At 39.4% G+C, this 124,546-nt stretch overlaps 2 protein-coding genes across 3 annotated transcripts; one reads left to right on the top strand and one right to left on the bottom strand.

Annotated features, from left to right (window-relative positions):
* Positions 1-11,088: 11,088 nt before the first annotated feature.
* Positions 11,089-70,063, bottom strand: lats1 (large tumor suppressor kinase 1). Of its 2 annotated transcripts, none has more exons than XM_018094273.2 (8): positions 69,961-70,063; positions 65,475-65,977; positions 60,892-61,036; positions 54,852-56,326; positions 43,755-44,337; positions 38,302-38,484; positions 38,074-38,180; positions 11,089-12,504 (listed from the first exon to the last, which is right to left on the bottom strand). In XM_018094273.2, exons 2-8 carry the CDS (start codon positions 65,817-65,819, stop codon positions 11,989-11,991), a joined length of 3,354 nt encoding a protein of 1,117 aa, XP_017949762.1. In that variant the 5' UTR covers positions 65,820-65,977; positions 69,961-70,063; the 3' UTR covers positions 11,089-11,988. The 2 variants fall into 2 exon arrangements, with proteins under 2 accessions (XP_017949762.1, XP_017949763.1); XM_018094274.2 differs by having other exon boundaries at positions 65,475-65,927; positions 69,961-70,059.
* Positions 70,064-70,234: 171 nt separating this feature from the next.
* katna1 (katanin p60 (ATPase containing) subunit A 1) lies at positions 70,235-120,094 on the top strand. The gene is made up of 11 exons (NM_001078965.1): positions 70,235-70,275; positions 85,053-85,215; positions 87,148-87,305; positions 94,566-94,749; positions 96,327-96,448; positions 97,961-98,066; positions 100,362-100,520; positions 101,816-101,942; positions 112,829-112,963; positions 113,544-113,670; positions 119,719-120,094. Exons 2-11 carry the CDS (start codon positions 85,054-85,056, stop codon positions 119,915-119,917), a joined length of 1,479 nt encoding a protein of 492 aa, NP_001072433.1. The 5' UTR covers positions 70,235-70,275; position 85,053; the 3' UTR covers positions 119,918-120,094.
* Positions 120,095-124,546: the final 4,452 nt, after the last annotated feature.

Raw genomic sequence — 124,546 nt, 5'->3', positions numbered from 1 at the left:
AAATCTTCCATCCCCTCTACCAGTTTAGTTGTACGTCTCTGCACTCTCTCCAGCTCATTAATATCCTCCTTAAGGACTGGAGACCAAAACTGCATTGCATACTCAAGGTGAGGCCTCACCAGGGACCTATAAAGAGGCAAAATTATGTTTTCATTCCTTCAGTCAATGCCCCTTTTTTATACAAGACAGCACTTTATTTGCTTTAGTAGCCACAGAATGACACTGCCTGGAATTAGACAACTTATCTACAAAAATCCTCAGATTCATCTCCATTAAGCATACCTCCAACACACTACCATTTAGTGTATAATTTTCATTTATATTATTTCTACCAAAGTGCATAACTTTACACTTATCAACATTGAACCTCATTTTCCAATTTGCTGCCCAGTTTTCCAATTTTATCAAATCGCTCTGCAGAGTGGCAGCATCCTGCATGGAACTTATAGTTTAGTACTTATAGTTAAGTATCATCAGCAAAAATAGAAACAATCAACATTAATAAGGTTAAATAGCAAAGGACCAAGGACTGACCCCTGTGGGACTCCACTAACACTGGTCCATTTAGAAAATGTCTAATTTACCACCACTCTTTGTAATCTATCCTTCAGCAGGCAGATAATACAGATGGGGGAGTAGTGCTAGGAAGGGAAGGCAGGGTGTAACTGTAGGGGATTCAGTTATTGGAAAGGTGGATAGGGTAATTTGTTGCAAGGACCCTACATGCCGAACTGTATGCCTGGTGCTAGGGCTCGGCATGTGGAACAAGTGGAAAAAGACCCAGCAGTCTTGGTACAAATAGGTACCAATGACAAAGTTAGAGGATGGGGGAAGGTCCTCAAGAACAGTTTAAAAAAACTAGTTATGGGCGAGGACTTCCAAGGTAATTTTCTCAGAGGTATTACCTAGCTTGCCAAGAGCAATGTTAAGAAGGCAGTGAGAGCTTAGAGTGATTCACGTGTGGCTTAGAGATTGGTGCAGGGAGGAGGGCTTTGGGTTTCTGGAGAACTGGGCTGATTTTTCAATCAGCTACAGGCTCTTTGCCAGGGATGGGCTGCACCTCAATACATAGTAACATAGTAAGTTGGGTTGAAAAAAGACATACGTCCATCAAGTTCAACCATAATGCCTATATATAACCTGCCTAACTACTAGTTGATCCAGAGGAAGGCAAAAAACCCCATCTGAAGCCTCTCTAATTTGCCGCAGGGGGGAAAAAATTCCTTCCTGACTCCAAGATGGCAATCGGACCAGTCCCTGGATCAACTTGTACTAAGAGCTATCTCCCATACCCTGTATTCCCTCACTTGCTAAGAATCCATCCAGCCCCTTCTTAAAGCTATATAATGTATTAGCCAGCACGACTGATTCGGGGAGGGAATTCCACAACTTCACAGCTCTCACTGTAAAAAATCCTTTCCGAATATTTAAATGGAACCTCCCTTCTTCTAAACGGAGTGGGTGCCCTCGTATTCGTTGGAAGGACCTACTGGTAAATAAAGCGTTAGAGAGATTATTATATGATCCCTTTATATATTTATACATAGTTATCATGTCACCTCTTAAGCGCCTCTTCTCCAGTGTAAACAGACCCAACTTGGCCAGTCTTTCTTCATAACTGAGACTTTCTATACCCTTTACCAGCTTATTTGCCCTTCTCTGGACCCTCTCTAACTCAATAATGTCCCGTTTGAGCACTGGAGACCAAAACTGAACAGCATATTCTAGATGGGGCCTTACCAAAGGGGAAGAATAACCCCCTCCTCCCGTGAATCTATACCCCTTTTAATACAAAAACCTTGTTTGCCCTTGCAGCTGCTGCCTGGCATTGCTTGCTACAGCCAAGTTTATTATCTACAAGGACTCCAAGGTCCTTCTCCATTATGGATTTGCCTAGTGCAGTCCCATTAAGGGTATACGGGGCTTGCATATTTTTACATCCCAGGTGCATGACCTTACATTTATCCACATTAAATCTCATCTGCCACTTAGCTGCCCAGATTGCCAGTTGGTCAAGATCCTGCTGCAGGGATGTCACATCCTGCATAGAATTGACTGGTCTGCAGAGTTTTGTGTCATCTGCAAACACTGATACATTACTCATAATACCCTCCCCTAAGTCATTTATGAACAAATTAAACAAAAGTGGCCCCAGTACAGAACCCTGAGGGACCCCACTGAGAACCTTACTCCAAGTAGAGAATGTACCATTAACAACCACCCTCTGTACCCGATCCTGTAGCCAGTTTTCTATCCATGTGCAAACGACTTCACTAAGACCAATAGACCTTAGCTTAGAAAGCAGTCGTTTGTGGGGAACGGTATCAAATGCTTTGGCAAAATCCACTGCATCCCCACTGTCCAGCTTCTTACTTACCTCATCATAAAAAGCACCTGTCCTTCATAAAGCCATGCTGATTACTGCTCATAATGGCATTCTCCAGTACATAATTTTGAATGTGATCCCTTAACAAGCCTTCAAATAACTTGCCCACCACAGATGTCAAACTTACAGGCCTATAATTGCCAGGCTGAGATCTTACTCCCTTTTTAAATATAGGAATGACATTTGCCTTCTTCCAATCCCTAGGTACCATACCTGATGAAAGCGAGTCTGAGAATATCAGAAACAAGGGCCACTGCAATTCTGCCCCTAGCTCTCTCAGTACTCGAGGGTGTATTCCATCTGGCCCAGGTGCCTTGTTTACATTTATTGTGTGTAACCCTTTAAGCACCATATCCTATGCCAACCACTGTGTAGTTGGAGCTGAGGCAACAGTGAAGCTATTGGGTGGGACTTGGCCCACTGGCTCCTCTACTGTATACACAGAAGAAAAGAACTGGTTAAGCACATCTGCCTTTTCTGTATCCGCTGAAACCATATTGTTACTATAACACAATGGGGCCACATCCTCAACCTGCATCTTTTTACTATTAATATACTTAAAAAACTTTTTGGGGTTAGTCTTGGCCTCGGCCGCAATGCGCTCCTCATTTTCTATCTTTGCGTTCCGGATTGCTGTTTTACAACACTTGTTATAGTGTTTATAATCATTAAACGCAGCTACTGTCCCCTCTGACTTATATTTTTAAAAGCTTTCCTTTTTCTCCCTATTAACTTTTTTCTCCCTATTAACCATGCTATACTGGATCTAGTGATCTCTAATGACCCAGAATGTATAGCAAATGGTGGTTGAATCCCTGGGTAACATTGACCATAATGTTATTTCATTTGATGTTTGGTGCAGGAATCAAATATATGCTGGGGCAACAAAGACCCTTAATTTTAGAAAAGTTAATTTTAGCTCCTTAAGGGCAGCGCTTCAGGGCATAGATTGGGGCATCATGTTTTCTGATGAAAACACAGAGCAGAAATAGATGTCATTTAAAACAATATTAAATCATTACTGTTCTCAATTTATTCCATTAATAAGAAAAAGTAGAAGTGTTAAGAATCACCCTATGTGGCTTAATTCTGAGGTAAAGAAGTTAATTGGGAAAAAAAAGAAAAGCTTTTAAGAAAGATACGTCAGAGGGGCCAGAAGCTGCATTTAATGATTATAAACACTATAACGTGTTGTAAAACTGTAATCCAGAAGGCAAAGATAGAAAATGAGGAGCACATTGCAGCAGAGGCCAAAACTAACCCCGAAAAGTTTAAGTATTTTAATAGTAAAAAGATGCAGGTTGAGGGTGTGGCCCCATTGATTTGTAGTAACATTCATGGTGTTGAAAGGGTTAAAATAGCATAGTTGTAGCTAATCTATTATACAGTGCAAATGAGAGTTCCTAGCAGTTTCCAGCTCCACCTCCTATTTGGGTCTGCTACAACATATGACAGTGACGAATGAGCGGTTGTGTTCCCATGGTAACCTGTGTTACAGTGCACGATCTTACACATAGGAAATTGTACCCACCATGCTTTGTGTTCCTCCAAATTTCCACCCCACCATCTAATAAGACAAGGACACATACACAGAAGTGGTAAAATTTTAATAAAGAAATATAAAACTATAATTACAGGTTAAAAGATGTACCACTTTCTTACAGACATGTTGTAGATAGTATAAGCAATGAGACACTGATCCCTGGTAGAGGCACATTATAAGTCTTTTAGGCAACAACAGCATTGTAGAAAAACCCACCCACTATATTTGACAGTATTAAAATAGAATATTGTCCAAATGCTACTTACAGCTTATAAATTTGAAACACCAAAACCAAGCATATACACAAAACAGCAAAACCCTTAATTGAAGTACGATGGTATACTGTACAGTTTATTGGAGAAGCAGGACAATTAGGAATTGATGAAGGGGTGGTGGGAAGGGCCTGCCCTAGTTTAACTTTTCCAAGTATGTACAAGAAAAATAAAGTTTACTATAGGATTTATAAATACATTTTATATAAAGATACTGCGTGAAAGAAAATAGCTTAACTGGGAAAGTATTATAAAAACTACAAATACTCACATATTCTAATTTACAAATCTTATATACAGTAGCAAAGTCCAACTAGTAGTAATAGTAGGAAATACCTGTAATTTAGGATCTCTCTCTACACTCTTGGCTTCTAATTAGTTTGTTTGGATCATACTTTTAGTACAAACTGGCTTTAAGCTGCACAGTTTGCAGTACAGTTAGGGCCAAGTCAACAGTGATATAAACTGATAATGCAATTGTATTTGAGTTATTTTAGAGCCTATTGCTTTTAACCGTTTATAAATATTGCTTACCAAATAATAAATTAAACATCTTTTCATATTAAAATGTTCCCATTAAAATATAACATTTATATCCATGCAGATAGATGTCTTCTATAATGGTAATAAATGTTCTTAATATATTGGCCCTCACTACGTACGTCTTGGCAATCTCTCTCGCAATACATGCTTTGCATCACATACATTATTGGTTAGTGATCCCATGCCTAAACTCTCCATGCAGATTCTAATGAAGACAGTGCTCAGTGGGAATGCTGAAGAGTTACTTTATTAGGTGAAATTTATATAAAAATGTTTTTTTTCTTAAATGATTGTCCCCTTATAAGTTCAAATAAATATATATTTTAATACCCATAAAACATTTCTGCAACAACCTAAAGCTTTTGGTTTAAGATCACTGATCTTTAAGGAAAGGCACAGGGTACGATTTGTTGCATGTGATAAAATCTGCGCAACCGCAAGTGACAAGTTTCATTAAGATTATTAAGAAGTACAACCTATTGCTCTTGGCGATGCAGCTTAATTGCAGGAAATTGCCTTCCCTCACTAGATTGCCGAGTCATAGGTGTAATAGGAATAATAGGTCTTAACTTGTGGAAGATTTGTCCCCCGTGGTATCAAAGATTTAACTGCGGGCAAATCATACCCTCATCGCCCTTAGTCTGCAAACTCCCAACAGTTGCTGGGCTGAATTCCTTAGGGTGGAAGTGTCATGCTTGGAATTTAAGATTAGTATTAATCCCAGAAATCTTGTGCTCTGGCCCACAAACTATATGTACTTCTCCCATTCTTCCCCCACTGGAAAGTGATCATCTGGAGATTTAACTACATGGAAAGGTCAAAATTCAAAATATTTATCCTATTAAACAAAAACATTTAAGGACCAGTAATATCAGAAGTGTTTTTTTAGCATTTAATGTTTGCATCTTTTAATGGAGCACTACCAACTAAGCTATGTCTTGGAAACAAATGTTCTGTTTTCTAGGACACAATAGGACATTAAAAAATACTGCTTCCCTTTTGTGTGGAAACTTGTTTTGTTTTTAAACTATGCCCGGGGTAGCTGCGACCAAGGCCCGGGATTCAGAAGACATTCAGGGGGGCATCAACCCATATGAATAGTATCAAACAAACGTTGAACAAAGGAAGCACTGTATTCATTTAGAAAGTGCAGGTCTTGTGTGCTTGACCTGTGTGTACTCACCCACAAAGCAGAATGCAAAAGTAAGGAGACGAACTGTGGTCAAATGTCAATCAAGGTTCTCCACAGGACATTAAAAGGAGCTTATATTATGTAAAACAGGACAACTGTTTCCAAAAATTTGCTTATTTGAAGCTGCTGGATGAACAGATACAAACTTTAAATAGGAGTGATTTTTTTTCAAGCTAAACACTGCTGGTCCTTTAAAATAAACACATTTCTGTAATAAGTAAACCAGGGACAGCTTACATTTTTGTTAGGAGAAAAGACTGCATTGACATTCGTTAGAATACAGCTTTCCCCTAAGAAGCAACAGGCACAGATCTTAACATATGTCATTGTATGTACTTCACCACTACACTGTACATACAGGCACAAGTACATCCAATCTTACTATAAAACTGGTATTGCGCTATATTTTTATGGGTAATTTATTATACAGGTATGTGATCCCTTTTCTGGAAACCCATTATCCAGAAATTTCCAAATTACGGAATGGCAATCTCACATAAACTCCATTATAAGCAAATAATTCTAATTTCTAAAAATAATTAGGTTTTTCTCTGTAATAATAAAACAGTACCGTATACTTGATCCCAGGTAGGATACGATTTATCCTTATTGGATGCAAAACAATTCTATTGGGTTTATTCAATATTTAAATGATTTTTAGCAGACTTAAGTTATGGAGATCCAAATTAAACCCCAGGTCCCGGGAATTCTGGATAACAGGTAACATATTGTACAGCTACTTTTATTTTCCACTCTGAATCTACTTTAGTAATCTGTAATAATAAAATATTTAAAATCTTATAATGCATACGTAACTTTCTATTTTAAGCATGGTGTTTATTTTAGTTCCAAATCTGTGGTACTAATTTGCATATATGTGGTATTAACATCAAAACTTATTGTGCTACAGGTACATCTTAAGTATGTTTGTGACCAGCATAGAAAAATGTAGACACTTATGTAGAAGTAGGCACAGAAGGCCGGGATTCAGTCCAGAATTAAAGTTAGCCAAATCCTAAAGTGACAACATAATTTAAAATAAGGGAAAATGGAATGGGAGACAGGAACTCTTCTCTTAATAAATACTTATTTCTCCAAGACAAGTGTCTTCTTAGGGATATAGTGTAACAAAATGAAATAGAAAAGACAAAAAATCCCCTTAATTAAGAATCCCTCTTATCTAAAATAAGGTCACTTACTGCAGGTCTGTTATTTTTGCCAGGTTTCGCCATAAAAAAATGCCAATAGACTCCAATAAGTGAAAAAAACATGCTCATTGACTTGAATGTATTTCGCGACTTTTTTTTCAGCGGAATGAAACGGGACAGATTCTCTCATCACTTTATCACCTTTAGTTCACCTGCATATTTGTGGGAAACTAGATATTTTGAATACTATTACCAAGCTTAAATGGGCTCTGGGTATAAAAACTTTTTATGCCACATCTTTACAATTTTGGGAAAGTGTGTAAAGGTTAAATGGGCACAAGTTAATTTTTTAACAAGGTATATGGAATGCATATTAACACAATTATTTTCATTTTCAGTTCAGTGAAACATCATTTCTAGAAAAAACTTGCAGTACATCAATGAGCACTAATTATCATCCAATTTACTCAAGTTTACTGAAGAGAATAATCACAGTTCTACCCATTTTCAAGTTTTAGTGGTAAGGGAGACAGTATCTACCTGATTAAAAAAGGTGCTAGTAACCAAACTCTCTCTTTTATTATGTTTAATAGCTTCCATAAAAAATGAACAGCTAATAAATATACAATTAGGACAGCTCCTTAGGTTTAAGTTACAGACTCAAAAATTGAGGTATTAAGAGAAGGAATATCTCTCTAATATTATAGAAAAATCTTACAACAAGAACACAACGGCATACCCCAACACAGGTTACTGGGAGACAACAAGTGGAGGACATGGAAAGGTTGGGGATAGGAACTTAAGCAAACTGAGAGAAACCCTTTCTTGTTAAGACCATCCTAAATTTAGGCCATTTAAATGGTACACAAACACTCTCAGTATCTGATGGGTGATACCGATGTGTTATTTTTAAAAGAACCAAAACCCTCAAAGAGATTGTAGCACCCTCTAGGCTTAAGAGATTTTACACATAATGATGAGAGGTTCACAAACAATAAATAAGGGACGTATAAATGTGGGAAATATACTAACTGCTTTTTGTGCAGACATAGTGTATTATCACAGCTGTTAGTGTAGTGTGGTGTGGTAATATACAATCTGATTTGTTCTGGTGGTGAAAAAAAAATAATTTAATTTACTAGTAGAAAAATAGTCTGCAACAAAAAACAGAAAGCAATTTTAAAATGTTCTTTTTCTGGTGTACTATCTGTAAACAATTTAACTAAAAACATGCTTGGAAGGTGGACAACACCCCTGTTACAAGTCAGTTTGTCTCACTCCTGAGATATTGGGAACTCACAGAAATAAAGCATGATGTTGGCTGTGCTAGGGTTAACTGCATAGCGAATTTATAGATTCTTAAGATCTTCCCTATTTAAATATATGGATGAATTAGTAGTGAATTTGAGTGAATGGCTTATCACAGTGTAATGAGTGTTACTATGCTATAAGCAGTAATCAAACATATCACTGAATATGAATCTAAACTTCTCAGGCAAAAAATGACCTTGGACTATGTCAGATATTGATCCACAAAAAAGTAAAAGTAAGCGCTTATCACAACACACAAAATATTACAATGTTAATAACAATCAAAAAATGATTCCCCATATACTGAAAAAAAAAATATAGGAATGTAACTGACATTTTCAATAAATATACAAAGCTTCAACAGTTATAACAATGGACATAATCTCCAGCATAACAGCATACTGCTTATCTGTGTACTGGTAACCTAATTATGTTCCATGTAAGAACCAAACAGAGTAGCTCTGATTTTTCATGATTAAAATAATAGGCAAAAAGTATGATTACCATAGATTACCAAGTCCTATATTCATGTAGAATAATGGGGTCAACTATCTCATTTAATAAATTTACCAGTATACTTGGGGGGCTCAGGAAGCAGACATTTCAAATTCACAAAGGCAGGCACTCCAAAGAATATCCACAGAGAACAGGCTAAATCAAAAAGTGGAGTTGATGCTTCAGTAATTATGTTTATATGCATATACTCAAGAAAGGTCAGGTAAAATAGGGGCAAATACACCAAATATATATTTAACAAAGGTCTGTCCAATTGTAGCCAAGTATCAAACCAAATTATTATTCTGCTTCCTTTTGCACAGTATAACAAATAGCAGGCCTAAAATGTGGAAAAATATGTACTCCCCCAAATTAAGGGAAATAAATACAGAGCACAAGACTGGATGGCATAGCTTTTTGTACCTTTAAAAGAGAAGGAAAGGCACAATCACGGGGGTGCCAAAATGTTAGGTAATCCCCAAGTGATTGTAATCACTATCCTGTCACCCTAGGCCAGTGCTCCTGTTAGCAAAAAACTGCACCAGCCAGGGGTACCTGCAAGCAATCCTCTCCCTTTTTCACGCCGCTTACACATATGCAGTAGAGTGAAAAGCCATAATGTGTCGGCCCCAGGATCGCAAAGAAAGAAGACAAAAGGAAGAGGATAACCCATTCTGGTTTTTTTCTAACCGAAGCACCTGCCTGGGGTATTAGGTAAGTGATTAAAATTACTGAGGGGGGTGCCTAGCATTTGCCACCCCCAATGATTGTACCTTTCCTTTACCTTTAAGATACCATATATGTATTTTGCATGTACAACCATTTTAGCAGACCCATCTCATAAGTAAAATGAAAATGTATCAAAAAGTTATACCTTCATCCTTTTGACCTGGACCCGTTGGAGCACCTTCATTAATAGTAGAGGTATGGAAAGTTCTTACTTTGTCTATTATTTGATAAAAACATCTGGATGTAAATAGTTTATAGCTTGAGATTTTTTTAAAAAAGTGATGTTTTTTCCTTAAAGGGGAACTGTCACTCACACATAAAAATCTGTATAAAGAGAGTCCTTTGCTAATTAAACATGAAACCCAAATTCTTTTTTTTATTGAAAAATCCATACCAGTAATAAATGTATTTTAAAATCTGAGCTATCAATTATATATTGTCTGCAGGCAATTACTTTCACTTTGCATTCAGTACGTCCTAGATGTCATTGTATTTATGTAACCTGTACATGGGCACGATCATCAGGTGCCAGATTGTGGAGCATTAACAAGATTCTGGGATAATGCAAAGCTTGGTTTAATAAGAATTTACAAAATGCCAGCTGTCTGTGATTGCTTGAAAGACTGAGGGAAAGAAGATTTATATAATTTATGTAGTATAAGTAAGTTTTGCTGAACTAAAATTATAAAAAAAGGATTTGGAATTATTTCTTAAGGTGACAGGTCCCTTTTTACATAAACAAAAAAAAAAAAAAAAAAACTAAATCCAAACAGAGCCAACAAAAGGCAAACTACAGTTTTGTTTTTTTTAAATCACATGTTGGTCCACCAATAAGCAGCTAAGTATGCTTTAAAGGGCTCCAGGAATATTTGACATAATATGTGTCCTCATTATACCCTTATACCAAAGACTTTTTCCAGACATTTACCTCTTTTTCTCTCTCTATTATGTCAGATAGTAAAACACTAAACACTGAAATACTGCTGAAATTATAAAAAGTAAAAAGCCTTTTGAAATGAATACACTTTCCTGGTTTCTTAAAGAGAATAGCTGTGCCATGAGGACCTGTCACCAGACATAACATCTGTATAATACAAGTAATTTTCAAATCAAACAGAAACTATTTTTTTTTTCATATTAAAACATCTATTCCTATTTTAAATGTATTTAAAATCTCAGCTGTCAATCATATTGGATGCCCTGCCTCTATACCTGAGGCACAGCAATTACTTTTACTTTCATTTCTACACTTTCTGTAAGTCACTGCACTCCTCACATTCCCCTTTCACTGTCTACCTAATGTGTAGCCTGTGAATGAGCATGTGCATCAGCATTTCCTTTTAGGCTCATGCATTAGATTTTAGGATGATGCAAAGCTTGCCTTGATAACAGTTACCACAATGGTGTCTGCCTCAATGTGGTAACTGTGGATTTCACCAGAATGAAGGAAACAAGATTATATAGTGTAAGTAAAGTTTATTTTGCTTGACTAGCTTAATAAAATAGGATCTGCAATTACTAGTTAGGGTGACAGGTCCCCCTTTAACAGTTTCTCTCTCTGGTGCCTATGACACAACATGAATCTAGCACTCACAGTTGCTTTAAAGGCATCTCATGATCTTATATGTGGTGAAACACTCTTTTTCTGTTACCAGAGCCGCAGATAACATTTTATTGCCTGTGTGGGACTAGCCTTAGCAAATATCAAAAGCACTCATGGGTCTCTATTTTTATTATTATTAAACGTTTTTTCTTTCCACAGTCAAAAATGGTCAGTTGTTAAACCACTACAATAAAGCAATAAACTTTTACAGCAAATCGACAACAGCTAATTTTTCTTATATTTCATGTATACTTCTGTTTTAAAATATTAGCTGTTTAACAATTAAAGTAGACAAAATGAAACCAGCTTAGAGTGCAAACAAAGATTGCATCAAAGAACTTAGAAACTGAAATACAATATTTTTGGCAGATATTCATGAACTGAGTATAAATTAAAAATGAATTTCAGGTTTTTTACATATACCCTCATTAACATCTTCTGGAGACCACATTATTATTGTCAAACAATAGCGCAACTTACCAGTTTAACTGAAAAGTAATTTTTAGTGGATACTTATAAATAGGACTATAAAATAAAATGACATTAAAACAGTTATAAAAAGGTGCTGCTATAGGGAGAGGCTTCCCCTGAGTGTGTAAGACTGAAGGAACCATAACATTGGTATCTATTAAGGAGTAACACCATTCAAATGGTGGTTGTGAACTCCTAGCCTAATTATAATAGCAATTATAGTGTGTAATTAACAACTAGGTACTGCAAGAAAGTGCATACAGTAGTACCTTACTTAAATAATACATATGTACAACTAAACATATACTAGATCCCTGTTTGGGGGTCTGTTGCCATCTTGCTCACTTTCTTCTGCGTCAGAGTCTTCTCCACCCATGTCTTGGGTGTCATCATAGTCATACCTGAATGGTTTGGGATAATTGTATGGATGCCCATTATCATCAAAGAACCTTCTAAAGGTGAATTCATAAAAGGCATGTTCAGGGTGTTTTCCATTCTTGTACCATCCATTAAGAGTATCATTTTTGTTTCCATCCTTGTCCTCGTCATTCCACAATTTTTCTGGATCCACTGGATCAAAATTAGAAGTATCTGTTGGATGAGTTATTGTAGGGGTATATGGAGCAGGTTGTTGTCGCAGGTCACTAGAGAAGTCTATGTTTTTAAAGAAAGGATGTACTTTAATTTCATCTACTCCATTCTTACCCAACCGGTCTTCTGGACCTCGGCACAGCTTGACAATAAGGTCAGAGGCTTCTGGGGAAAGTTTTGCTTGAGCAGGAATGTGAAGCGTTGTTTGCCATTTGATTACCTAATACAGAGAAGTGTGATACATCAACATGAATAGCTTGTGGCAAACTGGCAATACATAAATGTTCTCCTAAAAAGGTGTCATTAATGGGGTTGTTATTCACCTTTAAATTAGCTTTCAGTAGAGAGTAATATACTGAGAATTTGCAATTGGTCGTCATTTCTTATTATTTGTAGTTTTTAAGTTATTTCACTTATTTCTCAGCAGCTCTGCAGTTTGAGTTTGGAGTTTCAGCAGCTATCTAGTTGCTAGGGTCCAAATTACCTTAGCGACCAGGGAGCAGTTTGAATGAGAGGATGGTAAATGAATAGGAGAGGACCTGAATAAAAAAACAAGTTATAAAAAGTAACAATAAAAATAAAACCACATCCTCACTGAGTAATAGTATTTTTAGTTGCTGGGGTCAAATACCCCCATTTAAAAGCTGCAAAGAGTTAGAAGAAAAGGGCAAATAGATCAAAAACTATAAGAAATAATTAAGACCAATCGAAAAGTTGCTTATAATAGGAAGTTCAATAACATGCTAAAAGTTAACTTAAAGGTGAACCACCCCTTTAATGTAATCCAGACAGCTGAAAACTTCCTTTTTTAAACAGTTTATAAATGTTGTTGTTAAAGTTTTACTTCACTGGCTTCTAACAAACTCACCTTTCTTTGCCTCCACCTGGATCAACTAGTAGTTTCACTTTGGGGAAAAAACTGCATCCATTATGTTTCTACTTTACTGTGATTTCCATAAATATTGTTAAAGGGGCTAAGTTAAAATAAAAAAAAAACAGGGCTTCTGATATATATAGCTTCTGTTCAGAGTATGTTTAAATGGATTGCTCACAAAAGTTCAAGTTATTGCATTAATCATTAAATATGTTTAATCTCTATGCCCCATTGTTTTGTAATATATTTATCAAAAAGTTAAAGGGCAATTATCTTTAAATTTTCCCCAGAAAAATAATTCAAATTCCCCACAACTTACTAGGTGGAGAAGCATTTGTCAGGGACTTATGGATGGCTGTTTTTAACCACAGTATGTTTGTGTACTCACAGCTGTTTCTAAGTTACTCAAAGGCTGCAAATTCTAAATATAAAATGTTACCTAATAAAAGAAAATATAATTCCAAGAAACTTTCCAATATACACTGTTTAAATAGCCAGAACCAAGAGTACAGAGAACAGTAAAGGGCAGATATTGCAATTACATTTACAAATAACAATCATTCATTTGCCTAGAATTACAAAACTGAGGAATCCAATTAGTAGGCAAAAAGCGTAATGTGCTATATATAGGTATGGGACCCTTTATGCAGAATTTGGATCACCATACTCATGTAAATATTAAATAAACCCAATAGGATTATTTTTGCCCCCCATAAGGATTAATCATATCCCAGTTGGGATCAAGAACAAGGTATAGAGAAAAAGGAAATCATTTGCTTAAAATTAAGTCTATGGGAGATGGCCTTTCTGTAATTCAGTGTGGTTGCTATAGTGCAGTAATTCTTAAGCCAACTTTCTGCATTTGGTATTTAAAACTAAGCAAGCCACTTATACCCTTAAAAATAATTGCCGGAGAAGGACCTGAAGGTACTTGTGAATAATAAACTTAGCTGTAGAAAACAATGCTAGTCAGCAACAGGAATGCAATATATTGTCCTCTATTAAATGGGGTAGGATAATTCTTTCACTTGACAAAGCACTGGTAGGACCCTGTCTAGAACAGCGTTTTTCAACCGTTGGTGTGCCGTAGGCAGGGCCGCAATTTTTACTTTCAAAGGGGGCCCGGCGATGCTACAGTTTCTTAGTTGCTCGGGCCCCCTTTAATAAAATCCGGGCCCTGTCATTGGTTGCGCCCCGTGTGTACGGGTGACGTCAGTACGCAACGTTAAAAAGTCACTGAGACAGAGAAAGTCCACAGAAGAGCAAATATATGGTGATTATGGGTATAGTAACATATTAACATAGTAAGTTGGGTTGAAAAAAGACATACGTCCATCACGTTCAACCATAATGCTTGAACCTAACTTCTAGTTGATCCAGGGGAAGGCAAAAAACCCCATCTGATGCCTCTCTAATTTGCAGCAGAGGGGAAAAAATTCCTTCCTGACTCCAAGATGGCAATCGGACCAGTCCCTGGATCAACCTGTACTAAGAGCTATCTCCCATAACGCTGTATCCCTCACTTAGAATAAGAAACCATCCAGCCCCTTCTTAAAGTTATATAATGTATCAGCCAGCACGGTTGATTCAGGGAGGGAATTCCACAACTTCACAGCTCTCACAGTAAAAAATCCTTTCTGAATATTTAAACGGAAGCTCCCTTCTTCTAAACAGAGTAGGTGCCCTCATGTCCGTTGGAAGGACCTACTGGTAAATAAAGCATTAGAAAGGTTATTATATGATCCCCTTATGTCTCAGCTATGAGTTAAGGATGGGCAAGTTGAGACAGAAAAAATAGTCAGTTAAAATAACTAATATATATATATATATATATATATATATATATATATATATATATATATATATATATATATAATATATATCATATATATATCATATATATCTATATCTATATATCTATATCTTATATATCTATATATCTATATCTATATATATCTATATCTATATATCTATATCTATATATATCTATATCTATCTATATCTATCTATATCTATATATATATATATATATATATATATATATATACACAGTGGAGGAAATAATTATTTGACCCCTCACTGATTTTGTAAGTTTGTCCAATGACAAAGAAATGAAAAGTCTCAGAACAGTATCATTTCAACGGTAGGTTTATTTTAACAGTGGCAGATAGCACATCAAAAGGAAAATCGAAAAAATAACTTTAAATAAAAGATAGCAACTGATTTGCATTTCATTGAGTGAAATAAGTTTTTGAACCCCTACCAACCATTAAGAGTTCTGGCTCCCACAGAGTGGTTAGACACTTCTACTCAATTAGTCAACCTCATTAAGGACACCTGTCTTAACTAGTCACCTGTATAAAAGACACCTGTCCACAGAATCAATCAATCAAGCAGACTCCAAACTCTCCAACATGGGAAAGACCAAAGAGCTGTCCAAGGATGTCAGAGACAAAATTGTAGACCTGCACAAGGCTGGAATGGGCTACAAAACCATTAGCAAGAAGCTGGGAGAGAAGGTGACAACTGTTGGTGCGATTGTTCGAAAATGGAAGGAGCACAAAATGACCATCAATCGACCTCGCTCTGGGGCTCCACGCAAGATCTCACCTCGTGGGGTGTCAATGATTCTGAGAAAGGTGAAAAAGCATCCTAGAACTACACGGGAGGAGTTAGTTAATGACCTCAAATTAGCAGGGACCACAGTCACCAAGAAAACCATTGGAAACACATTACACCGCAATGGATTAAAATCCTGCAGGGCTCGCAAGGTCCCCCTGCTCAAGAAGGCACATGTGCAGGCCCGTCTGAAGTTTGCCAATGAACACCTGAATGATTCTGTGAGTGACTGGGAGAAGGTGCTGTGGTCTGATGAGACCAAAATAGAGCTCTTTGGCATTAACTCAACTCGCTGTGTTTGGAGGAAGAAAAATGCTGCCTATGACCCCCAAAACACCGTCCCCACCGTCAAGCATGGGGGTGGAAACATTTTGCTAAGGGCACAGGACAACTTATTTGCATTAACGGGAAAATGGACGGAGCCATGTATCCTGAAATCCTGAACGACAACCTCCTTCCCTCTGCCAGGAAACTGAAAATGGGTCGTGGATGGGTGTTCCAGCACGACAATGACCCAAAACATACAGCAAAGGCAACAAAGGAGTGGCTCAAGAAGAAGCACATTAAGGTCATGGAGTGGCCTAGTCAGTCTCCGGACCTTATTCCAATAGAAAACCTATGGAGGGAGCTCAAGCTCAGAGTTGCACAGAGACAGCCTCGAAACCTTAGGGATTTAGAGATGATCTGCAAAGAGGAGTGGACCAACATTCCTCCTAAAATGTGCGCAAACTTGGTCATCAATTACAAGAAACGTTTGACCTCTGTGCTTGCAAACAAGGGTTTTTCCACTAAGTATTAAGTCTTTTTTTTGTTAGAGGGTTCAAAAACTTATTTCACTCAATGAAATGCAAATCAGTTGCTATCTTTTATTTAAAGTTATTTTTTCGATGTTCCTTTTGATGTGCTATCTGCCACTGTTAAAATAAACCTACCATTGAAATGATACTGTTCTGAGACTTTTCATTTCTTTGTCATTGGACAAACTTACAAAATCAGTGAGGGGTCAAATAATTATTTCCTCCACTGTATATTATATATATATATCTATATATCTATCTATATCTATATATATCTATATATATCTATATATATCTATCTATCATATATCTATCATATATCTATATATATCTATCATATATCTGCAAACATGGGGGAGAACAGGAGGCTCACTGAGCAACCACTGGCAGGGGCCGGTGTAGTGGGGGGGGGGAGAAGGGACAGTGGAGGTTAATGAGGGAGACAAATTTGTAACAGTTAAGAGGGGCAGTAGGGGACACAAGGGTATGGGGGCTGGTTCAAAGCTTGTACAAACCAACAGATTTGCTGCGTTAGGTGAAGATGCTGGGGAAGGCAGCTCTGAGCTGGCGTGTATGGAGCAGGCTGACTCTCAGAGCACCCTGGGAGCCGGCACCTCTAATACAGGTGGGGGGAGTAGTGCTAGGAAGGGAAGGCAGGTTATAGTTGTAGGGGATTCAATTATTAGAAAGGTGGATAGGGTAATTTGTCGCAAAGACCCTACATGCTGAACTGTGTGTTGCTTGCCTGGTGCTAGGGTTCGGCATGTGGTGGAACGAGTGGACAGATTGTTGGGAGGGGCTGGGGAAGACCCGGCGGTCTTGGTACACATAGGTACCAATGACAAAGTTAGAGGAGGGGGGGAAGTCCTCAAGAACGATTTTAAAAAGCTAGGTGCAAAGTTGAGGGCGAGGACTTCCAAGGTAATTTTCTCAGAGATATTACCTGTGCAACATTAAGAAGGCAGCGGGAGCTCAGGGAGATTAATGCGTGGCTGAGAGATTGGTGCAGGGAGGAGGGCTTTGGGTTTCTCCAGAACTGGGCTGATTTCTCAATCGGCTACAGGCTCTTTGCCAGGGATGGGCTGCACCTCAATGATGATGGGGCAGCTGCTTTGGGGGAAAAGATGGCTAGAGGGTTGGAGGAGATTTTAAACTAGGAGTGGGGGGGGGAGGGTGCAGCGGGAAATTCTGTGGTAGACAGGATAGATGAGGTAGTGGGCATAGTAAGGGAAATTGGGGGAGGAGACTTGCTTCGGGATACTGATAATGGCAGGGAGGCCCATAAGTTGTTTACACGTCATTCTTACGCCGGAACCAGTATTAAATGTATGTTTACCAATGCAAGGAGTCTGACTGGTAAAATGGGAGAGCTGGAGGTACTGGTGTTGGAGCGGAAATATGATGTGATTGGTGTTGCTGAAACTTGGTTGAATGAGTCTCATGACTGGGCTGTTAATATTGGGGGGTATACATTGTTTCGGAGGGACAGGGGCAATAGGAAAGGAGGAGGAGTGTGTCTGTTCATTAAGCACGACTTAAAAGCAAATATTAAGGAGGAAGTTATGGGGGTAACAGAGGGAGCTGAATCCTTATGGGTTGAGCTTCTCACAGATAGTAAAGAATCTACCAAACTAATTGTAGGGGTATGCTATAGACCCCCTAATGTAAGCGAAGAGGAGGAGGCCCAGCTCCTGTTGCAAATAGAAAAGGCTGCTAATTTGGGGCAAGTGATAATAATGGGGGATTTTAATTACCCTGATATTGACTGGGGCAATAGTACTGCCAGGACAGTAAATGGGAACAAGTTTATAAACTTGCTGCACGACAACTTTATGTCACAGGTTGTTGAGGAGCCAACCAGGAACAATGCTATACTAGATCTAGTGATCTCTAATGACCCAGAACGTATAGCAAATGTGCAAGTGGTTGAACCCCTGGGTAATAGTGACCATAATGTTATTTCATTTGATGTTTGGTGCAGGAAACAAATTTACACGGGGGCAACAAAGACACTGAATTTTAGGAAGGCAAATTTTAGCTCCTTAAGGGCAGCGCTTCAGGGCATAGATTGGGGCATTATGTTTTCTGATAAAAATACAGAGCAGAAATGGTAATTAAATCATTACTGTTCTCAATTCATTCCATTAATAAGAAAAAGCAGAAGTGTTAAGAATCACCCTATGTGGCTTAACTCTGAGGTAAAGAAGTTAATAGGGAAAAAAAGGAAAGCTTTTAAGAAATATAAGTCAGAGGGGACAGTAGCTGCGTTTAATGAATATAAACACTATAACAAGTGTTGTAAAACAGCAATCCGGAAGGCAAAGATAGAAAATGAGGAGCGCATCGCGGCCGAGGCCAAGACTAACCCCAAAAAGTTTTTTAAGTATATTAATAGTAAAAAGATACAGGTTGAGGGTGTGGCCCCATTGAGTTATAATAACAATATGGTTACAGCGGATACAGAAAAGGCAGATGTGCTTAACCAGTTCTTTTCTTCTGTGTATACAGTAGAGGAGCCAGTGGGACAAGTCTTACCCAATAGCTTCACTGTTGCCTCAGCTCCAACTACACAGTGGTTGGCACAGGATATGGTGCTTAAAGGGTTACACACGATAAATGTAAACAAGGCACCTGGGCCAGATGGAATACACCCTCGGTTACTGAGAGAGCTAGGGGCAGAATTGCAGTGGCCCTTGTTTCTGATATTCTCAGACTCGCTCTCATCAGGTATGGTACCTAGGGATTGGAAGAAGGCGAATGTCACTCCCATATTTAAAAAGGGAGTAAGATCTCAGCCTGGCAATTATAGGCCTGTAAGTTTGACATCCGTGGTGGGCAAGTTATTTGAAGGCTTGTTAAGGGATCACATTCAAAATTATGTAGTGGAGAATGGCATTATGAGCAGTAATCAGCATGGCTTTATGAAGGACAGGTCATGTCAGACCAATTTAATTGCTTTTTATGATGAGGTAAGTAAGAAGCTGGACAGTGGGGATGCAGTAGATATAATCTATTTGGATTTTGCCAAAGCATTTGATACCGTTCCCCACAAACGACTGCTTTCTAAGCTAAGGTCTATTGGTCTTAGTGAAGTCGTTTGCACATGGATAGAAAACTGGCTACAGGATCGGGTACAGAGGGTGGTTGTTAATGGCACATTCTCTACTTGGAGTAAGGTTCTCAGTGGGGTCCCTCAGGGTTCTGTACTGGGTCCACTTTTGTTTAATTTGTTCATAAATGACTTAGGGGAGGGTATTATGAGTAATGTATCAGTGTTTGCAGATGACACAAAACTCTGCAGACCAGTCAATTCTATCCAGGATGTGACATCCCTGCAGCAGGATCTTGACCAACTGGCAATCTGTGCAGCTAAGTGGCAGATGAGATTTAATGTGGATAAATGTAAGGTCATGCACCTGGGATGTAAAAATATGCAAGCCCCGTATACCCTTAATGGGACTGCACTAGGCAAATCCCTAATGGAGAAGGACCTTGGAGTCCTTGTAGATAATAAACTTGGCTGTAGCAAGCAATGCCAGGCAGCAGCTGCAAGGGCAAACAAGGTTTTGAGCTGTATTAAAAGGGGTATAGATTCACGGGAGGAGGGGGTTATTCTTCCCCTTTACAGAGCACTGGTAAGGCCCCATCTAGAATATGCTGTTCAGTTTTGGTCTCCAGTGCTCAAACGGGACATTATTGAGTTAGAGAGGGTCCAGAGAAGGGCAACTAAGCTGGTAAAGGGTATGGAAAGCCTCAGTTATGAAGAAAGACTGGCCAAGTTGGGTCTGTTTACACTGGAGAAGAGGCGCTTAAGAGGTGACATGATAACTATGTATAAATATATAAGGGGATCATATAATAACCTCTCTAATGTTTTATTTACCAGTAGGTCCTTCCAACGGACACGAGGGCACCCACTCCGTTTAGAAGAAGGGAGGTTCCATTTAAATATTCGGAAAGGATTTTTTACAGTGAGAGCTGTGAAGTTGTGGAATTCCCTCCCCGAATCAGTCGTACTGGCTGATACATTATATAGCTTTAAGAAGGGGCTGGATGGATTCTTAGCAAGTGAGGGAATACACGGTTATGGGAGATAGCTCTTAGTACAAGTTGATCCAGGGACTGGTCCGATTGCCATCTTGGAGTCAGGAAGGAATTTTTTCCCCTCTGAGGCAAATTAGAGAGGTTTCAGATGGGGTTTTTTGCCTTCCTCTGGATCAACTTGTAGTTAGGCAGGTTAGGTATAGGCATTATGGTTGAACTTGATGGACGTATGTCTTTTTTCAACCCAACTTACTATGTTACTATATATATATATATATATATATATATAACAGAGCAATGTAGGCCAGCACTCACGGGTCTTTTCTGGAATCACACTTTAGTAGAAATAAAATTTAAGCAAAAAAGAATCTTTGTTACTACATGGTTTTTTATTAATCCGACGTTTCAGTTCCTAACAGGAACTTTCATCAGGGAAAAATAGCACTGTGAAAGTATACACACATTTTTAAAAGCACCAGGTGGCGCCAAAAACGCGTTGCTAGGCAACCACCAACAAGAGTAAATCATATGAAACTGCAAACAAAACTCAAAAATAAACAAAGGGTGAACTAAAATCCAATAAGGAATATAGCACAACTGGTTTAGGAGTGAATACTATTGAGGACCAGATTGTTGCCTGCCACCCACCTGTTCCCCTGCTCGTGCCCGCACTCACCTAGGTCCCAGTGGGGAATCGCCAAAGAGCACCATGCCTCAAGCCCCCTTCTGCCTGCAGTCCCCTGTGCCTGTGTAATGCTATCAGCCGCACCAGTCAGAAGCGCTAGGCCAGCGCGCCAGTAAAGACGCGTTGCCATGGCAACCGATTTTACGATCGGCTCTCCTGCTGTCCCTCCTTGTGCGCTGTTATGAGGAACAGTGCATATGACACCAGTGCCTCCAGGAGGCACCCCGGGACCTGCCGAATAGCTGTCCCTGGTGCTCCCAGGGGTGTCCAGATCTAGAGGGTGGTTGGGGGAGGAGCCATTGTTCTGGCAATAGGCACAACATAAAGGGGACCCCCCCACGCGGGGGGATGCAGTCTGTTGGGGACCCCCCACGCGGGGGGATACTTTGGAGCCCTCAGAAATAGAGACAGTGCTGACAAAGCCTGGGTACATTTGCTGCCCACAATATTGTGACAGGTGTAACGGGGGGTGGTTAGTGGACAGGATTTCTCAGTCCAGTATTAATCCATTAACCAGTACATGTGCATACAAGAAACAAGGGCGACAGGCCATAAGTGATGATGCCAAAACAAAAAAAAAAATGAAAAATAATAGTACACATAAAACGACATAAGGTGTTAGTTACACCATTTAGTAAGGAGATAACCAGAGGCCACTAGGTGCACCAAGGGTCTGATACTTCATTAAAAGAAACAACCCAAGGGTAACATTTCATTCAGGCCCCTAGGGGCCACACAGTCCAATGTGTGGATCCATCTGGATTCTCTGCGAAGAAGAGCCAAGTCTCTATTGCCCCCCCTGGACAGGGGGAGCTGCTGATCTATCGCCATGCATTTGAAAGTTGGAAGTGGATGTCGTTGCTGGGCAAAGTGCCTAGCAACTGGCTGTATTGAAGTCCCCTCCTTCAGAGCTTTGCTAATCGCTGAACGGTGATTTCCGATTCTCTCTTTTAGCATATTCACTGTTTTGCCTACGTAGTATAGTCCGCATGGGCATGTGATGATATACACCACATAGCTAGAAGTGCAGGATAAGCGATGTTTGATTTTGATCCTTCTGCCCGTGTGGGGATGAGGGAAGTCGGGGCCAGAAAGGAGACAGCGGCGCCACCTGGTGCTTTTAAAAATGTGTGTATACTTTCACAGTGCTATTTTTCCCTGATGAAAGTTCCTGTTAGGAACTGAAACGTCGGATTAATAAAAAACCATGTAGTAACAAAGATTCTTTTTTGCTTAAATTTTATTTCTACTAAAGTGTGATTCCAGAAAAGACCCGTGAGTGCTGGCCTACATTGCTCTGTTATTTGTATTTTCTGCATAAGCACCCGGGCAATTAACACTTTGTATGTGGTGTGCTTCCAGTACTGGAACTCTATTTTGGAAGGTACAACAGCTTGTTGCACCTTCTTTTTGGAATGCACCCACCTCCCTGAAGTTTTTTGGACTTGCCTTTTGATATTTTGTTGCAGTGAATAAGTTTTGTTGTCCCAAATCCTTGTTAAACAAGATGGTTTTTTGATTGCTACAGCAGCACTACATGTGGCTGGCGGCCATTTAATATTTGTACACACGAATCTATCTACTCACTTACAAAGAGTTCCAGGGGCTACCTCAGCACCAGGGGAATGGAAGCTGGCAGTTCGCAAGCAGCACTGGAAGTGGATACTAACAAGGACTTCACATTTTCCATAGAAGACGTGGATAGGATCCTTTTCACAGAGACCCCATTGGACTGTGCTGTAAGTAAACCTAAGACTGATATTTACCATGATATTCTTCATCTAAAGAAAAGAGAAGTGGACCTGCAGCTACACGGGGTATTTCTCTCAAATTACCATCGACAGAGACTCATCCCTAGGGGGTTCCGTATTTCTAATATTCCAACCATTGGCCGTAATAATCCGGAGTTCTGCAGCAAATGGTGTGGTATACTAAATCATTGTTCATTTGACCTTATACTATTAGTGACTGAACAGGTGGGTAAGGAATTAGCCACTATAAAACATGAGATTAAAGGTTTAGAGGAACAATACCTAGACTCACTTTCAACTGATGACAGTACTGACTGGATTAACAAGCTACAAACCAATGTCGACAAATACAGACAAGACTTAACTAGATTCAAACAAACCAAACTGCGGAAAGTGACCGACGACTATAAAAACAAAAGGGTGTATGGTTGGCTCCTGGGGCTAAGATCTGACAGTAGACCTAGACCTCCGCTCAGAAAGAAAAGACTGCCTAAATCCCTCCTGACAGTGGACAGTTCCGATCAATCCACAGACTCAGACACTGGAACTAATGCCACTAATGACAGGCCTTTTTTAGGGGTAACCACACGCTCACAAAGAGAAAGAGAAAAAGACACCACACCAGACGGGGTGGGCATAAATCTAAAGGGGAAGCCACCGAGGGGAAAGAAAACATAGTATTCAACTTGAGTCAGCATACCCTTACACCTGCGGAATTTTCCTTACTCTCTAAAGGTCTATCCTTTGTCCCTAGCAGTAAGCCCAATATATTTGACATTTTGGTGGATATACATAAGTTTCAAAGAAAGCTTAAACTTAAAGAACACTTCAGGAATACTGCCCAGGGCCCTCGCCCCCCTTTTAAAACACCGAGCACCTTTGAGCCCCCTAACACACCAGCAGCCATCAAAACCTTTGGCAAAGTACTTAGCCTTGAAACAAAGACAGCTCCAGAAATGCCAAAAACATATCCCAACCTATCACCTGCGGAACGTAATGCTATCAAGACACTTAAAGAGGACAACAACTTGGTTATTCGGCCAGCAGACAAGGGGGGTGCTATTGTATTACTCGACTATGCCTACTATAGACAAGAGATCTTAGAACAATTAGCAGACACCAATACATACAGATCCTTACCTTGTGACCCTACCAGCAAATTCAAAAGGGAGTTGGACGCTTTACTTACGGTGGCCCTTAATGCATGTTGGATTGATAAAGACACATTTCAGTATATGTGCAATGACTACCCTCGCGTGCCCATAATTTACACACTCCCTAAAATACACAAGTCACTGTCAGCCCCTCCTGGGAGACCCATTATCTCGGCCGTGGGATCCTTATATCAACCTGTATCTACTTTCATTGACTATTATCTACAACCATTGGTTAAATCCATGCCTTCATATACACAGGATTCCACACATGTAATCCTGCGACTAAGAGCACTGGGAGATATTCCACCTGACAGTATCCTCGTGACCATGGACGTAAAAAGTTTATACACTGTCATCCCACACGACTTGGGCATTAGGGCTACTAGACAGGCACTCCTTACAAATACCTCTTTACGAATTCCAATTGAATTTCTACTTCAATTACTGGAACTGACCCTTACAAGGAACTTTTTCCGGTTCGAGAACTCCTTTTTTCTTCAGATAGCAGGTACGGCTATGGGTAGTGCCCTCGCCCCGTCCTATGCCAACTTATTTATGCTTGAATACGAGACTGAACACATTGTACCACAAATAGGGGACTCCATACTTGTATATTTTCGATACATCGATGATTTGTTTATGGTCTGGACTAAAGGTATTGACAGTCTACTTTCCTTCCATCAACACTTGAATGACTTAGACAATCCTGTCAAACTAACTCTGAATTACCACACTGACAACATTGAATTCCTAGACCTGAATATCTGCAGAGACCAGAATCGACTGGGAACTCGTCTTTTTCGCAAGACGACTGATCGTAATTCCATACTTCACGCTTCAAGTAATCACCCTCCTGCCACTATTAGGGGTATCCCCTATTCCCAATTTCTACGGACTATTAGGAATAACAGCACACCAGAGGTGGCTGTGGTACAACTAAGGGAAATGTTTATCAGGTTCCAGGAACGTGGCTACCCTGACTGCATACTGGAACAACAACTACAGAGGGCGCTTCAACACACTCAGGATGACCTACTGGTGCGACATAAGAAAACCGCCAAAGATCCCCCATTGATCTTTACCACCACGTTTACAGCAGCCTCTACACAACTCTCTAGGAATATACAGAAACATTGGCCAATGATTAACCAGGATGAGTCCCTCTCACTCCATTTATCTAAAAAACCTCTTATGGGCTATAAGAGAAATAGTAGCCTCAGAGACATGCTCGTACGTACTGACTTTAAGAAACACAATAAAGACCCTTCAGACTGGCTCTCGGCACACAAAAAATTGGGCTGTTACAGATGCCCGGACTGTGTCACTTGCCGCTGTCTCCTTTCTGGCCCCGACTTCCCTCATCCCCACACGGGCAGAAGGATCAAAATCAAACATCGCTTATCCTGCACTTCTAGCTATGTGGTGTATATCATCACATGCCCATGCGGACTATACTACGTAGGCAAAACAGTGAATATGCTAAAAGAGAGAATCGGAAATCACCGTTCAGCGATTAGCAAAGCTCTGAAGGAGGGGACTTCAATACAGCCAGTTGCTAGGCACTTTGCCCAGCAACGACATCCACTTCCAACTTTCAAATGCATGGCGATAGATCAGCAGCTCCCCCTGTCCAGGGGGGGCAATAGAGACTTGGCTCTTCTTCGCAGAGAATCCAGATGGATCCACACATTGGACTGTGTGGCCCCTAGGGGCCTGAATGAAATGTTACCCTTGGGTTGTTTCTTTTAATGAAGTATCAGACCCTTGGTGCACCTAGTGGCCTCTGGTTATCTCCTTACTAAATGGTGTAACTAACACCTTATGTCGTTTTATGTGTACTATTATTTTTCATTTTTTTTTGTTTTGGCATCATCACTTATGGCCTGTCGCCCTTGTTTCTTGTATGCACATGTACTGGTTAATGGATTAATACTGGACTGAGAAATCCTGTCCACTAACCACCCCCCGTTACACCTGTCACAATATTGTGGGCAGCAAATGTACCCAGGCTTTGTCAGCACTGTCTCTATTTCTGAGGGCTCCAAAGTATCCCCCCGCGTGGGGGGTCCCCAACAGACTGCATCCCCCCGCGTGGGGGGGTCCCCTTTATGTTGTGCCTATTGCCAGAACAATGGCTCCTCCCCCAACCACCCTCTAGATCTGGACACCCCTGGGAGCACCAGGGACAGCTATTCGGCAGGTCCCGGGGTGCCTCCTGGAGGCACTGGTGTCATATGCACTGTTCCTCATAACAGCGCACAAGGAGGGACAGCAGGAGAGCCGATCGTAAAATCGGTTGCCATGGCAACGAGTCTTTACTGGCGCGCTGGCCTAGCGCTTCTGACTGGTGCGGCTGATAGCATTACACAGGCACAGGGGACTGCAGGCAGAAGGGGGCTTGAGGCATGGTGCTCTTTGGCGATTCCCCACTGGGACCTAGGTGAGTGCGGGCACGAGCAGGGGAACAGGTGGGTGGCAGGCAACAATCTGGTCCTCAATAGTATTCACTCCTAAACCAGTTGTGCTATATTCCTTATTGGATTTTAGTTCACCCTTTGTTTATTTTTGAGTTTTGTTTGCAGTTTCATATGATTTACTCTTGTTGGTGGTTGCCTAGCAACGCGTTTTTGGCGCCACCTGGTGCTTTTAAAAATGTGTGTATACTTTCACAGTGCTATTTTTCCCTGATGAAAGTTCCTGTTAGGAACTGAAACGTCGGATTAATAAAAAACCATGTAGTAACAAAGATTCTTTTTTGCTTAAATTTTATTTCTACTAAAGTGTGATTCCAGAAAAGACCCGTGAGTGCTGGCCTACATTGCTCTGTTATTTGTATTTTCTGCATAAGCACCCGGGCAATTAACACTTTGTATGTGGTGTGCTTCCAGTACTGGAACTAATATATATATATATATCTATCATATATCATATATCATATATATACGTATGTATACGACAGCTACAATGTAGCTGCCCCTGTGCACGGAATACCAAATAGATACCAAATCAAACACAACCAGCACCAAGGGTCTTGTGGTTCAAACAAATATTAGTGTATTATAATTGCATGTACAACCGACGTTTCGGTCCCTTTTGGGACCTTTTTCGGTCCCAAAAGGGACCGAAACGTCGGTTGTACATGCAATTATAATACACTAATATTTGTTTGAACCACAAGACCCTTGGTGCTGTTTGTGTTTGATTTGGTGTGTATATGTATATAATATATATATATATATATAAATCTTTGAGAAAGGCTGCTGTGTCAGCCGAAACGTTAGTCGCTTGCCAAATAAAATATTTTTTGTTTTCTTAAGTCCTGTGAGTGCGGATTATATTTGCTGTATTATATATATATATATATATATATATATATTATATATATATACATACATGTATACATACATACATACATACATACATATATACACATACATATATATATATATATATATAAATATATACACATACATATATATATATAAATATATACACATACATATATATATATATAAATATATACACATACATATATATATATATATATATATATATATATATGTATGTGTATATATTTATATATATATATATGTATGTGTATATATTTATATATATATATATGTATGTGTATATATTTATATATATATATATATATGTATGTGTATATATGTATGTATGTATGTATACATGTATGTATATATATATATAATATATATATATATATATATATATATATATATAATACAGCAAATATAATCCGCACTCACAGGACTTAAGAAAACAAAAAATATTTTATTTGGCAAGCGACTAACGTTTCGGCTGACACAGCAGCCTTTCTCAAAGATTTATATATATATATATATATATATATATATATATATATATATATATATATATATATATATATATATATATATATATATATATATATATATATATATATATATATATATATATATATATATATATATATATATATATATATATATATATATATATAAAATATAGTATAAAAAAGACCAGCAACTCCGGAATTTCTTGTGAAAAATCAAAACATATATTCAAAGTAGCATAAACAGCTGACGTAACGTCTGTTTATGCTACTTTGAATATATGTTTTGATTTTTCACAAGAAATTCCGGAGTTGCTGGTCTTTTTTATACTATAGGAACCCTTTACCGAGCACCCGAGGTATGTTATATAGCGGTGTGCCATCCTATATTTCATAAACACTTAATTTACAGGATGTGTTGCCAGGGGAGACTGCTGCACGCAGAAACATTAAATGCTAGGTTCTATGAATCTGTTTGAAGGCATTATCAAAAAATAATGTAAAATGTATAATTGTTCAAAGCACTATTAGCACTTTAGTATTATTATTTTTACTCCTAAGATATTAGACATTTTATGCAATTAAAACCTGCTAATACAATTAGTTTTGTAACTGTGCCACCTGCTGGTCATTTTGGCTGATTGTCTACAGCCAGGAAACAGCGTGTTTAAATGTTGCTGCTCAGGGTTTGTTTTTTCCTGCCTGTAGGCAGTCTATCAAAATGACAAGCAGGTAGTGCTGTTGTTCCAATATTGATATTAGCAGTTTTTTTAATGGCCTAAAATGTCTAATATTGACGGTAAAGAAAAAATAATGTAAATTGCTAAAGTGCTTAGAAGAGCACTCTGAACAATTTTACATTAACTTAGTTAACATACATACATTGGGTTAACAAACATTCTAAACAACAAACTTTACCACTTAAAACTATATTAAATCATAACAGTATTTCGTAAAGGGAGAAATGTAAAAGGGTTTAAAAAAAAAAAAACACCCTATGTGGCTTAATTGAGATGTAAAGAAGCTAATACCTATAAAAACTACAAACTATCAATATTACAAGTGTTGTAAAGCAGCAATCAGGAAGGTCTGCTGTGCTAGGGGAGAGAATGGTTAAGAGGTTGGAGGAGTGTTTAAACTAGACAAGGGGGGGGGTGGGTGAGCTAGAATTCCATGGGAAAATTAGTGTAGACGGGGTAGGGGGACTAGCAAAGGGTTGTGGGGGAGGAGTGAGGGGGGCATATAGTTTATCAGATAAGGAGCTTCCGTTACAAGGAAAGCAGTCTCATAATTGCCTTAGCTCTAATTCTCCCTTAGCTAATGTAAACATCAGAGGGAGAAGTAATAATCTCCGCTGCATGCTGGCTAATGCGCGTAGCTTGTCGGGTAAATTAGGGGAGCTGCAAGCTATTGCATGTATTGAAAATTATGATTTAATAGGTATCACTGAGACCTGGTGGGATGATAAATGTGACTGGGCTGTGAATTTAAATGGTTATACACTTTTTAGGAGGGACAGAGATTAAAAAGGGTGGAGGGGTTTGTCTTTACGTAAAGTCAACAAAAAAACAATCTGTAAGTAATTTTAATGTTCCTATTTTCATAACGACATACAGTAGACAGTTTTATGAAATAAAAAATGTTATACAGAAATTTCTACCGGTTTTATATAATGATTCTCAACTTGCTTCCGTTTTAAAAAATGGATGTAAGTTTGTTACACGCAGAGCTCCAACTTTGGGAAATGTTCTATCCCCGACAATTTTGAAATCAAAATCAGCTAAATCTACATGGCTCACGACTTGTGGAACATATCGATGTGGCGCACGGAGGTGCATCACTTGTACACATGTCAATTGCTCTGTAGAATTTGTGAGTTCGGTTACCCATAGAACTTTTAAAATGCGATTTTATGCTAATTGCAATACCCATCATGTAGTATATCTATTAACTTGTGCCCGTTGTTCTATTCAGTATGTGGGATGTACAATCCGTTCACTGAAGTGTAGAATGCGGGAGCACATTGGACACATAGTGGCAAAGAATGGAAACAGTCCAGTTTCAAGACATTTTATAAATTGTTGCAATGGGGATGATTCTTTGTTGCAAATCCAAGTAATAGATAGAATCCTTCCAGATGAGAGAGATAGTGATCTATGGACTAGACTTTTAAGAGCAGAAGTTAAATGGATTTTTCTTTTGGGCACTCGCCATCCACATGGTTTGAACTCTGCTTTTGACATTAACTGTTATGTACCTCCTAAATAAGTGGCTATGGTTAATTGCTTGTTTCGTTTGTAATCCCACCTTTTTTCGTTCCTCCTTGATTTCTATTGGTTTTAATTGTGTGATGTCACTAATGCATAGACTATTTAAATCTTTTTTCGTTTGTCCAATATATGCCTATGAATAAGTGCCTAGTGCACGAAACGCGTAAGGCCTCTATGTGTTTTTAAATGGAATGAATAAAGGTTTCTTTTAAATGCCATGGCTGTTCCGAGTGCTGACGAAGCCGTTTTTGCAGTGGACTGAAAATTTTGCTCCCCAGGCTACGGGTTCGGGGCTAGCAGCACCCGGACCATATTTTCAACTTTGGTGAGAAGTACTTTGTTTACCTTTATCGAGAGTATACACAAGAGTGGCGGGCCTGGGGTTTATACACCCGGGCTTATGAATGTTTTAGGTATATTTTCTTTGACTTTGACCTTTGTGATTGTTTATTTGTTTTACCGCCACTAACTATTAGGAAGTTTATTTTACCAATTTACTAATTTGTTTTGGGTTCAATAATAACCCTCTTTTTTTCCCCTTTGGGGTGGATATCTTCTTTACGTAAAGTCAGACTTAAAGCCATGTAATAAAGACATTACCAATGAAAACGTCGAATCTCTTTGGGTAGAAATTTCAGTAGGGCTGAAGGTCACAAAGAAAATGATCATTGGTGTATGTTATAAACCACCCCGTATAGATGAGGGGGATGAGGCCCAGCTATTGTTGCAAATGGAGGAGGCTTCAAAACTGGGTCAAGTTGTTGTTATGGGGGACTTTAATTATCCGGACATTGACTGGAGTAATGGGGTGGCTAAGTCAGAAAAAGCTAGTAGGTTTGTAAATATGCTAAATGACAACTTTTTATTTCAGGCAGTTCAAGAACCCACTAGGAATGACGCTATTTTGGACCTGGTGATTTCTAATAATAATGAACTTATCTCTAACATTTGTGTGGGTGAGCATTTGGGGAACAGTGATCACAACATGGTCTCCTTTGAGATAATGCTGCAGAGACAGCGCTATAAGGGAGTAACTAAAACACTCAATTTTAGACGTGCAGACTTTGCCAGTATAAGGGCATCTCTGCAATGTGTCAACTGGGAAAGGCTTTTCATGGGGTTAGACACAGAAGGAAAATGGAACATCTTTAAAACATTGCTTTGTAGGTATACACAACAGTATATCCCCCTTGTAAGCAAGGAGAGGCATCGCAAAGCAAAACCTTTATGGCTGAATAAAAGTGTTATTGTCGAGGTTGGTAAGAAAAAACGTGCTTTTAGGGCATTCAAGTTAGCTGGGACAGCGGAAACTTTCATCAGGTACAAGGAAGCAAATAAAGCATGCAAAAAAGCTATCAGGCAAGCTAAAATAGAGATGGAAAGGGATATTGCAGCTAGGAGTAAAAAGAATCCAAAATTATTTTTTAATTATGTGAATAGTAAAAAAATGAAGCAAGAAGGGGTGGGAACTTTATTATCACGGGGGGGTACGTTGGTTGATGAAAACGGGGAAAAAGCTGAAATTTTGAACTCTTATTTTTCATCTGTCTATACATCTGAGGAGCCAGATAATGAAGGCTTCCCTTGTAATATGCCCAGTTCTAGTAATTTAGCTACTGACGCATGGGTCACTCGGGAGGAAATTCAAAAGAGACTTGAACATGTAAAGGTAAACAAAGGTCCAGGGCCGGATGGGATTCATCCCAGGGTATTAAATGAGCTGAGCGCTGTGATTGCCAAACCTCTTCACTTAATTTTTCAGGATTCATTGAGGTCTGGCATGGTGCCAAGAGACTGGCGGATTGCTAATGTGGTGCCGTTATTTAAAAAGGGATCCCGTTCTCAGCCTGAAAACTATAGGCCTGTTAGTCTGACATCAGTAGTAGGAAAACTTTTGGAAGGGGTAATAAGGGATAGGGTACTTGAATACATTGCAGTTCACAATACTATTAGTTTGTGCCAGCATGGTTTTATGCGTAACAGATCTTGCCAGACTAATTTAGTTGCCTTTTATGAGGAGGTGAGTAGGAACCTTGATGCTGGAATGGCAGTTGATGTCATCTACTTGGACTTTGCTAAAGCGTTTGATACAGTACCTCACAGAAGGTTAATGATCAAATTAAGGAATATTGGCCTAGAACATAATATTTGTAATTGGATAGAGAACTGGCTGAAGGATAGAGTACAAAGAGTGGTGGTAAATGGAACATTTTCTAATTGGACCAGTGTGGTTAGTGGAGTACCGCAGGGGTCAGTCCTTGGGCCTTTGCTGTTTAACTTGTTTATTAATGACCTGGAGGTGGGCATAGACAGTATTGTTTCTATTTTTGCTGATGACACTAAATTGTGCAAAACTATAAGTTCCATGCAGGATGCTGCCGCTTTGCAGAGCGATTTGACAAAATTAGATAACTGGGCAGCAAACTGGAAAATGAGGTTCAATGTTGATAAGTGCAAAGTTATGCACTTTGGTAGAAATAATATAAACGCAAACTATCTACTGAATGGTAGTGTGTTGGGGGTATCCTTAATGGAGAAGGATCTAGGGGTTTTTGTTGATAACAAGTTGTCTAATTCCAGGCAGTGTCATTCTGTGGCTACTAAAGCAAATAAAGTGCTGTCTTGTATAAAAAAGGGCATTGACTCAAGGGATGAGAACATAATTTTGCCCCTTTATAGGTCCCTGGTAAGGCCTCACCTTGAGTATGCAGTGCAGTTTTGGGCTCCAGTCCTTAAGAAGGATATTAATGAGCTGGAGAGAGTGCAGAGACGTGCAACTAAACTGGTTAAGGGGATGGAAGATTTAAACTATGAGGTGAGACTGTCGAGGTTGGGGTTGTTTTCTCTGGAAAAGAGGCGCTTGCGAGGGGACATGATTACTCTGTACAAGTACATTAGAGGGGATTATAGGCAGTTGGGGGATGTTCTTTTTTCCCATAAAAACAATCAACGCACCAGAGGTCACCCCTTTAGATTAGAGGAAAGGAGTTTCCATTTGAAGCAGCGTAGGTGGTTTTTCACGGTGAGGGCAGTGAGGTTATGGAATGCCCTTCCTAGTGATGTGGTAATGGCAGATTCTGTTAATGCCTTTAAGAGGGGCCTGGATGAGTTCTTGATCAATCAGAATATCCAAGGCTATTGTGATACTAATATCTACAGTTAGTACTAGTGGTTGTATTTATAGTTTATGTATGTGAGTGTATAGATTGGTAGGTGTGGGTTAGGTGTGCTGGGTTTACTTGGATGGGTTGAACTTGATGGACACAGGTCTTTTTTCAACCCTATGTAACTATGTAACTATGTAACTATGTAAAAAAAGAAAACGAGGAGCTTGTATTCCAAGCAAAACTAATCCCAAAGTACAGAAAAATATCAATTTTACTTTTCCTTTATTTAACACCATTGTTTTTGTAGTCCCACCAATATTTAATGTATTTCCTAGATTATATATTTTCCTTTTTTTTTTTTTTTACACCATTTATTTCTAGTCCCCTGAAAAAATGTAAAATGGGGGTTCTGCTGTATATCAGTAGTAAAAAGACGCGTGTTGAGAGTATGGCTCCCTTAAAAAAAGTGGAACATTTTTTTGATACAGGGGACGGTGGAAATGCAAGTGTGCTCAATTCTTTTCCTTAGCGCTGGGCCTCATGAAACACCCCAGTGTACATAGTGGTTTGTTCAGTTTTAGCCAGGCCACTTTTTATGTTCTTTACACTCACTTTCATCATTTATGGTATCTGTCAATTGTTCTACATAACATAATAAATAGGTGGCTAAGATTCTCAGGGGCTGGGTGCTGGCCCACAACAGATGTCAGACTTACAGGATTATCATGCTGAGATCATAATCCCTTTTTAAATATTGGAATTACATCAGATATCCTCCAATCCAGTTACTAGTTACTACTGGCTAATGAATGATTTCCCCAATGTGTCACATTCTGTATATTGACCAGATAAATGTATGTCACTGGGGAAGTTTTTTTAATAAACACTCAAAGATAGAGCTATATAACTGGTGCTTAACCACAAGGGCAAAACATTGTGGTTAACAAGACTATTGGAATGTCAGTTTATGTTTAATGAACATGAAAATATTTTGTTTAACAATATATCCACCTTGACATCTGGGATAAATAAGAAAAGCTTCTTTTGAGTTACAGCAGTGGCCTTTTTTTGGAACTGGAGACATACTGGAGAGAGTCAGGATGATTAAGACAACTCTGTTTCAGAATATTTGTGATCTAGTTCTTGAACAACAACCCCTTGGCTATGCTTGTAAAAGAAAGGACCCTCAAAAGCATGAGGAATCCCCTGAAACAGAATAAAAAATCTGGAAGTCACAACACTGTGCACTTAATTTTCTTTTCAAAGAAGTCTTTCTCCAGTAGACTCCTCTGTACCCTGGACTGCTAATACCTCAAGTGTATTGCTCCACAGTAAAATGTTTTTATTTTTAGTTTGGCAAAGTTTAGTTTAGTTGTTGATAATAATATTCTCTTGGTGGGAAAATGTAATTTTGTTTTAGGTTCATCAAGTATAGTAGTTATTTATATTTACACTAGGTTATGCAATGGAAAATGTAAACTATGATTTTAGACTGTCAAGGTTGGGGTTGTTTTCTCTAGAAAAAAAGGCGCTTGTGAGGGGACATGATTACTCAGTACAAATACAATAGAGAGAATTATACACAGATAGAGGGTGTTTTTTCCCATAAGAACAGTTGGCGCACAGAGGCCACCCTTTAGGATAGAGGAATGGAACTTTAATTTAAAGCAGCGTCTGTTTTCTTACAGTGAGGTTGAGGAATGCCCCTCTGAGTGACTGCGCATATTTTAAACCTGGAAAAAGCACATGTAAGCAGTATTGTCTATTCCCCTATACTACTTAGTGTTCCACTACTACTACAGTTCTACTAATACTGTTCTATTACTACTGTTCTAATCATTTTTCTTTCCTGGCAAATATTTTATTTCCAATAAATGAATTACTCACTGTATGATTATTAATGAAAACTATTTATATCATTTTTAACAGCTATATCTTTAATCATATTTCTTTACCTGACTTTTTTTATATGAATTATACATGTGAGTGGAATTATATGCATGACGGGGTGTACATGTGAGTGGGATTACATGTTTATAATTATATATATATATAATTGATGAATTATATTTAATTAAATTTTATGCATCCATATATGATATAGCAAGATATGATTAAAATACATTACAAATAGAGGTAAGATTTAATGCAGTTTACTATGTAAGAGAATGTACACCAATGATGAGGTTTGCTAATAAAGTTACTTTAGAAAAAAACTTCTGAGAAAGGTCATCAGGCGTGTCTGGATATGCAAATGTCAGTGATGATGTAGCAGATAGAAAATGGCCACCTGGTTAAAGCAGAGCTTTGAATCTGGAAAATGGGACAGTTCAGGCTAACGGAGGGAAATCAGACAGAGAAAATAATGCAGTTTGGAGGGAGAATATGTGCCCAACCTAAAGACATGGTAAAGATTTATAGTGTTTACATGTCCTTTAAGTACCTAAGCAGTCCTGAGCTGTGCCTGTCAAACGGAGCACTCCTTTTTACAATTTGTGCCTGAATGATGTCACCTGACACAAGGACTTCTGAAGTCTGGATGCTGCAGTGAAAGGAACTGCTTCATGATTGTAGTCAGCCATACCAGAGTGGAAAATGTGGAGCCTTTTATTAGTAATGGTTCCTAACTACATTCATTCCTTCATTCTCTCTCTCTCTGTCCCCTTTAAGTAATATGGTTCTTGTCACCCTTAGATAAACCTTATTTGGTTATTGTGTATTAACCTGGACATGTATTTCTTTAATGGTATACTAGGGTAAAATGTTTAAATACTCATTCACCTTATGATAACAGCACATTGGGCTATTTATAGGGGCACATTTACTAACCCACGAACGGGCCGAATGCGTCCGATTGCGTTTTTTTCGTAATGATCGGTAATTTTGCGATTTTTTTTTCGGCGTCTTTACGATTTTTGCGTAAAAACGTGAGTTTTTCGGCATCTTTACGATTTTTGCGTAAAAAAAAAAAATCGCAAAAAAAAAAATACGAAAAAGTTGCAAAATGTTCGTTTCCAATCGGAATTTTTCCAATTCGGATTCGAAATCGTGTCTTAGTAAATCAGCCCCATAGTGTCACCAATTTCTTACTCCAAGAGAAAGAGCAAAACTGATATAGCCCTATTTCCTTTACATAGGAAGAAGGGGTTGAGAAATGGGTGCCACTTTCCACTGAGAGATTTTGTCTCCTAGAGGAGACTAGTTTATTAAAAGAAGCTGTGCTTATCAGAGTGGTCTAAAACTGCTGAAGCCATCCAGGAATCCTAGCCCCTGAATGTCTTATGCTACAAAAACAGATGTGAGAGGTTTTGCTTCATGAAGGCATCTATAGTTTTTATCTGCTTTTTGATTTGCTACTGCCCTAAAGATAGTCGCTGCAGAGATGGAATTGCCCCCTTTGCCTTTTGCTTTACCAAAGCAAACCGAAAAGCCAGGGGAAAAAAAGTAAAAAAAAAAGGCAACTAGCAATGTAGAGTGGAGCAGCAGGTGAAAATAAAAAAGACCTGTGAGTGTAGGTGCAACCTGGGCCTGTACCCCTTTTGACAGCATCTTTAAGCCCTGTTTCACTAGGATTGATCCACCACCATAATCCACAGAGGCGCAGAAAGAACAGCCTATTGACTATTAATGCAACTGCAGTTCCTGGGGACCATGAACCCAGGTGAACCTAAAATTTTTGGCTTCAATAAAAAAAAAAAAAAGGGAAATTCTTTCCATATTAGAGGTGGCAAGTAAGTGGTAGGTGAAAATAGAAACAATCAATCTTGAAACATAAAGTCAGAGTGCTAGCTGGAAGGTATCCTATGCTGGCAGCCCACAGACATACCTCCAAGAAAGGGCAATAGCAATTCTCCGCCATACCTGCCCCAAACCATTCTGAATTGGCCTTGCAGAGAAACAGAGTGAATGCCTGGGTATAAAAGGCCAAAAGACAGTGCAAGAGCATGCTATTACAAACGGTAAAGCGGTATCACATGTTCAGAAGTTCTACTTCAGAAGTTCAAGGCTGCAAAAGGGGCATGCCACCAGTAAGAAAAATTAAACATAAAAACAGAAGGTATAAATCTAATGCTTACATATATCATGGATGTAGGATGGCTAAAAAAAAAAAAAAAATCTGAAGGGGGGTGGTAATGGCAGCAAGAGGGATATCCATCCAGTCCCTCATCATCCTGCTTTGTAACAGGAATGGGCATTAGATTGATGGTGGCATAAGGGGTCACTATATCCAAGTAATATTTTTTTATCTATGCAATTACGAAATAAAACATTTGCAACATTTAAACAATTCTAAGGTTGCAATCTAATACAACAGCTTTGCCACAACTTTACTTTTTACCTCCCACAACTCTCCTATTGTACAATAGTACAATAGTAGTTAGGCAGGTTAGATATAGGCATTATGGTTTAACGTGATGGACGTATGTCTTTCTTCAACCCAACTTACTATGTTATAGTCCCCATACAAGAATTGTTAAAGGAGCCATATATACCCTTGTTCAAGGAATACAAGAAAAGATATCTGTATTAGAGAAGACATCTAGCAGTGGTATCTGCCAATTTAGAATCATTCTGCATAGGTTCACATACTAATAATAACAAAAATAAATGTTTGTTACTTTTTTTTTGTTTTGTTTTATTTGTTTTGCTTACTTTCATTTGTGTTTCCACAGGAGACTGTGCAAGGAATGGAGGCTGCCCAACCAGCATTTCATAGAGTATGACACCAACGCTCCACCAATCACAAAGCTGTGTATAACCTAAGGCAAATATTTATAAATATAGAAAATATTAGTAACTTTAACAAAAGCTAAAGTGATTAAATCTGTTTTTTAAATAATTCTTTTGGTCCATTTAAAGAACATAAAACAAACTTTCTACCTGTACGTAACAGAACCTCGGGTGCAATATAGTTTGGTGTCCCAACCAAAGAATGTGCTAGGCACCGCTGGTGTTGTCGGGCTGCTCTCCATTCTAGTGGCTTAAGCCTGTCTCCGCAGCGACAATTTGCTGGATCACCCCATTCATTGCTAAAATCCATACTGTCTTGTCGCAAGTGATCACCTACATAAATAAGTAAAACATGGTTGATGTATATTTGGAGAAAAAAAAAAAAAAAAGAAAACTCTTTAAATACATTTAGGTTTCTTTATTGCGAGATGCAAAGCAATATACGGAAATGTAATCTGTCTTAAGGTTCTTGACTTAGTTTGGACAACCAGCATAAAAGCTTTGTTTTTCTTTAACAAGATATATTATAATAATATATAATTATAATATATATTATAATACTAAAAAGAAAATTACATAAGATAAATATCAGAAAAAATTCTTACACAGGAAATATTTGCTCCACCCAGACTATTGCTGGACTAGAGCTACTATTCAGAAACAATACAGCTAGATTTTTTAAAGTTACACTGGATAATAAAAATATTTAAACCCCCCCCCCCCAAGGCCATCAGCCCAATAAATATTTTCTTACTAAGCATAAGAACAGCACTATATAGTGGAGTTTTTTTTTAGTTTTTGCTGGTCAGTATTGCATTCTAATAAAAATTAAATACTTTCTCAATTTGTTATAAATAAGGTTACCACCAATGGCCTCAACAAAAACTGAACAGAGTTGGGCCTAATGACATCAGGATGCAGAGCAGTGACTTCAAGGTTGATTAACTGTCATTACATGTGGGGGGTATGTTGACAGATCCGTTGCATTTTTGCTTGGGTTTCACAATGCTTAAAGGAAAAGTAACACTAAAAAAAAAATCTATTCTACCCTGCCCCAATTAATTGCCCTATCATGCACACCATTTATTATTTTAAATGCTTTATTAGAAAATACCTGCTAAAACTTGGCTTCCGGTCATTTGAAATATGGCGATACGGCGATGCAGGAAAGAATCTACTATGCGACTATCAATTCTGCCCTTCCTTCTGTATAGGAAGGAGTCGGGCTAGGATTTGATCAATCGATCGTCGCATAGTGGATTCTTCCCTACATTGCCATATCGCCCTATTTCAAATGAATGTCATTAACACAACGTAACCCTTTCCCTGTCAACAGCGCTGGATTTGCGTTTGGGGCACCCAGTAGCCGCCCCATTCACCACACCCCCTTTTTGTTCACATAAAGAACACTGGGGGGAGGACGCACTGAAGATTTTTAGGTGTTCAGTCCCCAGTGCTCCGTAGGGGAGCAACTAGGGGAGGCTAGGCCCGGGCCTGTGGCCTTGCTACAAATCTAGGCCTGCCTGCCAAGCACCTGGGTACTAAGTTATTTTAGAAAAGGCTTCATCTGGCAAGCACATAGCACCTACGTTCTTGGCAGAAAAGGGTTTCTCTCTGCACCAGCAGCTTTTGCAACAAGCCAAAGGGAACTGGCAAGTTGGTCCGGCGACAAGATTGTCACAGGACTCGGCTTTTAACAGCAGAGACTATCGCACTCGTGTATACTGTTAAAGACAGCTTCCTCCAGCAGCCCCTCTGAGCCCACCACTCACTCACTTCCTGCTGCAGAAGAGACACTGGGACCCTCAGTGCTTTTTTTTTTTTTACCTATACACACACACACACACACCTTTTACTAAATAGCTGTTTCTGCTTTTCTGCCTTTTCTTTTTTTAATTTTCTACCTTTTTTGATTTTGTACATATTTACATACTTACAAAAACATATACACACATTGACACACTTTTAAGTATACAGAAACAGACACGCATATACTTTTTTTTCTCATTTTATATAATTTTGTCTTTTATTTTTCCCCTAAAAAACATTTATTTCACAGAGTGACCACTCAATCAGGTATTCTGACCACTAACCACGCTGTAACATAATTACTATTGTTATTTCATTGACTTGCCTAATTGTATTTAATTTTTTTCTTTAATAATTATATTGCAGTTTTACACTTGCATTGTTGTTTGTTGCATTTCTTTTAGCTTAGCTTTGCAGTTGGTAGTTAGGTGTGGATTTGTCAGAATGTGTAGTTTTCAAAAATACATGGTTTTCTGGGGGTCTCTGTACAGTTAGGAGTGTTATGGCACATAACATGCAGTCGGGGGCACTGTTTGCAGAAGCAGAGTTGGCAGGTGAAAAAATTGATATGTACTACTTTTATTTGGGGTCCGTACATAACCACATACTTTGGCATATCTATGCATATTGGGCATCAAACTGTTAAGCAGACCTCTGGCGTTCATATTTAGGGTGATGTGTCATTGTATGTAAAAAAAAAAAAATGTAAAGATAAAGGGGTTGATTCACTAAAGGTCGAAAAGCGTTATCGCACGTTTTGTTGAGTTAAAACTGACGCGATAAATAACGACCAATTCGTCAAAGTAATTTCGCATGCGTTAAATTGTGCGCTACTGCAATGCGTTTTCACACGTAGAAATAATACTAACGCATGATTCCCAAACACATTAAATGCGCTAAATATCGCATCAGTCTGTGCGAAGATTTACATCTACATTCTCAAATATGTGTTGGCCCTAGAGTGATGCATCCTCCAGTTTTCAGGAAATGTCAGCATGAAATGTCAAGCAGAATCTATCGTGTTTGTGTAGAAAGGTGTCTTTACCCCCATGTTAGGTTTTTCCAAATGTACATTTTCCAAAAATATATGGCTTTCAGGGGTTAGGATGGGGTACTACAACGCATAATATGCAAATAGGGGTTCTTGTTTCTAGAAACTGAGTTGGCTCACGAGAACATTCATATGCACTATTTTCATTTAGGGTGATTTGACTTCGTATGTAAACAATTGTGTGAGATTAATGCGGCAAACTGCAAAGCTTTCCTAAAGTTGGCATTTTTTATGGCATTTCTGAAAATCACCTAGAAATGTTGCAGATTGGTAATTTGGTGTAGAAAGGCGTCTTTACCCATGTTGGATTTGTCTGAATGTGAACTTTCCAAAAACATATGGTTTTCAGGGTGACCCTATATTTTTGCCTCTTTTACCACACACCACACGAACAGTTTAATGTAAACCTATGCCAGTTTAACCTAAAACTGCCAGTGTGTTTATGAATTAGGTAAATGTAAGCCATGAAAAGTGTGCACAAGGTATATTTTGTGGTCTTTAAGTGCCATGTACTTTGATGTCCAATATGCATAGGTTTACATTAAACTGTTCGGTAGACCTCTCGTGTTCATATTTAGGGTGTTTTATATCAGTGGGCTCAAACTCAATTTACCTGGGGGCCGCAGGAGGCAAAGTCAGGATGAGGCTGGGCCGCATAAGGAATTTCACAAAAAAAAGTCCGGAGCTGCTGATTGCGGAAATGACGTTATGCCATCATAACAGTTATTATGGGATGACGTTCTGTGTGCACAATTAGCTCCTTACGTCTTCCCATAATAACTGCTGTGATGGCATAACGTCATTTCCGCAATCAGCAGTTCCCGCCCGCCGTGTCTTGCATTATCCCTTGAATCGCAATAAAAATCGCGATCCATTCATTCAGCGTTGGTGCGGGCCACAAAATATTGTACCGAGGGCCGCAAATGGCCCGCGGGCCGCGAGTTTGAGACCCCTGTTTTATATGATTACCTAATGACCTGTGAGAGAAACTATGATGCAAAGTAGAAATTTTGAGGTGATTTTTGGAAGTTCTGTCAATCTCCAATTTTAGAAAAGCTTTGTGGCTAGTACTTTGGAGTAGAAATACATGGGTACCCATTTCAGAATCGAGGGAATGTGTACTTTCCAAAAATATATGGTTTTCTGGGGGTGAATTTTTTATAGCTTTACCCCACATAAAATGCAGTCAATGTATTGGTTTAGCAATAGCTAAAATTACAGAAATGATAGATTGTATGGGGTATCTTCACCTTGAGGCCTCTACATACCACATACTTAGGTAAATCTATGCACATTAGGCATCAAACTGTTCAGTGGACCCCTGGGGTAAATAATTAGGATGTTTTATCTTGGTACCTAATAGTATGTGGGAGTTAGGATGCTGCAAAGTAAAAGTTTTTAATTGATTTTAGGAAATCTCAAAAATCGCCAATTTTAGGAAAGCTTTGCAGCTTGGTACTTTGGAGCAGAAAGGCATGGGTTCCAAATTTAGATTCGGGGTAATGTGTAATTTCCAAAAATATATGGAAAAAAAATATATATATATTAAAAATATATTATTTAAACAGTAACTAAACCCAATAGGATGGTTTTGACTGCAATAAGGATTAATGATATCTTTGCTGGGATGGAGTACAAGAAACTGTTTTATTATTACAGTGAAAAAGGAAAACATTTTTAAAAATGTAAATTATTAGATTAAAATGGATTCTATGGGAGATGGCCTTTCCGTAATACTGAACTTTCTGGATAATAGATTTTCAGATAAGGGGTCCAATACCTGAATACTTTTATTTCTAAATTACACTTTTTACACAGCAAATAATTCATTCTACCATTTAAAATGTTATTCTTGAACCAACAAATGTACTTTTTTTTTTAGTTGTAATATTGGTGTGTAGGCAGCAATCACTGTACCTCAGTCTGAGCTTTCAGAAGGAGCCAGCGCTACTCATTAGAACTGTATTCAGGTAACCTATTGTTTCTCCTACTCCCATGTAACTGGAGGAGTCACAAGCTGTACTTGGATTTCTTACTATTGAGTGCTATTCTGATATCTGGAGCTGCTATCTTGCTACACCTTCCCATTGTTCTGCTGATTGACTGCTGGAAGTGGGGTTATATCACTCCAACTTGCAGCACAGCAGTAAATTGTGACTGAAGTTTATTAGCGCACAGGTCACATGGCTGTGGGGCCCTGGGAAATGAAGATTGTGGTTAGCCCCATGTGAAATGTCAATTAAATATAAAAAAAAAATTGTGTTTTTGAAAAATGGATTTAAATGCAGGATTCTGCTGGAAAAGCTCTATTAACTGATTGAAAAACGGTTTTGAAAAAAGAAAAAACAAAACAAAAAAAAAAACACGTAATCCCATGATAGTATTCCTTCAAAATACTTTTATATGAAAAGATAAACTAGCCTTTCTGCTCATCAGTGAGCAATGCAGAGTTTCCAGGGACTAAACAATTCAGGCACTTAATGTCTCTATCAATTAACGATGGTTACTGGACTGCTAAATACATACAGATTCATTTCCACAAATACCTTTGTTCAAGTATACTTTTTTATTTCTGGAAAGGCAGATTGCTAGTGTTGCTAAACTACAGTTTCTGCAAATTGTATTTTATATTTTTTAAACAAACTGATTTTTATATTTTATAAATGTAATATGTTACAATAATCAGTTGGTATGTAGCATATTACTACAATATAGGCTTACTTAAATGAATTTGCCTGCTTACCACTCTGATAGTATTTTGAGTCATGTGTCCACCGAAATCCAGTGCAGAGGCCAAAATCAGTAAGTTTGATATGGCCATCTCGGTCAATGAGAATATTGTCAGGTTTGATGTCACGGTGTATGAAATCCATCTTGTGTACACTCTCAACAGCACAGGTGAGTTCAGCTATGTAGAAACGGGCCAAGTCCTCAGGGAAGACTCCCATTCGGATTAGCAAACTCATCATGTCTCCACCAGGAATATAATCCATGACAAAATACAGATTGTCTTTATCTTGAAAGGAATAATAGAGTCGAACAACCCACTCATTGTCAGCCTCAGCAAGGATGTCCCTCTCAGCCTTTACATGAGCCACTTGGTTTCGAAGAAGAACATCTTTTTTTCTCAGGGTTTTCATGGCATACAAAGCATTGGTGTCAGTCTTCCTAGCAAGGCACACCTCTCCAAAAGCCCCTATGCCGAGAGTTTTGATTTTTACAAACATGGACTTCTCCATCTTGGCCCTCTTCAGACGGATATAATTGGATTCTTTCTGGCATAGCATTTTTCTCATTTGGTCCTGAGCTTCCTGTGACAAGCCCACCTAAAATAAACAAAACTACATGAGAAAAGCTTGAAACACTGATCAAATAATGAAAAAAGTTCAAGAGACAATCAAACATTCTTTAAGATTTTAGTATATTTATTCAATATAATTTGCTAAAATGTAATATGATGCTGAATATGTCTGGGGACAAAAAAATCCATATTTTAGAGGGGATCGCATATGCAGACTGTGTTATTATTGTTTGTCAAATTTTTTTTAATAAAAATAAATTTCCATTTTAGCATTGGCATGAATGTTATATATGTTTATCACATATGGAAAGCTTCTATAACACCTGGAGGTAGCTACACAGTTCTAAACCAGTACAGGTATTGGACCTGTTATCTAGAATGCTCAAGACCTGGGGTTTTCTGTAATTTGCATCTCAAAACTTTAGACAAAATATGCAAGCCCCTTATACCCTTAATGGGACTGCACTAGGCAAATCCATAATGGAGAAGGACCTTGGAGTCCTTGTAGATAATAAACTTGGCTGTAGCAAGCAATGCCAGGCAGCAGCTGCAAGGGCAAACAAGGTTTTGAGTTGTATTAAAAGGGGTATAGATTCACGGGAGGAGGGGGTTACTCTTCCCCTTTACAGAGCACTGGTAAGGCCCCATCTAGAATATGCTGTTCAGTTCTGGTTTTCAGTGCTCAAACGGGACATTATTGAATTAGAGAGGGTCCAGAGAAGGGCAACTAAGCTGGTAAAGGATATGGAAAGTCTCAGTTATGAAGAAAGACTGGCCAAGTTGGGTTTGTTTACACTGGAGAAGAGGCGCTTAAGAGGTGGCATGATAACTATGTATAAATATATAAGGGGATCATATAATAACCTTTCTAATGTTTTATTTACCAGTAGGTCCTTCCAACGGACACGAGGGCACCCACTCCGTTTAGAAGAAGGGAGGTTCCGTTTAAATATTCGGAAAGGATTTTTTACTGTGAGAGCTGTGAAGTTGTGGAATCCCCTCCCCGAATCAGTCGTGCTGGCTGATACATTATATAATGTTAAGAAGGGGCTGGATGGGTTCTTAGCAAGTGAGGGAATACAGGATTATGGGGGATAGCTCTTAGTACAAGTTGATCCAGGGACTGGTCCGATTGCCATTTTTTCCCCCTCTGCGGCAAATTAGAGAGGCTTCAGATGGGGTTTTTTGCCTTCCTCTGGATCAACTAGAAGTTAGGCAGGTTATATATAGGCATTATGGTTGAACGAGATGGACGTATGTCTTTTTTCAACCTAACTTACTATGTTTCAAGCAATTACCTTAAAGGTAGCCATACAAGTTACACTTACGATCTTTCCTCGTTTGTACCCTCCACTAATGTCTAATATGAAGGTGCTATTTTATTATTACGGAGAAAAAGGAAATCATTTTTAAAAATTAGTTATTTGCCTAAAATTAAGTCTATGGGAAATTTGGAGCTTTCTGGATAATGGGTCCCATATCTGTATAACAACTGTTCCCTCTTGTCACTTTACAACTAAAAAAAAAAATAAAAAAAAAAATCTACAAGTGGCAAATAAGTAGCAGTCATTTTATTAATCTGGGGCACAAGTGCAAGGGCACTTGTATGCTCACATACAGAGGAATGCTGGGGAATGCTGTTCTCTGCACTGAAAAAAAAAAAAAAAAACTGGCACTGGGTGCAGACAGCAGCATTAGAAGGCACAGCAGAGCCCCAAACGTACAGTCTTCCTTAAAGGTGAACGATAGTGAAAATTAAAATTTAATATAAGCTTCATCACACTGAAATTAGATACTTTCTAAATATAGAAAGTATCTATATCCCCTTCTTAGCATGTCTCTTTATTTTCTCTTCACACAGGCATTGGGGGAGGGGGGTCTGATTTTAAATGACAGATCCAATGTATCTTTTAGAAGGGCTCCTTTTGCCAAGATGATGATTTAGAGCTCACTCTTTAAAGAAGAAGAAAATGCTAAATCACTGGACGGTGCCAAATATTAAGCAACCACCCCCCAGTGATTGTAACCGCTTACTTGATACCACTGGCTGGTGCTGCTATATGTGAGAAAATCTAAAGCAACTGGACTTGTTGAGTAATCACTGATTCAATGATTACTTAACAAGTCCAGTTGCTTTAGATTTATGTATACTAGACCTGGATGTATACATATGTATATATATATATATGTATACCATGACCTGGATGAATTAAAATCTTTATAGTTATAATGTGAGCAAGCGTTCCTCTTTCTCCTGTCTACTTTCTTCAGAATTCCAGGGCCAACTCATGTGCAGTTGATTGAAAAAGCAGGCTTTTTTCATTAGTAGGCTTTTTCATCTACTGCGATTGCATACACCCCGGCCGGTGCAGTTTTCTCCTAACAGGAGCACTAGCCAGGGGTTTCAAGTAAGTGATTTCAATCACTGGGGGCGTGCCTAATATTTTGGCATATATTCTTTCTTCTCCTGCCCCAGGAGCTGAAAAGACCATTTATTAGTTGGGTTGCCAGATATTTTACTGGCAAAACTGATGCTTTGACGCCAATGTTATTAATAGGGAAGGAAGATAAATATATAGAAATTGCATTATTTTTCTCTTTAGAAGTTGGCAATCCTTTTGACTGAATTATAGGTTTTATATTTTTTTTTATTGTTTCTATATACTAGACATAAACACACACATTTTTCTTTTCTGCCTCAGACAGCAGTAGACACACCCGACCCTAACCCCCCCCCACTCCCAAAACCAACCGTACGCAACTCGGCTTCTGCACACAAACACCATTTAAAAAGTTATATTGCAATTAATTAATTCTGGCATTTAAAATTTTATTTTTGAACTAGACAGTCAATATGGAATTAGAAAACGACATCATCAAAATCAAGACTTTATGCGAGAGACCACTCCAACAATACTGCAGAAGTGCTCACAAATACTGTAATTTGCCTTATTTGGGGCCACCTTAACTTCTCTGTGCTTGTCATCTGATCTTGTTCTACCTGATCTTTTATATCAGTTGTACATTTTCTTAGAGCTTCTGGTTATGCAGATCCTGCACCAGCCCGCTACTGTGTGTTTTTCTTCTTTTTGACTTGAATTTTTGCCTGATCTTGGCATCAGGAATTCAAAAACAACTACCTTGCTTTGGGGGCACAGAGAGCAACATCCAAGGGGTTGGTGAGCAACATGTTGCTCACAAGCCACTGATTGGGGATAAGAAGGTTCCCGGTTGGTTCTTCTTGTGTGTTATTAAAAGAGCGTCAGTAAGGATTGATGCCATCAGGGGGTTTTCCTGCTTCACAGATAACTGTGACCTGTTTACTTGGGGTTCTAGTATTGCAGAATGTTACAGTCAACTTTATTTCAGACCTTACTTTTCCACCATCATCTTTGGTTCCAGATCGGAGCCACCAGACTTACCCCAGAAGAGAGAACTTGCATAAGGTCTGCTGGTCTGTGCATCTATTGTGGTATAACTGGTATTTTGTCAAACTTTGTCCAAATGCCAGCGCATCTAGATTAGAAGGGTTAGTCTTTCCTGGGCATTGTCAACTTTTCCCTAGTAACTCACACAAGGACTATTTAGATAAAAAGTTTCCCTTTTTTTTTTTTTTTACTCAACTGCAAAACCAATTTCATTCTCTATTTTACCATGCCTAATAGCATATGTGCATTTTTTTTTCTTTGTTGGCCTCGTTGTACCTAATAAAAGTTTAAGTAAAACTAGCTAACTCAAAGGGCACCAATTATTGAAAAATTGTTTCCCCCACTCTCATGAGTACAGGCTAATAAAGCCCACTCTCCGGTAGGAGGATACAGCATTTCTTTATATAAATTGGAAAAAAGCTGTGGAAAGAAATAAATGTGGTCAGTAACCAAGAAAATACCTCCTTCAGTGTCATGGGTTTCTGTTATGCCAAACAGTGTTAAAGGACCAAAAATAAAAAGCAGTGAAAAAGTCCCAATGGTCATTAAGCTAGCAAAAGCAAACTGAAGAGAACAGTTTCTCACAAGACTCACGAGCAGCACACCAAATAGAATACTTTAAGAGTTTACCATTAAACCATTGGGTGTAATAAGTTGCAGACTATACTATTTGCATTAAAAAAAAATCAAATGGTATACAGTGGTGTGAAAAACTATTTGCCCCCTTCCTGATTTCTTATTCTTTTGCATGTTTGTCACACTTAAATGTTTCTGCTCATCAAAAACCGTTAACTATTAGTCAAAGATAACATAATTGAACACAAAATGCAGTTTTTAAATGAAGGTTTACGTTATTAAGGGAGAAAAAAAACTCCAAATCTACATGGCCCTGTGTGAAAAAGTGATTGCCCCCCTTGTTAAAAAATAACTTAACTGTGGTTTATCACACCTGAGTTCAATTTCTGTAGTCACCCCCAGGCCTGATTACTGCCACACCTGTTTCAATCAAGAAATCACTTAAATAGGAGCTACCTGACACAGAGAAGTAGACCAAAAGCACCTCAAAAGCAAGACATCATGCCAAGATCCAAAGAAATTCAGGAACAAATGAGAACAAAAGTAATTGAGATCTATCAGTCTGGTAAAGGTTATAAAGCTTTGGGACTCCAGCAAACCACAGTGAGAGCCATTATCCACAAATGGCAAAAACATGGAACAGTGGTGAACCTTCCCAGGAGTGGCCGGCCGACCAAAATTACCCCAAGAGCGCAGAGACAACTCATCCGAGAGGCCACAAAAGACCCCAGGACAACATCTAAAGAACTGCAGGCCTCACTTGCCTCAATTAAGGTCAGTGTTCACGACTCCACCGTAAGAAAGAGACTGGGCAAAAACGGCCTGCATAGCAGATTTCCAAGGCGCAAACCACTTTTAAGCAAAAAGAACATTAAGGCTCGTCTCAATTTTGCTAAAAAACATCTCAATGATTGCCAAGACTTTTGGGAAAATACCTTGTGGACCGACGAGACAAAAGTTGAACTTTTTGGAAGGTGCGTGTCCCGTTACATCTGGTGTAAAAGTAACACAGCATTTCAGAAAAAGAACATCATACCAACAGTAAAATACGGTGGTGGTAGTGTGATGGTCTGGGGTTGTTTTGCTGCTTCAGGACCTGGAAGGCTTGCTGTGATAGATGGAACCATGAATTCTACTGTCTACCAAAAAATCCTGAAGGAGAATGTCCGGCCATCTGTTCGTCAACTCAAGCTGAAGCGATCTTGGGTGCTGCAGCAGGACAATGACCCAAAACACACCAGCAAATCCACCTCTGAATGACTGAAGAAAAACAAAATGAAGACTTTGGAGTGGCCTAGTCAAAGTCCTGACCTGAATCCTATTGAGATGTTGTGGCATGACCTTAAAAAGGCGGTTCATGCCAGAAAACCCTCAAATAAAGCTGAATTACAACAATTCTGCAAAGATGAGTGGGCCAAAATTCCTCCAGAGCGCTGTAAAAGACTCGTTGCAAGTTATCGCAAACGCTTGATTGCAGTTATTGCTGCTAAGGGTGGCCCAACCAGTTATTAGGTTCAGGGGGCAATTACTTTTTCACACAGGGCCATGTAGGTTTGGATTTTTTTTCTCCCTAAATAATAAAAACCCTCATTTAAAAACTGCATTTTGTGTTTACTTGTGTTATCTTTGACTAATAGTTAAATGTGTTTGATGATCACAAACATTTTGTGTGAAAAACATGCAAAAGAATAAGAAATCAGGAAGGGGGCAAATAGTTTTTCACACCACTGTACATTTAGTTTATGGTACTACATTCTTACAGTAAAAGGATTTAACTGCCAAGCAAGTAGTACCTACGTGCTGCACAGAAAAGGTTCTCTCTCTACAGGGGGGGCTTTTGGCGCCACTGCAGAGAGTCAGATGTCCCCAACCCAACTGTGTCTGCTGTTAGGCGTGGCCCTTACAGCCCCCCAGCTCCTACCTGCTAGACTCAGCAATCCTGGGTCCCTCTAGTACACAAAAAACAGTAAGTGGCCTTTCTTTACACATGTACTCACATTTACACACACACACACACACACTAACTGCAGCTTTTTTTTGTTTTGCCCATATTCACCCACTTCACATACACAAGTGTACACACGTGCATACACAAATACATGCTTTTTTTTTTTAGTTCTTTATTTTAATCACATAGTCTTTTTTGTCCCCTAAAAACTACACTGCTCAAAAAAATAAAGGGAACACAAAAATAAGACATCCTAGATCTGAATGAAATATTCTTATTAAATATTTCGTTCTTTACATAGTTTAATGTGCTGACAACAAAATCACACAAAAATTTTTAATGGAAATCAAATTTATCAACCCATGAAGGTCTGGATTTGGAGTCACACTCAAAATTAAAGTGAAAAAAAAAAAAAAAAACCACTACAGGCTGATCCAACGGAGTCACACTCAAAATTAAAGTGAAAAAAAAAAAAAAACACTACAGGCTGATACAACTTTGATGTAATGTCCTTAAAGGACATGTCAACCCCCCAACCAAAAATTTTAGCAGAGAAAAGCCTCGCAGTACTGTTTAAATACCTGCCACTCCTGTCCCTCAGAACAAACACTGAAGCTGCAGCGAATCCTTGGATTTTCTCTCCTTGCAGAGCTGGATAACTCCCTCTCCCCCCTCCCTTCAGAATCTCCTTGTCTGCCTGGCGTGGTGCACATGCCCAGTTCCAAGCCGTTTTTATGAGCATGCTCACTTGAGATGAATCTCTTCTCTACACAGCAGATGATTGAACTCTTTAACCACGCCCACAGTCAATCCTCCAATGAGCCGATCGCATAGGCATTGTCTTGCAAGCTTAAACAGTGTTAGCAGTTAAGAGTTTAATTTTAAGGAAAAAGCTGTCTGTACAGCTTTGTTTAAAAAAAGCATAAGCTTGAAAAAAAATAAATCCTTGAAGAGGTCAGGCGCGCGCTCTCAATGACGTCACCAGGCAAAATGGCTGGGTGACAGGCAAAACGGAGCAGAAAAGAATGAGGTGGTGCAGGCTGTAGGAGGAGATTGAGGGAGCGGCACTTATGCAGTTTAAGTGGGGGTAAGGCACCCTATCCATTAGAAGTGAAATTAAAATTAGGGTTGACATCTCCTTTAAAGGAGAAAGAAAGCTAAAAACTAAGTAAGCTTTATCAGAAAGGTCTATGTAAATACAGCCATAAGCACTAACAGAAACGCTGCACTTCTCTGAAAAACGATTAGTTGTGTCTGTAATTCCTGTGCCACAGACTCGCAGCTTTCCCCTCTCTGCTGCTCCCCCCTCCCTCAAGAACTCACTCCACCCCGCCCCCAGGAATCTGGATCTGAGCCAATCAGCAGGAAGCTGACTCATAGTCTTACTAACTGAGCATGTTCACTTAGTCTGGGTGTCTGTGCAGGAGTGAGGCATTATGGGAACTTTCTTTACACAGCTCAGCGTTTTTTTCTTCCTGTTCGGCTGCAGATCTTCTGAACATGTGAAATATTGGTAGACTTAAGGGCACTATTGAGACAACTGAAGGTATGCCTGCAGCTTGAGATTAACTCTTTATTAGCCTTTCCTTCTCCTTTAAAACAAGTCAGAATGAGGCTCAGTAGTGTGTGTGGCCTCCACGTGCCTGTATGACCTACCTACAACGCCTGGGCATTCTCCTGATGAGGTGGCGGATGGTCTCCTGCGGGGTCTCCTCCCAGACCTGGACTAAAGCATCCACCAACTCCGACAGTCTGTGGTGCAACGTGGCGTCGCTGGATGGAGTGAGACATGATGTCCCAGATGTGCTCAATTGGATTCAATTCTGGGGGAACAGGAGGGCTAGTCCATAGCATTAATGCCTTCGTCTTGCAGGAACTGCTGACACACTCCAGCCACATGAGGTCTAGCATTGTCTTGCATTAGGAAGAACCCAGGGCCAACCGCACCAGCATATAGTCTCACAAGGGGTCTGAGGATCTTATCTCGGTACCTAATGGCAGTCAGGCTATCTCTGACGAGCACATGGAGGGCTGTGTGGCCCCCCAAAGAAATGCCACCCCACACCATTACTGACCCACTGCCAAACCGGTCATGCTGGAGGATGTTGCAGGCAGCAGAACGCTCTCCACGGGGTCTCCAGACTCTGTCACATGTGCTCAGTGTGAACCTGCTTTCATCTGTGAAGAGCACAGGGCGCCAGTGGCGAATCAGCCAATCTTGGTGTTCTCTGGCAAATGCCAAATGTCCTGCACGGTATTGCAGGGCCCACATACCACTCTCATGGAGTCTGTTTCTGACCGTTTGAGCAGACACATCCACATTTGTGGCCCGCTGGAGGTCATTTTGCAGGGCTCTGGCAGTGCTCCTCCTGTTCCTCCTTGCACAAAGGCGGAGGTAGCGGTCCTGCTGCTGGGTTGTTGCCCTCCCACGGCCTCCTCCATGTCTCCTGAGTTACTGGCCTGTCTCCTGGTAGCGCCTCCATGCTCTGGACACTACGCTGACAGACACAGCAAACCTTCTTTCCACAGCTCGCATTGATGTTCCATCCTGGATGAGCTGTGCTAACTGAGCCATTTGTGTGGGTTGAAGACTCCGTCTCATGCTACCACTTGAGTGAAAGCACCGCCAGCATTCAAAAGTGACCAAAACATCAGCCAGAGAGCATAGGAACTGAGAAGTGGTCTGTGGTCACCACCTGCAGAACCACTCCTTTATTGGGGATGTCTTGCTAATTGCCTATAATTTCCACCTGTTGTCTATTCCATTTGCACAACAGCATGTGAAATGGATTGTCAAGTAGTGTTGCTACTAAGTGGACAGTTTGATTTCACAAAAGTGTGATTAACTTGGAGTTACATTGTGTTGTTTAAATGTTCCCTTTATTTTTTGAGCAGTGTATTTGTTTTGCAGTGTGGAAAATTTGTGGCTTGGTGCAGGAAGACCTCCTTACTTATTTTGGATTCATCAGAATTTGTAATTTCTGGGGGCCTTTGTACAGTTAAGGGGTCTTACACCATATTACACTGCCAGGTGCTCTGTTTGCAGAAGCTAACGTGGCAGGTGAGAAAATTAAATTTCCACCAATTGTTATTTGGGGTCCCATACATAAGATATACTTTGGTATATCTATGCATATTGGGATCACACTGTTCAGTAGTCCTCTGATATTCATATTTAGGTTGAACTGCCTTTGCATATAAGAAACTGTGCGAGATTTATGCAGCAGATTGCAAAATTTTTAGGCGATTGTTAGAAATGCCGACAAGTTTAGGAAAGCTTTACAGTTTGGTAGTTTGAAGTAAAAAGACGTGCACCCATTTTGGATTTAGGGGATGTGTACATAAATATATGGTACTTGGTGGTCACCATACTTTTTTGCAGCTTTTACTACACAAGACTGGTGGTGTGTTTATGAATTAGTGTGAATTTAAGAAATAAAATTAATATGCACAAGGTATATTTTGGGGTTTCTACATGTTATGTACTTTTGATAAACCTATATAAATAGGTTTAAAAAACTATTAAGTGGACCTTTGGTGTTTTATCTGGTTACCTAGTGACCTGTAGAAGAAAATATGAGCAAAGCAAACGTCTTAAGGTGATTTTTTGAAATGTCATCAAAATCACCAACTTTAGGAAAATTTTACAGTAGTATGGAGTAAAATGACATGTGTACCCATTTTGGATTTAGGGGATGTGTACTTTCCAAAAATATATATGGCTCTCTGAGTGAAAGTAGCTTTAACCCCACATAAAATGCAGTAAATGTGTTGATTTCCCAGTAAGTGAAATTACAGAAATGATGGGGTATTTTCATTTTTGGACCCCTATAAGTCACATGTTTAGGTAAACCTATGCACATTGGGCATCAAACTGTTCAGTGGACCCTGGCATTCATATTTAGGGTGTTTTATCTGGTTCCCTAAACTGTAGGAGACAGGATGCTATAAGACTGCAAGTTTTGAGGTCATTTTTCTTTAAAAAAAAAAAAAACGATACATTTTAAGAAACATTGGAGGAGAAACTTGACTGTAGGAGTGCCTGTAGGATACCTGTGCAAGCATGGGGAAAACAACTCACAGATAATGCCCTGGCTGGATTTGAACGTTGAAAACGTTGTGTGGCATAATCTTGATAAGGCTTATACCTCAAAGCTACTTGTATACAATAGCAATATGTAAGGTTAACTACGTTTTAAGTCCTTAGTGGCTTCTGGTCAGTATCATCCTAAAAGATAGCAGTCTAATGTAAGTAAGTACACGTTTTGCGACCTGTGATATAGATACCACATGGGGAGGTCAGATTTAAAAGCAAATTAACTGAACAGTTACGTCCCATATGCCCCCCCTCCCACGCTGAACTATTCCTTTAATGTAATCTTAAAGTGATACTGACACTAAAAAAAAAACTACTCTTGAAAATATAAAATGTATTTAAAAGTTACCTATAGGTTATGTTGATTGTTTTTCACTAATAGGGCTGCTTTTGTAAGCACCCCCTCTTCTCCCCTGATAATCATAACCAAATATTCCACTAAACAAGCCAATATGAATACATAAAACACAACAAACAAAAGGCACACTTACCCGCATCATTTCATTTTCTAGTTGCTTCTTTCGGTGTAGACGCTGGTGATGGGATTTCAGTATATTCTCCACATGTTGTTCCATGAAAAACTTGAACGCTTGTGGTGAATAACTCTGAATTTGTGACTCCCTCCTTTCTTCATCTCGCTTGTTCCTTCTAACTGGCACAGGAGATGTGGTTATTTGTTTTTTCTCTGTGATGCCTGTAGTAGGCTCTGTATTTTTCTCCATTTCCTCTTGGGTACATGTGGATACACCTGCAGCATCCTCCTTGCTTGATTTTAATCCAGGTTCATAAACAGTAGTGTTTTGCTGTAGTAAATGTTTTGGATAGGGTGGTGGTGGTCCTTGGTAATTTGGTGCCTCTGCAAGTTGCGCTGAAGTGTTATGTGACACACCTTCCTGAAAAGGACCTGGCTGTACATTCGGTGTCATCCAGGTAGGATGAGTGGGTGCCAATGCAGTCTGTAGTTCAGGTTTTAAAACCCTAATGCTTTTTACAGGCTGCTGAATAGGAGAAGGAGTGACTGCAGTCACAGTAGTGGCAGAAGTCTGTGTGTTAGTAGACAGTGCCTGCCAGCTTGCCACTGGATTATTGAAAGAGTTGGACCTAACAGGAATATTAGTTTGCCAAGACAGCATGTCATGGTTACTCCCAGGAGCTGACTGTGTAGACGAAGCCTGAGGCCAGGAAGTTGGGTGACCTGGCAAGCTAATGTTGTACATCTCTAAATTGTGACTGTTTCGATTTGATACAAGCATGGAAGGGGGCACATTGCTATTATTGTAAGCATTAGATGATAAAGGTCCACCGCTACCACTTTGTACCTGTAAAGTTGTAGTGTTTGGACCATTAGGTATAGAGTAGGGTGGAGGAGGCTGCCGACCCCCAATATTTCCACCTCCCTGATTTGTTATGAACTCACTTGATCCATTACCATTCTGCATCCCTGACCTTCCAGAGTATGCAAACTTGCTGTTGTTAGAGGTCTGCATGATTATAGGTTGCCTACCAACAGGAACAGAATTTATGGCTCTTTGCCCTTGAGACTGTGTATTAACTGATGAAACTGGAAAACCCTCTTGCCTACTTCCAGATGGAATAGAGTTCATTCGTGGTATTAAGAATTCCATATTGCCAGAATATCGCTTTGGCTGAGGCTCCCAAGATGTTGGAGGAGGAGTTGTACCTTTTGGAGGAGGCGTTTGTCCTCTAGGAGGAGGGGGTGGTGGTGTTACACTCCTCATTTGAGGAGGGGGTGGTGGATTCACACGTTGTCCATTAACAGGAAGTGCTTGAGCAAAGGCAGAGAGCCCTGAACCTGACAAAGGTCTGCCCATTTCTGTTTGGGAGCTGGAGTTCTCAGAGGCATAAACTACATTGTCAGACAAAGGAGACACAAGCCTTTGAGGGATCAAGGATTCCTTAGAACCCTTCCAGCTTTGCCTACGATTCACAGGATTCTGCATGTTGCCTAAAAGTTTAGGGGGAAAAAAAAAAAAAGATTGTACAATAAGTTATGCCTTTAATAACATACTTAGAGTCATAAAACTTCACAATTAAGGATTTTAATATTTTACATATAATAAATAGGTGGTCAGTAAATTATGAAAATGCATAAAAAAAGGATATTTATAAATAGTTTCCATATGGTGCAAGCATATATCCCAAAAACAAGAACCATTGAATCTACAGTAGAGAAGGACGTAACACATTGCACACTGAAACAAATTACTATGCCATTAAAGGCATCAAACTTAACCTGAATGTAATTAAAATTGTACATCTGTGTTAAAATCACTTAAAACACCCTCTACCACTACACCTAGTGCAGATTACCACAGTCTACTAACTTGTTATACAATGCGGTAAAACCCCAACTTTCACATACACCAGGGCAATCCGTCAAAATAGTGTAAATTCCAGGAAAATTTACATACTGGAAAGGGAAGAGACGCAAATTACATGTGTGGGACGATAAAAAGGCGTTGTCAAACTTTAGGCTTTACTGTAATAAAATTCTTATTGTAGAATCTTTCTATAAGCATAACTACTACGCATGGGTAGTAACATATGAAATTAACTTGTACTGTTCACATACGGGTTCCAATGTGTAATTCAGAATAATTTTTTATACGCTTGTTTAACGTGCACTAAATGAAACAGCACTGATATCATCCAAGTAAACTTTCACTGTCCACATATGGATTCCAGTCCAGGAATCAAAATATATTGTATATGTATTTTAACCGGAGGTGATGTTTCAGACACACTTGCTGTCACATCAATTTGATCTTGAAAGACTGTGGCTAAAACTGTACTGGCATTATATTATAATCAATAGTTTCATATTTAAAAGTTGGGTGGAACAACTTCCCAAGTTTGTTGTTTGTGACTGAACAACTAAAATTGACCAGCTGTTTTTCAACTCTATTTATAATTTTGTCTTGACATTATACTACACCATATGCAATATTACTTCATACTGAAGTATTCTGCCTCAACACTTAAAGCTTCTTAAAGGAATACATGGGAAAACATGTTTTTATCAAAACGTATCCGTTTATAGAGCTCCTGTTGTAATCCATTGAGCTCAGGTTTCTCCTTTTGGCTTCTCCAATCTGAGCACAGCTCTCTTGACAGACAATAAAACTGACCAATCAAGGCACAGATGTAGGCAGGGCTGGGGAGATATAAGGCTGATGCCACACGTGGTGTAGGGCTGATATTTTCGGCAAGCGGAAAAACGCTTGGCGAAAATTCAGCCCTACGCCTGCTACTTGTGCCTGCAGCCGAATGAATGGAATACACTCGGGTGCAGGCACATGTAGCCAATATATGCATGAAAACGCGAGCCTTTTGCGTTTTTCCGCTTGCCGAAAATATCAGCCCTACGCCACGTGTGGCATCAGCCTTACAAACTGAAGGAACTGCAGAAATGAAGACTGATAGATACAATTTACAGTCTGTGGATCCTTCTTAAGAACCTCCCCAACTCTGAACTTTTGCTGATTTTATCCCACTCCCACAGGTACTAGACAGTACATGTTCTAAAGGATGAATCGCTAGCTCAAATTAAATAGTTTTTTGTCCCCTGGCTTCTGTAATATCCCATTCATCCTTGGTCTCTTTTCCCCTGAAAAAGCAAATTGTGCTTTTAAATATTTTTTGTTGTCTTTTGCACTTTTTTTTTTCTTACTTTTTTCATTGGAACCCTTATGAGACTGTATAGCTGGCAACCAATGTTGCGTTTCAGTGTCAATGTTAGAGGGCAAGGGCAAGTAAGGTCATGATACCGTTCCCCACAAACGACTGCTTTCTAAGCTAAGGTATATTGGTGTTAGTGAAGTCGTTTGCACATGGATAGAAAACTGGCTACAGGATCGGGTACAGAGGGTGGTTGTTAATGGCACATTCTCTACTTGGAGTAAGGTTCTTAGTGGGGTCCCTCAGGGTTCTGTACTGGGTCCACTTTTGTTTAATTTGTTCATAAATGACTTAGGGGAGGGTATTATGAGTAATGTATCAGTGTTTGCAGATGACACAAAACTCTGCAGACCAGTCAATTCTATCCAGGATGTGACATCCCTGCAGCAGGATCTTGACCAACTGGCAATCTGGGCAGCTAAGTGGCAGATGAGATTTAATGTGGATAAATGTAAGGTCATGCACCTGGGATGTAAAAATATGCAAGCCCCGTATACCCTTAATGGGACTGCACTAGGCAAATCCATAATGGAGAAGGACCTTGGAGTCCTTGTAGATAATAAACTTGGCTGTAGCAAGCAATGCCAGGCAGCAGCTGCAAGGGCAAACAAGGTTTTTGTATTAAAAGGGGTATAGATTCACGGGAGGAGGGGGTTATTCTTCCCCTTTGGTAAGGCCCCATCTAGAATATGCTGTTCAGTTTTGGTCTCCAGTGCTCAAACGGGACATTATTGAGTTAGAGAGGGTCCAGAGAGGGTCAACTAAGCTGGTAAAGGGTATGGAAAGTCTCAGTTATGAAGAAAGACTGGCCAAGTTGGGTCTGTTTACACTGGAGAAGAGGCGCTTAAGAGGTGACATGATAACTATGTATAAATTTATAAAGGGATCATATAATAACCTTTCTAATGTTTTATTTACCAGTAGGTCCTTCCAACGGACACGAGGGCACCCACTTCGTTTAGAAGAAGGGAGGTTCCATTTAAACATCCGGAAAGGATTTTTTACAGTGAGAGCTGTGAAGTTGTGGAATTCCCTCCCCGAATCAGTCGTGCTGGCTGATACATTATATAACTTTAAGAAGGGGCTGGATGGATTCTTAGCAAGTGAGGGAATACAGGGTTATGGGAGATAGCTCTTAGTACTAGTTGATCCAGGGACTGGTCCGATTGCCATCTTGGAGTCAGGAAGGAATTTTTTCCCCTCTGCGGCAAATTATAGAGGCTTCAGATGGGGTTTTTTGCCTTCCTCTGTATCAACTAGTAGTTAGGCAGGTTATATATAGGCATTATGGTTGAACTTGATGGACGTATGTCTTTTTTCAACCCAACTTACTATGTTACTATGCACCTGGGATGTAAAAATATGCAAGCCACTTATACCCTTAATGGGACTGCATTAGGTAAATCCATAATAAAGGAGGACCTGGGGGTCCTTGTAGATAATAAATGTGGCTATAGCTTGCAATGCCAGTAAGCAGCTGCAATGGCAAACAAGGTTCTGAGCTGTACTAAAAAATATACAGATTTGCAGGAGAGAGTAATTCTTCTACTTTACAAAGCATCAGTAAGGCCTAATCTAGAATATGGCATGTAGTTTTAGTCTCCACTGCTCAAACAGGATATTAATGAATTACAGAAAATCCAAAGGGCAACTAAGCTAGTAAAGGGTATGGAAAGTCTCTGTTATAAATAAAGACTGGACAAGTTGTTTATGGTGGAGAAGAGGCCTTTTAAAGGAGATAAGATAACCATGTATAAATATATAAACGGATCATATAAAAAAAAAAAAAAAATCGCCAATGCTTTATTTTCCATAAGGTCCTTCCATCAGACATGAGGGCATCCATTCCAAGGCTCCATCTAAATATCCAGATGGATTTTTTACAGTGAGAGCTGTGAAGTTGTAGAATTCGTTCTATGGTTTAGTTGCACTGGCAGATATATTAGATTAGTTGAAAGAAGGATTGGATGGCTTTTTAGCAACGGTTTTTTAAAATTGCTCTTAGTACAATGCTGATCCAGGGACTGGTCCGATTGCTATTTTTTAATCAGGAAGGATTTTTTCCTGCCCTCTGAGGCAAATTTCTCTGATGGTGTTTTTTACCTGTCTCTGGATCACCTAGCATTCATACAGAGATTTAACTTGATGGGCATGTGTGTTTTTTTAACCTAAATTACTACTTACTCACTTACTCCTCCCCCTCCAGTAGTGCTGCAGGACTGGCAGTCCAACCCTATTTGAAAACCTTTTTATTCATTACAAAGCCGAAAGATCACACATTAGTTCAGAACTACATACTATATACATCCTAAATGTCAGCTTAAAGGAGAATGCAAGTCAAAATTTAAAAAGCATACTGCCCAATAGTCGTCCTATTGTTTAGTAAAAACGCCACACTTTTGGCTCACCTAATCAAATATTTACTCAGTCACACTTACTTCACATTTTCTAGAACAGGCAGCCATCTCTAAAAAGGTATTCTCCCTTCCTTTCCCTCCTTGCTTCATACTGCACATGTGTTTTATTCCCTCCCCCCCTCCCCTCTGCCAGATCCGCTTCTGATTGGCTGGGCATTTGTAGCTCAGAACAGGAGACAGGATCAAGTTACACACATGCTCAGAGAATAGGAAGGCTGCCGCTGGCAGCCTACAGGAAGGGAAGAGAGATTTCATTGATGTCACTGTAGTCTTCACACTGCTGTAGGCTGCCAGCACCATATCTCAGAGAAGCAAGCAGGGATCTGGGAATTTAGATATGCAGTAAGTACTTAAAAAGAATCAGTTTGGAGATAAACTATCTTTCAATGTCAAAGACACAGATAATAGATTTTACCTGGAGGTTTTATGCTGGCATTGAGAGTTCTTGCAGCAATGTGAGGTTCTTGGTACATTTCAGGATAGTTCATCCTGCTGATATATTCAATGGCTGCTTCAATGCTGCGGCTATTAGTTTGCTGAAGTGCTCTGATAACCATATCCTTATTAAAAAAAAAAAATTCAATAAATGTAAAAAACAAAGACAAGACAAAACAAAACAAAAAAAGGAGGAGCATTTACAGTAAGGAACACAAGTATTTAAACACCCTACAATTTTGCAAGTTCTCCAACTTAGACATAATGCAGGGGTCTGAAATTCACACTGTAGGTGCGGTGCATTCCCACTGTGAGAGACAGCATTTAAAAAAAAAAAAAAAATTCAAGAAATCACATTTTATGATTTTTAAAGAATGTATTTGTGTTGCACTGGTGCACATAAGTATTTGAACACCTGGCAAGCAGCAAGAATTCTGGCTCTCAAAGACCTGTTACTCTGCCTTTAAAAAGTCCACCTCTACTCCACCCATTAATCTAAATTAGTAGCACCTGTCTGAGCTCTTTAAAGACCCCTGTCCATCCCACAGTCAGTCAGACTCCAACTACTACCATGCGCAAGACCAAAGAGCTGTCAAAAGACACCAGAGACAAAATTGTGGACCTCCACAAGGCTGTAAAGGGCTATGGGGCAATTGCCAAGCAGCTTGGTGTAAATAGATCAACTGTTGGAGCAATTGTTAGAAAATGGAAGAGGCTAAAGACGACTGTCAGTCTCCCTAGCACTGGGGCTCCATGCAAGAGCTCTCCTCGTGGGGTATCACTGATAAGAAAGGTGAGAAATCAGCCCAGAGCTACAAGGGAGGCGCTGGTCAATGACATGAAGAGAGCTGGGACCACAGTTTCAAAGGTCGCTGTCGGTAGAACACTACGCCATCATGGTTTCAAATCATGCATTGCATGGAAGGTTCCCCTGCTCAAGTCATCACATGTCCAGGCCCATCTGAAGTTTGCCAATGACCATCTGGATGATCCACAGGAGGCATGGGAGAAAGTAATGTGGTCAGATGAGACCAAAGTAGAACTTTTTGATTTAAACTTCACTCGCTGTGTTTGGAGAAAAAATAAGGATGAGTTGCATCCCAAGAACACCATCCTTACTGTGAAGCATGGGGGTGGTAAAATCATGCTTTGGTGGTGCTTTTCTGCGAAGGGACAAGACGACTGCACTGTATTAAGGAGAGGATGAATAGGGCCATGTATTGTGAGATTTTGAGCAACAACCTCCTTCCCTCAGTCAGAGAATTGAAGATGGGTCGTGGCTGGGTCTTCCAACATGACAATGACGCAAAGCACACAGCCAGGATAACCAAGGAGTGGCCAGACGTAAATCCAATAGAAAATCGTTGGAGGGAGCTGAAACTCCATGTTGCTCAGCGACAGCCCCAAAACCTAACAGATCTAGAGGAGATCTCTGTGGAGGAGTGAGCCAAAATCCCTGTTGCAGTGTGTGCAAACCTGTTCAAGAACTACAGGAAACGTTTGACCTCTTTAAATTGCAAACAAAGGCTTCTGAACCAAATATTAACACTGGTGTTTTCTCAGGTGTTCACTGTGCAGCAGTGCAACACAAATACATTCTCTAAAAATCATACAGTGTGATTTCCTGAATTTTTTACCATGATTCCTAAGTGGGAGAACTTGCAAAATCGCAGGGTGTTCAAATACTTATGTTCCTCACTGTATACATAAAACAAGTATACTAGTATGTGACCTGTTATCCAGAATGATGGGGACCTGGGGTTTTCCGGATAAGGGATAAAGATATAACCTCAATAGGATTGTTTTGCCTCCAATAAGGATTAATTATATCTTAGTTGGGATCAAGTACAAGTTACTGGTTATTATTACTATAGAGAAAAGGAAATTATTTTAAAAAATTAGAATTATTAACTTATAATGGAGTCCATGGGAGACGGCCTTCCCATATTTTGGAACTTTCTGGATAACAGATCCCATACCATTATGATAAGAGTCACAAGAGTTTTTTTTCTGCTAGGTGAATTTTGCCAGTGAAGAAACACTACACATACTCCTAAGGCTCCATAGAACAAAACAGACAAGGTGGGGCTTTCTATATACAAAATACCGCTGAATACACCAGGAAAAGTGGAATCACCACAAGTGATTGTATTCACCGATACCCTGGGCTGGTGGTCATGTTACCAAAAGGCCAGCGATCCTTTTCAGTCTTATTTCTTTGTGCCAGCTGCGCATGCACAGTAGAGCCAAAAGCTGCACTTTAACAAAAAAAAAAAAAAAAAGTGTCAGCTTTTTGACTCTACTGCGTATGCACGGGCCACAGGGTTGTATCAAAAGGAGAAGAAAGGAAGAGAATGGCTCACCTGCATGTACTCTGGGCTGGTGAGATTTTCTCCTAACAGGAGCACCAGTCTGGGGTATCAGATAAGCGATCTTAATCAATGGGGGGTGCCTAATATTTTGGCACCTCCCACTGATTTCAAATTTCCTTCTTCTTTAAGCATGCCCCAGTTAGCCATGATGGATAGTAAAAATATAGTTCCAAATATCTACAGTAGCAAACATTCAGTGCTGTAGCGAGGGGTTTGAATACTTTAACAAAGTAGTTGTTATACATATGCTCAGGGCTCATCTTAGTCACCCTGATATGAGCTAAGGTGAGCCCTGAGCATATGTATAACAACTACTTTGTTAAAGTATTCAAACCCTCACTACAGCACTGAATGCTTGCTATCTTAGATATTTGAAACCATGGATGAAATAGGAATATGTAGATGTACAAATATCTAAGGTAGCAAAAAAGCGAGATGCTTAGGGCTTATCTTAGTCACCCTGATTTGAGCTATGTATAACTACTTTGTTAAAGTATTCAGACCCCTTATTACATTACTGAATCTTTGAATTACATATGAAAACTACAACAATTCAGTCTCATGACAAAAAGCTTGATGACAAAATCTCCATCTTATACATAAACAGATTTATACAGCTGATCTGGCCCTTTTAAACCAACCAGCAGAGCTACTATGTGTTTTCCTCATCCACCTGCATCCTGCATCATCCTGATTAAGAGATCAGCAACTTATCCAGCCAGTACAAACACCTACATGTTCCTGGCTGTTAAGGCATACTTAGTAATACTATGATCTCTTCATTTGTTCAGTTAACCCACTAACATCCCCAGGCATAACTCTAGGGTGTTTTTCATTCTTTCACGGGCAAAAAAAAAAAAAATAGATCGGATGATGATATACCAAATATATCAAAGAAAGATTAAGAAATTAAAAATCAACTTATACTTTATTTCAGTGTTAAAGGTCTTATCTATGGCCAAAAAGCACATAATATTACAACTGAAGTAGAAGTCAACTAGGATTGTTACTATGACGCATTCACAATAAAGTAACATTATGCAAGATGTTATATTCTCAGTGCTAGCAGCACTGCAATCCAAAATGCAGCACAAAATCTAATTAGAGACAGAACTATAAAGGTGTCACAATATATAATTTTAGTGTGCATCAGCAAGCTGATCTGTGGAGTTATGGTTCTAGACTGAAAAGCCACATAGTAATATGTAGTCTTGATATAAACAATCTTATAAAGGTCAAAATTAAGAGCTCAAATTTAAGATGAAATATAACAGCTCATATACTAGTTTATGCATACTTTCCACCTGTCCCAATTTTTGGGGACAGTCCTGATTTTAACAGCTCAGCCCGCAGTTCAGGATTCTTATTTCCCTTTGATCTCCTGCCCTGAATGCCAAAAAAAGATACAAAGTTTCTCAAACTTAAATAAATAAGTAGGCTTTCAGCACAGAGATCAGAATACACAAACACCAGCACTTTGATAGAATTGTAACTAATAAACTAATCAGGTCTCTTGGGGGAACTGAGACATCTTAAAAAGGGCAATTTCACCTTCATTAGCAAAACTGTAATAACACAAAACAAATGCCCAAAACCCACAGAAATGTGTTCAAACTTTACAGAACCTGCCAAATATTGAAAATGTGAGTGGTTATTAGGGGCATGGTCACAAAAACAAGCATGGTCAAAATTTTCCACCATGGCATTTCTTTTTGTCCCTCTGCATTTTTCAAATGTTGTGAGGTATGGTTTATGAATTAGTATATTGTCTAATTTTTTGATTTATTAGCATTCCATTCTACAACTGGTGGTTTAAAGAAGCAGTACAGCCCTTATTTTACACAAGCTCAAATTAAACTAAGATTATAGCACAGCAGTGCAAAAAAAAAACAAAAAAACCCTCTATGATGGCCAATGCATTTTGCTAATTGTTACATCTTTCAACGCATTTTGCCATTTCCAACAGGCAGTAAATACTCAACACAACTGAAGTAAACCCAGCCCCTTTTTAGCAGTGTTTAGTAGTAACATTTTATACGCCTGCAGCAGAGAAAGATTGTTGAAATCTGAAAAAGGCACCATATATGCAAGAATTCATTAAAGCAATACAATAAATTTGTATTCTGGAACATCTCTTTATATGAACAACTTTAACCATTGTAGAATTGAAAGGACTAACACAATAGTTTACCTCATCAAAACCTGCTTGCTGCAGGTCATGAAACATCTGCCTGTTGATCTCTGAATTTCCTCTTGGAGATGAGCCTGACACATTGGCAAATGGTAGAAGAGAATTCCGAATTTCAGCTAGTGCCTTATGATAGGTACCGAATTTGGTGGTACTGCGCCCTTGCCTGGAATCCTCTGCTTTGGCCGACAGCTGCTCGTTCTTGGCTACATCAGATGGTTTTGGCAGGTGACGGAGGCTCTCGCGAATTTCTAGCAGCATTTGTCTGCTGCTGCCAGTGTAGTTGCTGGCTGGAAATGTTTTGGGCCTCATCTGTCTGTAACCCTCGGGCTTTTCCCCTCTCTTCATGAAAACACATGAATCTGCGTCACTTCCACACACAGAATTAAAATTGTAGCCAATTTTGGCAGTTCAAAGTAAAAGTTAAAGTTGGATAAAGGTGATGTTTTTAGTCCCCTTTATTTAGTGGACGAGAGGAAAAACAATTAACTAAACAATATGTAGACCTTTAAAATGAAAAAAAGCAAGACAATTAGTAAAGTAACAGACACCTGTAGTCAACATAAGAAAAGCAGCTTGTGATGAAAATGTAATATCAATATTTATTAATCCATGTACTCTTCTAGTAGTATGTGCAATTGAATAATCCCAAATAGAAAACTGCCATTTTAAAGGAACAGTAACGCCAAAAAAAATGAAATATTTATTTTAAATAAATAAATAAAATATAATGCACTGTTGCACTGCACTGGTAAAATTGTGTTTGCTTGAGAAAAACTATAGTTTATTTAATCTAATTTAGTCTTTCTAAATCAAACACACAACTCTTACCAGTGCAGGCAACATGGTGGTAGCTATTTAAACAAACTGTAGTATAGGGGGCAGACATTCAGGCTGAAAAAAAAAAAAAAAAAGAGAAAAGACATTTGCACTTTGCTGGTAGAATATCATTAGTTACTTTGGCAAGTGCAGTGTGTTGAGAATGGAGTCAGGAGTGAGATGGTGATTTGTAAACAAGCCTTTCCAACAGCTTGGACACAAACAGAAGGAGACTGAATGATAGCAGGTATGTGAGCAGAGATCAAGTAAAGCTTTTTCAAGAATGGGTGTGATTAGTGCTTGTTTGTATGAAAATGGAAAAGTACCAGCAGAAAGTGAATGGTTAAGCAGGTGGGTAAGTGCAGGGCTGAGTGATCAGATATTGAGTGAAGGAGGTGAAAAGGTATGGGGTCAAGGGTGCAGGTTGTGGGTTAGGAGCAGACCAGAAGTTTGCTAACTTCCTTTACTGTTACAGGGATGAAAGAATGTAAAGTATATCTGACTGTATTGCAAGTTAATTTAAGATTGACATAAACTGGTATACTATTTTGTCCTGAGCAACGCCTTGAGCAGTGACAGTAATGAGTGGAGGATGTGGTGGAGGGCAAGGCAGCAGTTAATGTGGCACGTAACCTGCTTTTTGGAAGGGTAAGAGGGGGTAACCATGTATTTTATGTGTGAGTACACTCCTGCCTCTCACTGTATAATGTATTTTGCATGTGGGGTTATTGTTCTTGGAAGTCTCTATATCATTATTTACAAGTGTATATAATATGGCCTTTACTGTACAAGCTGACACAGAAAGGCTAAACCTATTGTAATACTAGGCTTTACAACATATATTCACTTGCCAGAGAAATGCCTTAAACCACACATGCTAAAAGCCAGCAAAAGCCAAGATGCCCCATTAACACACAATAATTTTAAATGGAAACACCTCGAGTGATGAACATGAAGCAGTGAAAGGTAGAACTCCACCAATAACCATACTTAGTCAAATTACATTTCATGTTATCAGAAGCTGTGACAGGCAGACATACTGTAGCTGTTTTAACCATTGCTGGTTTTCCCTGACCACAGTGTCAGCATAACCCCCCACATCCTACCCATGTGATGTAGCACTTAAGGTAGACATACACTGTAAGATCCACTCCTTTGGCGAGGTTACCAAGTGAGTGGATCTTCTCCTGATATGCCCACCTACGGGAGGGCTATATATGGGGCTAATTCGTTTGCATTAAAACGGCGGGCATAGCCGCTGTCTGTTCGGGGACCACATCAACGAGCTGATGTGGTCCCTGATCCGACCGAAAAATCAAACCTGCCAGTTCGAGATCTGGCTGATTTCATGCCAAATGTCGGTCCAGGAGGACCATCATTGGTGCCCATACACAGGCAGATAAGCTGTTGAATTGGTCTAAAGGATCGATATCAGCAGCTGAAATTGGCCCGTGTATGGCCACCTTTAGGGGAATTGCAGATTGGGTGATGTCAGAAAACTTTACACTTCATGGGTAACAAAGCATCCAAAAACACATTTGAACTGCACCATATGTAACTCATCACAGATAAAACTCTCTTTTTTTAATTTATTTATTTATTTTTTTAACTGCTCCAAAATGTTCTGTTCTGCATGTTTGCTGAACAAAGTAAGAAGTCCCTTTTACAAGCGGCAATTTACAGAGGACGTTATTCGGTTGTATTTCTGGTTGCTTTGCTGCTGTGAGGAGAATGATTTCATGTGGGCAACAAAATGCCCTCATCTGCCATTGGGCGGTAACATCAACAGGAGAGCACTAATAACTGATGTGTTGTGAAAAAAGCACTTCTCCACATGACAGTATCCCTTTAAAATACAGACATAAGGGTAAATTTGCAGCCTCTCTTTACTGCTGCCTTGCAAAGGGATGTCAGTAAAACCGCCTCCCTCAGCTAATGTGAACAGAGCCTCATCTGTTCAGCCTGCCCTCAGAACAAAGGACAGGCAAGAAGAATACAACTCTCCCAGACACCTGTCCGGAAGAAATCTGCTGTTTTAACGGATAGGAGCTCCAGATTTCTATCCTGCTAATGCTACCCAGCTTATGGCTAATAATAACATGCTGGTGTATTTTAATGGATTGAGAAGAGGCCAAAACTGCCCATGGTGGCTCCAATTTATGTTGCAGTTTATGGTTTTAACTGCAGCTGCAGTCCAGCCTTGAAATGCCCACGTCAGCCTGTCATTATTCTGATTAAATCAAGTAAAATAAGCTGTGGCTGAAACATACAAGAAGCGTTCATGTGAGTATTTCAAGACACGGTGGTCCAAGTTTTATTGCTCCATGTACACCATTCAAGCTTCCTCTAAGTTAATATTACAAGGATATTTTAGCTTCTGTGGACTCCTGGAGGAAAAAAGACTGTGGGGCTCAGTTATCAAAAAAACAAAAAAAAACTATTTGCACCAGGGCAGAAACCCACTGCAACCACGGTGACTTTTTCAACTAGGAGCAATAACAGCAAAAGTAAGGTTGGCCATACACAAGCCAATAAAAGCTGCTGACTTGGTCCTTCCAACAGGCCTGACCGACCAATATCTGGCTAAATTGTTAGATTCACATCTGCTTATTGATGCAGCCCACATCCTGATTTACACAGTTTTGATAAGTGACCCCATTGTGTCCGAATACTGCTAATATATACAAAACTGATAAATTACCTGCCTACTTTCTAAAACAGTACAGGTGACTATTAAAATGCTGCAATGCACATTTTTGGCCTCAATGCATCCACCGGTCATTGTGCACACAGGGTGTATTTAACTTAGGTACATATTTTCGTGCATCATTTCTTTCCAGTGTTTGCAGTGACAGGCGGATGTCACTCATGTCACTAGTTAGAGAAAAGAAGTTTGGTGTGTTAATGAAGTATTTTCCACCAGGGCAAAACTTACAGCATTTAAACAAGTTTTGCTTAGTAAGGCAAAGAAAGCAATCATAATTAACAAAATTCTGGATAGTGGCTGAACTGATTCATTGAGGTCTTGGGTTGATAAATATTTTTACCTTAAGAATGTCTACTAATAGAAATACATAAAATCCTACAAATAAGAACACCTGTGTGAAATATAATTTGAATAATTGTGAACACATATCAATCATATGGCCCCCAACATTTATTGCAAATAATCATAACCTGGCCACACTATTCCACACCTAGAAAAATGCATAACTGTCTATGTAAAAGCAAATTACCACCATTTCATTTTCTGGAAAAAGAAAACTTCTGTGTGCACTATCTATATCTTGTGAAACCTTTTTTTCACAGAACTACTGTATTATCCGAGTTTGGAGATAGCGCTGGTGGTGCACCTAGACATTCTATCCAAGCGTTCTGATCTTACTTTGCAGACTTCTTTGTTCTTAACTAGAACTGGGTTCACTTTCTAACGAATAGTCATTCCATGTCTAAATTAATCGATCAAGAACACGAAAACGGTACAGTATTACGAACATCGAACAACACTCGATCACAACTTTTGTTTCTTACTTCTGCAGAAAAACTACTCGTTTTTCACGGCACAGTCCCCTCCTAAACAAACAATTCGTACATACCACCACCCAGGTTCACATGCACTTTTAATTTTTTGAGCAACTAAATTACTCCTCACAAATAAAGGGTTACTTACCAGTTACTTCACAAATCATCCCAAAACCTCAGCCATTTTGAGCTTTGGGCTTATATGACTTGTAGATTCCCGGATGTAACTTTTCCCCCTTCACAACCTCCGGTTCCTCCCACTGTCAACTGCCGGCTGCCCGCCTACACGCAAGAGCGTTTTGACTTCATCACGGAACAGTCACGTCGGAGTCACGTGATGCTGACGCCACAAATGTGCATTTCTTCACTAGGAAGTGGTTTGAAGTACTGTACGGAGCAGCCAAATCTGTTTGTTTTGGTGCCTTGAACGCCTTTTGTAGGTGTCGTTGGTCGTTATTTGAAAGTAAGTCACTTTTACTTCCCTATACTTTTTTCTTCCCTATACTTTTTTCTTCCTACTTGTACTGTGTCCAAACTTCATTTTTACGTATTTGGTTTCTGCTTAGGGTCTAGGTCATCTGGGGGTTCCGAAAATAGTCTTGCAGGCTGGGTGGATAAATCTTCTTAGATAACTGTTTCAACTAGAGGTTTGGGAAAGGAGGTTTTCAACTAAATACACAGAACAGATATGGTTACTGTTTAAAATTATATCAGATTACTACCACTACTTTTAAAGGAATTGTTCAGTGAAAAAACTGGGTAGATAGGTTGCGCAAAATAAAAAAAAATGTTTTCAATATACTTAGCCAAAAATATAATCTTTAAATACTGGGGTGAGCAGATGTCTAGCCAGAACACTACTTCCTTCTTTGCATCTCTCTAACCTGTTAAAAGTTGGTAGCCAATCAGTGACTTAAGAGAAGGTGGGGGGCAAGTTTGACCTTAATGCCTATATATAACCTGCCTAACTTTTAGTTGGTCCAGAGGAAGGCAAAAAAATCCATAAACCCCTGATGCCTCTCTAATTTGCCACAGAGGGTGAAAGAAAATTCCTTCCTGACTCCAAGATGGGAATCGGACCAGTCCCTGGATCAACTTGTACTAAGAGCTATCTCCCATAACCCTGTATTCCCTCACTTGCTAAAATGCCATCCAGCCCCTTATCAGTTGTATCAGTATGACTGGGAGGGAGTTCCACAACTTCACAGCTCTCACAGTAAAAATTCCTTTCTGAATATTTAAACAGGACCTCCCGTATTCTAAACCGGGTCGGTGTCCCTGTGTCCGTTGAAAGGACCTACTGGAAAATAAAGTATTTGAGAGGTTATTATATTATCCCCATATATATATATATTTTTTTTTTTTTATTTATGCATTTATAACATATAACAACATGAAACATTGACACTGGTTCTACAAGCGTGTTTTTGGTCAGGATATATACAGTACATTGGTTTAAATAATCAGTGATATCCTACTCGAGGTAATGTTCAACTTCTGTTAAAGAAGGGGAGGATTTGGGATTACCAGCGGAGGTTCAGATTCCCAGGGAGGATCCTGTGGCATTATTCCATGGCTTCAACCCATGTTCCCCATACCTTGTCATACTTTTGGGGGCATCCCCTTGCTATATAGGTGAGTTGTATCAGTGGAAGAAGGGCTTTAAGTAAATTGAGCCAGCTGGCAATTGTCGGGGGAGAGTGTGCCATCCATTGAAATAGGATACTTTTCCTGGCATAAAACAGTAATGTTCTACAGAGGATGCGCAATGCTGATTTGGGAGTAATGTCATGCAAAATGCCGAATAGGCAAACCTTGGGATTGAGTATTTTAGGTAGGGATGTTGTGTTTTGGATGTGGGCTAGGATCTGATTCCAAAAGTGGTGTATTTGTGGGCATGACCACATTAAGTGAAAGTAGTTGGCCTCGGGGGCACCACATTTATGGCAATGGGACGAATTGCGGATTCCCATATGATGTAGACGTAGAGGGGTCAAATGGAGCCTGTGTATGATTTTGAACTGGATTAACCTGTCTCTCTTGTAGAGATCAGATAGTCATAGGCCCTGTCTGTCGCTTCCTCCCAATCTAAACTGTCTAGCTCCGGTATGTCTTGGTGCCAAGCTTTTTGAGCTGTGAGAAAGGGAGACTGGAGGGTAGAGAGGAGCAGGGAGTATAGTGTGGTGATCAGTTTTTTAGTGGAGGGATTTCGGAGGGTGGTTTCAAGCTTCTTCGTGAGCACAAAGGGGAGTTTGGTTCTCTGGAACTGGTGTCGGAAGGCTTGTTTGAGTTGTAGGCATGAGAACCAGGGTTACAGCTCTCCTGTGTCTGTATGTCTGATCTGGTTTCTAGGTAACAGGGCCCCAGCATGGGTCACATCTCCCAGTGTATGTATGCCTCAGTGAGGCCACACTCGGTATGGGACAATTTGTTGAAAGTTTGGTAAGTAGGAGTTTCCCCACAATGGGAGGCCCGGGGATAGGATTGGGGACTTCAATTTGTATAGGTGTAGTATCTTTTGCCATGCTTTGTAGGGTGTCACGATGACTGGGTGATTGGTTTGGATATCTGATAGTTTACGAAATGGGATATATTTCAGTGACTCCATTGAGCTAGCTAGGGTTGCCTGTAGTGGAACATTGGGGTTGGTAAGGTCAGGAGAGAACCACCATTGGACATAGTAAACCTGTGCGGCTAAGGAGTACAATTGGCAGTGTGGAATGCCTAGGCCGCCCTCTGTAATTGGTGCTCTAAGCTTGGCTCTGGAGAATCTGGGAGGTTTGTTGGCCCATAAGAAGGCAGTCTGTGTTTTATCTAGAGAGGTGAAAATTTGGGCGGAATGAAAATAGGTGAGTTATGGAAAATATAGAGAAATTTAAGAAGGAATATCATATTAAGCAGGTTGATTCTGCCCCAGATAGATAGGGGGAGATTGGCCCATATCAGCAGTTTCTCTTTCATGGTTTTAACAATAGGTTCTAAATTGTTGGGGAATACGCTAGATTTGTCCCAATTGATTCTCAAACCGGAGAAGTACCCAAAATGTTTCACTATGCGTAAGGCTGTCTGTAGTGAGGCCCCAGGGGAGTCCAAATACAGTAGGACATCGTCAGCATACAAAGATATACGTTCCTCCACAACCCCCAAGTTGAGACCTGTTATGGCTGGAGAGTGCCGGATCAGAATGGCGAGGGGCTCTATTGCTAAAGCAAATAGGAGAGGTGACAATGGGCAACCTTGTCATATACCTCTGGGGATAGACATCTATTTACGTTAACTCTTGCTGTTGGTGCTTCATATAGCATTCCCACCCATTTAATAAACTGTACGCCGAGGCCAAACCTCTCGAGAAGTTTCAGGAGGTAGGGCCATGCGACAAAGGCTTTGGCTGCATCAAGTGAGACTATTACGCGTGAACCTTTATTGGTATGGTTGGAATGAATATTGGTAAATAGCCTGCGAATATTTATATTAATGGATCTGTTTGGCATAAAGCCATAAATCGCCCATAGTGATTGGTTGTTAGATCTAATATCTCCATTGGGATGCCCTTGCGAATTAGAATGGAAACGCCTCTGGCATGGGAGGAGAAGGTGGCATGGTAAGTATGAGCCACCATCAGCCATCAGCCTTTGGCCCACCAGGTGGGTTTCCTGTAATAGTAAGATATCAGGTGCATATTTTTTGACATAATCAAACATCAGTGCCCATTTGAATTTGGAATTTAGACCCCTAATATTCCAAGAGAGTACCTTAAGTGAATCCTTCATCTTGGAAATTAATTGATATTAGTGGTATTAATTATTATTGTGGCTCTCAGTATAATAGTATTATCTAGTATTGCCTTGGTACAGAGGTAGTTCTCCTGGTGTCACACTTAGGGCTCTGGCACACGGGGAGATTAGTCGCCCGCGGCAAAACTCCCTGTTGGCGGGCGACTAATCTCCCCGAGTTGCCTACCCCTGCCATCCCACCGGTGAACATGTAAGTCGCCGGCGGGATGGCAGACGCGGCGGCGCGATTTCGCGCAAATCGCCCCACCGCGTCTGCGACTTACATGTTCGCCGGTGGGATGGCAGGGGGAAGGCAACTCGGGGAGATTAGTCGCCCGCGAACAGGGAGTTTTGCCGCGGGAGACTAATCTCCCCGTGTGCCAGAGCCCTTAGTGTTAAGTGCTGTCAGGTAGCAGTGATGGCGTATCCATATGGAGGGATATTTCTCCCAGTAGTATTTGGCCAAAGGAGGCCCGTTGTATGTGTCCAATATGTGTAATGTCAGTGGTATTGAGTTCAAGTGTTTGGCCCTGATATATCAGTAGTTAGTAGTAGTAGTAGTCTCATCTGTCATATTAGCAAGTTATGTTTGTTGCCCTTGCATTCTGTTAGTTTTGTCGATTGGGACTGGCTCTGGGTGATTGGGGCCCCCGAGTATCTAGCCAGTCGCTGGCCTCTTGCGGGGTCTGGAAGAAGAGGGCTCTTATCACCGGCTTGGTCCCTCAATTTGGCTGGATATAGCATGCCGTATTTCAAGTTGGCCTCGCGGAATTGTCGTTTGACTGCTGTGAAGGTTCCTCGTTGACGCTGTAGTTCCGCTGAGAAATCTGGGAACACTGAGACTTTTTTCCCATCCACCATGACATCTGGGCTTTGACGTTCCGCCTGGAGTATTGCATTGCAATCTCTAAAGTTGAGGATCCAGATTATAAAGGGTCTGGGGGGACCGCCCGGGGGGGGCTCCTACCAGGCACTCGGTGAGCTCTTTCAACTGCATAGAATTGTGAGAGGGGGGCTAATGGAAAGGAGTTTTTAAGCCATCCTTCAGCGAAGGCCACTGGGTCTGCACTCCAGGAGGCCCACAAGACGGACGTTTTTGCGCCTTTGTCTGTTCTCATAGTCATCTAGTTTGTCCATGCAGGATTTAAGTTTTGTGTCAAGGCAGGTTAGTGCAGAGAGAAGTGGGTTGCAGGTCTCTTCCAGAGTGGATATTCTGTTCTCTGTTTCCTTGTCCCGCTCACGCATGTTCTGTAGATCTGCCCGCAGCAGGGAGAGGTCCGTCTTTACCTCTTCGAGCTTAGTGGATAGTGATGTCCGGCAGTCAGTTATAGCATCCAGGGGTAGTTGAGTAGCAGCCTCCGGCTGAGGCGGTGGAGGGGAGGGAGGGTTGCTTGGCTCCGTGTGGACCCTTTTGGGGTCAGCGCCATTTTGAGGGGGATGCCGTGCAAATTGTTCAAGTTTAGAGGCCGTATCCGACTTTGTTTTCTGTGTCTTGCTGCCACCCAAGTATGAGTATAGTAAACGCTAGGGTACAATAAAGATGACGTATCAGAGACTGCCAAGTTCAGGATTGGGCACGCCTGCTTCAGTATAGTTGTTTAGCTTGCCATCCCTGCGCCATCAGCATTCTTTGCAATTTTGACTTTACAAATGTTCATTTCCCAGCACTTTTATGTTCCAGGGTTACTGCAGTTGGTCAGGTAGTTGTTGTGGGAGCTATTCCTCACCCTGAGTTTGGGCTTATCAATCTATAGTCCTGCAGCCGGCTGGTGGTTATATGTATTGTGTATAGGATCAGAATCTGCAGATTGTATTCAGTAGCTGTTATGCCACCCTGTGTCCTGTTCCCTTGCAGCCAGTCGATGTATGGCAGGGTAGAGGCTTGTAAGCCTGTTTGATAAACAGATTGGGCTCCTGTGACAGTCTGGAGTTATCTGTCTCTTATATTCTGCAGGTTTGTGCTGAGAAGGGTCCTGTGCTGTTGTGGTGGGGTCTTACTAATGAAGCTGCTCTGCAGGACTTTAAGGTGTTAAGAGGGGAGCCCCAGGGGTCCCAAGGTTTGTCCACCCCTTCTCTATCTCCCTATGTACCTCTTCTTTTGTTGGCGCGTTCACAGTGCCGCTTCCGGTAGGCCTCCGGTGGGGAGCGCAATCACGCGAGTCCCTGGCTTCTCGCGTCTACTAGGCCGCACTCAATTCTAGCTTTGGACAGGGCCAGGAGGCTCCGCTTTTCCTGGAATAAGCCAGTCGAGTGTTCTGTGAGCTGCCTGGATGAGGATGGGAGACTTTGGATGGGTTATGGCAGGTGGATGGGACCAGATTGAAAGTTTCTCCCTGGGAGCTCTCTAGAACACGTCCATGTTGGTAGTTGGCTAGCCACGCCCCCCCTTATATATTTTTACATAGTTATCATGTCACCTCTTAAGCTCCTCTTCTCCAGTGTAACCAGACCCAACTTGGCCAGTCTTTCTTCATAACTGAGACTTTCCTTACCCTTTTCCAGCTTAGTTGCCCCTCTCTGGACCCTCTCTAATTCAGTGTCCCGTGTGAGCACTCGAGACCAAAACTGAATGGTGTATTCTAGATGGGGCCTTACCAGCACTCTGTAAAGTGGAAGAATAACCACCTCCTCCCATGACCCTATGCCGCTTTTAATGCATCTCAAACCTTTGCTTGCCCTAGCAGCTGCTGCCTGGCATTGCTTGCTACAGCTAAGTTTATTATCTTTAAGGACTCCAGTATGTAAAATATGGCATTTCTAATATGGTTTAATCCTCATTTAACTTGCCTACACTGAGAAGGAAAGGCATTTTGGCATTTTATGAGTTACAATAGTGCAAGCTAGAATGATATATTTATTCTGCAGAAAACTTTACCATACCTGAGTAAACAGCCCTAGAACCTCCCTGTGTTTTCTTAAGATAGCAGCTTCCATTTTAGCTTGCTTTCAATAGCTTCCGTGCTGCAGCTCTAGCTGCTGGTAGCTAAGATTACACAGAGATGGGAGGGGGAGGAGGAAAAGGGAGAGTGAGAGAGGAGCAAACTGAGCCCTGAAGGATTTTTCTTAGAGCAGGAAGTCTGATACCAAAGAAATCCTGTGTTCCTTTTGATAAAGGACTCAGTGCAGCTTTTCTGTGAGTGCTTATGGCTTTATTTACATGGATCTTTCTGATAAAGCTTACTTAGTTTTTACCTTTTTTTTCTCCTTTAAATTATATTCTATATTGCGACTAAGTGGAGCCAAAGTTCCCAATATAATTATCTGCAATTGCTTAAGGAAGTGTGGTCAAACACTATGCCAGTTGCAGCTTCAGGTATTCGCTATGGTACATCGTGCCTCATTGCTTTACCATAGGAATTCCAGCTGGGGGGGCATACACAGCCCTTGGGCTTGAGCAATTGCACATGCTCTTGCCCATATCTAGAGGGTGGGTTTCATAAAAAGTGCACTGAAGTCACTTTGCTGTAAAGGTGATGCAACAGGAAAGTATTAGTCATAGGTAAGAAATATAAGGTGGAGTACAATATGTTTGATAACTGATTACCGTTTGTTAGTTTGAAAAACCATTTTATGAGTATTTCTCTACCTATGTAAGTTTTGGGATATTTGTTAGTGTGACGTCACATACACATCCGCTGTTCTTGTATTTTCCCGCTACTGGGGTTATTTATGGTTTGTTATCACTCTGTTTGGCAACTTTGAGAAAGGCTGAGGTTCAGCCGAAACGTCAGTTCACCAGTTGAATAAACTAGAAACTTTTTTGAACATAAGTCCTGTGAGAGCGGCTTCCTTTTCATCGATGTTTCCCTGGTTTTGATTGCTGCACCCGGGCATTTTTTGTGATTTTTCACGTGAGTGCCAGTGACTCCTTACTTAGATATATATATAGATATAGATATATAGATATAGATAATGAGTGCAGAGGACCTTTTGTTTCTGTTTTTTTTTTTTTTAATTTTGTGGTCACAGCCTTATTGTTCCCCTGTCTAATGGTTTTAAATTTAGTGGTGAGTGCAACTTACCTTCTGTTGCTATATTTATACAGGAGCCATGGCCAGCTCCATGTTGTAGCTTCCAACCTTCCCAGCTACAGTCAGGTGAAGGCTAATAAAAGGGGCAACCATTTAGGTTTTTTAACCTTGAAAGCAACAAGTTGCAGGTAAAACATTTTTAAAATGTATAATGAAGCAGTCTTGTAAAGTATATTGAAGGAATCAGATTGTGGGGCTGTGTGTGGGTACTGGTAACTGATAGAATTAGCTTAGGTAATAAAAAAGCTAGCATTATCAGTGGTACTAGCTATAGCTTTAAGTCCTCTTACAAAGCTCAGTGTTCCCTTTGCACTTAGAAAGTATAGCTGGGTAAAAGCACCTTTCCAAAAAGCAATTTCTTTTAAAAATCTTAAGCAGCGGGACAGAAGGACGAGGACGGATATAAGTAGGTATGGAGCAGGGCCCGGGGTTTGGAGAGACATCCCCTGCAGCCAGCAATAGTAGGAAATAGAGTGAAGAGATGTGAGCAGAGGATTTAAAATGAGTGCGCCTCCGCGTACGGACAGTGACAATTGTGATGTAATTTCTGAAAATTGTCTCAAAGCTTGCATTTTAACCTATTCTATATCCTACATTTCGTAATGTATCAACATCAAACATTCTAAATATGAACGCTACAGGCCTACTGAACAGTTTGATGCCCAATATGCATAGATTTACCAAACTATGTGGTGTATAGAGGCACCCAGATGAAAATAGAGCATATGAATTTTCACGTCTGACTCTCTGGCTGGTGCAGTTTTAGCTCCTGGTTTGTGTATTATGTTCCATAAGACCCCTAAAAGTAAAGAGACCCTAAAAAACCTTTTATTTTCTGAAAGTACACATTCTGACAAAAATAAAATGGGTAAATACATCTTTTTACTGCAAACTATAAAGCTATGCTAAATTTCTAAAAATCATCAGAAAGCTTGCATTGTGTAACATATCAACATAAAACATTCTAAATATGAACGTCGGGGGTCTGCTGAACAGTTATACATACATTTACCAAACTATGTGGCGTACAGAGGCACCCAAATTGATATATAGCAGACAAAATTTCCATGGGCAAAGATAAGTAACAAATAACAATAACAAAATGCAATAAAATCGCTAAGATCACCAACAAAACCACTAAAATCGATTGTGTTATTTTTTTTTGCCTAGTGTAATCTGCAGTCAGAATCACAGTTTGAGTGTTTTGGCTTGGGCAAATTAGTTTTACAGACAAAATCAAGTGAACAACACCTATGCAGAACTGAAAATGCAATAAAATGACTAAAAATGCACCAAAATCACAGAACATGTGATAAAAGCACCAAAATAACGCAGTGTGGTTAGCGAATACGCTATCTGCAACGGCAAAAAAACATTTTTTTTTTTTCAGGCAAATAAAAAGTGTGTGTGTACACTTGGCAAAATGTGTGTTGTGTGCGTTTTCTATGAGCGTGTATGAGCCTGAAACTTGAATGAATTCCGAGACTTTTGTACTCGTTGCGACAAATACGATTTTGTCGCACAAATTGTCGTGCAAATTCTTGCAAAGTATGGAAAATACTCACAGTTCTAAAAGTTAGAAAAAATACACATTTTTTCTTTTTGTTACTGATCGTACATTGATAAATGGGCCCCTATGTGTGTATTAGTGTAATAAGTGTGTGTATGTGACCCTAACCTGGGGGCACTGCTGGAAATCCGCAGGAGGGACCCAGGAACCAAAGGTACCTGTCACCTGTCGTTTCCTATGGGGTCCTTGGGCTATCGCACCCCAGGGACCACTTGTTCCCCGCCTCTGCTTGTTGCCGAGGGGCTGGGAAGCGAGCGGGGAATAAATGAGCGGCTGTAAAAGCCACTCCTCTGCTCCCAGATTCTACGTTCTGTGACACTTAAAGGGTTAAACTGAGGGGAAAAAAATTTACTCCCTAAGTGTGTGTGATAGCGGCAGGTGCTTTTTGTAAAGGATTCTTTTATATATTTTGTCTATCAAGGGTAAGCTTGTTAAGTGAGTGCTTTTTGCTCTAATTTAACCCATAGTTTATTTTTTATATGGTGTGACCAGTCAATAATATGATTGAGTGTTGCTGTATTGTAGTACTGCTCTATATCCGGCAGGCTAGCGCTGTCCCTCTGTCCTGGTTTGCATAGAATTTTTCAGATTATCCAAGGTTATTTTTAAATAGAATAAGGGTTTGCACACAGAAAATACAAGCACAATGTTAGTATTAAAAAAAGTAGTTATCCTTTATATAATATACAGAAGGTTTAACAACAATCAATTTTAATTACAACATTACAGAAAATAACACAAAGTTGTAAAATAATACATACCGCAAAAATGTGCATTGGCAAAAAAAGAGACACACAGGTTAGCGGATACACTTGCCAAAATGAGAATAACCCAAATGTTTCGGCAGAAAGCCTTCCTCAAGGGGAATCCTCTCAATTCAAGGTTATTTGCCTAGCCAGGTAAATCTGGTGAGGTAACCATGTATGGTTTTGAAATAAGATTCTGGGACAGGTAGAAGCATGGCCTGCAGGACATAAATCAGTCATGGGAGAATGTTTATTTTCCCTGCATTGATGCGTCTAAACCATGAGATCGGGTTGGTGTGCTAGGTATTGAGGGTCTTTTTAAATTTTCTTTTATGTTAATGTCTATCCAATTTGTGTAATCCTTTGAAATTTTAATTCCAAGATATGTTACTGTGTGTTGTGTCCATGGATAGGGGAAGTGTGGTTGAATAGCCTTGCTGTATCTGGTAATAGGGAGATATTTCGATTCTGTGATTTGTTGTAGTTTACCTTGCTGATTTTTCCAAACTCGTCTGGGGCTGTGTTGGAGCTGGGAATGATTCGGTTGGGTCTGTTATTGTGGAGGAGGTCATCTGCATAGGCTAGGGTTTTGTGTTGGTGGTGTGCTATTGTCAGGCCATGTTCCTGTTGGTTCTGTCTTATTTTGTTTAGGAATGTTTTTCTATGGTGAGGGAAAGAAAAATGGGGAGAGGGGACACACCTGTCTTGTTCAATTGTTGGTTGTGAAAGTGTGCTATATTTTGATCTGTGCTATTTGTTTAGAGTAAAGGGATTGTATCCAAGCCGTACATTCAGACCAAATCCATAATATCTTAAACATTACATTTTATATATCCAGTTTACTCTATTGAAAGATATTTCAGCATCTGTTGAGAGAAGTAATAGCTGTGTTTGGCAGTGTTTGGTTATATATGTATATATGTATATGTGTGTATATATATATATATGTATATGTGTATATATATATATATATATGTATATGTGTATATGTATATGTGTATATATATATATGTATATAGTGGTGTGAAAAACTATTTGCCCTCTTCCTGATTTCTTATTCTTTTGCATGTTTGTCACACAAAATGTTTCTGATCATCAAACACATTTAACTATTAGTCAAAGATAACACAAGTAAACACAAAATGCAGTTTTTAAATGAGGGTTTTTATTATTTAGGGAGAAAAAAAAATCCAAACCTACATGGCCCTGTGTGAAAAAGTAATTGCCCCCTGAACCTAATAACTGGTTGGGCGTTTGCGTTTGCGATAACTTGCAATGAGTCTTTTACAGCGCTCTGGAGGAATTTTGGCCCACTCATCTTTGCAGAATTGTTGTAATTCAGCTTTATTTGAGGGTTTTCTAGCATGAACCGCCTTTTTAAGGTCATGCCACAACATCTCAATAGGATTCAGGTCAGGACTTTGACTAGGCCACTCCAAAGTCTTTATTTTGTTTTTCTTCAGCCATTCAGAGGTGGATTTGCTGGTGTGTTTTGGGTCATTGTCCTGCTGCAGCACCCAAGATCGCTTCAGCTTGAGTTGACGAACAGATGGCCGGACATTCTCCTTCAGGATTTTTTGGTAGACAGTAGAATTCATGGTTCCATCTATCACAGCAAGCCTTCCAGGTCCTGAAGCAGCAAAACAACCCCAGACCATCACACTACCACCACCATATTTTACTGTTGGTATGATGTTCTTTTTCTGAAATGCTGTGTTACTTTTACGCCAGATGTAACGGGACACGCACCTTCCAAAAAGTTCAACTTTTGTCTCGTCGGTCCACAAGGTATTTTCCCAAAAGTCTTGGCAATCGTTGAGATGTTTTTTAGCAAAATTGAGACAAGCCTTAATGTTCTTTTTGCTTAAAAGTGGTTTGCGCCTTGGAAATCTGCCATGCAGGCCGTTTTTGCCCAGTCTCTTTCTTATGGTGGAGTCGTGAACACTGACCTTAATTGAGGCAAGTGAGGCCTGCAGTTCTTTAGATGTTGTCCTGGGGTCTTTTGTGGCCTCTCGGCTGAGTTGTCTCTGCGCTCTTGGGGTAATTTTGGTCGGCCGGCCACTCCTGGGAAGGTTCACCACTGTTCCATGTTTTTGCCATTTGTGGATAATGGCTCTCACTGTGGTTCGCTGGAGTCCCAAAGCTTTAGAAATGGCTTTATAACCTTTACCAGACTGATAGATCTCAATTACTTTTGTTCTCATTTGTTCCTGAATTTCTTTGGATCTTGGCATGATGTCTAGCTTTTGAGGTGCTTTTGGTCTACTTCTCTGTGTCAGTTAGCTCCTATTTAAGTGATTTCTTGATTGAAACAGGTGTGGCAGTAATCAGGCCTGGGGGTGACTACAGAAATTGAACTCAGGTGTGATAAACCACAGTTAAGTTATTTTGTAACAAGGGGGGCAATCACTTTTTCACACAGGGCCATGTAGATTTGGAGTTTTTTTTCTCCCTTAATAACGTAAACCTTCATTTAAAAACTGCATTTTGTGTTCAATTATGTTATCTTTGACTAATAGTTAACGGTTTTTGATGAGCAGAAACATTTAAGTGTGACAAACATGCAAAAGAATAAGAAATCAGGAAGGGGGCAAATAGTTTTTCACACCACTGTGTGTGTGTGTGTATATATATATATATATATATATATATATAGCAAAAAAAGGGAAAGTTGTGCTCAACCACTAAATTTTAAACCATTAGGCGGGGGTGCAATGAGGTTGTGACCACGAAATACATAGAAACAACAACAAGAGATCCTCTGCACTCACCCATTATCAATATATAGAACATTAAGACATTCGGTGCATTTAAGCTACTAAGAAATGCCCTTCCCTTTAATCAAAACAGGGATTGTTTGTCCATATATTGCAATATACTTCAAGCTGGCCAACTGCGTCAAAGTCATCCCTTTTGACCAGTTCCTACACTGACTTATGCGATTCATTAAGAATTCTACTGCTTCAATATACATTTAGCCAAGGGACAAAAGGGATGACTTTGACGCAGTTGGCCAGCTTGAAGTATATTGCAATATATGGACAAACAATCCCTGTTTTGCTTAAAGGGAAGGGCATTTCTTAGTAGCTTAAATGCACCGAATGTCTTAATGTTCTATATATTGATAATGGGTGAGTGCAGAGGATCTCTTGTTGTTGTTTCTATATATATATATATATATATATATATATATATATATATAAAAAATCACTGACTTGACTGATGCTATAGCTGTGAGTGTTCTCTGTTTTTTTAAATTTGAGATTATATATATATATATATCTCAAATTTCAAAAAACAGAGAACACTCACAGCTATAGCATCAGTCAAGTCAGTGATTTTATATATATATATATATATATATATATATATATATATATATATATATATATATATATATAATACTATTAAGAAGTCTAGTGGTGTTTTATTGCGGGCTTCTCTGCCAGGCACAGCCGACTTGTTCTGGATTTACCAGGTATTGGTTACAGTTCTGCAGTCTATTTGCTATTATTTTAGCTAGTAACTTTACATCATTATTTATAAGTGATATAGGTCAATAGCTCCCTGCTATGATTTATGTTTTGTACAGCTTGGTGTACTGTATTTGGAGCTTAATGGAAGCATGGCTTAAAAATATTACAAATTCAAATTCATCCTTAGGTACATATATTATTAACTAAAACATATTAAATAGAAAATAAACATATCTTGTAACACTGATGGACTGGAGATATTGAGGATATGGGATGGATAAACTGCAAGTCCAGTGATGATATTGGTTTGGCAAAGAGACAGAAATGCTTCAGTGTCAGTACATTAATCCTAGAGGCAATTGCTTTTGTCTACAGCTTTGGTATGGAAAGGTATCCCTGCCGAGCTACTATCACAAATAGGAAGGTCCGTTTGTATCAGATGCCTTTCTTGCACAAGGCATTTAGAATTGGGGCGAAAGAGACATCTTTGGTATATTGTTGAATACGAAAAGTCTTGGAATAGTTCAATTGTATCATTTTCCAGTTATACTCCGCCTATTTCTCTGGCCATTTTTTTCTTTTGTGGTAAAATGTTGAAGGCAGCACTGTACATTTCTTCTCTTCCTTTCTTATGGTCAAATACTCTGCGGAGGCACTTGATGGGGATGGCTGTTACCAATGTACGCAGCTATGCAACGACAATGGCCCGGTGAATATTACAAGTCTGGTTTTGGTTCTCTGCATCTTCCAACATGCAGTTTAGTGTTATGATATTTGCCGGTCAGTTGGTGGTGACTCAGAGGTAAGACGACAGCGTCATTTGGGAGGCCGCCAGTGAGTCGATTCGTGTTGCTAAGTTTGGAGTTAATGCTTGGAGTTTATGCTCTCCTGTTTCTTTTTTCTGCACCACTTTAATGTCTGTTAGTAGTGTTGTGCAAGTTAGCTTCCTCAGTGTCTGTCATCTTGGGACCCTATGTCACCTGGGAGGGTTGCTGGCTTCCTTCGAAAAAAGTTGATTTCACTTTGTTTGTTTGGACGGCATTGTCTTCTAATTGCCTGGGGGGATCGATCCTTTGCAAAGTGTTCCCATCTTTGTAATTTAGTCCCGCAGTTATATAGTTTTTGGGGGCCGAGAGCAGGAGCCTTTTTAGAGGGTACGTAACTAGCTCGACATCCAGGCCACACGGCCCTGTTTATCCTTTTTTTTTTTTTTTTCTCTGTGAATTTGACTTTTGAAACAATGTAACATGAGTCAGAAGCACAGAAAATATTAACAACCAGACAGATAATGCTTTTAATAGCAACTAAGTCTGAAATCTTGACAGTCACCTTTGTTCGCCAGAAAGCAATCCACCCCAGTCATAAATTCAGAAAAGGCAGTAATTCTTTCTACAAATAACATGCAATTTTGAAAGGGAACGCAAAGGATGTTTACTTTTCCATCCGTGTACAAGGGCGTTTTGCTTCACTGAAGAGATCAACAAACTGCAGTACAAATAATTTTTGGGTATAACAATACAAATCTAAATATTGGGTATAATTAATTTCATTATATGTATCTGACTTTATTCAAATGTTAAATAGTTTTTTTTACTGTGAACAACTTAAACCTCTCAAATATTTTCCTACTGCATTTTTTTTCAGAATGAGCCTTTTGATGATAAGTGAGAATGTTAAACTAGCACGGGAATATGCCCTTCTAGGAAACTATGATTCTGCCATGGTCTACTATCAAGGTGTCCTTGACCAGATGAATAAATACTTATACTCTGTGAAAGATACCTTCCTACAACAAAAATGGCAACAGGTATTTTGTAATGATTTAAAAATCACACTCTGTAATTACTTTTATGTTTAATTTTATGGTGATTTTATTCCATTCCTATTGATTGTAATGCATTTATAGCAATTTTCAGTACTCCATAGCTGTTTATTGCTTGTTTGTGCTGATGTACATAGTGACCATCAAGGCAAAAAAATTCACAATTCACAATTTGATAAATATACCATATATACTCGAGTATAAGCCGAGTTTTTTCAGCACTAAAAATGTGTTGGAAAAAGTAACCCTTGGCTTATACTGGAGTATATGGATTTGCTGATGTAACACGCTCGTTGTGTGCACACAAGCCGGGGGGCCAGAAGGTTATGCGCTCACAAGGAGGCCAGGAGGTACGTGTGCACACAAGCCGGGGGGCCAGGAGGTCGTGAGCACACAAGGAGGGGGGCCAGGAGGTTGCGCTGTGTGCACAGATACGTACCAGACACTGTCCGACCAAGTTCTGGCTTCAAATATTTGTAGCACAAAGGTATAACATGAGGTACCAAGATGGAAGGCCAGTTAAACATAACTATAACTTTTCAAAATTTGTATCACGACTCCCCCACCTCTCCAACTAATCTACATAACAGTACACAGCTAATTAATTAACATTCAAAATGTAATGCTCCTTGTGCAATTATTACTGCAAAATTATTGGAGAAAATTTCCTAATTATTATTGCGGGGTTAACCAATGACGTTACAGATTTGTCAACATTTTGATTTGACAAATCTGGACAGGACTTTGAAGTTAAATTGTGAAGCAATCAGCCAATTGCTGATCGCCACACCATAATCCTGCCATCTATCACCATAATCATGGCCAAAAATATCATGAGACGCTGCCCACTTCATCTGCCCTGCCCCCTGTCCAGACTCTCGAACCACAAAAGGTGGCAACCCATAACTTAGTATGCACAATTAGGATAAAATTATAGTGGTACACAGCGCCTACTTCAAAATTCAACTACAGGGACAGCAGTTTTGATTTACAAGTAGCCAGCCTGAAATGGGTTTATGCTTAAGTCTAACCCTGGAATCAGTGCCCATTAGTGTGCAATACTGCTATCACATAGCACATCATAATGGGACGCGCACACAGCACAAATATGATGGGAGCGCACACAGCATATGAGTGAAGCACGCGATTGATACGATGGGAGCGCACGCAGCAGGACGGGAACGCACACGGCAGGATGGCAAGTACTTGATAATTGGTATGGCAGCTTCTTTAGCCTTCCCAAACTTGCTTTTGTCTGCTGCTGTAGCATTTTAAGTTATTTATTTGATTATTGAAACTTAGCAGTAGCGGCTTCATTTCCCACCCTAGGCTTATACTCGAGTCAGTAAGTTTTTTCAGTTTTCTTAGGTAAAATTAGGTACCTCGGCTTATTCGGATCGGCTTATACTCGAGTATATACGGTACTTTTAAAATCCCATAGGAATGAATAGAGTGTGGGTGGGTTTTTATGTATTAAGCTCTAAACTCACATTTTGGTAAATCTGCCCCTATATATTTGTTGATAGATTTCTGCCCTACTAAGCATAATTCCTGAATTTTATTAGTCAGTAACTAAAATAACTGATACTATAGTTGCTAACTGTACACGTATGCAGAAATGTATCTGCTAATGTACCAAACAGTAACAGTTCAAAGTATCAGAGTGTAGGCCTGATTGCAGCAATTATTTTATTTTCCCTATGGAAATTTTTTTTTTTACTGTCTAACATTTTGGCAAGCCTCAGAGAAATAAGCTTTGCTTATGGTTTAATTATATTACTCTAAGATATGGTAAAGCTGGCCAAATATAGATCAGTTTTTTGAAAATTGTGTTGCATTTTCAGGACACAGACATTAAGATTCACCAAAAAAAAATCACAAATCTCAAGTATTCAGAATCCTTCTATTTTGCAATAGGTTTGGCAGGAGATAAATATGGAAGCTAAGCATGTAAAGGATATAATGTCGACACTGGAAGGTTTTAAACTGGACAACTCTCCCGTAAAGACAACACAGCATGAATTCCCAGCACATGATGGAGAGGTGTGGTCTTTGCCAGTACCTGTTGAAAGGAGGTGAGTGCAAAATCAACACAGATAAACTTTTTTTCTTCCTTTGCTTGTTAGTGAATGATCTGTACCTGATAAGTTGATAACAAGTTGCTGAGTAGTAATATTGGAGAAAGCAAAACATAGGATTGGGTTTGTGTTGAAACTGTAGTAGATGCCGTAACCGTCCCCAGGCAGCAGAAATCCTTGAATTAATTGCTTTCTTAACAGAATTACACTTGGATTACCATTATTTATTTATATTTTTTAACTTTATTTATTTTTTAGTTTTTTTTATTTTCTACTTCCTTATTAGTCATATGGTTTGTATGTTACATTTGCTCATATACAGTCATAAGCACTCACAGAAACACTGCACTGAGTCTTCTATCAAAAGATTTCTTGTCTCCTTTTTTGTAAACATGTTCTTAGGGTATCTGACTTCCTCTCTCAGAAAAATTCTCAATTTCTGGGGCCAAAGTCTTTGCAGTTCTCTCTTCTCTCCTGCTCCTCCCTCTCGTAAGAAATCATAAGTCTCAATCCCCCCACCCATAGGAATGTTTAATCTGAGCTATAACGGCTAAGGAGCAAGCAGGAAGCTATGAAGACCAAGCTTAAATGGCAGCTGCAATCTTAAACAGAGAAAGCTTCTAGGGCTCTTTTTTCGGTATGAAAAAAAGTTTTCTGCAGAATAAATATAGTATTCTAGGTGGCACTAATGTGGCGAATCTATTGGCAGTAAAATGCCCAAATGACTTTCCTTCTCCAGTCCCTGTCTAAATAACCAAGTTTTCTATACTTTTTCAAATTTGCGTAAATTGTTGAGTAATGCGGTGAGTTTTTCCTTCTCTGTTGTACACCACAGTTCATTGCTTATCTCCTGCGTCTTTGGAGGCATGCCTTTCCACTTTTTTTCCTTACAGGCATCTGGTTTTCATACATAGGTGTATACAGAATTTATTTGCGTTGTCTGTAAGCTGGGTTGGTTTACGTAACAAAAGGGCCAGCCATGGTTTAGGAGCTATATCGGTGGCTCAGGTTAAATATGGTTTTAAACACTTCTGTCTGCCTTTGTTTAATCAGAAGGCACCACATATGCATTTTGTCCGCTGTTTTCCCACATCCTCATAGGCATAGGTCCGTGGTATGGAACCATTTACAAAGTATGTTACCAGTAATTTTAAACCTTTTCTTTTATGCGATTATTGATGGAAGAGGTTGCCATATATCTATGTATTTTATCCCATTCCTCGTCGTCCAGATGTTCACCCAGTCTTTGTTCCCATTTAGTTATTGCTTTCGTTTTGGATTGGAGGAGTTCTGAATATATCCATCTGATTTTACGTTTGCGTATTTGGTTATTGCAGAGATGTTTGTATTGAGAAAGATTTGGGTAGGAATGTCTTAAAGTCTGTGTTTAAAGGAGAAGGAAAGGCATTTTACTACGAATAGATTTGCCACATTAGTGCCACCTAGAACAATATATTTATTCTGCAGAAATCATTACTATACCTGAGTAAACAGCTTTAGAAGCTTTCTCCCTTTGCTTAAGATAACAGCTGCCATTTTAGGTAGCTTCCTGCCTGTAGCTCTAGCAGTTACAGCTGAGAACACACATTCCTAATGGAGGGGGGGGGGGGGCTCTTAGCATTTTGGTGGGAGGGGGAGCAGGAGAGGGGAGAAAGGAGAGAACTGTGCAGACTCTGGCCTCGGAAATTAAGGATGTTTCTGAGAGAGGAAGTCAGACACTGGAACATCATGTTTGTAAAAAAAAAAAAAAAAGACAATATATCCTGTGTTTGTTTTGATAGAGGACTCAGTGCAACATTACAGTAAGTGCTTTATGGCTGTATTTACATAGACCTTTCTGATGAAGCTTACTTAGTTTTTACCTTCCTTCTCCTTCAGTGTTGCATTTGCTGCTATCTATAATGTTCCTTGAGAGGTATTTGGTATTTTGTGCGTAACCATTCCCACGTGAGGTGTTTTGAATTGCAGTACATATCTCTAAATGAGAAAGTTCTGGAAAGTCCACCAGGAGCATGATGAGAATTGTAGGCCAGGGGGAAGGTCAGGTTGTGAAATGTGGAGATGGTAGAATCTTTGGACAAAGAATGAATTTTGCTTTGTCCTATGCTGTTACTGAGTATCTAATGATCAAGTTGTTCATGCCTCACTTGGGTCTGTTTTTAGGATTTAACCATAACAGACCTGCGACATTGTGTGTGGCAGTAAGCTGGTTTTTAATTTCAACCCATCTGTTGAATGGGGCTTCAAAGCTCTTTAAAGGAACAGTAACACCAAAAAATGAAAGAGCTTTAAAGTAATAAAAATATAAACACTGTTGCCCTGCACTGGTTAAACTGGTGTGTTTGCTACAGTAACACTACTATAATTTATATAATAAGCTGCTGTGTAGCCACGGGGGCAGCCATTCAAGCTGGAAAAAAAGGAGAAAAGGCACAGGTTACATAGCAGATAACAGACAAGTTCTGTAGAATAAAATAGTGTTTTATCTGTTATCTGCTATGTGCCTGTGCCTTTTCTCCTTTGAATGGCTGCCTCCATGGCTACATAGCAGCTTATTTATATAAATTATAGTAGACTTTCTGAAGTAAACACACAACTTTTACCAGTGCAGGGCAGCAGCACATTATATTTTAGTTACTTTTATACACTTTCATTTTTTGGTGTTACTGTTCCTTTAAGTGCTGATAGTTGTGCTATAAAGTGATAAGTGCTATTTCCAAAGTACCAGTGCTACTATCCAATCACAGCAACCACAACAATTGATTATTTAAAAATGTGATTATTGCACAGGTTACATAGCAGATAACAGACAAGTTCTGTAGAATAAAATAGTGTTTTATCTTTTATCTGCTATGTGCCTGTGCCTTTTCTCCTTTGAATGGCTGCACCCATACTACACAGCAGCTTATTTATATAAATTATAGTAGACTTTCTGAAGTAAACACACAACTTTTACCAGTGCAGGGCAGCAGCACATTATATTTTAGTTACTTTTATACACTTTCATTTTTTGGTGTTACTGTTCCTTTAAGATTGGCAGCAGCTTACATTTCCCTATTAAAGTCAATGGGTTAAATTTGATGGCTGTTGTTGGCTGCATCCACTTTGTGTCATCTAACAAATGTCACTGTTTCATTAGATCAGATATGTCTTATTTTAAGAGGGATTTTCACTCCCAGATATATAGGTATATAATATTTTTTATTTTATATATATATATATATATATATATATAATTTTTTTTTTATTGTTTTGATTTGCAAAAAAGAAAAAGAACAACATAACAAATCTGTATGTTACAGTTGACCTTAGTAATGACAGCTCTTGGTTAAATACAGTACAAGGCAGTTCCATTCTTTATGCAAATAAAGTACCTTTGCAGAGTCTGATGTATTGACAACTGTATGTAATTGTTAGCTAATGTTTTAATTAATAAATGTTTCCCAACCTATAGTGTGTACTGTCGTTTCAAGGGCAGAGGGAATGGGGAGAAGGGGGTGCTGGAATGGGGGGGGGGGGGCTGACTAACTTTTAAAGTAGTAATTTGGGTAAGTGTTTATATAGCCAGGGGGTCCAAACTTTACCAAATTTTTGGGGACATTCTCTACTTAAGTATGTCAGGTTATATAAGGGGACTGAGCTGTTAATCATTTCAATCCATTGTCTGTTGTTTAGGGGGTTGTTACAAATTCCATTTGAGTGCTATTAATCGTTTGGCTTGTTTAAAGAGGAAGCACAATAGCATTCTTTCTGCTATGGTGGGAGCTGTTTCCTTCACTTTAGTAATAGTATTAAGTCTAAAAGTACTATGAGTGCTAATAAGTGGCTAATCTCTTCAACTATATTTGACCATAATTTTTTAATGGGGGGGACATTCCTACACCATATGTATGTAGTCGGCTGGAGATTGCAAACACTTTGGACAGGTATCAGGAATATTTGAGTTTATAAAGTGAAGTCTATGGAGGGGTTAGGTTCTATATAGAAATCTAAATTGGATCATCTTATCTTTGAAACTAATTAGGACTGTATTGTAGGATCTCAGTCCACATTTCAGGCGTCAGGTGAGGGATATCTTTCTTACATTTATCATATAGTTTGCTATGTACTGGGTTGCGTAATGGATAGAGTTGGGATATTGGTTTGAGTTGGTTTGGTTCAAAGATCATTTCCTCAATTATTCTGTGGGTAATATCTATTTTGTCATAACAGAATTGCGCTTGCAAAGCATTGCGTAACTGTAAGAATTTTAAAATCATTTTATTGGGTAAGTTAAATTTTTCTTTGAGGGTGTCAAAGGTATCACTCCCAGATATTTAAGTCCCTTTTTTGCCTATTGGAACTCAAAGTTGAATTCTAAAAATTTCAGTATGGCTGTCCAAAGTAAGATTTAAGGCTTCAGATTTATTAGTGTTTATTTTAAAACCTGATATATCGCCAAATCATTGTAATTCTCTATAGAAATTTGTTAAAGTGGTCTGGGGTTTATTTATTGAGAATATAGTGCCATCTGCGAATAGAGCAATTTTATATGTGAAGTAGCCTGTTGTGATCCCTGAGATTTGTGCTAGGTGTTCCATACATATAGCAAATATTAGAGGGAATAGGGGGCAACCCTATCTGGTTCTGTTCTGGTTTTGGGTGTCCTGGTTATTTTTCTTATAATAATCTATCTGTTTAAGAAGTATTTACAAAATATTTTGTCAGCTAAAAGTGATTAGTTTAAAACTCTAATAGTGGTGTGATCAGACCAGGTTTGAGAAGAAGAACTGCGTAAAGATAAAGGAGATTTCCCAAAATCAATGGGTGAAGACACACTGAGCTACTAGTAGCAGCTACTTGTCAAGGCTACTAGAATAGACAACGCTGATCAGTTACTGATAATTGTCTCTACATGTGTTTTAGCAGAGGCATTTATCAGAATTGTGTATGGCAAGGCATTTTCTGGAGTTTAGTAGCCGTGATAAAGTAGCTGCTACAGTAAATGTGTTGACTTTGCAATAGCTGAAATGACAGAAATGATACACCATATGGGGGCATTTTCATTTTGGGACCCCCTACATGCCACATACTTAGGTAAACCTATACACATTGGGTATCAAACTGTTCAGTGGACCCCTGGACTACATAATTAGGATGTTTTATCTTGGTACCGAATAGTATGTTGAAGGTAGGGTGCTGCAAAATTAAAGCTTTGAGGTATTTTTCGGAAATCTCCTCAAAATCACCACATTTTTTAAATTTTAAAAATATTGCTTTTATTAAAACATCACTGCGAGTTACACTATCTGTTATATGAATTATATTTTAATCTTTGTACTATTCAATGGACATTTATCTTTTTGTTTCAAACGATAGCATACTATTAATGTTTTTTATTATTTATAATATTAAGACAAAATCACCAATTTTAGGAAAGCTTTGCAGCTTGGTACTTTGGAATAGAAAGACACGAGTACCCATTTTAGGTTCAGGGGAATGTGTAATTCTGAGGTGAGTGTACTTTTTTTTTTTTTATAGGTTTACCCCACATAGAATGCAGTAAATGTGTTGATTTTGCAGTAAGTGAAATGACAGAAATGATACACCATATTGGGGGAATTTTCATTTTGGGGCCCTATATGCCACATACTTAGGTAAACCTATGCACATTGGGTATCAAACTGTTTAGTGGGCTCCTGGCCTTCATATTTGGGGTGTTTCATCTGGTTTCCTAATGATATGTGGGAGATAAGATGCTGTGGATTTTTAAAATTTTAAAATTTCACAAATTTATATAAAAACTGATAAATTTGGAAAAGCATTGCAACTTGGTAATTTGGAGTAGAAAGACAGTTGTGTCTATTATGGATTTATCAGAATCTGTTCTTTCCAAATATGTATAGTTTTCTAGGGTAAACCCTACTGTAAGTGGAATAATGGCCTTGAAATAGAAGGTATGCAGATTTCTGGAGCAGTGCTTTGGAAAGTTACCAGTGTACTGCTGGGACATTTTGACCTATACAAGTGAGAAATCTCCATAAAACTATATATATTTGGTATTGGTGCATTCAAGAGACATGGGACTTTCCAAATCAGTTGTATTTTCGTGCATAAAATAATTCATGTTTCTGATGTGTTTATATTATGGAAAATATTTTTTTTCTTCATGTTTTTTGACATTTAGGGGCTGATTCACAAAAGGTCGAAAAAACAAGTTATTTTTAGCATCTTTAAAAAAAATTATCACTTCTTATATTAACGGTCGATTCATTTTACGATGACATATTTTTGAGTGATATTTTAAAGCATGCAATATGTTTGTGTTATTTCATAGCACCTAAGACATTTGGGATGCCAAATTTCTATTGATGGGAAACTTTATATAATTCCCAGACACTAAGGGGCTGATTTACTAATCCACGAATCCGAATCCCGAATGGGAAAAAAATCTGATTGGAAAGGAACATTTTGTGATTTTTTCGTAGCCGTTACGACTTGCGCGAATTGTCGCGACTTTTTTGTGTTGAGCGCTCGTAAACGGCGGGCAAACCTTTCCGACTTTATTTTTTTTTCCGCGTGATTTTGGAAGCCTCCCATAGGACTCAATGGCACTCTGCAGCTCCAACCTGGCCCAAGGAAAGTCACAATACTGAAGCTTGAATGAATCCGAAATTTTCGTACTCGACGCGGCAGTACGTTTTTTTCGCGACGGCGATGAAAAAGTCGCGACAATTCGCGCAAGTCATAACGGCTACGAAAAAAACGCAAAATACCGATCATTAAGAAAAAACCGCATTCGGACGCTTTCGATCCGTTCGTGGATTAGTAAATCGACCCCTAAACGTATTGCATCCAAGATCTGCCCAAGGCAACGTGAAAATGTGAGCTGTGACACTCCACCATAAATCCTTCCAACTTTCTGAAAACTTCCGTTTATGAAAAAGTGGAGAGCACAGAGTTTTCGCAATGCCAGGAACAGCATGGCTTCTGTGTGTTAGTGGCTGCAGATACGGCTCCAGTACCTCATACAGGCTACAGATTGCTGCTCTGCTTAATCTATAGTGCCTCACTATTTCCACCTCTGATAATCATTTTAGGATCTTTCTATTAGATAATTATCGCAATGCGATGGACATAACGCTTTGCGATAATTGAGATTTTTATGCATGCGATATGACTAGTAACGCATGTGAAATGACTTTGAAGAATCGTACTTAATAAAAGAACACTTTTTACAATGCCATATACATTTTTTTTTTAATTTTTCCTTTTTAGGCCTTCACCAGGACCACGGAAGCGTCAGTCTGTTCAGTGCAATGACAACAAATCTCATAATAACCGCTTTGGTGCAGGGAAAGGTCCAAATCTTCCATCTTCTAAAAATACAAATAATGTAAAAATGAAGCCTGTTCGAGCCCGTGAAAAGAAAGATACTTTTTTAAAAGTAAAAGATGAAAAGGTATTTATATATTTCTATGCAACTGCTATATAGCAGCTTAAAAAATGTATATTTATGTCAAAGTAGAGGTGTCTGTGCACAAAAAAGATATTTATTTGCTTATTGGTATATCAGAATGTATGATGGTGCCTGGTGCAGGTCGGATGCGTTCAGGTTCAATACCACTTACTTCAAGCACAAGGAAGTTTTTCTGTATACAAAAACATGACTGTGCCTTGGGTTCGGTTATGTCTCCAATTGTAGCAAACCTTTACATGGAAGAAGTGGAAAAGAAAGCCCTGGACACCTTCAAGGGAACAACACCAAGACATTGGTTTAGATATGTGGATGACATCTGGGTCAAAATTAAAGCATGCGAGGTTCCAGCCTTAACTTGGTGGACAAAAACATCAAGTTCACAAGGGAAGATATGAAGGACGGCAACCTGGCTTTTATTTTCTGTGCAATAGTTATCAAAGGTGGGGGGGGAAGGAATACAAACATCTAAAAGTAGCTCTGAAAACTTGTGGGTGCCCAGACTGGGCCTTTATCAAATCTAAATCAAAGACAAGCAAAAAGACCAAACTAACAAACAGAAGGGAGGAACACAGCAGGTGAAGCAACATAGTCATCCCATATATTACTGGAACGTCAGAAAAACTTTTCAATAAACATTGCATTCCTGTGTTTCCTACACCAAAGCACATGAAGAGTGTAGTGAAGAGTGCTCTGACTTATATATTGGGGAGACAAAACAACCTTTCTGTAAGAGAATGGCCCAACATAGGAAGGCTAACTCCTCAGGACAAGACTCGGCAGTCTATCTACACCTTAAGGAGAAAGGACACTCTTTTGAGGATGGTAACATGCATATTTTAGACCGAGAGGACAGATGGTGTGAAAGAGGCCATTTATGCCAGCCTGGAAAAACCATCCCTGAACAGAGGAGGAGGCCTGTCACTCCGCTTGTCATCAATATACTGTGCCGCTTTGACATCCTTACACAGGATGTTTCACAACTGTTCACACTTCCGGTCATGTACTTTGAAGGATTAACACCTTCATCAATGAGAACCATGGTACCATTGTGACTGGATCATACCTTCTTACACCTGTCAGAAGGTCAACGGAATAAGATCAATGGAACCGTTATGATTGGATGCCTGTGACTGTGCTACCCTCAAGGGTTTAAATACCGGGGAATTCCCTAGAAAATACTCAGAAAAGTCCAGTTGTTTTAGACTCTACTATATACTGTATTATCTAGCTTTGATAACCATTTTTTGTAGTCGCGAAAAGAAAATATTCAGATTTCTAAGACATTGGATAGAATGTTGGTTTGTTATCTATGGCTGTATTTACCTTTTTGATCAAGCTTACTTAGGTTTTACCTTTCCTTCTCCTTGTAATGGAAATCTGCCCATGTTTATATAAAGAATCATAAATGTAATTTCCTTACAAAGAGTTGAAATTGGTTGAGTCATTTTTTTTTATTTACATCTGTTAGTTTAATTATTGAAAAAATGCCATGCAAACTGAAGGTTGCTGCCCTGGAAGATGTCCATTTATTCAGTTTCTTTTTTTTTTTATATTTAAAGAATAAATCATCTGTGGATGTGTCAGAGACTGAAGTGAAGAAATTTGATGGTACTGGTTATGATAAAGACTTGATAGAAGCGTTGGAGCGAGATATAATTTCACAAAATCCAAATATCCGATGGTAAGTGTAATATGTTTACTCTGTGTCATTGATTTAAAGGAGAACTAAAGCCCAACTAAAGAAGTATGCTAGAAATGCTGTATATTGTGTTTTGAACTTCTGTACCAGCCCAAGGCAACTAAAGCCATTTAGCAGTTAAAGGAACAGTAACACTAAAAAATAAAAATGTTTTAAATTAATTAAAATATAATGTACTGTTGCCCTGCACTGGTAAAATTGCGTGTTTGCTTCAGAAAGACTACTATAGTTAATAGAAATAGCTGCTGTGTAGCCATGGGGGCAGCCATTTAAATTGAAAAAAGGAGAAAAGGCACAGTTTACATAAGAAGATACCAGATAAACTGTGTAGAATACAATGGGAATCTATGCTACTTATCTGTTATCTGCTTAGTAACCTGTGCCTTTTCTCCTTTTTTCAATTTAAATGGCTGCCCCCATGGCTACACAGCAGGGTATTTATATAAACTGCAGTAGTGTTTATGAAGAAAACACACAACTTTTACCAGTGCAGAGCAATAGTATATAATATATTCATTATTTTTATACACTTTCATTTTTTGGTGTTACTGTTCCTTTAAGATCTGTGCCTCCAAATATGCCATAGTAGCTCCCCATTTTCTTTTCTGCAGATTCACTGCATATGCTCTGTGCTGCTGTCACTTACCTGAGCTTAGGGACTAACCCACAATATACTGTATGTACAGAATAAAAATGTCACAATATAAGGCTGATTAGAAATAAATATTAATAATTACTACATAAACCATTGCAACTAGCATCAGAATTACAACTAGCATCAGAATTTAATAATCAGTAATAAGTAGCATCAGTTTATATGACTGGCCAACCTCATTTTCTGCTTGATAATTTGCAACAACCCCTAGGCTTAGCTTCTCAACAGCTACTCAGAGCACACAGAGCATGTGCACTGTCCTGGACAGTTCTTACAGAATCCACGATGAGGAGCTCCCGTGACAACTTTAAAGATCTATATAATTACTACTATAATGCTGCTAAAACGTTAGCCTAGTGCAGGCAGTTTAGTATATAAAATATGGAATTTATAGCCATATTCATGTTTATGGTTTAGTTCTCCTTTAAGTGTTACCTGAATCCAGTGCATAATAGTTCTTTTTTACTTTGTCTACCAAAAACAATTGCTATTCATATATTGCAATCAGTCATAGATGTATTGCAAAGTGGTCACTTGTGCTAGAATGGGCAAAAGCCAGAAATTAGAGCAGGTTAAATCTGTCTGCTCACAGCATGAGTGCATTGTTTACATTTTTTTTCTGGTAAGAAACTCGCTCTTTTTTTTTATAAGCAACTGTAAGAAAATAATTGCTGTTTGTGAAAATATACTTATTAAACATCTACTCAAATGCATTTTTTATGCTTTACCTTTCAATTCACATTTTTATTGAATTATTTTCAATTACTGGGGATGGTGTAGGTGGCCACCTGTGATGGATTTGGTTAATTTTATTTCAAATACTAAAATATTTTATTTAGGGATGACATTGCAGATTTGGAGGAAGCCAAGAAACTGTTAAAGGAAGCAGTGGTACTTCCAATGTGGATGCCAGAGTTCTTTAAAGGCATAAGGAGACCATGGAAGGTAATAAAGATTTAAAGATTTTTAATGTTGTATGTTTTTCATTTATACAGTTGTTGGGGGACAGTTTTATTTCCAGTAGTTTTTCAGTGCAGTGTGAGAACTTCTAATTTATTTATTTTTTTTTATATATACTTTTTCCATGATATTAGTGAGTTACAGTATGATAAAAAAAAACTTATTGGGAATAAAATATATAATGTGCTAATATACTATTGGCAGAGATGTTATACAGTTGAATTATACAGTCAAGACACAAGTACTTATATATATTCCATTCTCCTAACTTCTTACATTTTTTTAGTTTGTGAGAATGTTTTTGTTGTTTGTCATTGAGTAACCAAAAACAACACAAAAGAGTTAAATAATGCCCTTTTCTCTTTTGGTAGACCGATTGCATTGAAGCTGTTTTATTTCTGTCTTTGTACAATATATTTTTCTTTGAATAAAATACATGGACTAGAAGAAAACTGGAATTCAACTGAAACAATAAAATTATAACCTCACAACTTTAAAGGAGAAGGAAAGGCAAAGTCACTTGGGGGTGCCAAAATGTTAGGCACCCCCAAGTGACTTTAATTGCCTACCTTTTACCCCGGGCTGGTGCCCTTGTTAGGAGAGAACAGCACCAGCCCGGGGTAGCTGCCAGCGCTTCCTTGTTCCTGCCTTGCCACGCGCACATGCGCAGTAGAGTGAAAAGCTGAACTTTAACAGAGGAGTCGGCTTTTCACTCTACTGTGCATGCGATTGTCCGGGACATTCGGCAGCAGCGCGAGTAGGAAGGAGAAAGCGCTCTGGACAGGTACCCCGGGCTGGTGCTGTTTTCTCCCAACAGGGGCACCAGCCCCGGGGTACAAGGTAGGCGATTTAAGTCACTTTGTGGTGCCTGACATTTTGGCACCCCCAAGTGACTTTGCCTTTCCTTCTCCCTGCAGGTTCCCCAGCCAGCCGTGTCCCCTACCCCCCCCCCCCCCCCCGCAGGGCCCCCACCTGACGTCCTCCCCGAGCGAGTATAAATTGAATGTGTAAGGGGAGGAACAGTCAGAAAGGGGAGCGCCGGCAAAGGTCGGACTGGGCCGCCGGGGTGCACCGGGATTTTTCCCAGTGTCCCAGCGGCCCAGTCCGACCCTGGTCACACTTTACTGCTGAGCTGCAAGTTGGAGTGATATCACCCCCCCTCACAGCAGCCGATAAGCAGAACAATGGAAAGGTAGCAAGATAGCAGCTCCCAGTAGATATCAGAAAAGTTCTCAATAGTAAGAAATCCAAGTCCGGTTTGCTACACCTCCAGTTACATGGGGGTAGGAGAAATAATTGGTTGCCTGAAAGCAGTTCTAATGTGTAGTGCTGGCTCCTTCTCAAAATCAGGCCCAAGACTGCCTACACACCAATATTACAACTAAAAAAAAATACATTTGTTGGTTCAAGAATAAAATTTTAAATGGCAGAGTGAATTATTTGCTATGTAAACAGTGTAATTTAGAAATAAAAAGTAAACCATAAAAATCATGACAGTATCCCTTTAAAAGGAGTAGTTTACCCTGCTGGAACACGGTGTAAAGTGTAAAATAGGCATAAACAGATATGTCTTTTGTTTACCGTGCTCCTTGATGAGCCCCAAGGTAGCACTGCAATCAGGGATGTGGCTAAAAGTGGGTAACACGTAGGCATCACCTGCAATGCCCTGTTAGCTTAAATTTCATTCATAATATGAATGAGCCAGAGAGCCTGTGTTAATTTCTCTCTAGCTTTGCTCCCTTTAACTCTCCAGCACCCATAGTACAGGTATGGGATCTCTTATCCGGAAACCCGTTATCCAGAAAGCTCCGAATTCCGGAAAGCCCGTCTCCCATAGACTCCATTCAGAATTTTAAAACTGATTTCCTTTTTCTCTGTAGTATAAAAACAGTACCTTGTAATTGATCCCAACTAAGATATAATAAATCCTTATTGGATGCAAAACAATCCTGTTAATGTTTTATTAATTTTTTAGTAGATTTACGGTATGGGGATCCAAATTACAGAAAGACCTCTTATCTAGAATACCCTTGGTCTCAAGCATTCTGGATAATGGGTCCTATACCTCTATTGGTAACTAGGTCCTAAAACATGTTGGTAGAAAAATTAGCGAAAACTTTTTTGTGCATTTCTATTGTAATTCATTATTGTAATTGCATTAAAACTGTTTGCATAAAATTCTTGTTTATTAAATGTTTTATTATAATAAAAAAAAATGCCAATAGTGGGACCTTCATGGATTTTTATTAAAAATGTTTTTTCTTCTCATTTATTTCCAAGGGAGTGCTAATGGTTGGGCCTCCGGGAACAGGGAAGACTCTCTTAGCCAAGGCAGTTGCCACAGAGTGCAAAACAACATTTTTTAATATTTCCTCATCTACACTTACATCCAAATACAGAGGAGAATCTGAGAAACTAGTACGTCTGTTATTTGAAATGGTGAGTACTTAAATATAATAAACAAAGTCAGTAAAATGTAATAAGTAGAATTGTATGGTGTTGTATTCAGTTATGCGGGGCAATTCAGAACTGATGTGGCCTTCTGGCTAGTGCAGAGAGAGCAATTGCATTCTTTGCACCAGAGAAATCTCCAGTTATAAAGGAAAATTTCAGTTACTTCTAGTGACTTGCTACACACTGCAAACTAAGGCAAGGTTCCCACCTTGCCACATGGCCCCACGTTGTCACGTTTAAAGGAGAATGCAAGTCAAAATTTAAAAAGCATACTGCCCAATAGTCCTCCTATTGATTAGTAAATAAAACACCTAATCAAATATTTACTCAGTCACTCATACTTCACATTTTCTAGAACAGGCAGCCATCTCTAAAAAGGTATTCTCCCATCTTTTCCCTCCTTGCTTCATACTGCACATGTGTTTCATTCCCTCCCCCCCTCCCCTCTGGCAGATCGGCTTCTGATTGGCTGGTGGGTATGTGTAGCTCAGAACAGGAGACAGGATCAAGTTACACACATGCTCAGAGAATAGGAAGGCTGCCGCTGGCAGCCTACAGGAAGGACAGATTGATTTCAGTGATGTCACTGTAGTCTTCACACTGCTGTAGGCTGCCAGCACCATATCTCAGAGAAGCAAGCAGAGATCTGGGAATTTAGATATGCAGTAAGTACTTAAAAAAGAATGCCTTTAGACTTACTTTTAATTTATATTAACCTTTCATTGTCCTTTTAAAGTGAATTGAATTCACTTGGATTGGATTTTTTCTGCTGTTGGTGAACAACCCCCCCAACCCCATCCCCAATGCGAGGCCCCCTGAGGGAGCTGCTGAGAGGCACAGCTGATGATTTTTTTTTATATATAAAGCAATTATATTTCCAGTTCCTATCAATTCTGTTTGAAGTTGGCATGGACTGTAGAAAAATATTGCTGACATTTCCACCAGTTTTTTTGTGCAGATGGGATAGTCTGCATCCCATTCCAGTGCTCTGTATGCATAAAATCATAGATGGACTCCCCAACCCTTGGCAAAATTGTCCCAATTTGCTAATTTTTAGCAACCAGTCAGGAATAAGCTTTCACTGTTTTGTCTGCAATAGACTTGAAGTTGCTTATAAGTTACTTTGCTGCAGTATACTAATATTATACTATACTAATCTTACTTTTAGTCTTTTTTACTGTACCTAGAAGCTATCTTTCTTTTTTCCTTGGCTGCAAATACTAAGCAAAAGAAAATAGGCTTGGAATAAATATGTGCATTTATTACCTATTTATGTTTAGGCAAGGTTTTATGCTCCAACAACAATATTCATTGATGAAATTGACTCCATATGCAGCAGAAGAGGCACCTCAGAAGAGCATGAAGCAAGTCGAAGAGTAAAAGCAGAACTTCTTGTTCAGATGGATGGTAACTTTAAATAAAGGTTTATGTAATTCACCTGAACCTGTTAAGCTCATTTACAAAGTAGGAACAACATGCAAAAACCTAGGGAAAGGTTCCATGTCCCAATGTAATTGCTTCTTGCACCCTTAGGTACAACTCTTTCCAAAATGGAGAGGAAAGCTTTGCCTTTCTGCTGCAGCCTACTTTTGGCAGGGCTGCATTCAGTAGGTGGCCAGCACATGCCAGGCATTTAAGAATATAATTTGACCAACAACAACAAATGCAAAGCAGTAGAAAGGATGGTGTGGTTAGGAGTAAAAGTGAATGAAATTAGGTACCGTATATACTCAAGTATAAGCCGATCCGAATATAAGCCGAGGTACCTAATTTTACCTAAGAAAACTGGAAAAACCTATTGACTCGAGTATAAGCCTAGGGTGTCACCAGCTCGCACCAACCAGAACACGAAGCACAAGAAGTACAGCAGGATAATCTTGTTACACTATATTGCTTGAGAACTGATAATAGATAACTGACCTAGATCCCCCCCATTCTCAGCAGAAAGCATATTGACATTAACCTATTGCTGCTGTCTATATACCCGAGTTTTCACAAAGTCCACACTTAAATAGAGATGACCCAGTTGTTACCATATACTCAAAAGTCCAGTCCAACCCTGGAACTCATTTGCACTTTATATATACTATATATAGATATAAATCCTTATGGCAAGTACCTTGTTTGGAACATGCTGTGTGCCTGCTACTATTTACATTTCCATTTACAGCCCTGACTCTTTGGATATACAAAACCCAAAGATGCAGCCTCCTCCTGATACCATCTTGCCTCAGGATACACAAGCTATAGTTACAGCCCATCCCTCTAATACCATCTTGCCTTACTCTAAAGCCCCACACACACACACACATGCTGCACGGACAAAAACTCCTGCAAAAGACGCAGTATTACATACCGGCACTTACGACTTAAAGTTCCCTCAGTCCCGCTCTCTGCCTATGCCAGCTTCCCAGAACCGCCATCCTGCTAACTGTGCGCGCTTCTGCTGTGCTGGGCGCACCTTGTAAGATGAGGCCATGAGTAACTGAAGGGGGCGCGTGACGTCACTGGCGCGACTGCGGCACCCAGCACAGCAGAAGCGCGCACAGTTAGCAGGATGGCGGTTCTGGGAAGCTGGCATAGGCAGAGAGCGGGACTGAGGGAACTTTAAGTCGTAAGTGCCGGTATGTAATACTGTGACTTTTGCAGGAGTTTTTGTCCGTGCAGCGTGTGTGCGTGTGGGGCTTTAGAGTTGGTTGAGGGTAGGCTGTCATGTTGGCGGGGGCAGCAGGAATCACCAGCAGGGGGTCAGGAGGGTCCGTGACTCGAGTAAAAGCCGAGGGTTAATTTTTCAGCACATTTTGCGTGCTGAAAAACTCTGCTTATACTCGAGTATATACGGTATTCTTCCTTCTTCTATAAGCCAGGGCAGTGGGGTACCCAGTGTAAGAGGTGGGGGCAGTGGGGCCCCAGGCCTATAGGCAGGGGCAGATAATACAGGATACATGAAAACCAGCATGGAAAACATACCCAGCAAGAAAACACTATACGTACCTTACAGGTAGGAATTTCCTTTGTGTTCTCCTACAGCAGGGTGGAATATGGGAACACAATGCAGCTTTTGGCCCTCAGTTTGTATTCTCCAGAACACACTGGTCTCCCCCATCTTGTATTGCTTCCTATTGAGCATTACCCCTCATTCCCTGTGCAGGCCTCTTAAAAACTATCCCTCCAGACTACTGTGTGTAAGATGGCCCTGTTTGGTATTATCAGGAAGCATGTGACTCTTCATAACCAGTTTTTTATTTATCAGGGTGTCAGAGGGTATATGGATATGGATCCTGATCCATAGTTCTGCGTTTGTTGGTCCACCAGTCCTTTTCTTTATCAGTTATCTGCTTCCTATATAAACTGGTCTGGCTCCTGCAAGACAAGCACACAACCTACTTACACAGCCCCCCTCTGTGTACTTGAAACCAAATGTTCCCAGATTACCCCTTACAATGCTATAGTACTACTAAGCACTACTGCTCTTGCATGAGTATGATTTTCTGTATGTATTAGTTTAGGGATCCCCAACCTTTTATACCCGTGAGCCACATTTAAATGGAGAAAGTGTTGGGGAGCAACACACGCATGAATAAGGTTCCTGGAGGTCAAGATAAGAGCTTTAATTGGCTACTTAATAGCCCCTATGTGGACTGGCCCTGTTTGGCTTTATACTTGGTTTTTATGCAACCAAAACTTACCTCCTAACCAGAAATTCATAAATAAGCACCTGTTTTGAGGCCACTGGGGGCAACATCCAAGGGGTTGGAGAGCAACATGTTGCTCATGAGCCACTGGTTGGTGATCACTGTTTTAGCTGAACACCCAATGTCTAAATCAATGCACTGAAGTAATGAATTTAGCAGCCCTTTCTGTTTTCAGCAGATGCTGAGCCTCTTCCCTTCCCTTCCCTTCCCTTCTTTTTTTTTTTTTTTTTTTTAAATTTACTGGCCAGTTACGTGACTTATTCAGCTTTGTTTCGGCAATATCAATCACATCATATTTCTCACCCAGTGCTTTTAACTCTAGTCAAGCTTCTTTCAAGCATTTAATACTGGTACCAGCTTGTAAATGTGTACAATGTCATTGTGTACATGACCCCTTCCAAATATAATCTTCCATTTTGTACTATTAAATAATTGGCAAAAGTGGAAATAGTACTTACAATGCTCCCCTCCTGGTTATTAATAAACAAGTTTAAAGTAAAAGATCAAGCACAGACCCCTTCTAACAGCCAGCACTCTCCGCAATCTGTCCTTCAGCCAGTTCTCTCTCAAAGTGCAAAAATGATGTTCACCTTTACACAATAGTTTGAATTTGAACAGCCCCTGTTAGAAAAAAACAGTTGTGTAAATCATCTTCATTATTTAAAATATTTAGTTTTGAAGCTTCAGACCAGATCAGTCCTACTGACAGGCTCTCTACTCTCCGCACTCAGTAGGGGCTTTCCTAGAGGAGGACTTGGCAGGTGGCCAATTTGAAAAAAAAAAAAAAAAAAGTCACACTAAACTGGATCTGCCTTCCCTCTCCTGCTTTATTTGCATATGTATGATACAGTTGGCTAGCAAGATTCAGCCAACTGGATCAGTGCAATGTAAATGAAGCAGGACAGGGAAGGCATATGAAGTAATTCAAGCTGGAGTCCTGATCCCTTCAGAAGATAGAGGAGAGTCTCTCTGCAGCACTGACCCTGGTCTGTAGCTCCAATACTGAAACATTTTAAATAATTAATGATCAATTACAGAAATGTTTTTTCTGATATGGGCTCTTCAAATTCAGATTATTGTCTGATGGTGAACATCCCCCTTTAAGCCCTGGTCCTTATCTAAGCTACCATCCTTAATATTACTTACTGCTCCTCCCCATTCCTAGTTTAAAATTTTTAACCTTTAGCCATTCTCTACCTCAAAATGGCTGTACCAACATAAGTGAGGTGTAGCCAATGAAAATCAAGCCAGTTCTTTTAAAACCCAAAGCCCTCCTCCCTGCTGCTGAGCTTACTCTCTAGCTCAGTGCTGTCCAACTGGCGGCCCGCGGGCCGCATGCGGCCCGCGACCCCCCTCTGTGTGGCCCCCCACCTGTCTGGCTGCTTTGATGGCTTACTCTTGTGTTAGCTTTAAAAGGTAACAGTACTGTGATTAACTGCCCCCCTTGCATGGTTGGTTCTCACCTCAGATTCAGGCTGTATTGTTTAAATATGTGTTGTTCACACCTTTTAATCTCTGCATTGTTCACCCCCTGCAGTGTTCACACCTCAGGCTCAGGCTGTAATCACCCCCATTGTTCCCCTGTTCACACCTCAGGAGCAGTAGAAACCCACAACTAATCCCTGCACACTACAAAAAGAACATATACTGAGGTGGTACTGCAATTAAAAAGTTTTTTTAATATATAGTTATTGTGCAGACTGTAGGAGCAGTGCCAGCATTGTGTCACTGTAGGCTGCCTGTGTGTGCCATACACACAGGCAGCATAGGGCAAGCAAAGTATGGCACACACAGGCAGGGTAGGGAAGGCAGAGTATGACACACACAGGCCAAGTTTGGCACAAACCAGCCAAGAATGGCACACACAGTGAAAGTATGGCACATGCAGGCAGGGTAGGGCAGGCAGAGTATGGTACACACAGGCAGGGTAGGGCAGGCAGAGTATGGCACACACACAGGCAGGGTAGGGCGGCAGAGTATGGCAGGTTTTTGCTGTACTACAACCATTAATATGGGTATGGTGATGTGATAACATGGGTGCGGTTTTAAGTGGGTGCGGTTTCAAAAAGGGGAGTGGTCAAAACTGGCTTCCATTATCGGCCCTCCACCACGTAGGTCGGAAAAGTTCCGGCCCTCGGTACAACAGAAGTTGGACAGCACTGCTCTAGCTATTACCCATGTATTGAACACTTCTGGAATATTCACATCTTTATTCAAACAGGACTGCAACAATCCTGTCTTAGAAAATGCCATAGTGCTCATGTATCAATACAAAGAAGATAGCATAAGTTTGTGCCAGCATGCCTTTATGCATAATGGATCTAATCAAATAATGTAATTACCTTTTATGACGAGGTGAGCCGAGACCTTGACTCTGCGATGGCATTGGATGGCTTTGATAAAGCATTTAAAACTGTATGACAGAGATGATTAATGGTAAAATTAAGGAATACTGGCCTGGAACATAATTCTTGCACTTTAAAAGAGAACTGATTGCGGATAGTGCTGGCTGTTAGAAGGGGTCTGTGCTTGATCTTTTACTTTTAACTTGTTTATTAATGACCAGGAGGGGCGCATTGGAAGTACTATTTCCACTTTTGCCAATTGTACTAAATTGTGCAAACTATAAGTTCCATGCAGGATGCTACCAATTTGCAGAGCGATTTGAGAAAATTGGAAAACTGGGCAGCAAAATGGAGAATGAGGTGCAAAGTTATATGCTTTCGTAGAAATAATAATAATGCAAGTTATACACTAAATGGCAGTGTGTTGGGGGATCCTTAATGGAGAAGGATCTGGGGATGTTTGTTGAAAACAAGTTGTGTAATTCCAGGAAGTGCCTTCTAAAGCAAATAAAGTGCTGTCTTGCATGGCCGGAACTAGGAATAGGCAGAAGATGCACCTGCCCAGGGCACAATGGTGGGGGTGCTAGGCAGGTAGCTTTTTCTGCCTTCCCCTAGTCCTGGCTGTCTTTCCCCCACCACCGCTGATCTATACTGTCCTCCCCTATGCATGCACAGCGTAGAGGGGGTAGGGCTGAGGGAACAGGCCAGGTTGCCTAGGGCGCCTGGCTGGCTGGCAGGGCAGTTTTAGGCTCCAGTCCTTAAAGGGGACTTGTCACCTTTTGGAAATACTTGCAAATCCCTTTTTGTCATGTTAGTTGAGCAAAATGAACTTATACTACATAAATTTATATAAATATTGTTTCCCTCAGTCTTGCAAGTACACATGGCTGCTGCCATTTTGCAAACACTTTTATAAAGATAAGCTTTGCATTATCCCAAAATCTTGCTTATGCTCCACGATCTGGCACCTAATGCCCAGGCCCATGTACAGGATACATAAATGCAACTACATCTAGGAAGTGCTGAATGGAAGGCGAAAGTAATTGCTGCCTCAGGCATAGAGGCAGGGCAGGCAAAATATGATTGACAGTTCAGAATTTGAAATACATATATAACAGGTACATATGTTTTCATAAAAAAAAATAATTTGGGTTTCATGTTTAATTTGCCAAGGACTTTTTTTAATATAGCTTTTTATGTGTGGGTGACAGGAGAAGGAAAGGCTAAGCCAATGGGGTTGCTAAAATGACTTTAATCAGGGCTGGTGCTCTTGTGAGAAGAAAAAAACAGCACCAGCCAGGGTACCTGCGAGCGAGTGTCTCCTCTTCCTACTTCGCACGCTTGCACATGCGCAGTGGAGCAAAAAGACGAACTTTAACAAAAAAGTCGACCTTTTCACTCTACTGCGAATGCGCCGGTTCCGGGATGTTGAAGAAAGAGTAAACACTTGCTGCACTTGCTGAGCACCAGCCCAGGGTAAAAGGTAAGCAATTAAAGTCACTGGGGGGGTGCCTAACATTTGGCACCCCCTATTGATTTTTACCTTTCCTTCTCCTTTAAAAAACATAAAATGAGCTGGAAAGAGTGCAACTAAACGGGGTAAATGGGATGAAAGATTTAACTGATGAGGGTGGGTACACTGTCAAGTTTGGGTGTGTTTTCTCTCTGTCATCCCTCTGTCATCAGTGACATTTACATCTGAAAACAGTACATGTGCGCTATAAAGTTCTTGCAATCAAGAATGCAGGGTTACACAGGCAGAACTTAATTTGATAAGTCCTGCTTGGATTAAGCCCTGTAACGGTTAAACCGAGCTCAGGAAAGGGGGTTAGGAGAAAAAACATTTGCTGCTAGACTGGAGGTTGTGTTAGGTAACCTGAATTTAAAAGAACTGAGCATGCCCAGTTAGCCAAGAGTCAAAGTTATTACTTAGGGAGGCGGCCGAGTGGGTTAGATGAGCAGAAGGAATCATAAGTGATTAAAGGAGAAGGAATCACTTGGGGGTGCCAAAATGTTAGGCACCCCCAAGTGACTTAAATTGCTTACCTTGTACCCCGGGCTGGTGCCCCTGTTGAGAGAGAACAGCACCAGCCCGGGGTAGCAGAGAGTGCTTCCTTCTTCTGCGTTGGCGAGCTGCGCATGCGCATTAGAGTGAAAAGCCGAACTTTAACATGAAAGTTGGCTTTTCACTCTAATGCGCCGGCCCAGGGATTTCGCCACAGAAGCAATTCGGAAGAAGGAAGCGCTCACTGCAGGTACCCCGGGCTGGTGCGGTTTTCTCCTAACAGGGGCACCAGCCTGGGGTACAAGGTAAGCGATTTAAGTCACTTGGGGGTGCCTTACATTTTGGCACCCCCAAGTGACTTACCCTTTCCTTCTTCTTTAAGGGGATGCTGCAGCCCTACTACTAATCTTTAAACAACAGGAGTGGCAGGTGTTTAAAGATTTCAAAGTGGCTGTTTACTGATCACATTTTTGTGTGGGGACTTTTACATGTCCTTTAAACCTCAGGATGATTTGTCTTTCTACAAGTGTTGGAGATATTATTCTGTAAAATTTCAAGTAATGAATCACATTTTTATACATTTTATAAAACATGCTACATTTACTAAATATATTTGGTATATTGGGTATTGGTTCCAATTTTGAATTTCTCCAAACGTATCCTTTCAAAAAATATATGTATTCTCTGTTGTTTCTGATAAATGCAATTTACTTTTGTATTCTGTGGCCCTAGAACCCAATTTTTTCTAATACCCTTTAGGTATTGCTATTGTTTTAGTTTGGACATTTTCAGATTTTTCTCTTTAGAGCATTTTATCTTTGTACCCAATAGCTAGAGCAGTGGTTCTCAACCTTCCTAATGCTGCAAACCTTTAATACAGTTCCTCATGTTGTGGTGACCCCCAACCATAAAGTTATTCCTAAGACCATCGGAAATTTGTTTTCCGATGATCTTAGGCGACCCCCAAAGGGGTCCTGACCCACAGGTTGAGAACCGCTGAGCTAGAGAATATGTAAACAGCAACTTCAGTTTTTTTTTTTTTTTTTTGTTTGCATACAAAGACATATCTACCCCTTTGGAATAAAGGCATAGGCATTATGTCTGCAGTTTATAGAATAAGGCAAATCTGTTTGCTTAGACTAGATGTAAATGTCACATTTAGAAAATGTTGCTGATAGGAAAACCGATGCTTTCAAATGCACTTTTGAATCAATATATGCATATTTTGTATTAAAAAGTTAATCGATTTGTAGTTTAGAGTATAAAAACATGCACATTTTGAAATGTTCATTATGTGTGCTTTTCAAAAAGTACAAATTTAGGGGTACATTCATCAAAGTACGAATTGCCGAACGGGAAAAAATTTTTTAGAACTGAGCATATTTTCTACGATTTTTTTTCGTGCTTTGCGTCAGTTTGTGCGACAAAATTGTATTTGTCGAAAAATTTCGCTATTCATTCAAGCTTTGTATTGTGACTTTCCTTTCCCAGGTGGGAGCTGCAGAGTGCCATGGAAGGCAGAGTCCTATGGGAGGCTTCAAAAATCATGCACTGAATCGTTCCGATCCGAAAATTTTGTAACTTTTCGATCATATCATTATTTTCGTACGACCACGATGCGATTTTTTGCACATTTAACGCACATCAGAAATTTTAGTATTTAATCCAAATTTTTTTGCAATCGTACTTTTAATGATCCGAAATTTGGACTTTGATAAATCTGGCCCTAAGTCATCTTTAATTTAGGGGTTGTTATTGGCATTTACCGCAGGGGTCAGTCCTTGGTCCTTTACTTTTTAACTTGTTTATTAATGGCCTGGAGGTGGGCATTGAAAGTACTGTTTCTAGTTTTGGTGACGATACTAATATTATGCAAAACTATAAGTTCCATGCAGGATGCTGCCACTTTTTTGCCCAGTTTTCCAATTTTGTCAAATCGCTCTGAAAATTGGAAAATAAGGTTCAGTGTGGACAAGTGCAAAGTTATGCACTTTGGTAGAAATAATAATAAACGCAACCTATCTACTAAATGTTAGTGTTGGGGGTATCCTTAATGGAGAAGGATCTGGGGGTTTTTGTAGATAACAAGTTGTCTAATTCCAGGCAGTGTCATTCTGTGGCTACTAAAGCAAATAAAGTGTTGTCTTGTATAAAAAAGGGCATTGACTCAAGGGATGAAAACATAATTTTGTCTCTTTATAGGTCCCTGGTCAGCCCTTACCTTGAGTATGCAGTGCAGTTTGGGCTCCAGTCCTTAAGAAGGATATTAATGAGCTGGAGAGAGTGCAGAGACGTGCAACTAAACTGGTAAAGGGGATGGAAGATTGAAACTATGAGGTTAGACTGTCAAGGTTGGGGTTGTTTTCTCTAGAAAAAAGGCGCTTGCAGGGGACATGATTACTCTGTACAGGTACATTAGAGGTGATTATAGGCAGATAGGGGGATGTTCTTTTTTCCCCATAAAAATGATCAGTACACCAGAGGCCACCCATTTAGTTTAGAGAAACGGAGCTTCCACTTGACGTAGCATAGGTGGTTTTTCACAGTGAGGGCAGTGAGGTTGGGGAATGCCCTTCCTAGTGATGTTGTAATGGCAGATTCTGTTAATGCCTTTGAGAGGTGCCTGGATGAGTTCTTAAACAAGCATAGTATCCAAGGCTATTGTGATACTAAAATTTACAGTTGAATTGATGTTGGTATGTATAGTTTATGTATGCGAGTGTATGGATAGGTCAGTATACATTCGTGTGTGTTTGGTTTACTTGGAAGTGTTGAACTTGGTCTTTTTTTAACCCTTTGTAAATATATATCTATATTCATGGTGAATTGGTTTGAAAATATGGGTTTATACCTTAGGTTCTATACAAGAAAGCAATCTTTTCTATAGCTATAAATATTTGATATTGATGAGTATATTGGACTTTCAAAATCAGCTGTATGCCATGCATATAAAATGTGTTTGATGTATTTCTGTATAGTTTTGAAACAAATGATCTTTGCCACTTGAAGTCAAAATTGCCTGGTCTGCAGTGGGTTAAATTATTTAATGTATAGCTGCTGTTACAGAGATGTTCTGTTCCTTGCACATTTCTAATGCATTTTAGATTGTTAGATATCACTATATACAATATATGTAGTAAACCATTATTTATAGTTGGGTGCTAAACAATCTGCTAAATGAAATGTTATGCAGAAAATTTTAAAACTTAATTGCATTAAAGGAGTGGTTCACCTTCATCATAACATTAAGCATGTTATAGAATGGCTGATCCTTAGCAACTTTTCAGCTGGTGTTAATTTTTTATTTTTATAATTTTTGACTTGCCATCCTCTTCTGACTCTTTTCAGCTTTTGAATGGGGGTCACTGACCACAGCAGGCAAAAAACTATTTCTTTGTGAAGGCTACACATTTGTTGTTGTTACTTTTTATTACTTACATTTCTATTTAGGCCCTCTTTTATTCATATTTCAGTCTCTGTTTTAAATCACTGCCTGGTTGCTAGGTTAAATTTGGTTTTCTGGTTGCCCTAGCAACCAGATAGCTGCTAAAATTTTAAACTGGAGAGCTGCTGAACAAAGCGTTAAATAATTTAAAAAATGCTATAATAAAGAATGAGAACCAATTGTAGATAGTTTTTCCACATCATACTTAAAGTTAATTTAAAGGTGAACAACCCCTTTTAAGGTCCGAATTATTCATTCTTGAGGAAGAGGGTTGGGGAAAAAAAAAGGTAAAGAAAAACCGATAAGTTAGTTATCTCACACACTTTTTTCTGCTTTTTTTTTTTTTTCCAAATGCATTTTTTTAAGGAAAAAAGACAATCCTCACAAAACAATTCCTGGAAAAAAGTGAGCAAGGCAACGACAATGTGAGTGAGATAATTCGCTTGTACATCTTTACCTTGTTTTACCCAATCCCTCAAATCAAAAATGAGAAAAGCAGAATTGTTTGTAGCACCATCACCAGCTAGATGTAATGAAAAGAGCAAGATAATTGCAGAAGTCTGTTGGTAACAAATACTTATCTAAATCTTCAGTGTGGGATATTTTATTTAATAGAGTAGTGGATTAGGTTATGAAAAAATATTAACTAAGCCTCCTTGTGTCCTACAGTGTTCTTGCCAAATGTGTAAGCAATATTTGTGTTTAATCTGCATTTTCAAAAAAAGAATACAGCCCTAAGAATGACCTGTAGGCTAATTATTTATCTCAATACTGCCATTTTTTTTTTAATTTCTTTCTGTTAGGTGTTGGTGGTGCATCTGAAAATGAGGACCCATCTAAAATGGTAATGGTTCTTGCAGCAACCAACTTTCCATGGGATATCGATGAGGCTTTGCGGAGACGCTTAGAAAAAAGAATATATATTCCTTTGCCATCAGGTGGGTCGCAGTATAAATGTTGAGATGGAATAATATTGAAGTATTGACAAACTATTTGCGTGTTGTACAAGAAGGGGTCTGAAAAGTATTTTATGGTATTAGGTAGGGTTACAATACATGGTTATGTTTTCATATGTTTATCAATAATTATTAAAGGATGGAGGCATAAAGACAGATGACGTATAAACCTATTTTAAGGACTTCACTTGAAGATATAAAATAAATTGTGGAAATTGTGATTTCCTACCTGTATATTTTTGGAGTGTGGTAGGAAACCAAAGTACCCTAAGGGAACCTTTGCAGACATGCAAACTCCTGCAATTCTGCATAGCTACTGTAACATGGAAGGCCTTTTCAAATGTTATTCAGTTGTATTGAAATATTGAAGCCATTCAAATAGCCATTTAAATGAGTAGTAATTCTAAGGTTGGGCACAGGGAGCTGGTAGGAGACTAAAACCAACATGCACATGACTAGTAATCAGTGTGGGTGGTGGTATTGTGTCTTTCTTCTTTTCTTGCTTATTGAACAGTATAATAAACATAAAGAGTAAATAAAATGTAAATTCATATTGTTTCAGCAAAAGGAAGAGAGGAGCTTCTACGCATAAATCTCAAAGAGCTGGAGCTGGCAGATGATGTCAACATTGAGTGTATAGCAGAAAACATGGATGGATACTCTGGTGCAGATATTACCAATGTGTGCAGGTATGCTATTCATAGATTTTCTTTTTTCCCCAAAGAAAATCTTTAGCATTGGAACTTCACTTATTTGTAGACCCGTGTAGTTTTTCTTTAGTGTTCAGAGTAAAGTGCAGTCCTTCCTTCTGATGTGAACGATCTATACCCACGTTGTGGTTTTATAGCCTTTATAGGTTATATTAACACATCAAAAAGTCATCATGGTCCTGCATTCATAGGCACTGAGAAGGCCAATGGATATTTCTTTTAAAACTCTGACAGATGTTGCATGAAGCACATTGAGACAGATATCTATTTGTAACACCATCACCTTTATCCATTAACTCAAAAGTTGTTACTAGCTAGAAAGGCTTTTAAAGGCATTGTGGAAATCGCACCTGTACTCCTAAAGCTATAGTTCTCAAAAAGACGATAACAACGCAGTGCACTGTTTATTTCTCCACAGTTGCCATACCACTATCAGGATGCAATCACAGCAGTAAAGCCAGCTACTGGGCTTAGTACAATTTTATTACTCATCAGTCATTTCCATTTTTCCCGCCTTGCACCTGCATGGACCTTCATTATTTGATAGTAAGGTAAAATGGCATATAGACTAGGCCAGGGATCCCCAACCTTTTATTCCTGTGAGCCACATTCAAATGGCAAAAGTTTTGGAGAGCAACACAAGCATGAAAAAAGTTCCTGGAGGTGCCAATGAGAGCTATAATTGGCTATTTGATAACCCCCATGTTGACTGGCAGCCTACAGAAAGGCTCTGCTTGGCCGTACAACTTTTTTTATTCAATCAAAACCTGCTTCCTAACCAGAAATTCAAAAATAAACACCTGCTTTGGGGCCACTGGGAGCAACATCCAAGGGGTTGGAAAGCAACATGTTGCTCACAAGCCACTGGTTGGGGATCACTGGACTAGGCTAAGGGTAGGTGGTACCCTAGGATGATAACAGCAGAAGAAATTCTTAACTGCAGGAACTAAAAACCAAAACAAATACCTTGCCTTGATACCTTGGTGGTGGCCTCTTGTTCTTTTCTATGTGAAATCCTCTATCTACAGTGGTGTGAAAAACTATTTGCCCCCTTCCTGATTTCTTATTCTTTTACATGTTTGTCACACTTAAATGTTTCTGCTCATCAAAAACCGTTAACTATTAGTCAAAGATAACATAATTGAACACAAAATGCAGTTTTTAAATGAAGGTTTACGTTATTAAGGGAGAAAAAAAACTCCAAATCTACATGGCCCTGTGTGAAAAAGTGATTGCCCCCCTTGTTAAAAAAATAACTTAACTGTGGTTTATCACACCTGAGTTCAATTTCTGTAGTCACCCCCAGGCCTGATTACTGCCACACCTGTTTCAATCAAGAAATCACTTAAATAGGAGCTACCTGACACAGAGAAGTAGACCAAAAGCACCTCAAAAGCTAGACATCATGCCAAGATCCAAAGAAATTGAGGAACAAATGAGAACAAAAGTAATTGAGATCTATCAGTCTGGTAAAGGTTATAAAGCCATTTCTAAAGCTTTTGGGACTCCAGCGAACCACAGTGAGAGCCATTATCCACAAATGGCAAAAACATGGAACAGTGGTGAACCTTCCCAGGAGTGGCCGGCCGACCAAAATTACCCCAAGAGCGCAGAGACAACTCATCCGAGAGGCCACAAAAGACCCCAGGACAACATCTAAAGAACTGCAGGCCTCACTTGCCTCAATTAAGGTCAGTGTTCCACCTCTGAATGGCTGAAGAAAAACAAAATGAAGACTTTGGAGTGGCCTAGTCAAAGTCCTGACCTGAATCCTATTGAGATGTTGTGGCATGACCTTAAAAAGGCGGTTCATGCTAGAAAACCCTCAAATAAAGCTGAATTACAACAATTCTGCAAAGATGAGTGGCCCAAAATTCCTCCAGAGCGCTGTAAAAGACTCGTGGCAAGTTATCGCAAACGCTTGATTGCAGTTATTGCTGCTAAGGGTGGCCCAACCAGTTATTAGGTATTAGGTAATTACTTTTTCACACAGGGCCATGTAGGTTTGGATTTTTTTTTCTCCCTAAATAATAAAAACCCTCATTTAAAAACCGCATTTTGTGTTTACTTGTGTTATCTTTGACTAATAGTTAAATGTGTTTGATGATCAGAAACATTTTGTGTGACAAATATGCAAAAGAATAAGAAATCAGGAAGGGGGCAAATAGTTTTTCACACCACTGTATATTGTCCTCTAATGTATTAGTAGAGTACTTATGTACCCCTTGCAAGTACCTCTTCTCTTAAGAACGCAACTCCAACTTAATCTTTCCTCATAATCTTAAAGTGGCTATACACAGGCAGATTTTAGGTGCCGATTTGGGTCCTGTTAACATTAACAGGTTAATTTATTTCAGGGTAGTATTGGGGGCTAGGATATGTTGGAGAAATAATGCTTAAAGAGATACTGACACCAGAAATGAAACTATTTTTACATCTGTCATAACATTGTCTTTGCATGCTATTTATAATTTTGCCATAAAAGTATTTGTCCAAGCATTTACATCCCCTATCTGATCCCCCATGAGGGGGCGGCCATATTTGTCCAGCAGGAGGCTGTTAGCATTAGAAGCTATAACTGACAGGCTGAGAAGGGTCAGTCAGGCTGGCAAAACAGTCAGGTTTTGGGATTTCAAGTAACAATTCCTTACAAAAGCAGCCCTATCACTAAAAAATGATCAACACGACCTATAGGCAACTTTTTATATTTTAAAAAGTTGTTTTTTCGTGTCGGTATCACTTTAACAGGTGTAACGGGAGCACCTCTTATATCATGCCACAATAAAATCTGCATGATCAATTCCCATCTTTTTTTTTTACTCTCAAGCTGAATTATAAATGATAGTAAACTTAAATCTTTGAATGTGAAATGGTTAAATGAGAGGGAAAAAAAGTCCATGGGTACATATCAGAAAGACCATCAGTCTTATATAATCATTATTCAGGGAACATATTCTACAGGTGTTTTAATCACCAAGGAAACCTTAAATAACTCAATATTGCCCCTACTTCCTCTGGGGTATCATAACTAATCAGGGAGTGTGTTCCCTTTACACTAAACCGAATGTATACTTTACACTGTAAAATATTTATATTAGAATTGAGCCCCATATTATTACTTATATAATTGTTTACTTAGACATACTGCCTCCTTTTTGCCTTTAAATTTCTGTAGTATAACCCAGACTGATCCTTAGAAATGGACAGATAACTCTCCAGATCAAGAAGGACCCATGGGTCTGATGGGGTAGGCTGAGGCTCTTGGTTTGCTTGACCTGTTGAGATGGAAGCATCCAAGGAATCTTCAATATTTCTGTTTCATCTCTGCTAACTTGCCTATGTCTTATACATACCTAGCATTTTGCTGTAAGGATCAGATTTTTACAGAGGAGTTTTTACAATGAGTCTGCCTACTGCAGATAAGTATAAAAACAGACCCCCAAGCTCACAATAGTGGTTGAGGAGTAGGTGGAAATCCTGGAAAAGCTTTTAAAAAGTGTTGGATCTGCTCTATTTTTGGGTGTTTAACTATTGAACTGAGACACCCTGATCTTTAAATAAGTTATATATTTCTTTACAAAAGTATAAAATAAAAAGGGAAATAATAAGATGTAGGGAGGAACAAAGGGAGAGGATGTTGCCTAACTCTTTACTAAGTATTTACAAATGCTGTTTATATACATAAGGAGACCATTCAACCAAGCATAACTCATAATACCCTTTTTAGGATAGCCACGTCTAAAGAACAGTCTCACCAAATCAGGCTGATTTTAGTTGCTTTTAAAGGAGAAGGAAAGGTAAAAACTAAGTAAGCTTTGACTTCTCTGTAAAAATATTTCTTGTGACTGTAATTCATGTGCCAGAAACACACAGCTCTCTGTTGTCTCTTCTCTCCTGCCCCCCACCCCCCTCTCAAGAATGCTAAGAACTCACTCCACCCCCTGTGGAATGTGGATCTGAGCCAATCAGCAGGAAGCTGACTCATAGTCTTACTAACTGAGCATGTTCACTTGGTCTGGGTCTCGGTGCAGGAGTGAGGCATTATGGGAACTTTTTTTTACACAGCTCAGCGGTTTTTTTCCTGTTTGGCTTCTGATCATCTGAACAGGTGAAATATATGGAGACTTAAGGGCACTATTGAGACAACTGAAGGTATGCCTGCAGCTTGGGATTAACTCTTTGTTTCTTTCTCCTTTAAGATGATTCAGTTCTTCTTTGTCAGGAAGGGAGTTAAAGCTAGGGTCCAAGGCTTCAGGTATCCAGCTGGGTCTTCTTTCCTTTGAAACTCTGACCCCACACCCACACCAGTGTTTATTTATTTGCATCATAAACAGTGTAACTGTTTACCATCTAAAGTGATGCTGTCATGATTTATATGTTGTAGTATTTTTAATACTAATACTGTGTGTCAATATGTTAAAAATGTGTCCTCTTTCCTATGTAATGACTATGCAAGAAACAAAATGAAATGAGCAGTAAAGACGCTTTTTTCACTCTACTGCAAATGCGCCGGCATCAAAATTGGATTGCAGGCAGGCCACTTTAGCAACAGGACTATCTTGCTACAAAGCCATGCTGGTGCAGTGATATGTAGAAAGCGGTTTGGCATTGTGTTTCTGAAATTAACAAGGCCTTCCCTAAAAAAGGCATCATCATTCTAGATGAAAGCATATGTTGCTCCAAAGCCTGTATATATCATTCAGCATTAATGGTGCCTTCCCAGATGTGCAGGGTACCCATTCCGTGTGCATTAATGCACCTCCATACAATCAAAGATGCTGGCTTTTGAACTGTGTACTGATGCAAAAATTAGATAGTCTTTCTCTTAAAGGAGAAGAAAAGGTAAAAACTAAGTAAGCTGTAGTGTAAGTGTACACATGTACTTTGGTATCAGACTTCCTCTCTCAGAAAAATTCTTCATTCCCGGGGCCAGAGTCTGTGCAGCTTTTCTTCTCTCCCTTCTCCTGCTCCCCCCTCCCATAAGAATTCACTCCCCCTCCAATCAAAACGTGTGATCTGAGCCACCAGCAGCTAGGGCTGCAACACAGAAGCTATGGAGACCAAGCTAAAATGGCAGCTTCTATCTTAAACGGAGAGAGCTTCTAGGGCTCTTTACTCAGATATGGTAAAGCTTTTCTAGCTTGCACTAATGTGGTTTATCTATTGGCAGTAAAATACCAGTTTCCCCCCCCAGTAAGAGGGGGAAAAGGAAAGCCGTGTATTCCCTACTCGGGGGAAATTATACACAGGATCCGCTGACATAGAGCACTGTGTATAATTTCCCCCGAGTAGGGAATACACCCCTCTTACTGATCAAACAAAATACGGAGGCTCGTACTAAGCGCTGAAGCGCTATGGTGGGCGTGGTTACCATGGTAACCCGCATACATTGAATACCTGAAGCGGACACACTAAACGGCCTGATCACTTGGACGAAGGACTCGGCACTCTGAGGTCTTAGCACAACCCAGTCCCAGATTGGACCTATAACTAGGTCCTAAAGATGACACCAATTGAGACTTGATGGGTGCGCCGATTGGATTTGCTCTATGCTTCATTTGATGAGGGAGTGGGAGTTGCAGTTCAGCCATAGCAGGTGGTGACTTTGTTTCCTTTTGTTTTCTGTTTCTCAACGCCTTGAGAAAGGTCCCGATGGGGACCGAAACGTAACATTGGCTGTTCATGCGTTTTTAATACACGATTGTATTTGGAATATAAATCGGTGTTGCTGGTCTTTTTTGGATATTTAAATCATTTACCTTGCACCTGAGCTAAGAGCTGAAGCAGAGTGCCACCCTGGGTTCGTAAAATTTCTTATATATATATATATATATATTAAATAAATGAGCATAAATAACATAAAATGTCTTAATATAAAAGTGCTTGAAGTTCCATGACCACTCTAAATGGATTTAGTGTTGGACTTGTTCCTTTATATAGACATTGAACTACTCTGTGATAGTGTATATTGTATTTTACGGGTGCATTATAACCTATATGCATTTTTGTGTTTTTTCTTGTATACAGAGATGCATCGCTAATGGCTATGAGGAGACGAATTGAAGGTTTGACACCAGAAGAAATTCGAAATCTCTCCCGAGATGACATGCACATGCCCACCACAATGGAAGACTTTGAAATGGCTTTAAAAAAAGTGTCTAAATCTGTTTCTGCTTCTGACATAGAAAAATATGAAAAGTGGATTGAGGAGTTTGGATCCTGTTAGCGTATCTCCTCTTGTCAACAATTTACCTATCAAAAACAGATCTACATTTAGCCTTATATGGTTTAAATATAATAGAATATATCTTCAGCAAGTCCTAAATGCCAAATGCTTTAACCTTTTAATATTTATGTAACTACATGATTCTAAATGTAATAAAAGCAAAAATTTATAAAAAAAGAAATTGTTTTCTCTCTATTTGCTAAATAACACCTGTACTTTGCTCCTTAATATTTTTATTTTAAAACACTTAAATTTAAACTTACCTGTAACATAATTTTATTAAAAATATATGAAGAACTGTTTGCTTAGAGGAAAACTATAACCCCAAACAATCTAGTGTTAAACCCTACGTCATCTAAAGAAACCATGTTCATAAAAATATACTTTTTTATTAGTTTGTGTATCCAGTACTAAATAGAAAATTTATTTTTGATAGTGTCACTTCCCTCAGCCATCTCCACAGTATACTGAGATACCTCAGAACGAGCGCTGCTTTTTTTTTTTTTTTTTAACACCTATTTCTTTGCTGCATTATAAAGAAATGTGAGCAAAGAATTTTATTTAAGCAAAGAGTGACCCTAAGACAACAAGATGCCATAATTCTAAAGAAACAGTGCAGTGTAGAAATGAAACTGGGTAAAATAGATAGACTGCACAAAATAAAAAATATTTCTAATATAGTTAGTCAAAAATGTGATCTCTAAAGGCTTGAGTGAGCAGATGTCTAACTTAATAGTCAGAGCTACACTACTTCCTGCTTTCATCTCTTTAACCTCTTTAGTTGGTGACTTTAGGGGGGGCACATGGGACATAACTGTTAACTTGTGAGCACGCAGGTCAGATTCAATAGCAAACTAAACCACTCCAGCCTTTACAGATTACATTTTTGACTAACTATATTGAAAACTTTTTTTTATTTTGCACAGTCTATTTTACCCAGTTTCATTTTTACACTGAACTATTCCTTTAAGCAAATGAGACAAATGGGGCAGAGGCTAGTGCTGAAATTCATGTTGGTCACATGACCCATGCGTCATAGCTAGACACAGAAAAAGATAGTGATTAGTGTGCATGCCCAGGACACTAGAACTGTTTACTGCACATGCATGTGCAGTGAATCGGATAGATTCTGCAGAGCAAAAATAAACAATGACAAACAGCTTCTTAATTATTTTGGAAAAGATTATAGTCTCTGAATAAGGCATAAACTCTTACAGGACACCACTAATAGTAAGCACATCTAAATATAAAGGCAAATTTTTTTTTTTTTTAAAAGAAATCCTATCATATTTTGATATTACGTACACTCCTGGTACACTGGTAATCCACCAATCCCATCACCCAACACGCATTGCGTTTAAAAATATTGAAAAATGACTAGCAACAGGTGTATGGTTTTTGGACATGTTTTTTGCTAGACTTATGTTGGCCCTATTTCCGAATGGGAACAAGGAAACTTAATAGATTGAACAACAGAATATAGTATGCAGAGAAAAGCGACTAGGAGAATAAAGAGTTTGAGGGAGGAGAGGAGGAACTAAAGTTTTGAGAGTGGGCCCCTGCCATCTCATTCCGACACTGGATATAGATTACTATGGATTTTAACAGATGGGGGTTCAACATGGGGACACTTTTCCATGGGGCACAAGGTCCACAGATGGCGTCTGTCTCTGGGAAATAAGGACAGATGGTAACCATAGAATATAGGATGAGTAAAACAAAAATATTAGCAGTTACCTTTAGCAACGCCACATGTCAAAATAATCAGTGGAGCTGAGATGTAGCTGTTGCTATTACTGGCAAATCATGAATTTTCCCCACCAATTTACACTTGAAGGAGTGAGGGGGGGGGGCAGAGTCAAGAAGAAGTTGGTAGTTTTCAAAAGGTTGGTCTCTTGAAGTATACAGTAACAGGCATTAGTCTTTTGGGGTAAGCATTTTGCAGTTTTGCATGCTTTTTGGGAGTGGGTATGAACCATTCTTCCTCGCAAATAGGCTCCAGGTTGTTTTGGTTATTTAGATGACACTTGTGCACCTTAATTTTTACAGTGGCACACATCATTTGGATCGAGATAAGGGTTTTACAGCACACTACCTTCTTGTTCTTTGGGCATCTGTTAAAGGAGAAGGAAAGGCTAATAAACAGTTAATCTCAAGCTGCAGGCATAGCTTCAGTTCTCTCAATAGTGCCATTGTCTCCCCATATTTCTCCTGTTCAGATGATCAAAAGCCTCCTAGGAAAAAAAAACGCTGAGCTCTGTAAAGAAAGTTCCCATAATGCCTCGCTCCTGCACCGAGGCCAAGACCCGTGTACATCCTCAGTTTGTAAGACTATGAGGAAGCTTCCTGCTGAATGGCTCAGATCCACATTCCTAAGGGGGGGAGCAGGAGAGGGGAGAGAGCTGCGTGTCTCCGGCAGAGGAAAACAGACAAGAAATCCTGTTTCTTTTCAAAGAGAAGTCAGTGCAGAGTTTCTGTGAGTGCTTATGGCTGTATTTACACAGACCTTTCTGATAAAGCTTACTTAGTTTTTACCTTTCCTTCTCCTTTAAGGCCACCGTACATACATACACATACATGCATAAATCCAAATTAAAAAAAAAATAAATTTGAATAAATCTATGATTGTTTTGTGCAACAAATAAACATTTCATGTGTGACTCTGTTTACTATTTGTATTACTATATTGAACAATTGGAACAGAAGGAAGTGGTGTAGCTGTGGCTCCTCTTCACTTCCTTAGCTGCTGATGCACCATGATCTGGCTGACATAGTACATTAACAGAGGACTTACCTGATTCCCAAGCCAACTGATATACTGCCAAAGTTTAGGTGTCTAAAATGTAGTATTCTTGGTCACTAGTCCTAGTTGTCTCATGGGAGACCATGTTATGAGCAATATTCCCTGAATGCTCACCCAGGCTAGTGTTGGAGATTGTCTGTATTATTAGTAATTACAAGATCTAAAATAGCAACTTTCCTAATAGGTTCATGAACTGAGACAAAAAGTTTTCCCTCTCTTATACTGGGCAGTTTGCAGCATTCATCTTTTATCATTCTCTTAGTAATCTTTAGTCCAGCTCAAATCCATACCCCAGCACAAATCTCAACCCTTGTGCTTTCTTTGGTAATATCTATAGTAGGGATGTCTCAAATCCACTATTTTCAGATTCAGCTGAACCCCAAATCCTTCTTAAAAGATTTGTCCGAATACCGAACTGAATCCGAAGGTTAAATAGGTGTATGCTTAATTTTTTTTTTTTTTACTCCCGTGTTCACAAGAGTGAAAGTCATGTAATTTTAAGGATTTGGATTCGGTTCGGCCAGACACTTGGATTCAGCCGAATCCGAGTCCTGACTAAAAAGTGTGAATCTTGGCCAAGTCCCGAACAGAGTCCTGGATATATGCATCCCTAATCTTAAGTGTATTGCTATTGCTGGTTTTGTGTAAAAAGGAATCTACGCAACATTGTAATTCTTCTATCCATCCGTAAAAGGTTATGACCATCTATATTCACATCCCAGTCATGTTTCGTACGTAGTAAACTCTAGTTCTCTCATTTTCCTGACAAGCTCTAAGTATTTGCAAGAAAACAGAAGGTCACTACTTTTCCTCAAATACTTGCATTTTTTGATGTAGTGTTAGATCCCCTTAGATCAGGGGTGCCCAAGAGGTAGATCGCTGTCTACCAGTAGATCACTTCTACTTGTGGAAGTCCACAAGGCAGAATGCCATCCACCGCTTCTTTTTCCCCCAACATAACAGAACTTTTGACTGCAGCTGTGTTGACACTTGTATAATGTTATATGGACATTAAATGTGAATTTGACACTGCATTTATATATTGATATGTGTATTTAGGTATTAAACATCAACTATTTTTGCTTTTGCAAGAGTAGATCACAGGGTGATAAAGTCTGGGTGCCCCTGCTTTAGATACTATCTCTAAACATGTCAAGTGACATGCCACTACAGCAGAATTCGCTCACATTAATGGTGGTGTGTATTAATTGGACACATGGGGCAGATTTATCAAAGTCTGAATTTCGGATGTTTAGAAGTACGATTGGCAAAAATTCGGATTAAATACAATAAATTTCTGATGTGCGTTAATTGCACGAAAATATTGTGGTACGATCCGAAAGTTACGCAGTTTTCGTATCCAAACGATCGTAAACATCAGGAAAACATTTTCTGACTTTGAACCTTCAGTGCATGATTTTGGAAGCCTCCCATAGGACTCAATAGCACGCTGCAACCTGGCCAAAGAAGAGTCACAATAACAAAGCTTGAATGAATAACGAAACTTTCGTAGTCGTTGCAAAAAAAACAATTTTGTTGCACAAATTGACGCAAAGCACAAAACAGTTGCATAAGTTAACAAAAATATCGTAGAAAATATGCAAAGTTCTAAAAGTTTGAAAGAATACGAATGTTTCACATTCGTACTAATTCGTTCTTTCGTAAATGTGCCCCATACTGTAGGCTATTTTGTGTCTCCTCTAATTAAAAAATTATTAGGTGCTGGGTACATTGTAACTATGGCAAACATTACTTAACTGGTTGCTTAAAAAAATGTTAATCGATTATATACATTATTATGAGAATAGTTTAACCAAAAGATACTG

This window comes from Xenopus tropicalis, chromosome 5 (genome assembly GCF_000004195.4).
Source record: "Xenopus tropicalis strain Nigerian chromosome 5, UCB_Xtro_10.0, whole genome shotgun sequence".
Classification (NCBI taxonomy): Eukaryota; Metazoa; Chordata; class Amphibia; order Anura; family Pipidae; genus Xenopus; species Xenopus tropicalis.
This window is presented reverse-complemented; position numbering and strand designations above follow the sequence as displayed.

Bases quoted from the DNA above. Each gene is read 5' to 3' on its own strand.
- katna1 (NM_001078965.1), top strand. From the start codon at position 85,054: ATGAGCCTTTTGATGATAAGTGAGAATGTTAAACTAGCACGGGAATAT. The intron at 87,306-94,565 runs GTGAGTGCAAAA...TTTCCTTTTTAG, and splicing joins CCAGTACCTGTTGAAAGGAG to GCCTTCACCAGGACCACGGA. The intron at 98,067-100,361 runs GTAATAAAGATT...TTTATTTCCAAG, and splicing joins GCATAAGGAGACCATGGAAG to GGAGTGCTAATGGTTGGGCC.
- lats1 (XM_018094273.2), bottom strand. From the start codon at position 65,819: ATGAAGAGAGGGGAAAAGCCCGAGGGTTACAGACAGATGAGGCCCAAA. The intron at 44,338-54,851 runs GTAAGTGTGCCT...TGTTTATTTTAG, and splicing joins TAGAAAATGAAATGATGCGG to GTGGGCTTGTCACAGGAAGC. The intron at 38,181-38,301 runs GTAGAAAGTTTG...TATTTGCCTTAG, and splicing joins CGAGGTTCTGTTACGTACAG to GTTATACACAGCTTTGTGAT.